The sequence below is a fragment of the Dipodomys merriami genome, unplaced genomic scaffold (assembly GCF_024711535.1).
Source record: "Dipodomys merriami isolate MVZ:Mamm:240054 unplaced genomic scaffold, mDipMer1.0.p SCAF_1, whole genome shotgun sequence".
NCBI lineage: Eukaryota > Metazoa > Chordata > Mammalia > Rodentia > Heteromyidae > Dipodomys > Dipodomys merriami.
Window position 1 is genome coordinate 143,996,363 of NW_027202270.1, and position 144,179 is coordinate 144,140,541.

A 144,179-nucleotide genomic window follows, 5' to 3' on the forward strand; every position below is an offset into this window, starting at 1 on the left:
AGAAATGCCAGGGACCAGGTAGCTAGACTTGTCAGAGTCCAGAAGGAAAGCTCTGAAGATCAGCAGAGGAGGATCCTAAAGTTATAGGCCAGATACTATCCTCAGTCTCGATCCCCATGCTTCAGCATTCTGAGAACTGGTTCTACAGGCATGTGCTATCCCAGCAGCAATTTGTTTAGCTGCTTATTTTTTCAACAGTTACACATATGATAAATCCTTTTTAGAAGGACTTACTGAGGACTGAACCCAGGGCACTGAACTACACCCCAGCCAAACATACATGTTAAATCTTGCTACTTTATTTCCAATGTGTCTTATAAAGTTGTGTCTGCTCTCCTGGACCAGAACAGGGGAACAGAACTTCTTTCTCCATGAGGAGCAATTCTTCTCAACTATAAGATAGATTTCAGATATCTGGCTATGAATAGATAGGACTGTCAATGTCTACCTAGGATTGGCTTGACTATATTAACCTCATTTTGTAGAAAAATTCTTTGTTCATCCTTTTACTTGATCTTAATGTTTATGCTATTGTAACCAAATACTTGAAACTAGGTAATTTATAAACAATAGGAATTTATTTCTCATAGTTCTAGAGGGCAAGTTTAGTATCTCATAGATGATATCAGCTCAGTGTCCTCACATGCTAGAAAGTCAGGAGGACTAGTTCCTTCTACCACCTTATAAGGTGACTAATTTCATTCATGATGTTGCTGTTATGAATTTATCATATTCCAGTGGTACTATATCTTAATACTTTCATGTTGAAAATTCAGATCCAACATGAGTTTTATAAAAGACACATGCATTCAAACCACAGCAATTTCCCACACCCATAGATTTCCTCAACTTTCCTATTATTGCAGGAAGTGGAATGAGGAGGGGCAGGAATGATCAGAGAGTGTCAACCTTACTGTCATCTCTGACTTCTGGCTTCAGCCTCTAATTGCCAGTTCATTCTGTGAGCCACTTAGGTTCCCAGGACTTGCTATCTCGCCTCTTTTAGACCAACGCAACCAATTCAGAATCCATCCTGCCTTCCCACAAAAATCAGAATATCTTATATACCAAATCAACCAATAAAAGCTCACTGGCTCACTTTTGTTAACAAAAGTGTTAGTGAAACAGGATTTAAATTCCAGATTTGAAAACAACATAAGGTTACCAATCAGCCACCTCTGTTCCCAAAAGTTGTCTTCACGACTACCATTTCTCATGGCAGATCACCTCCTGAGCGCATGCCAGGTCCTTCCTCTTCACTGACCTTCTATCTTGGCTTATTATTTCACATCCTTTTTTCCTCATTCTTTCTTCCTCATCAATTTATTCTAATCAAAACGAGCCAATGTGATAGAATAGATCTAGCAGTGTAGTTTTCTCTTTACTTACCAAACCCTCTTATTCTGAGTATGAAGGTGAGACTTGACTAGACAATTCATGGAAATAGGATTTATGATATCAACTGGAAGACTTTTGCAATGGTGGCTTGGTTCTTCTAAGAGACATAAACTCTGTCTCTATATTTCTGTTAATCCCAGTATCACAGAAAGGGATATTCTTAATGGTTATAAGGAGATACCTGCAAATGAACACATAACATGTATAAGAATTGAAATCTATTTTTGTATCTTTTGGTAAATTAAAAACAATTTGCTTTTGTTTTCTGGTCTTTCTGTATAAGACTTGCAAAAAACTTCTTGCAATGTTAGGGAAGAAGTCTAACTTGACTGATAAAGAGAGGGAATGAATATTACAGGGAAAACCCAAAGGACCAGCTTGTTATCAGACTTCATATTTGCATAAGGATGATTCTTTTTGCAAGTCACATCTTTAAGGGTCCTTTTCTTCTAAAGGTTATAGGCCAGATTTCAAATCGTGATTAATAGTTATGGGATGAAACTCACAATTGCTACCATCTACCACAATCCAAATGTCAACTAATAACAGCTCGAAGTCATAACTCAGGCGTAAAGTGATTTCTTATTGAATTATAGTCACTTTTCTTCTACTACCTTAGTCTCATTCTCCTCATGTCCCGTTCATTTCAATTTGTTCCTTTTTTTTTTTTTTTTAAAGATTTCTTACTAATTCTAGTTTCTGGAACCAAAATTCTTGTTGAATAATCAAGAGTCTTAATAAAGTGAGAAACAACAAAGAAATTGCTAGCGATTGCTTTTTTGTATTTTTCATAAAATGTGGGAACTGGACAGGTTCAATGATTGTTCTGCAAGTTACTGAAACCATAGTAACTAACAAAGGAGAATATCAAGAGGTACTCAGTCTCAAAGTTGGGTTAATTATGTAATTATTATACCTTTCCGATCAGACAGAAACAAAAAAGGTTTGGATAACAAGCCTGTGAAATCTGCTTCGAAGTTCATTACCACTGAACAAATACATTTTAGTTTCCTGTGTTGGTTTCTAATTTTGATTATAGGGACTTCCTCTTATGTAAACCTCACAGTTTTTCTTCTAACTTTAGGGAAATAGAACATATATGTACTAAAAATATATTTTTTATTTTCTTTTTGGTCTTTTTGAAATCAGATCCACTAGGTAGTACCTCACATTATTGTTGCATTATTATTGCTGATTATTCTTACATAGTAATTGTCAGGGGAGATTTTCACCAATGATTTAGGGAGGAAAGGGTTTTTTTTTCTGCAAGTAGATTTCTAATTCTAATCTTATGAAATTAGATTCTCATTGTTAATTTGAATTTACTTATAATAACTTCTCCATTTCTAGATTCAAATTTAAAGATAAATCATTTTTTAAAACATAGGATCTTATTTTCTAATACAGTAATTACTGGTATAGCCAGAATAGTAGATCAGCCAGAATATCCTAGAAACAACATAAAGTTCGTGCTAATATGCTTTCTTCCCTTAAATGTTTGATTAGTTAGCTGATCAATTTTTCCCCCTAAAAGTCCTGCTCCTCCCACTACAAATATAGATTGTGCCTGGATTGCCTTTAAAACTATTTCTCAACATTTGCTTTAATGGTTTAGGAACTAGATATAATGGTTCCCTCAGAGATAAATAAATGTCTTGTCCTCAGTAAATTAAATAAAATTCTATGTACTATTCTTTCAAGCCACCCCAATGATATACTAGAATGTCGGTTTCCCTAGCCACATTGCAAGCCTGGAGTGTATCTTGAGTTTGTCTCATTCTACTTTTTTTTTCCTGGTTCATCCAGCCCTGGGCTTTGCATGTGGTAAGCGCTCAAAACTGTTTATGGATTAGAAATAAATAAACACATTTAAAATAAGATTTGCAAAGCACTTCCTTGACAGATGCTGTATTGGGTCTCCGTTGGTTCCAGGGAGGCTTCTCAGAGGGTCCTGCTGTGCACATGGCCCCATGTGCATCAGAATTTGTAGAACAATAAAGTAAGAGTAGAGGTCCTGGGCTTTAGGCCTTGTTCATGCCTGAAATCCTAGCAACTCGGGCAGCTGAGATCTGAGAATTTCAGTTCAAAGCCAACTCAGGCAGAAAAGTCTGAGACTCATCTCCAATTAACCAGCAAAAATCTGGAAGTAGAGGTTTGGCTCAAGTGGGAGAACACCAGCCTTGAGCAAATTAAAAAAAAAAATAAATCTAAGCCAGAGCTCAAGGCCCTCAGTTAAAGCCCTAATACCAGCACACACGCACGCACGCACGCACACACACACACACACACACACACACACACACACACATACACGCACGCACGCACACATGACTGAAATTTTGGGACTCCCAGACCAAGGGATGATGTAGGGGAAGGGTTTTTTTTTTAATGGAAAAGCCTTGGGTTTCTGTCCAGGACCTAGTGCTTCCTGGTGGAGTTCTTGTGTACTTTCTCATGTCTGTCAATCTAGGTATATATTGTAGGTTAGTGAATAAGAGCAAGAGATATGTGCTCCTCAAACATCCCTTTTATGTGCAGATCCTGGCCCAGCAGGTCTCTGATAGGGTCTGAGATGCTCTGTATCCAGCAAGTTCTCAGTGATGAGAAGCAGGTAAATTCATCTCCATACATGTAATCATGCCAATAGAGTATGCCCTCGGTCACTTCTGCAAATACCCAAGCTGTACAACTGTCGACTGAGCCTTCCAGGAGAAAGGGATTTTTGCATTCGGAGTACTTCCCTTTGAATATCAAAGACCAAAGTCCTGGTAGACAGGACAGAGGTTTATATCACAGGCCATTGGGTTGGGGATGACAGTGGATGTCCAGCTGAGAAAGTAATAGGAGTTCAAATAGGAGTGAGGAAAGCAAGGTTGGAGGAATGTGAAGGGAGTGAACGCCCAGTGGGTGCTTCAGAAGGACTCTGCAATTCATGGTCCAGGAACTAGGCTGTAGACAGAGTCTCAGAGCAGGGAGGACAATTATCCCATTTCCTGGGTTCTTGAAGAGGAATGCTAGAAGAATCACAGGTAAGCACTGGAATAGGGATATAGAAAGATGAATATGGCCTTGCAGTCCCGAGACTGGCAGATTTCAGACTTCTTAGAGTTGGGTAGGATCTAGTCATGTGTCATCTCAGTTACTAAGAAAGAAGCTATAGTTATTTTTAAAATTTATTGTTATTATTCTATTATTATTGTCAGTTGCAGACTTGAACTAGGGCATGTGTGTTATCCGTGAGCTTTTGTACTCAAGGCTTTGTGCACCACCACTTTGAGCCACAGCTCCACTTCTGGTTTTCTGTAGGTTAATTAGAGATAAGAGTTTCATGGACTTTCCTGCCCAGGCTGGCTTTGAGCCACGATCCTCAGATCTCAGCCTCCTGAGTAGCTAGAATTACAAGCCTGAGCCACCCATGCCCAGTGCTAGAGTTATTTTGTATATCTAGAGCTGCATCAGTAAATTACAAACTAACTCCAATGTCTGATGGAAGCCAGAGTTCTGTTGTACCTGAAGTGAAAACAAATAAAATAGCAGAGAGACAAACAGAAGGGCCAAAATGCCAGATGATTGCTCTATGTGCTTGGCAGACATTGCTTAGGTGGTTTCTTTGATTAGGAACCTCAGCATGTGGGAGCATAAGGAAACAACTCATTCCTCATAATACTAGTAGGTCTTTGGTGACCTACTACGCCAGGAGGAATATCCACATGTGGAAGTCACATGTCCCACATAGGTGGTGATGTTTCACTTAATGAGGCTTAGAATAGACATGAAATCACTCTCAAAGATGAGATGCAGGGCTTGGTGTGATGGTACACATCTACAATTGAGAGGTGGAAATAAGAGGTTTAGATCCAGTACTGGGCAAAAATTTGGAGAGACCTTATCTCAATCTTATAAACAATCTGGGCATATAATCCAGGTTACTTGAGAGGAGTGGTCTAATGCCCATTTGGGCAAAAGCACAAAACCCTACCTGAAAACAAAAAGGACTAGGGAAATGGCTCAAGTGGTAGAGTACTTATCTAGCAAATCAGGGTCCCTACACACACACACACACACACACACACACACACACACACACACACACACACACACACACACACACACACACACACACACACACACACACACACACACACACACACCAAAATTAAAAAAGAATCTACAAAACCCAAATACCTCCAACAAAACAAAACAATGGGGCTTAGACTGACCCAGTTCAAGATAAACAACCAGGGGAAGACACAGCAGAAAACCTGTTTGAAGAAAAAAAGGAACAGAATACTGTTGTCTTCTGACCTGATTTTACTCTAGGTCACAAGAACCCCACTAACAGCATTAGTCTGTGCATCCCCCCGACTTTCACCCTACAGATCTAGGGTTCCATCCTCCTCTGCCCTCACAGGATGAGTGTGAATTCTGAGAACCCAGTTTAGGACCTGCTGGACTCTGGTGGGCACAAGTCCAGTTGCAACATCTGGTGCCTGGAAGGGGGAGGATGGCCTGCAGCTTGGAACACGATTGTGACACCCTTGTCCTCACGCGAGGACAGGGCTTTCTACCCTGTTTCCTCTTGCAGCGTCGCTGCCACCCAAGCAGACTGCAGTGGGATTGGTGGGGTTGTGAATTAAGGAACATCTGGACCCGGTGCCCCGTGTCTTCAACAGACATGAGATTAGAAATCCGTTTCCTGAAGATCACAGGCCTGTAATGGTTCCAGTACTTTGTCTCTTGTTAATTTCTGCAAGCTTTTGATCTCAGACCGGTGTTAGTGTTCTGGAACTCCAATGCTCCAACTGGCACTGAGTTTCACACTGGACTGGTAACAATGCAAGTCCTAGGTCTCATGTGACTCTTGATGGTTACTGTTCAAAGGTGGAACTTGGGAATTTTCTTTCCTCTTCTTTCCTCAACTTCCTCCTTCCTTCCCTTTTCCTTTTCTTTTTTCTACCCTTCCTTTCTTCTTTCTTTTTATCCTTTTCTCTTTCTCCTTCTTTGCCTATGTTTTGACCAAACCACTTAGGAAAAGGTGGAGGAGAAGTGTTTGTGGATACTCTGGAATTCAACTGTGCTCATCTGGCTATAACCTTAACTTCATTAGCATAAACTTTTAACTATTTGCCTTTGCAGGAGGAAAAGGTATTAAAATAGGGTTTGGTATAGAATAAATACACAATAACTACATATCTCTTCCCTCCTCCTCCTCTTCCTTTTCTTCTCCTTCTCCCCCTCCTCCTTTCTTCCTCCTCCTCTTTGTTCTTCTCCTTTTCTTCCTCTCCTCCCTCCCCTCCTCTCCTCCTCCTTCTCTTGTCCTCCTCCCTTCTTCTTCTTCTTTTTCTTCTTCTTCTTTTTCTTCTTCTTCTTCTTCTTCTTCTTCTTCTTCTTCTTCTTCTTCTTCTTCTTCTTCTTCTTCTTCTTCTTCTTCTTCTTCTTCTTCTTCTTCTTCTTCTCCTCCTCCTCCTCCTCCTCCTCCTCCTCCTTCTTCTCTTCTCCTCCTCCTCCTCCTCCTCCTCCTCCTCCTCCTCCTCCTCTCCTCCTCCTCCTCTTCTTCTTCTTCCTCTTCCTCTTCTTCTTCTTCTTCTTCTTCTTCTTCTTCTTCTTCTTCTTCTTCTTCTTCTTCTTCTTCTTCTTCTTCTTCTTCTTCTTCTTCTTCTTCTTCTTCTTCTTCGCCTCCTCCTCCTTCTCCTCCTCCTCCTCCTCCTCCTCCTCCTCCTCCTTCTCCTTCTTCTCCTTCTTCTTCTCTTACTTTTAAATCTTGTTGAAAACTTTGGAGTTGGTCCACAAAGAGATGCAATTTATACGATCATTATTATTTTAATTATCAGAGACATTGTTTTTGAGTCAAAGGAATAATTGGCTGGGCACTGGTGGATCATGCCTCTGATTCTAGCTACTTAGGAGGCAAAGATCTGAGGATCACAGTCCAAAGCTAGCCCTGGCAGACAAATTCAAAAAGACTCTTATTTCCAATTAACCAGCAAAAAGTTGCAAGTGGAAGTGTGGCTCAAGTGGTAGAGTTACATCCTTGAGCTGAAAAGTTAAGAGAGTGTGAGTGCCCTGGGCTTGAAGTCAAGGTTTGGTATTGACATACCAAGAAACTCCCAACAAACATCCAAAAGGATAACTGCAACAAACATTCCTTTTTTTTTTTTTTCTTTTGTACAGCCCAGTTCATTTGATGTTGGCTTCTAGGCCAGTTAGAAGGGCCCAGAGCCATGCTATCTACAACCTACCACTGAGTTTTGTGTAAAGATGTTCATAAAGTTCTTTATAGGAGGGGTCACTCAGGCTGTTCTGGGTTCTATGTGTCAGTCAGGAATTATTTTATTTGTTTTTCTGGTATCTCCCTAACCTGGATCACTACTTACTTTTTTTCTTTGCTATAGTTTGGATCTAAAATGCTTTATCAGGAGGCTAATCTCTTAAAAGCCCAGGATGGTGCTATTGGCAGGTGGTGGAAACTTTAAGAGGTAAGGGCTTGTGGAAGGACTTTCTGTCATTTGGGGCATGTTCTTGATTGGAATAGTGGGTGCCCAGACTCTTCTTTTTGTTCTGTTTCCTGGCCGTGAGGGATACAGCTTTACTCTCCCTGTGTTCCTGCCACAATGTGCTACCTCACCACAGGCCCAAAACATAATGCATCTGCAGATCATGGACCTACAGACCTCCGAAATGGTGAGTTACAATAAACCTTTCTTCTTTATAAGTTCATTGGTTGATGATATCTGTTACAGTAACAAGAAGCTGACAGAGTTCATACAGATCTTCCTGCATTTCTAGAAAGGCTGAAACAATGCTGATTTCATAGTTTCTTTTGGGGGTTGTCCCTTGGATGACTAAGACTTGGTTGGGGTGGAGAGGTGGCATGTTCACTCCTTGCCTACATTTGCTTTAGTATCGTTGGGAGTTCCTCCTGCAGCTGCATCATTTTCATCTATCACTAGGCCTACAGATTTGTTAATTTGCTTGGTTTCTTTATGCTTCCTAATGGATGTTCAACCTTTAAAAATGGTGTTAATGTGGGAGTGAAATTGCTACTGCAAGAAAAGATCTTGATATCACTCAAATTCTCCAGGACCCTGATTTGGTTCCCAGGCTATCTGAGTCCTTCATGTGCTTTTGAACTTGAACACACTGATTATTACTTCCAGATACAGACAGCAGCCTGTCTCCATGAGGAAGACTGCTCTGCTCCCCTCGGTTCCCCTCGATTGCTAGCAGAGGTGGAGGAATGCTAGGCTGGTGGCCTATTGTTTTAGCCTGGCAGCCCCTGGAAGACATTCGTAACATGTTTTTTAAGTTTTAAGTTTTAAAGCGAGTATTTACAGGGTCAACTGTTTAATGTTTTTTTTTCCCCCACTAATTAGACTAATCCCTTACAGTTTGCCTCTCTTTTGTGTTTTTATGTTTATTGTGATCTATACAACACACAAAAATATATGAAGTCTTTACTATGGTTAAAAATATATAACTAATTAAGTAACTGCATTACTAGGTTCTTGGCCAATGCCAGTCTAGCCACAGGGTCTTCTCTTTACTTCTTCATTTTATTTTGAAGGTTCCCCAGGCCTGTGCCTTTGGGGGTACTGGTAATTAATAATCCTTTGTTCCCACTGGGCCCCCTGTTCCTCAGGCCCACCTCCCCGAGTGCTGTATTGGAACCACCAGTGGGTCCAGGAGTTTTATTCTCTGCTCCCCTTTGGGGCCTTGTGGTCTCTGTTGAATTTCAGCCTTGAATTTCCAGAAATCTTAACTCCCCAAACTACAGTGGGTGGCCAAGACTGCCTCCTTTGCCCCTGGTGCTGTGCAGCCCTGAGCAAAGAGCACGTCTGGGAGAGAGGAAAGAATTGCCCACCAGCTGGGTTCAGGAGTAAAGTTCCACTCTGGGTTACAAGATTCCTGGAAAGATGATGTCCAGAACCAGTGCCCTGCTCTCTGTGGGGGCTAACTAGGTAGTGACGTGTCACCACCACATCTGGCTTTCCCTGGAGATGTTTACATGCAACTCTTCTATGAAATCAGTCCACCATGCAGATGCATCTGACTGAGAAAATGTGTGTGCAGATGATTTAACTTAATGACTTAGTTCAATTGAATGGCTTCCAGTAGCATAGTAATATGTTTTGAGAAGTTTTGAAAGAGAGAGGGAGGAAAAGCTGGTTTCCCATCTCGTTCAAATCATTTTCCATTCCTCAGGGGGAGAAAGGAAAGTCTGAGAATCCAACAGAATGAATGCAGGTTACCCATTACTTCATTTTATAATGTTTGGCAAGGAAAACATGTTAAGTCAGTTAAATCTGTTTATTTGGCTCTCCCAGGCATTCCATGTGGATGGGGCCTGGGTTGGAGGGGAGAGTGAAATATATTTCTGCTGAGATGCCTTCCTGGAGAGAAATTGGTCTGTGTAATAACCAGGGCCACAATACCTGATTCTGACTTGTTTACTAGGGACTTGAGGGTTTGCTTGTTCATCCTACAGATGAGGAACCTGAGAAGCCCATCTTGGATACTGCTATGGAAAGGCACTCTCTGGGGGTCACCTGAGCTCTCCTACCTGCCAGCTGTGAGACTTTGGGCAAGTCATGAAATCTCTTTGTCCTTTGAGGAGAATTCCCTACTTCAGGTGACCTATGTAAAAATCACATGAAACAGAGTATGCAAAAGCACTTTCTAAGTCAGGTGCCAGTGGCTTACACGTGTAATCTTAGCTACTGAGGAGGCTGAGATCTGAGGATTTTGAGTCCAAGCCAGCCCAGGCAGGAAAATCTTCAAGACTCAAACCCCCAGTTAATCACCAAAGAGTGGAGAAGTGGAGCTGTGGCTCAAGTGGTAGAATGACAGCCTTGAGCGAAGAAGCTAAGGGACAGTGTCCAGGCCCTGAGTTCAAGTTCTAATACAGATACAGACACCCACTCCCACTCCCACTCCCAACTTACACACACACACACACACACACACACACACACACACACACACACACTCTTCCTGATCAGCAATTTATTCATAATTTATACATTTCTTCTCAATAACAGCAGTAAAAGGCGTACTTTCTGCTAGTAAATGGTACAGAGAAGAGAGTATATGCTGAATACTGGGATTCTTTGAAAAGAGTTAACCCCCATGCCTATTCCAAGATGGGATAGCTAGGACTTATAAAAAGTTATCCCTCTAGAAGTTAGGTACAGCGAGGTTGTAGGAGCATAGGATACACTCATGCCACAACAGAATCAGCCTCCAAGTGTCTCAGTGGCAGGATGTAAGCGAGAGGGGAAGCCCCAGGGCAGGATAATAACCCCACTTATCAACTATCCACAAAATCCTCAAACTATGCTATGTATATGGCTTGCTTGTGTGGATTTGCTGCTTCTCTGTAAGCATCAGCTCCTCCCCAATTGGGGTTTTTACAGAGGAGAAGCCCTAGAGGATGTAAGAAATGTGTCTAAGCTTGACATAGTAGTGCACATCTATAATCTCAGCTAACCGAGTGGTGAAGATAGGATGATCAGGTTTCAAGGCCTGCACTAACAAAAATATATGATACCTTTTTGAAAAATAAAGCAAAAAGGGCTTGAGGTATGGCTTAAGTGGTAGAGTGCTTGCCTACCAAGCATGAGGCTTTGAGTTAAAATCCTAGTGCTACCAAAATCAACAACAAAAAATAATAATAAAGAAAATAATTAAAGGCACCTGCTCAGATTTACACAGAATACAGCAGGAAAAGGATTCAAATCCAAACCTGATTCACCTTAGAACTCACACCCTTAGACTGTTAAAAATGGGTACAAATAGAGCAAGAATTTATGTGTGTATGTCTAAGTCTCAGTAGAAATATCTCCTTCTTTTATCAACTCTGTCAGGAATAACCTCAGCATTCCTTAGAATTACCTAGAAAAATAAAAACTGAAAGGGTGAAGGGAATTATGGCATGTATTGGCAATTATTGTTGTCTGTGATTAGCTACAAGTAGGGCCCCCTCTCACAATAAAAAAATCCTCAAGAGGTCTCTTCACCCTCCTTTTGAGATTTCAGGGACAGAGGCTGAAAAGCTCCTGCTCTTTATAAGGATGGACACTATGTTTTTGGTTTCCAGAATTTACCATCTACCTAAGAAGAGGAGAGGGAGGAGGAAGAGGAAGAGTAGGAAGAGGAGGAGAGAAAGGTCAGGAGAGACAAAGAGAGAAGAGAGAGAACCCAGAGAGTGATGGAAAGAATTGAGGTCCCTGTGCTCCTCCTCTGTTCATTTGAAATGCCTTGCTCACCTGTTTTCTGATTTGCAATCTCTACTGAATTCAGCACTTACTGGGAGGGAGGAAAAACATATAGCTAGAAGGAAATTGGAGCTAGCCAGATTTTCATGACAGGCTATTTGTCCTCTGGGATTTCATCTTGTTTTCTCTCTTAGTTGGGTTTACAAATAAAATAAACCCTAGAGTGCTTATCTATATGTTTTATATGTGCCTGCCACATATTGTGCTTAAGAGTCTTTCCATTTGCTTTCACTCCTTGTTTTCTCTCACCCCACCTCCCATCCCTGCTGCCAACACAGAAATGGAAACACCTGAAATATGGCCAGAGGTAACCAGAAGTTCCCTTCTGTGGATTTCTAGCAGGAGTTTTAATGGAAAGGCATAGCCATAGGCGGGAAGGGACTGTCTCTTCTAGTGTAGAGCACATGATTACACATCATGCTCAAAAGATGCACCGAGGATGGTGATTGATGCTTACCCATCAGCGTGTAAGGAAAGAGCAGGATGAGGTTGATAAAAGCAACCTAGGCCTCAAAGATGGTACACAAAGCATTTCAGAAAGCACATGGTGTGGAAAAAGGAAATCACCAATGGCACTTCTCCATGACAGGATCTAACAAAGTACTTATAAATAAGCTATAAAGACTGTCTGGCTTTTATCCTCTATTGCCATTGATGAATCCCTTTTCTTGAGGGTCACATCCTCCCCAGAGAGGTTGATGGAGGGACCCATGTCCTTGACAGGGTGACCAGTCCTCCTTGGCTTGGTTATTTCCCAGCCATCTGGCCTTGCAACTTAGTGTTCTGCGACTACTGTCTCACAGAATGGCTGTAAGAAGACGTGAGGTAAGAGACTATAGAAATCACTAAAGCAGCATGTGAGTTGAATGCATCCTTATTCCTTCAATTGTCTTTAGAACTTTAGAAGAACATGGTCAAAAGGACTGATAGAATGGGGAGAATGAGTTACTTTTAGTTTGTTCATATAATGCTGCGTGATAAAACCTCCTCCCTCTCCTCTTCTTAGTTAAATGGTAAATCCTGGAAACCAAAAACATAGTGTCTGTCCTTATAAAGAACAGGAGCTTTTCAGCCTCTGTCCCTGAAATCTCAAAAGGAGGGTGCAGAGACCTCTTGAGGATTTTTTATTGTGTGCATGGTGCTATTTCATGCTGTGGAAACTATGATTCTACAGTGTTTGTAGAATGTATGTTGCAATGATCACTTCCTACTCAGTTGATGTATTAGTTACATCAAAACAAATTGGAAGCTATTATACATAGTTAATATGATTGGTATAGTGTGTGTGTGTGTGTGTGTGTGTGTGTGTGTGTGTGTGTGTGTGTGTGTGTGTGTGTGTGTGTGTGTGTGTGGTCAGTACCAGAGCTTGAATTCAGGACTTTTTTGCTCAAAGCAGGTGCTTTACCACTTGAGCCATACTTCTATTTCCATCTTTTTGCTGGTTAATTGGAGATCAGAGTCTTGAGGATTTGTTTGCCTGGGCTGGCTTCAGTTGACAATACAGATTTTCATCTCCTGAGTAGCTAGGATTATAGGTATGAGCCACCAGTGCCCAGCTTATTGGCATAGTTTTAAGTTGATGGAGAAAGTGATTTGAAAGTCAAATTGTGGTTGCTTTGCACTGTGTAAGTAACATTTATACAATTATTCTATTTATTTAGAATGACCAAATTATGATGATTAAATTACTGTAATTATTTATAATTGCATTACATTACACAACACATTCTACTTAGATTACCTCCTTATTAGGTATAGAAAACAGTTATTTTTGTTTTAATTCATGACATTTGAAACTTTGTTGTTCAAGTATCTTATAGTCCATAATGCTTTGTAATTTTTAAAGCTTTTCACAGACCTAGTGTAATTTGAATTTTGCATAATGTAAACTTTCTGTAGTTTTCCTCTTGATAGAGGATGGGAAGTCAGATGCTGGTGACTCCAACAGTCCTGTGAAACCAAGGGCCACAGTGAGCTTGAAGACATTGTCAAGTTAGATTGTTCCACCTTTTCCCTGGTCCTTGCCACAGTCGGTTTTGTATGTTTATCGCTGTGATTATTTGGAAACTAGCTTTTCTCTCCTGCTAGTGGTAAGCTCCCCAGGGGCAGGGACCAGATGGTGTTGGTTTATCATATGGTCCCAGCTCCTCAGTTCTTGCTTGGATTCAGTAAGGGGCCCAGGGAAGATGTGCTGAGTGCATGAGCCCAGGACATTACTTCTTTGAAGCTTCTGGGAGAACTCTTTTTTGAGTTCTTGAACAACCATCTCCCTAAACAGTTGGGTTATTCTGATGCTGGCTGCTCTCTGTGTGATTCATAATTCTTTTCCTTTCCCTGTTGGTTTCTAGAAAGCATTGAAACAAATTTGCCCCTTACCAAGTATTTTGGGCCTTATGGCATATATTCTATACAGTAGCTACTTTTCCACTTGCAATTTGTTCTTTTCGAAAATTTTAGGTCATCTTTTTGTTTGTTATGCTGCATATTTGATATGACCTCTGCTTTTAGCTTAATTCATTCGGTTTCAAGGCAGGTTATAACAAATAATATTCATAGCAACTGCCTTTCATGTATGGGAGACCACAGATATAAGATCAGAATGTCAAGAATGTGCTATTTTCATATGATAATTATTTCTTTCAGATTTTTGCTTGTTTTTTTTTTTTTTTTTAAATTCACGCTGAAGCAGGGCTTAGAATCAATGTTCATACCAAGAACCCTGGGTTATAGTAATGACAGGACCTATAATTCCATTGAAATGTGAACTTACAATGTACATTTAGTGTTTAGAGGCTGGGCAAGAGATGAGAAAGTCATCCAAATTCTTCTTTGCCAAAACAACAACAACAACAACAACAAGAAAGTTTGCTTTCTCTTTTGATCTACTTTGTCATGCTTTTGCAGTTAGATTAGGTTAGGCTCATCTCTGCCTTACCATATTCAGTTGTGTTTTCTTTCCCCCTAGGATTCAGAGGTATCAATAAATGGAGAACTGATCTGCTACCCTGATATCTTGAGCCAGCCTACATCTATCCAGGCATCCTTTTTTGACTTGAGAGATATTGCTTGACCCTTATAGCGTCTGAATTAAACCTTAAAAATAGTTCCAGCCCCAACTTTCACAGAGCTCAAGCACCTGGATTAGAAGCATGGGCAGATCTCTCCCTTTGTCTCTATGTTTGGAACTTTCACAACACCCTCCCCCCTACTTCTCTTCTGTTGGGGACAGGGAACTTTTGTTTACACATGAAGCACCTCTTTCAGTTATAGACATGATTATGTGACTTTTGGTATTTGTTATGTCCTCACTCTTGGCCAACACAAATATGTTATCACATTCGACCTTCCTTAGCATAAGAATGACTTAGGAAGGCCACAAGATTTTTCTAATAAACAATAATGAAGGAAATGAGAGCACCTGCAAAAGGAAGGAAAACCTCCAACTGCAGATTAGGAGATAAGACATAACAAAGACATCCACGTTCCAGTGAAGTGGCAATCGCTTCCAAGAATGCTCAGTGAGATGGCCACTTGTGTGGAATGCCTGCCCCAGAGCACTTGTTCCAACACAAGCACTGGCCAGCCAGTGCGGGAGTACTGTCTTAACCACTGTCTCTGAATGAAGTCTCAGAGTTCACTAAGGCCGTCTCCAATTGACCGCCCCCACTCAGGAGGGTGAGCAGAGGCATCATCAAACTTGAACTTAACCCTTAGTAGGTAACAGCTCTAATAGCTCCTCTCAATCTTTCTCCCTTCTAAATCCAAGCAGTTCTTATAGCAACAACCTGGCTATTTGAAGGCCTGTTTATAGAGCCAGAACCTGCTCCCTTCTTTCGCTAACTGTAAGAAAATCTCTTGGCTTTTATCATTCTCACTTTAGTCCTCTGAAAATAAGCCAAGTAGAGAATCTCCAGAGTCCTATTTAATAGCATTAATATTCTCTTTCCTTTCTTTCCCTTCTTTGTCTTTCTTTTCTTTTCTTTCCCTTCTTTGTCTTTCTTTTCTTTTCTTTCCCTTCTTTGTCTTTCTTTCCTTCCTTTCTTCCTTCCATCTTCTTTCTTTCTTTCTTTCTTTCTTTCTTTCTTTCTTTCTTTCTTTCTTTCTTTCTTCCTTCCTTCCTTCCTTCCTTCCTTCTTTCCTTCCTTCCTCCCTTCCTTGGTGGTACTGGGGTTTGAACTCACACTTACTGGGGCAGGCACTGTACCACTTAAACTAAGCTCCATCCCTGTTTTCCTTCTTTCAAAGATGTTCAAACTTCTCTAGAAAGATCAGTCTTCTCTAGATTTTCTTTTATTCTACTACTACTTGTAGCAGCAGGCTCAACGTTTTGGATGTGGCTCAGTGGTAGAGTATCATCTAGCATGTATAAGGCTCTGGGTTTAAACTCCAGTACTCCCCCATGCCTTAAAAAAAAGAAAGGAGGAAAGGAAAATTTTTACTTCATGACTTTCTATTTAGTAGATCTCAAGTCCATTTCTGAAACTATCTAAGACTCATTTTTATCATTTGAGGGAACTGCCCAATACCAGGTTTCTTGTAAGGTTCACCTGAGAAACTCTAAGGCTAGCATTTCATGTCTTTGCTTTAGTTTTTTTCTTCCCTTCCTTCTTTACCTCCCGCTTCTCCCTCTTCTACTTTCTTGCTGGCTCTGCTTCTCTGCCTACCATCTCCCTTTCCCCAATGCCCCTTGCTCTTCCTCTTCCTTTCCTATTCGACTGTACTGGTGGGTAAAGCAGAATCTATAGGAAGCCATAGACAGACATTAGATTGATGATTTGAGTTCCTGTTTCTTCTTCCACATTCATCTCCTATCCTGATTGGTGAGGCAAGCCCAGAGGACCCATGTCACTTGGTACCAGTACACTCTGTCTAGTCCCACAGATAACATAAGAAAGATCACAGGTAGATGGATATGGCTGCATGGGACACATGACGAATGCTTGGCTTGTTTGTTGGTTCAAGATGGGGGCAGTGACATTTAGTTTCTTATAGAGTCAATAGTGGCTGCCACAGTGATGGATCCAGGGGTACAGATCTGTTTCTCTGCCACATAAGGAAGGAGTGGAGGAGTAGTGAAGTATAGTGAAGCAGCAAGTTTATTTGAAAGAGAGCATGAGGAGAGGGGTCCCAGAGCTGGGAGTCCAATTGAGTTGAATGGAGTCCACTTGCGGGTGGTTATTCTGGACCAGGGCTCCTTCCCCACCTCTGCCCCTTGGCTGCCCCAAGTATAGTGTGCTGTGTACTGATTGCTTGATGGCTCTTTTTATTGGTTGAGCAGGAACCCAGGGAATTATGGGAAGAAGTGCTATGATAGGCCCATGCTATCTGTCACATGTGATGAATGCCATTTTTACCTATCAGGACGTTTCCTTAAGCATCCACAGACATCCTCACATTTGTTAGGTTCTTAATGTTGTCTCTGATTTGGAAGTGTGCTGATCCCCATCACAGGGAGAAGGATGGGGCGGGGGATGAAGGGAGAAAGAGAAGAAGAAAAGGAAAAGCAAGGAAAAAGAAGCTTGTACAAGTAGACCATTGTATAATTTGGAGATGTTTTGGTAAGGAGTGTATGTTTGAGTTTTAGGAAAGAGCCTTATCAAGAAAGAGCCTGCCTAATAAATACATCTTAAATGTCTATGTTGTGAGCTGTGAGGGTGGAACTGAGTGAGGAAAATGGCCATTGTAGCTGTCAAGTTTGGTGGCGCCAGCAGCTTGCCCTTCTCTTCCTCCTGGCTATGGGTCAGGCAGAGGCTTATCCACCATGTTGGTGATCAGGTGTACCCCAAGTGTCTGTTCCTGCCAGTTGTGGTGAGGGCTTCGCTTAGAGCATGGAGAACCAATCAGGAAAACAGAATGCTACAAAATGTTATCAATGCCATGGGCAAAGAATCCTGGCTCTGTTTGGAAGCTGCAGCCATTATTTCCAGGTTAAAGTACACAGTGATGACATTTCCTTCTCAGGTGGGTAGCAAACTGGCCCAGGCTTGCTCCCACGTACAGTGTGGTGTTCAAATGGGGAGGAAGAAATTAGTATGTTGCTCTTGGAATAAGATGGGTAATGCAATGAGGAAGACAGACTGGACAGGACAAGGCAGCTGATGCATACGTAGGTAGAGGAATTGTTGCCTGGATTGGGATGTAGGTCATATAGGAATGTTAACTCTTTGTGTGCTGAAATCATATGAAATAGTGTCTCTCCTTGCACCTGTTTATATTTAACCTCTACTGAGGTAGAGTCTAGCGATTTAGCTGGATGTAGTTGTTGAGGAGAAATTGTTTTCCAGGTTTCCTCACATGCTTTTCCTGCCTTAAGCTTTTGGCAGAGAAAAACAATCTTTCACTCCAGTAGATGGTAGAGCATTCCCTGTCTTTAGTTCCTTTGATGAAAGTCATCTTAGAAAAATTTAACTATCACCCAAGGTAAAAAACAAAACAAAACTATCTTTTAGCTGGATTCTGGTAGCTCACTCCTGTATTCCTAGCTACTCAGGAGATCTGAGATCTGAGGCTAGAGGTTTGAAGCCAGCCTGGGCAGAAAAGTCTATGGGATTCTTATTTCCAATTAACTACCCAAAAAGCTAGGAGTGGACCTGTGGCTCAAATGGTAGAGCTCTAGCCTTAAGCAACAAAAATAAAGCTCATGGACAGTGCCCAGGCCCTGAGTTCAAGCCCTAGGACCAGCAACACCCCTCCCCCCCAAAAAAGTCCCCTTGAAAACTGTTATTTATAACAATTCAACTACTTACTCAATTTCAAATTTTGCTGTGGCTTAGTGACAGGTGGCTTGTCTAGCTCGTGTGAGGCCCTTGTGGTTGATACGGTCAGAAAAAAAGGAAAACTTGCTTATTAGGATTGATCATTTAAATCTAAGGAATAAAACAAAATCTGGCTGTGGGTCCATACAAACCTGAGTTTGAAAGAACAGTGGTTGGTAAGGGACAAAAATGTGGATGTGGCAAAAGGAGCAGGTAAGGCGGAATGAATATGATCTAAGTACAATATATGCATTTATCAAAATATAGCAGGGAAACCTGTCTGTACAATCAAGATATGCAAATTAAAAACCTAAAGAGAACAAGTCAAGTCTGAATTGTCCCCATGTCTTCTTGGTGCTTTTATTTTTTTCAGCTCAAGATTTTCATTAAAATATTTTTTTTTGGGGGGTCCAGTTGTGGGGCCTGAACTCTGGGCCTGAGCGCTGTCCCTCAGCTCTTTAGCTCAAGGCTAGTGCTCTACCACTTGAGCCACAACGCCACTTCCGGCTTTTTCTGCTTATGTGGTGCTGAGGAATCAAACCCAGGGCCTCAGGCATGCAAGGCAAGTGCTCTGAGCCACCTTCCCAGCCCTAAAATATTTTTTTAAAAATCCAAGTAACTATTATTAATCTCAAATTGCTATGTGCAACCATAGCATATTTGTCTATATTGTGATTTTTATGGGCATTACAAGGAACAGTTACAAATTCATAGCTTTCTGGGAACCCCCAACACCTCGCAGTGACTCACATTAGCAAGTCACTTTCCACAATAACAGAAGACTTTCCAAATCTAGTCTAGCACTTTGGCCTCTGTCCACTTAAATTCAAGGATTGTGTTTTGAAATATTCTCTTTGTTTTATTTTCTTACCACCGTTTATGGCACAAATCGGCAGCATTTACTCACACTTCTGTCTCCTCTTGTGAACTGCAGTTTCTCTGAAGGCTAAACCACACTGTTTCCCAACTCAGAGTCCTTGCATTCAGCCTAGACTCTGGGACAAAGTAGTTGCTTACTTAATGTTGAACGACCACAGACAATGTCCTAGGGCAGGGGTGAAACACAGTAAATTTCCCGTTAATGGACTTCTGATCAGTAAGCTTTCCTTACTGGAAGCTATAGTCCTCAGGTGGAATGAGTTAGTCTTGTGAGGGTGTTATAAGGTGAGAAAATGGAGAAGCCAGATTTTGATAGGTTAAATCTTGGAATCTTTATTAACAGGCAGGCAACTGCCTGGTGTGCTCCTGTCTCAAAGACCAGCAGTCAACAAATACACCTAATACTGTTAGGAAACTGAGCCACAAAAGCCAGAGAGGAAAGAAATAATAAAAACAATATCAACAAATCAATTTAGAAGAGCCAAGGAGGAGGGCACAACACAGAGACACATAGAGTGGTATAATGGTGTCTGAGCTGTTTGGGGCCTAAATAGGGTCAGGTCAAGGGTCAGGGTCACAGGAAACTCCTAGTCCCAGCCTTGACTGACAGGTTTAGTAGCCTATCGGCCAAGTGTCCGCCCCTGCTTCCAGACACCTGGGGGGCAGGGACTTCACCTTTCCCCATCATTAAGACAAGATTCCAAACTCTACCATCCCACCATGTGGCCAAGATGGTTCCCTCCAGACCCACTTGCCCTATTTCAAGGGACATTGGACAATGTCTGGAGACAGCTTTGATTCTCATACTGTAGAGGAAGGGATGTTTATGACTTGTAGTATGTAGAGGCCAGACATGGTTTTGAGCATCTCACAATATACAGGGCAGCCCACAACACAGTGTCTCATCCCAACCATCCTATAACCTTGGCAGAAGGTTTCTTTCTGCTTGCTTCCTGACATTGGAGTCTTATGTTCTCTGTGTTGAGGCCTTATTCTCCCCATTTTCTGAACCATGGAATGGTTCAGTCTGCACATAGAAACAGAATTGAGGAATGGTATGGCTGGGAATGTGGCTAAGTGGTAGAGTGGTAGAGTGTTTGCCTTGCATGCATGAAGCCCTGGGTTCAATTCCTCAGTACCACATAAACAGAAAAAGCTGGAAGTGGTGCTGAGGCTCAAATGGTAGAGTGCTAGCCTTGAACAAAAGAAGCTCAGGGACAGTGCCCAAACCCTGAGTTCAAGCCCCAGGATTGGCAAAAAAAAAAAAAAAGAAAAAAGAAAAAATTGAGGAATGTTAATAATTTTTTGGCAGTATGGGGCTTGAACTCAGAGCTTTACACTGGCTAGCTAGGTCTGCTACCACCAGCCAACACTTCCAACCCTTCATGCTCTGATTATTTTTGAGATTATATTTTGCTCTTTGCAAACCTAGACAGTGATCCTCCTATTTATGGTTCTTGCCATAACCAGGTTGACATGCTACTGTGCACAGTTGGTAGGCTCACCATTGTTTTGCCTAGGCTGGTCTTGAACCATAATCCCCTTGATCTTTACCTCCACAGTAACTAGGATTACAGCTGTGAGCCATTAGCACTGGTCCTGGCAACATTTTTCCCCCATTTCTCTCTGTTTTGCCTTTCCTGGGCTGTCTTAGATCCCTCTACAATTAATCCTTGCTCATGGAACTCTATGGTTGGCATTTCTCTTGTACACAACTGGTGAAGTTTTCAGAACAATGAGAAGATCCAAATTTGACTGGTACCATCAGACATATTTAGAGAGTTACTGTGAGAAAGAATATAAACATCTAGACATTTGATGGTGTCCCAGAGATACCAAAACACCCAATGGAACATGGAAGGAAGGGGCTGCCAGTCTGTTCTGTTTATGTGGAACAAACCAACTGTTTCCCTCCATACCAGTGACTGGGCTTTGTTTATCTTTATGTAGCCTTTATTCCTCTTTTTTCCCCATAGACCAACTAACCTCATTCTTTTTGTGATCTTTGTTTTGGATTTTTTTCTTTGCTTTAGTTTCTTCCAATGAACTTTTATTTTGCTGCATCATATCAAAATATTTTCTTCAAAGACAATTTCCTTTAAAAATAAATTGTTATCAGGAGACAGGCTATGTTCACAGCTGGTAAAGACATGATTAAATAATCGCCGTATGGGGAATTGAAAAGCAATTTCATAATATAGCTCTAGAATCCAAAGAGAAAATCAAAGGAAACATTCCGGCTAGTTAAGAAAACTTTTAATCAAACGAAGCGTTTGAACTCTTATTTGGTTTTACATTTTTTTTGGCAACTTTCTGTATAAGCATGTTTTACTTGGTGAGAGTTTGTAAAAGGTTATCTTCATACAGTTACAGCTTCCTGAGAGTTTGGGTAACCTTCTAATTCCATATAAAACAGCCTTGCAAATAGTTATGCTAAATATTTTGGACATGAATTTGATCTCTTGGATCTTTATCTTTACTGCCAGTCTCTGCCATAGTGTTTTGGTTTTTTTTTTAAGTTGTAAATATTCCCAGAGGAAGGAAGAATATTTCAAGGAGAAACATATTCTTTATGCTTCTAGAACAACCTGAATTCTTACTGGACTATCATTTGAAATGGAATTAATGTAAGAGATAAGAATCTCACAGATTTTTCTGCTTGGGCTGGCTTTGAACATTGGTCCTAGTATCAGCTAGGATTACAGGTGTGAGCCACCAGTGCCCAACTTTCCAACTACTTTTTAAACTGGAGGCGCTGGGACTTAGCAAGGACTAGCATGTAACTCCTAGAAATCATGAAATCTCTCTAGGGCTTAGTTTTCTTCCTCTGTAGATTGGGCATACAAACACTACTCTTGGCTTATAGGTACAGAGCCCTCATGACCGGAAGGTTCCAGAACCTTAGTAAACAATAGCTATGATTAATACCACAGTTGTCTTGGTAATTCAGAGGAGGCTCACTTTTTTATATAAAAGTGAATGTCACAGCCAATGAAGATAAATTTGAGAATATAATGAGATGTCTAAGTTGAAATCTTATTTGGGTTGAGTAGTACTGCCTTTTTTTTTTTTTTCTTCTGTACTGGGGGTTGAATCAAGGGCCTTATACATAATAAGCAGGTACTGAGCCATACTCCTACTCCTAGTCCTTTAGTTTTTTTTTTTGTTGTTGCCAGTCTTGAATTCAGGTCCTGGGTGCTGTCCAAGTTTCTTTTGCTCAAGGCTAGTGCTCTACCATTTGAACAAAAGCTCCACTCCCAGGTTTTTATGATTGATTGGAGATAAGCGTCTCACGGACTTTCCCTCCAGGGCTGGCTTTGAATATTGGTCTTCAGATCTCTTTTTCCCTAGTATGTAGGATACAGGCCTGAGCTACAGACGCCTGGCTCAGTCCTTCACTTTTGATAAAATTCTTTTTTTTAAACATCACATTGAGAAGGGAATCCTTTATTAATACTACACATTAGAATAATTTGCATGCCTATAATTGTGAAGTGGTATAAATACCTTTAGAAAGTTATAGTTGAATGATGATGCTGAATTCTATTCTCAGCCCAAAACTTTGAAATAATAAATTTGCCAATGAAACTTAACATTATTGAGCATACATTTAAAACATTGAATATAAATGGATTATAAAGCTATATTAAAATCTTGAAAAAAACAAAGTAACTGAAAAAAATTCCAAATTTTGTGAATGACTTTGTTTTTTTTTCATTGCTTGCCTGTGTCTCAGAATATTTTAATATATGTGTGTACGTCAAAATAAAATGTTACACTGTAAAACTCTACCTTGAGGTTCTATAACAGAACTTAACACTTGGAAGCCAATAGTAACACATTCAACAAGCCAATTATTTAATCTACATTGCACAGTATGTCAAATGCCTTACAGAGCATATTTATGTTTTATTTTCCATGAAAGTTTGAATTTTATTGCAGAAGTATGTGTCATTTTTGCATTTATCTTGAAAAGCTGTCTTAACATTTTCAAAGACTTCCATTAGTATTAACCCACTAAAGCAAATTAATGAAAGAATAGCATTTTAATTAACGCTTGTCTTTTTTTTTATTTTTTGCCTGTTATAATGGCAGTGTAGTTTACCTATTATAAGTTGGAGATACAGCAAAGAAAAGATATAACTGTGTATATATCCACACACAATCTTATTTTTTTATTGTGAAAATACTGTACAGAGGGGTTACAATTGCATGGGCAAGATAATGAGTCCACACACAATCTTATAGGTACATAAGATATTAAAAGATTATCCGGCAAACAACATTCTTCAATTCTAAATTGTAGAATTAAAATTGGAAGAATGAAGCTAAGAGAACCAGCCATCTTTAAGCTGATTGCTTTGTATTTTGTCTTATGAACTTTGAATTGAACTTCTGGACAGGATCTGATCTGGATGAAATGTCATATCTGAGACAGATCTTTATCTCCTAAACGTTTCCTTTGTTTCTTTGATTCTTTGGGCTTTACCCTCTTATTTTATTGTGAGTGGTCCAGAGCTTTGATCTTGCAATAAGCTCTGGCTCACGACACAAACCTTTGCTTTGGTATGACACACAGAGGACATGGGTATACTCAGAAAATCTAAATAGACAAGAGGTTACTTCTTCTGTGGTCAGGGCTGAAGGCAAATGGGGTAACTTCAGAATTTATTGTCTCCCATTACATTATGGGAAACTGAAAATTCACACGGGTATTTTAACATTAAGAAAGTGCACCTGTGAGAACAAGTTTGATGTACAGTATCTATCTGTTTCTCGTTTTCATTTTGAACAGCATCCTGAGCTTAAGAGTTAACTTTTCCCTTTTGTATTACTGCAGACATCAAATATTTTAGAGTCCTCTTTCAGGTTCCAAACTCCTCTCTGGTTAAAACATGACATTGAAATTGTTTTTGAAATGGCACAGTAAATGCAAAAATGATTAAGAGGCTGGTAAAAAAAAATCACATAGGTGCAATTAGTAATAATTAGTAGGCAATAATTAGGTATGGCAAATGCATAATAAAAGCAGGAGTGATAAGATTTGTTGTAGAGACTATTTCAGATTTCCCGATTACTTAACATTTTTTGGTACTTTGTATGAGGAGCATAAAACATTATGAAGTACATATTTGCATCTGCAGTATCAGAAAACATACTAAATATTCCTACCCGAGAAACGTCAGTGAGCGATCACATACCAAAAACATGTTAGATATGTACAATGTCCATTTAAAACCAAAGGTGTCATAAATAGAATGCCTTGACACTCAGATAACACTCATTATGACGGAGAGGGGTGTGCTTCCAAGCATTTTCTCCCTCAACAAATGTCTACTAATAAAATTAATTAAAAGCAAGACATAGTTTTGAATATAATGCTCTCATTTCAAAATTCATTGTTATTATAAAGGTGATATACAGAGTGTTACAGTTACGGATGTCAGGTAAAGAGTACATTTTTTAGACAGTGTTCCCTCGTACTCTCTGTTTTTCCCTCCCATCCCCATATGCTCTCATTTTTATGTACCTTTAAGTAGAAATTGTTAAGTTATAAATCAGACTTGAAAGATAGAGCACATTAATAATACATTTATCATTTGGGGGCCCAACACCAATACTTCTATATGTTCCTCAATCTAAAAGCAGCTAAGAAATTGAATTTCCAAGCTGGATAAATGAGTATTTAGGTTGGGAAGGCTTTCCTTATGGTCTTTCCTCTCTCTTCTCTGAACAGCTCTCCCTACATTTGAGAAAATGTAGCTGAAAGAACCAGCCAGAACTACATCAATGGACAATTCAAAACTTCAGCTTGTGTGTGTGTGTGGGGGAACCAGACTTACCATGTCTGTTACATTAGCTTTTCCTTCTGAGTATCGAAACTTTTGTAATATTGCTAATTATTTATATTTTTTTTGGTACACATACTTTTATTTTGTTTTTAAATGAGGACTCATCTGCTAGCTTCTAAACAAGCATTGACCTTTGGCCAGTGGGTTCATAACCCGAATTCAAGTTGTAGGTAATGTTTGTAATTCTAAAAATGCCGACATTTGTCATTGTGAATTATGTTTCCTTTAGGAAATTCCTTTACCAAAGAGAGGCAGTCATTTTTGACACTAATCAGATGCCTCTGTGCTGACCCTCTTGCTGAATGAGGCCAAACTCTCTAGCTTATTAGTATTTAAAGAGAAATAACCACTCAGTGTAGCATTTCAGTAAATAATGACCTACAAGACCTGTTAGACATATTCCACAATTTTTCCCACCCACAGAAATGTTCAACTTAGGAAACATTGCAGCGCTTTGCCGGAGTCAGATGAGCAAAAGACTTGGAGTTGTTCATTCACATTTTTTGCTTAATCCCAGGGCTTTGATTTTTTGGGGGGGCCTGGTAAGTTCCTATATAGAAAGATTAGAAGCTGCTTCTGGCTATGCAGAATTACATGCTTTTAGATGAAATTCAATCCATTGTAAAAGGTTTTGTTCAGAGCAATGCTATTTTTTTTCCTTGTTGAATTTGGATGATACAGTGAACACTAGTTAACTGGGAACAGAAATTGTGTTGTCCAACTTAAAAAAGCTGTAGCAATAATTTTGGGCAAGAAGGGAAAAATTAAACACCAGTGAATTTATTTAAGCCATTTAAGGCAAAAAAGGAAATACCGGGACATAATTAAAAGAGCAGAGCTAACTTTTCCCTTGGAATGTCTTTGACCTGCCTGCCTGCCTGCCTTTTATTTAGGTTATGTCATTATGATGACTAGGAATTAAAAAAGGATTTTAGTATTTAAAGAACTGATTTTTAAAAATGTGCAATTCTTAATATTCTTCTTGGTGCAAACTCAATTAAAATAACTCTTCAAAGGTGGAAAAGGTAAAGTATTAGGATTTCATGAACTGGAAATGATTTTCTTGTTTCTTTTTCAAATGTAACACATTTTAAAACATTTTGAAAATTCCTGAAAACTGATTATCATCTCCCAAATGATTTATTTTGATTACCTATAGTTAGAAGGGGGACTCCTTTCTGAGATTTGAGATGAGGCTCTTGATATGAGCTGTAGAATTCCAAAGACACAGAAAATTTGCACTTGGGGTTGGGGGAATATTTTTTCCCCCCAAGTGAGCTCTGAAGGAAAGTACTGAACAAATATTTCATTTGTCTGTATAGGTAGGATTATAAATTTTTGTTCCTTGTGGAGGACAGACCTAAATACTCAAACAATCTGCAAAATTTGTTGAAGGGTCACTTGAACTTAAAGGTAACAAATTCTTGGTATCTTTGAGCTGTGTATTTTTATACCCTTATGCTCTTTTCAACTAACAGAAATGGCAAAACACCCACAAATGACTCCTTTCTTGTTTTTGGTATTAGTATCTGTCTTTCACATTTTATTTGCTCTCCAGATGCATTTAGCAGAGTTTTTGTTTGGATTTGTGTAAATGAGCTTCATCTCAAAGTAGCTGTGACCCTCCCACTTCTGAATCTACTCTTAATGGATAACCCTTACTTCCTTATTTCCCAATCTGCCCCCTTAAAATATGTGCTGTTAAACACTGTGTTTAACATTAGCGGTGGATGGTTCTCAGGATTCATTCAAAATGGGAAATGAGTCTTTTTTTTTTTTCCTCTCCCTTAATTGACTTGGCTGGAAGGTGCTCATATAGAAAGGATGCTGGGAAAAGAAAATGAGCAGACATCCTAGGGAAGTGAGGTAATTGCATTGGGTAGGGTGGTTCCAGAAAGTTCTACTCAAAGTTGGCTTTTATGTTAGGCAACATGAATTTCCCAGTTCCTGGCCCAGAGCCTTGTGATAGAAAGGGCTCTTGCAAATAGTTAACCCTACTTCTCTTCCTCTCCAAGCCCTTATCATTATTATTGACAAATTGGTTTTAGAAGACTGTAGTTGAGAAAAAGAAATGATACTTTCTCTGCTTAACAAAACACACAGATTCATTAAGACTCAGACTTCTCCGATAAATGACTCTGTCAAAGAGGAAACCGGAAATGCTGGACTGAAAAGAGCTGAGTTTCATGTGTACCAAACTCGTAATATTTGCCTGGGAAGAGACCCAAGAGAGGGGAAGTTATTATCACTGGAAAGAATGCAGAACGGTAAGCGCACACAGGCAGAGCGGCTGATCGGTCTGCCTATCACCCCTTCCTTAGAGCACATGTTCGCTGAATGGATGAATGAATACCCTGCAAGACACAGTTGCCAAGTATAGGACTTGTTCCTTTTAATGTTCTTTGTATTAGGTTTGAAATTTGCTTTGAAATCACAGGAAGAAAGACTCTATATAAACTAAATGGCCATTGTTTTCACTAATATTATTATGTCACACCCAACCCCCAGTCCTTCCCAGACAACAATTGAACCAAAGCAATATCTGTCACGTGATGCCTGAGGTCAAGTTAGTTCACCTCTTTGTCTCTAGCCTGGCTGGCTTCATATAAACTACTGAAATAATAAAGGCAGAAGATTAAATAGTTCTATGGAGGCGCACACCTAAAAAAAATATAATTTGATGTGTGTGTATGTGTGTGTGTGTGAGAGAGGGAGGGAGAGAGAGAGAGGGAGAGAGATAGACAGACAGAGAGACAGAGACAGAGAAAGAGATAATATTATTTGATTTGCTCCAAAGGAATGAGTCATGTTACAAACCTAGGCCTAGTCTCCAACAAATTCTTTTTTGTTTGTCTTGGATGAAGGAAAGGATTTGAAATTCCAGCTGGCTATTGAGAAGGTGAACCTGTTCTCAGATAAACAAGGATTTCTATCTGTCTCATAGTCAATGCTGGATCTCAGCTATAGTAATAGATTCTAGGTGAAATTATAGGAAATTGTGGTAATGTTAGGGCCAAATGAGAGACTGTTTTGAGCCTAATGGAGGATGGAGGAAGGATGGAGATAGTAGTGCTTGTGTTTCAGACTTCACAGTGAAGAAAAATTCCTACTTTCTTTTATGTTTTTTGTTGTTGATGGTGGTGGTCGAGGGGCTTGAACTCTGGGCCTGGGTGCTATCCTTGAGATCTGCTCAAGGCTAGCACTCTACCACTTGAACCATAGCACCACTTCTGGTTTTCTGGTGGTTAATTTGAGATAAGAGTCTCATGGACTTCCCTGCTCAGAATGGCTTTGAACTTCAATCCTCAGATCTCAGCTTCCTGAGTAGCTAGGATTACAGCTGTGAGCCACTGGCACCTGGCTTATCTTTTATATTTTTATTTAGCATCACCATGGTCAGGTTGGAGCCCAACCAACAAGAGCCCTGCCTTCCTGGAGTTCCTATATTTTGCATTGTTAGAAGATACACTCTCATACTATTTTCAGATGCTAGAGACCACTTAATGTCAATAATGACAGTTAAAAAAGGAAGAAAAGACATCCAGGCACAGGTGGATCACACCGATAGTTCTAGGTATACAGGAGGCTAAGATCTGAAGATCATGGTTCAAAGTTAGCCTAGGCAGAAAAGTCCATGAGACTCTTTATCTCCACTTAACTAGCAAACAGCCAGAAATGGATCTGTGAATCAAGTGGTAGAGTGCTGGGCTTGAATGAAAAAAATAAAGAACAGCACCCAGACCCTGAGTAAAATAAATGAATGAATGAATAAATAAATAAAATTTCAGTGCCACCTGTAGATAGTTTCAGTTGAATGGAGGAAACAAAGCAGGAAAGAAGAAAGCCCACATTGAGGATGTCAGCTGTTCAGTTTCAGGTTCCAGAGACTTGCAGCAGACACAGACAGGACCCATAAAGGAATGCCCATCTGTGGTCCAGCGTCCCTTCCGTAGATGAGCTCCCTCCATTGGGAATTACCAGGATATAGTAACCCTTAGAAGGCAAGGACTTGCTACTGTCCTTCCTTCCCTGTCTCATGCCCAGCAGAAGTGAGGCAAGAACTCACACAGGATGAAAGAAGATTCCTTCCTGCCCCTGCTCCTATTTTTCCAATGCTAGTCTTTTCTTAAGAAGGAGCCACATGTAAACAAGGCTTACTTGGGACATAGCCATCAAGAAAAATGCTTTGCAGATAAAGAAAAATGTTATCTTAGATGTCAGCCCAATGCCTTACAAGGTAGACAGGAAACACAGCAGGAGAGGGCCCACATGGTGATGGTTACTACAATGGGGTCCAGTGAGGGCCATGTTAAAGGTCAGCAGCAGCTTAATTTCCACAGAGTAGCACCCAGGGTCGGAAGGTCCATACTGCTCCATCTTCTAGTTTTATGAGAGGAGCCAGAAATCACAACTTTTTTTTTTTTTTTTCAGTCATGAGGTTTGAACTTGGGGCCTACAGGCTGTTCCTGAGCTCTTCTGTTCAAGGCTAGTCCTCTACTACTTTGAGCCACAGCACCACTTTCTGTTTTCTGGTGGATAATTGGAGATAAGAGTCTCTCCAACTTTTCTCCTGGCGCTGCCTTTGAACCACGATCTCATCCTCCTAAATAGCTAGGATTATAGGTGTGAGCCACCAATGCCCAGCATGATAACATTTTTCTTTTTTTGGTTTTTGTTTTTTTTTGGGGGGGTCCAGTCATGGGGCCTGAACTCTGGGCCTGGGCGCTGTCCCTCAGCTCTTCAGCTCAAGGCTAGCGTTCTACCACTTGAGCCACAGCACCACTTCTGGCTTTTTTCTTTTTGCTTATGTGGTGCTGAGGAATTGAACCCTGGGCCTCATGCAGCAAGGCAAGCACTCTACCACTGAGCCACCTTCCCAGCCCATGATAACTTTTTTTAAATGATACTTTTTCCACACAGAAGTCAAGATCTCTGCCAGGCCTTGGCGGTTCACACCTGTAATTCTAGATCCTCAAGAGACTGAGATTTGAGGATCATGGTTCAAAGCCAGCCATGGCAGAAAAGTCCATGAGACTTGTATCTCCAATGAACCACAGAAAACCTGAAGTGATGCTGTAGCACAGTGGTAGAAAGCTAGGATTGAGCAAAAAGGCTCAAGGACAATGCTCAGGCTCTAAGTTCAAGCCCCAGGACAGACCAAAAAAAAAGTTATCTTTCTTGTTTCATATATATATATATATAATTGTAAAAATACTGTACAGAGGGGTTACAGTTACATGAGTAAGGTAATAAGTACATTTCCTATTGAGCATTGTTACTTCCTCCTTTGTTTTTCCCCTACCATCTCTTCTCTCCCCCCCCCCCTTTTTTTTTTTTTTAACATTATGAGGATCAAACAATCATATTCGTGGTCTAGGTATGGCTCATGCCTATAGTTTGTAACTCGAGCATTATTTACACAATGGGTCTGTATTGGTGAGAGCTTTTTGAAGAAAATAATGTGGGCAAAGTATTTTCAGTCTATATTTCTAAACCCTTTGGGCTTCTATCCCTTCATGAATATGCTAGGGAATGTGGCTTTCTAGGTAATGCTATCAGGAATGCTCTAATGCCCTGTAGGGTCTCCTTTGGCTTTCTGCCACCTTTGCATTAGTTCCATGGAGCCAAAAATCTCCCCAGGGTTACTGCTTGTGCTTAAATCCTTTGAGTTAATAGAATGGGGTAGAATATTTCTGTATGGGTCTTTCTACCTGGCAATCAATGCACATACCAATATGGCCACTCTCCAAGAATCACCATACCTGGTAACAATGCTACCTGACTTCCAGATGACTCTGGTTTACACTGCATACATAAATGTTGAATTAATAGTTGTAGGGAGGGGTGGAAAGCGGGGCCTGATACCACTGTAGGAAGAACAAAAACTGGATTTTTCACCCCAGCTAGAGAAGAGTGACTTTCCAGGGTGTGACCTGTAACAGAACATCTGTGACCTTCTTTATTTCAGAAGCTCCAGGAGTCAATGGCTTTGGCAGGCCACCACTGGTTGGGCTACTCAGCAGGAAGATTGGTCTGCCAGGAACACAAGGAATAGAACAAGAAAAGTGGTTCCCCCCCCCAAAAAAAAACTCATCCAGATGCTTCTGAGCTCAGAGCTGACTGGCTGGAGGGACTGATTTGATTGCCTATATTTCTCAGTCAGTGTTAGACATGGCAGGCTGCATGAAGCTATAACAAATAGACCTCTAAATGTCAGTGGCTTAATACCGATGATAAAAATTAATTTTGCTCTGAGTGCTGGTGGCTCAAAACTGTAATCCTATCTACTCAAGAAGCTGAGATTTGAGAACTGTGGTATAAGGCTAACCTGGGCAGGAAAGTCCCTAAGACTCTGATTTTCAATTTGCCAAGAAAGAACCAGAAATGGAGCTGTGGATCAAGTGGTTGGGTGCCAGCCACGAGGAATTCATAGGCCCTGAAATCAAGCTTCAATATTAGAAAAATAAATAAATAATGTATTTTGCACTTAAGGACAATCCACTGGGTTTGCGGGGTGGGGGTTGGGTCAGGGGTGCTTCTGTGGAATTTTCCTTCAAGCAAGGATTCCAGGATCCAGCTTTATCCTGTAAGGATCCTACTTTACCTTGAGATCCTCAGCTGGGATAAGCTAAGGAGAACTAACTGATGGCCATGCTATAGAGCCAGGCCTAGGACAGGCAATCTTTGCTTCCGACACATTTCATTGTCCAGATCTGAGTCACATGGGAAGCTGTTTACCCACCCACCCAACCCCCAACCCCCCAGATGCCCTGAAGGAAGAGACAGTATGTGATGAGAACATCTTCTGTTGATGGTCTGAGCAGGAGAGAGAATTAGGTCAACATATCCCACTCTGCTTCACCCCCCCTCCTTTTTCTACCTTCCTTTCTTCTCATCCCTTGAGCTATCCCCCCCCCTTCTCTTTTGGTGTTGAAATATGGATATGGGTCTAAGTAATCCATTTTGTCCTCTCTGCCATCTTGGCACCTTGCCCTAAGTCCCTAATTGTTCCTCACCTGGTTTGCTTTACTTATGTAAAACACTTTTGTTAGGTTTACCTCCTCACACCATATGTGGTTTTGGCCTATTTAAGCTTTGTGCTAATTACATTCAGGTCTGCAAGTTTTTGGGGGGACAGAAGGCCACTTGCAGACGCCAGCATTTTAACAAAGGCTCCCAATTTGACCTCCTAAAGTGTGACTTCTCTGTATCTCACTGATTGAATTCTTGGCTAGCCAGTGTTGCTGGGGTTTGACCCCAGGACACTGTGCTTGCTAGGCAAGTGCTTTACTACCTGAACTTCCACACCCAAGGAATTTTTGCTTTAGCTATTTTTTTCAGATAGGGTCTCTAATTTTGTGCCCAGGCTATCATTAGACTTAGAACCTCCTACCTATCCATGTATTTCACATAGCTGAGATTACAGATGTGTTCCACCACTTGTTATTCAAGATAGAGTTGTCTTGCTAGCATGATCCTCCTATGTCTACCTCCAAAGTACTTGGGACTACAGACATAAGCCATGGTGTTTGGCCTTCTTGAACTATTTTGCTATGTTTTGATAGCATAACTGGGCAATCACAAAAGCAATGAAGGCCAACTGCTAGCCAACTTGTAATATGGCTTGCTTTATTTCCTTCCCTCCCTCCCTCCCTCCCTCCCTCCCTCCCTCCCTCTCTTCCTTCCTTCCTTTTTCTTTTTTTTTTGGGTCCAGTTGTGGGGCATGAACTCTGGGCCTGGGCCCTGTCCCTCAGCTCTTCAGCTCAAGGCTAGCAGTCTACCACTTGAGCCACAGCACCACTTCCGGCTTTTTTTCTTTTTGCTTATGTGGTGCTGAGGAATCAAACCCAGGGCCTCATGCATGCAAGGCAAGCACTCTACCACTGAGCCACCTTCCCAGCCCTCTTTCTTTCTTTCTTTCTTTTTGCCAGTCCTGGGGCTTGAACACAGGACACAGGACTTGGGCACTATCCCTGAGCTTTTTCTGCTGAAGGCTAGCATTTGACTACTTGAGCCAGAGCTCTACTTTGGCTTTTTGTGATTAGTTGGAGATAAGAGTCTCACAGACTTTCCTATACAGGGTAGCTCCAAACCATGGTGCTCAGATCTTAGCCTCCTGAGTAACTAGGATGATAGGCATGAGCCACCTATTCCTGGCTTTATATTATGGGATTGGTCTTTAGTTCACAGAGGAGAAACATGAAGATCTCATTCACATTGAAGCACAATAGCTAACTTGTCTCTGACCTGTTGCCAGTTTCTCACTCATAGTGATGAAGCTGTTTCCAAAGAACTTTCTTCCTTTCTTCCTTCTTTTACTTAGTCTAAATTCATAAGAATACATATACTAAGATGTATGTAAACCTTTCCAATCAAATATACACAAATATTTCCCTTACTTAATTTAACTCACTGATTCATTGTGCTTTCAAAGTGGTTTTGACCAGAGCAGCTAATGTTACTTCACAAATATTTAAGTCATTTCATTCATCCTAATGAGCTTCTGAGGAGGCTGAGCCAAACTTCTAAAGTCTTTAGTTTATGTGGGAAAAATGGAACCACAGAACTAGTAAGGATATTTGTTCATTGTTGCTTGCACAAGTAATCATTATTACTAGACATTCTAAAGATTCATTCCCCAACCTCACCAGCTATAAGTTGATCAAATCAAATCAATCAGAATTTGCTGTTATACTACTCCTGAAAAACTTAAAGTACATTTGAGTTTCACATGACATGTAACTATCTATTTATCTGTCTACTGCCATTAAAATGAATGGTCTTTGTCCTAACTTAGAAACAGTTCGGGCATATATTTAAAGGGTCCACTCAGTCAAAAATGAAGGATGGAAGCTACTAGATAGACAAGCAAGTGGGTCCCCTGATTTGTGAGCCTGGTTTCATGTGACCATGTGAACCCAAACAATGTAGTTTTTATCAAGGGCACAAAGTATCACAGTATAAGAGGTAATGTTTTGAATGCAAGCAGCTTATATGGAGAGGGATTGGTTATACTGAATTAGATGAAGAATGACTATTTAATACACTAGATAGATAGATAGATAGATAGATAGATAGATAGATAGATAGATAGATAGATAGATGTAATTGTTACATGATATAGGCTAGCATCTGGGCTTAAAAATGACAGTTTTTGGGGGGAGAGTTTATGGAACAGATGCAGTAAATCTGAGATCAATTAATTTTTGCTTTGAAGTTTGTTCGTGATCCAGATCTTCAATAAGAAGGTAAGTTTCCAAACCACTGGTCTGTGAACACTGCTTGTGATTAATTACTCTTTTATAATCTTAGGAATTCTGTTCTTGCTATATTTTGAATAACTCACACTCCATGGGGAGTTTTATTTTGGCTGGTATATTTGGAACTGCTAATAAATACCTACTTCCTGTTTTTCTTACTACTGTGTGTAGCAAACTGCAAAATTACTTGTATTCCTGTTTCTGTTTCTATGTGGAGCCAGCTTTGATTCACATTCAGGGAGGTCTACATTGAAGAATCTTTGCCCATAAAGTTCTTATAATGTTCAAATGTTAGAGTCTGCATCTTGCTGCTGTAGTATAAATTTGAAATCTTGCTATTGCGGTGCAGTCTTGGAGGATGATAGGCAAAAGCATTGTACTTTATCAGCACAGAAAAAATGCAATTTGGTATCTTGAGCTTCAAACAACCTTGAAAATTTGTACCATATATTTTTAAAGTTACTAGTTTTTATTCTTTTAAGAAGATGAGATAGGATAGAAAATATTTTTCCTAGTTTCCTTTTAGGTATAGTTTTCTTGCTAGAATCTAAATATTACATTAAACTAAGTGATATTGTTATTTATTATTTTGTTACTCATCTCAGGTTTTTAACTTGAAGATGCTTGAATTGTTTATAGTGCTAACTTCTGGCTAGGAGCTCAGGACACCCAGTTTCTGTGTGTAGGCTGCAGGTTTATGTCCAAGGCCAGGAAGTTGCTGGCTTAGGCCAGCAATTCCCTTGTAGGAAGAGGCACCATAGAAAACTAGCCAGTGCTGGGAAGGTGGCTCAGTGGTAGAGCGCTTGCCTTGCATGCATGAGGCCCTGGGTTTGATTCCTCAGCACCACATAAGCAAAAAGAAAAAAGCCAGAAGTAGCACTGTGGCTCAAGTGGTAGAGCGCTAGCCTTGAGCTGAAGAGCTGAGGGACAGCGCCCAGGCCCAGAGTTCAGGCCCCATGACCGGACCCCCCAAAAAAAAGAAAGAAAAAAAAAGAAAACTAGCTAATGTCTAGCACTGGCTCCATGAGGTAGTAGCCATCCTGTAGTCCAAATAGTGAATGAACAACAGACATTCTTTCTCTTTGGCTTATAGAAAAGTATATAGTATTAACCATTTATTGGAACCTGAAACTTTCTACCCTTTTTCTGCTTTTCCATCAAAGGTCCTCCCTGGCTACTCACATAGGGATAAATGTTGTAGGTAGTATAGTATGGGAGGTTGCTCAGACACAGGCTATGGGTACTGTGTGGTCTGGCTAAGGCTAAGAGCCATTTTATCTCTAGACCTAGATCACCAAATGCCCATTCTGGATTCCTCTTGGAGAGGATGCTGCTCAGCCCTTCTTGCTTGTGGCTCTCTTGTAGTTAGGGTTCTCACTATAGGACTAGTATGATATAGCTCCCCAACTTACAATGGGGCTGTATCACTATAAGCCCACCATAAGTAGAAAATATTGTAAGTGGAAAATATATTTTAACATACTTAACCTATTGAACATTATAGCTTAGCCTCGCCTACCTTAAGTATGTTAGCTAAGTATACTTACATTAACATAAAGCCTGTCTTACAATAATACATTGATTATCTCATGCCATTTTTACAGTACAGTGTGGAGTATCTGTGCTTTCTTTTTCTGCTTAGGTGGCTGATCAGGAACTGTGGCATTCTGACACTGCTCAGCATGAGGAGAGAATATCACACTATACTATGTATCACTAGGATGGGAAAAGTTCTAAATTCAAAATTGGAAGTACAGTTTCCATGGAATAGATGTCATTTTTGTACCATTGTAAAGTGGAAAAAATCATTAATTGATTAATTTAGGCCCTTTGAAGGCCTCTTCTTTCGTCCATTTTCCTGAGAAGAAGGATGGAGCTTGAATAAGATGGATGAGGCATCCCATACAATGCACCCCAAGTCTTCACATGTAGGATGCAGCCAAAGACAGATGCTAAAGGAGCAGACCACTTACTATTTTGCCCAGGCCAGGAGACGATAGGGATAGGCCTGCATGATACCCACCCCCCAAGTTTCTCTCTTCCACTTTTTTTAGCCCTTCACTTAGCATTCACATTGTTACAGGCTGAAGCTGAGGCTCCTGCCAAATGCCTGGTTCCAAATTGGTGGTGCTAATTTGGGAGGAAATTATAGGAAGTGGAGGAAGTAGACTACTTGGAGAAAGGAGGTCAATGAAGGTATGGTTTGAAGGTTACAACTGGTCCCTGGTCCCATAGTTTCTCTCTGTGTGTCTCTCTCCTCCTCTCTCTCTCTCTCTCTCTCTGTCTCTCTCTCTCTGTCTCTCTCTCTGTGTCTCTCTGTGTCTCTCTGTGTCTCTCTCTCTCTCTCTCTCTCTCTCTCTCTCTCTCTCTCACACACACACACACACACACACACACACACATTTTCTCTACTTCCTGTCTGCCATGATGTAAACAGCCTTCAGCTCTTCCTCATAGGCTTTAGCCACCAAGCTATTCAGCCTTACCTCAGCCCCAAAGCAAAGGAGCCAGTGGACCATAGACCAAAACCTCTGAAACTGTGAGCAAAATAAAGGGCTCATTTTAAACTTGTTTTGCTCTGGTCATAGCAACGGTGTGAATGGCAGATGCTCAGGCTCTCACCTACCACTTCTCTACAGTGGACTCTGAATCCCTCCTTCTCACCTCTTTTTACCAAACTTCAGATTTCATTGTTCAAATGTGTGTTATTTTTGTCATCACTGAGGCTAAATTCCCACAAGAAACAAGGAGGAATGGTTTACTTCGGGTCCTGGTTTTAGAGGTTTCAGTCCATGGTGGCTGGGTCCATTGTTGGTGAGGCAGAGCATCATGGCAGAAGCACAGATAAGACAGGACCCGTTCTTTACACTCTCCCTTGTTATTTGCCAGAATGACCAGTGTGAAATTAGATCTTACTGTTTCTTTCATTTGCAATTGTCTAGTTTTCAGTAGAGTAGATACATGAAGAATGAGCACAGGAGATCAACAAAAGCTTTGCACATTTGAATAGCCTTCTACCAGAAGGTAAGATCCAGACAGAAAGAGTGCCTCTCACGAACACAAGATTAGCATCCAGAATAAGAAAGTAGAACTGAAAATTTAAAACAAGACAACCTGATAGAAGATGCACACATGGTAGGAACAGCCAATTCTTTTTACTTCTGTGTTGTGTGTATGTGGTGTGTGTGTGTTGGTACTGGGGCTTGAACTCAGGGCCTGGGAGCTGTCTCTTATTCTTTTCTGCTCAAGGAAGGTGTTCTACCACTCAATCCACAGTTCCACTTATGGCTTTTTGCTGGTTAATTAGAGATAAGCTCAGGAACTGTCTGTCTGGGCTGCCTTTGAACCATGATTCTCAGATCTCAGCCTCCTGAGTAGCTAGGATGACAGGAGTAAGCCACCAGTGCCCAACTAACAGCCAATTCTCAAGAGAAGTAATCAAATACATAACTGGAGCTCAGGAAACAATTGCTGGTTGTTAAATGGATAGGGAAACAAGGGCCGTTTTCTTCAGATGTCATTGTCTTTGTTGGATTCCCCAGGTCACAGGCCCCTAAAATGGGGATATGGGAGTGTGGGTTTTGAGGAAGGATTGCCTCAGAAATGAGAAGAGCAGGGTTGGACAAAATGAGAATTACCTAGGAGCTCTGGAACTGGGATGGCCCTTTTGAGGGGTTTTTAACTGAGACAAGGAACTGGGCGCGCGCGCGCGCGCGCGTGTGTGTGTGTGTGTGTGTGTGTGTGTGTGTGTGTGTGTGTGTGTGTGTGTGTGTGTGTGTGTGTGTGTTACTCCTGGGGTTTGAACTCAGGGCCTCAGTGCTATCCCTGGCTCTTTTGCTCAAGGCTAGCACTCCACCACTTGTGCCCCAGCTCCGCTTCTAGCTTTGGGGTAGTTAACTGGAGATAAGAGCCTCATGGACTTTCGAGTCAGGGCTGGATTTGAACTGCAATCTTCAGACCTCAGCCTCCTGAGTATCTAGGATTACAGGTGTGAGCTATAAGGGCCTGTCTGGGACTGGACATTTTATCCTGCATCTATCCTTTCCTGGTTATGGATTTCTCCAGGAAAGGGAAGTAACCTTTGGCAGGGCTGATCCATTTGGCAGAAGGGACTGTCTAAGGAGAGACAGCTGTGAGCCATCAATAGCCTAACTCCTGGCAGCTAGGGGACCCAGCAGGAGCTGGGTGGGTCATACCACCATATCCACAGCCTCCAATATTAAGATCCGGCAAATTAACCAAAACGCGGGGATTAATGACACCAGTGTTATGAGTCCAAATGCTATGAGTTTAACCCAGCTCTATCACTTATCCAGCTAAGTAATCTTGGGCAAGTTAATTGTACTTGATCTCAATTGTAATATTATTTCATTAAATACTTGTTCAGTGCCTGAGAACATGCATGTTGGGATTGGTGTGTGTGTAGCAAATGATTACATATCTGGCACATGTTTAGTGCTCCATGAACCATGACTATTACTTGTTAACTACTGTGGGTAAAAGAGTATATTACTTGTGTTCTGTCAGTGGAACTCAGCAAGAAACTTCCTTCTAATTGGCTTCTGTGGCTTTCTTAGATAAATAGAATACACATGAGGGCAGTGGCATTTCTAGCAGGATTAGCCTCTCTTCTAAGCTAGTAAATGCCTTAGCTGTTACGTAAGACATTTACTGGATTTATATTTAAAACTTCACCATTTTTCCACTTCTCAAGGCCAATTAACTTGTCTGATTGGCTTGCTGGCTTGGCTGGTACTCTACCACTTGAGCTGTATCTCCAGCTTAGCTTTTTGCTAGTTGTTTTGGAGTTCAAGTCTTTGGATTTTTCTGCCCTGATTGGCCTTGAGACATGACCCTCCAGATCTCAGCCTCTTGGGTAGTTGGGATTATAGACGTAAGTCACCTGTTTTTGGCTCAAATTTAACATGGCAGTCCCTTGTGTGCCTCTTGAATTGTAGTTACCAAAGGAAAGAAGAAAGAAAGAAAGAAAGAATGTAGTGTATCAAATACATTGTAAAGATGATACCTGGGTTTTCTCCTGGAGATTCTCCCCTTGTTCTACCAAGAAGCTTTCTCAGGATTCCATTCTTGTACCTCTCCTTTCCTAACAGTCACATCTTTGATGATTCTTGCCATTCTTATAGTTTCAAATTTTTACATATGTTCTTTTTTAAAATTTTTATTGTACAGAGGGGTTACAATTACATGGGCAAGATAATGAGTACATTTCTTATCAAGCATTGTAGCCTCCTCCTTTGTTTCCCCTTCCTATCCCTGCCCATCCTCCCCTCCCACCCTCCCCACCCAATCCTCCTCCTCCCCCCACCAAAGTTGTAAAGTTCGTTTTTCCACATAACGACTTGTAACTCTCATTGTTGCAATTGATCCACCTGTATCCCTATTTAAATGATTTGTTTTTTCCCTTCCCATCCACAAATTATACCAACCTCAAATACAGTGAAAGCAGGAGTTATACCATGGGGGAGGGACATACAAAGCAACAAAGAAATAATCTTATAAATGTGTTAGAAACAATCACCTGAAAGAAAAAAACATTTGAATACATATCTTAGGGTTCATTTCCCTAACATCAACTTATCTGACCTTTTCTGCTTGACTCAGACATTTACAATTACATATGTTCTTGTAGACAAAAGTCATACCTACAGGTCAGTTCTCCCTTTTGAATAGCTTGGGGAACACTTTTTGGGGGGACAGAAACTAGACAGATCACAATGAACACACCAAAACCAGACTTCTGGCTTCCTGTAAAGACTGCTCTGTTTTCCTTCATGGTAGCTCTATCCTAGATGCTCACACCCAAACATCTTAGGATCTTCCTCAACTTCTCTCTTTTTCATGGCTTGTATCCAGCCATTGGGCAATCTATTCTTTTTTTTTTAATTTTTTTTTAAATTTTATTTTATTTTATTTGAGAACATACTGTACAGAGGGGTTACAATTACATTGGCAGGATAATGCATACATTTCTTACCAAGCATTGCAGCCTCCTCCTTTGTTTACCCTTCACCTCCCTTCCCAGCCTCCCCCCTCCCCCCCACCCAATCATACCCCCCTCCCCCCCCCCCCACACCGACATTGTAAAGCTTGCTTTGACATGACATTTTGTAATTCTCCTTGTTGCAACAGGTCCACCTGAATCCTTAAACGACTTGTTTGTCCCCATCTCCTCCACATGTTATACTGACATCAAATAAAGTGAAAGCGGGGGTTACACTGTGGGGGAGGGACATACAAAGCAACAAAGAAATAATCTTATAAATGCGTTAGAAACACATGCATGAAAGAAACGAAAACATTAAAATACATATTTAAGGGTTCATTTTCCTAACATCACATTATCTGACCTTTTCCGCTTGACTCATACCTATACTAGATATTGCAAATAAGGGAAACCATGGGACCTATGTTTCTTTGGGCCTGGCTTACTTCACTTAATATAATTTTTCCAAACCTTTCCATTTCCTAACAAATGGGGAAATGTCATTCTTTCTGATGGAGGCATAGAATTCCATTGTGTATATATACCACATTTTCTTGATCCATTCATCTACTGAGGGGCATCTGGGTTGGTTCCAGATCTTAGCTATGGTAAATAATGCTGCAATAAACATAGTTGTGCTGGTAGCTTTAGTGTGGTCTTGTTTGTAAACATTTGGGTAAATGCCCAAAAGTGGGATTGCTGGATCATAGGGGAGATCTATGTGAAGTCTTTTGAGGAACCTCCATACTGCTTTCCAAGTGGTTGAACAAGTTTACATTCCCACCAACAATGAAGTAAGGTTCCTTTCTGTCCACATCCCCTCCAGCATCTGTTGTTAGAGTTCTTGATTTTTGCTGTTCTAACTGGAGTGAGGTGATATCTCAATGTTGTTTTGATTTGCATTTCTTTTATGGCTAGGGATGTTGAACATTTCTTCATGTGTCTATTGGCCATCCTTCTTTCTTCTTCAGAGAAGCTTCTCTTTAAGTCTTTCGCCCACTTATTTATTGGGCAGTTGTTTGAGGATTTGTTGTTGGGTGGTTTAATTTTTTGAGTTCCAAGTATATTTTAGATATGAGACCCTTGTCCGTTGTATGGCTAGTAAAGATCTTCTCCCAATCGGTGGGCTTTCTATTGATCTTGCTAGCTATGTCATTTGCCCTGCAGAAGCTCTGCAACCTTATGCAATCCCATTTGTCCAACCTTTCTTTGATTTGTTGTGTTTCCGGGTCTCTATTCAGAAAATTTCGGCCTGAGCCAAGGAGACCTAGGGTTTCTCCTATTCCATCCTGTAATGTTTTCAGAGTATCTGCTTTGAGTTCAAGGTCTTTGATCCATTTGGAGTTGATTCTGGTGCAGGGTGATATATAAGGATCTAGCTTTAGTTTTCTACATGTAGTTAACCGATTTTGCCAGCACCATTTACTGAAGAGGCTGTCTTTCTTCCATTCTATTGTTTTAGCTTCCTTATCGAAGATTAGATGGCTATAGGTCTGTAGGTTCATTTCTGGGTTTTCAATTCTATTCCATTGGTCCTGAGGTCTGTTCTTATGCCAATACCAAGCTGTTTTGATTACTATGGCTTTATAGTAGAGTTTGAAATTTGGTATTGATATTCCTCCAGCAGTGTTCTTTCTGTTGAGGAGTGTTTTTGCTATTCGGGGTCTTTTATTGTTCCATATGAATTTTTGGATTGCCTCTTCTAATTCCTTGAAGAATGAGGGTGGAATTTTGATAGGTATCGCATTGAATTTGTAGATAACCTTGGGAAGTATGGGCAATCTATTCTTAAGTAGTTTTGAATCAGACCCTGCTTCTTCATTACTACCAAACCATCTCAGGTTGGTTTCATTTCTTATCAGGATGGTTCCGGTAGTGTGTCCTCTTAGGGTGCCAATCTGAACTAGGACTTTCTGAAGCCTCACAGGGAGGAGGAATCCACTCTATTGGCATACTTCATCCAGCATGGTTCTGAGCGAGTTATGCATGGCTATTCTATCTTTAACTTATCTGCCTGCCCCAGCCTTGATAAATTCAAATCTAATCCAGGGAGACTTGTCAAATCTAGCTTCAGAGCATACCCTGTTATTTGAATCTCTCCAGTGGCCTTTCATTTTCTTCAAAGTGAAAGCCAAAACCTTCATAAACAAAGCAGGTGTGTCACCTGCTCCCCTATTGCCTGTCAACACATTGTTTATTTTGCTCTTCTTGCTTTAGCTGCCCTTTTGCTGTTTCCAAACATGTTGGGCATGCTCCTTCCCCAGCACCTTTGCATTAGCTGTTTCTTAGACTGTAAGACCCACCCCCTAAGATAATATTTGAATCCCCCCAGCCCTCTTTCTCAATGGTACCTCAGTTTAAACTCAGGGCCTTGTGCTCATTCAGCTTGATTGCTTAAGACTGATGCTTTACCACTTGAGCCAACTTCCAGCTCAGCTTTTTTTTCTGGTTAATTGAAGATGGAGTCCATGGACTTTTTTGCCTGGCCTGGCTTCAAAATGAGAAAGGGAATTTGGGGGTTTCCTAGATGAGAGCATTCCAGTTACTCCTAATAGAGGCTCAGCTTTATTTCTGTTCTGAGGACAGAGGGTACCCTGGAATTTACCTACCAATGAAAATTATTGGCTTTAATTAGCTTGGGTTTGTTCCCATTATAGCTAGAAGCATCCTGATCAACCCATCCACTAGCAAAAATGTAAATCAGGTAGACATGTATTGCTGAGACATTTTTTGTTTTATTTTTTAAATATATATATATTTATTGTAAAAATGTTCTACAGAGGGCTTACAGTTACATGAATAGAGAAATGAGTACATTTCGTAGTGAGCATTGTTACCTCCTCCTTTGTTTTCCCCCTACCATCACCTCCTTCCCCAACTCCTCCCCCCCACCCAACATTGTAAAGTTTGTTTTCAACATAATGTCCTGTACATCTCGTCGTCACAATGGGTCAGCCTGCATCCCCATTTAAGCATTCCCCAATATCCCTTCCCCTGCGATGCAGAACACTGGATCAAATCCAGTGAGAACAGAGGTTATAGTGGGGGGAGAACATTCAAAAGAAACAAAAGAATCACATAGTGCATTGTAAGTACATTAAAAACACTAGCAAGAGAGAAAAAAAACCACTTGTGTCTCTGTCTTGGGGTACATTTTGCTTAATATTATCTCATGTGATCATATGTACATAGCCTTTGACCTTCTCTGCTTGTCCTAGACATCAACTGGTCATTGCAAACAAGGGAAACCATGGGACCTATGTTTCTTTGGGTCTGGCTTACTTCATTTAATATATTTTTTCCAAGTCTTTCAATTTCCTAACAAATGAGGCAATATTATTCTTTCTGATGGAGGCATAGAATTCCATTATATATATATGTATATACATACACATTTTCTTGATCCATTCATCTACTGAGGGGCATCTGGGTTGGTTCCATATCTTAGTTATGGTAAATAATGTTGCGATAAACATGGTTGTGCTGGTAGCTTTGGTATGACCTTGTTTGTGATCATTTGGGTTAATTCCCAAAAGTGGGATTGCTGGGTCATAAGGGAGCTCTATGTGTAGTCTTTTGAGGAACCTCCATACTGCTTTCCAAAGTGGTTGAACAAGTTTATACTCACACCAACAATGAAGTAGGGTTCCCTTTTGGCCACATCCCCTCCAGCATCTGTTGTTATTAAATTTCTTGGTTATAGCCATTCTAACTGGGGTGAGGTGGTATCTCAATGTTGTCTTGATTTGCATTTCTTTTATGGCTAGAGAATTTGATCAATGCTACTCCTTTCATCATTCTCCCCCATCTCACCCAACTCCACCTATTCCATTTTTACACACACATATGTGCCCGTGTGTGTGCACACACATGCACACACACACACACACACTGAATGTTATGACCATATTATTCCCTCCTTCCTCTCTTCATTTGTCCACTCCCTTTCCCTTGACCTCACCTGCCACTGACACATCAAATTCTAGTTTCTTCATACCCATTTTGTTAGACACTTGAGTTATTCAGAGGAGTTGCTCCATTGAAATTCTCTCCTGTATAGACTCTACTTAAGTTAATATGTTTAGGTATATGTGCATATGGCCCTTATACAGTTACATATATATTTATAAATTAGTTCTAACTTCTACAGATAAGAGAAAACATGAATCCTTTGTCTTGCTGGGCCTGAACTCTGTTTTTTTCCATTTCATATTGAACATTAAGAGAGATTTTAGCATAAAGGATCCATTCATATTTCTGGGCATGTGGGAAAGTTGAAAACACACACTTGCAAGTGTCTTGGCTGCTGAGGTCCAGGTAAGAGCGCCATTAGCACTTTGGCCTCGCCTCCCAAGTGCAGAGTCAGTAAGTGAATGAGGTTAATTGCAGTTGCCCATATCGGAAACAATTTTGGAGTCAAAATAATGCCCATCAACCTTGTCCTCTTCGAGGAATGTGCATGGCAAATGTCACAGGTGGTAGAACATGTTGAGGGAAACCACATTTCTTGGACATCCCTTCTTCTGTGTTAAAACTCAAGTTTTAACACAGTAAAGCTGGATCTACTCCTTGGAAATGTGAGGAGGGTCTTGCATGTACTAGCACTCTGGTTGTTTTTGGAATGTTGCAGAAATAGATCTGATGATGGAAAAATGGAGCCGGGGGTGGGGGGTGCTGATTTAAGCCACCTCCTGCTGAGAGGCATGAAGAGGACCATGAAGCTTAGGCAGAATTTTCACTCAAGTTAAAGGACCCAGATAAGACTAACCAAGGCTCTTTTAGCTGCAAATCTGTGAGAGTGGCCCAGTATCCCTTGAAGGATAGGCAGAAGACACTGGTGGCCCCTAAATTTTCCTTTTCTCCTCTCTATACTTACTGATGGATTGATTGATTGATTTTGTGTGTGTGGGGGGGAGAGGAGAGAGATACAACACATCCTTAACCTTGACATCAGGGCCTGGATGCTGTCCCTTAGCTTTTTCCACTCATGACTGGCACCATAACCTATGAGCCACAGCTCTACCTTCAGCCTTTTTTGTGGTTAATTGGAGATAAAAATCACAGACTTTCTTTTTTTTTTTGGGGGGGGGTCCGGTCATGGGGCCTGAACTCTGGGCTTGGGTACTGTCCCTCAAATCTTCAACTCAAGGCTAGCACTCTACCACTTGAGCCACAGCACCATTTCCGGCTTTTTTTTCCTGCTTACGTGGTGCTGAGGAATCAAACCCAGGGCCTCAAGCATGCAAGGCAAGCGCTCTACCACTTAGCCACCTTCCCAGCACCAAAAATCACAGACTTTCTTTCTTGCCTGTCTGGCTTCAAATCTAGATCCTTAGATCTCAGCTTCCTGAGTAGCTAGGATTGTAAGCATGAGCCACTGGCATCCAGCTCTCATTGATTTTAATAGGTTTAAAATGTCCTAAAAAATAGATGATCTTGTGTTTTTTTTTCCCCTCAGAGTTTCCCACTGTGGTATATTCTCTTTAAAAATGTTATTATTTATCATTCTGTATTAGAATTTAATGACATGCCAACTTGGAAACATAAAATATAAAGATGTATGCTATTGTAAATGAAACACTGCAAGTCAATGATTTAAGAATGTTCTAAAGTGAAGAAAGAAATAATTGTCTTCCTTGGTCTGTATATTAACAAATAACAGAGTATCAAGTCCAGTGATAAGTGGGAATGGTCTTATATTGGTTGATTTCTTTGCAAGTAATGAGGGTGCCTTTAATATAAATTGTAGACTTTGGAATTAGATCTAGGCACAGAATATGACTCCAGCACAGCAAGTATATCATTGCAGGCAGCAGCACAACCTCTGAAGACTTCAGTTTCTTGTTTGGTAAATTGGGAGTAAAACTCACCTCATCAAGCAGTATTGAGAATTATGTGAACAAAATAAAAATCATCTGGAATTATTAGGCACCAAATAAATATGACTCCCTATCTTTTCTACAGATTACTTTTACAAGTTTGTATGATATTATGTGATGTCTTTTTCCCCAGTGTATTTTTTCATTCATCTGTCTCTGCAGAAGAGTCATTATAAAATGAGGAACAATGAAAGAATGGGAAGTTCTACCTTAGGAATGAAGTTGATGGATTACTCTTGATGATCCCTAGTTTGGTGTTCAGTGCCTGGCATTTGTAGGTTAAGACTGTTTTTGATTGATTGGTTGGTTGTTCATCAAATACTTTAAAATTTCAAACTTCACTTTGAAAGAATCAGCCACAGTTGCCAAACAAAGAATTAAATCTTTCTTAGAACAATGTGTTATGTATGAAAGGGTATCATGATTTGTTCCAGAGAACAGGATTAAGGGCAGATGCTCTAAGTCCTAGGAAAGGCAATTTCAGCTCCATTTTAAGGACTGTTGAACAGTTAGACCTGCCCATTTCTTAGTGGGCATTCTTGTGAAGTATGTCAGAAGATGAAATGATCTAAAATCCACTGCCTTTCTCTACCGTGTCTCTCATGTCTGATTTAATGTTATTTTGTAACTTCTAGGTTTGTTTGTTTTTAAATTTCTCATTTAAATTTTTGATGTGAGAGGTCAAACCCAGGGTCTCAAACATGTTAAGCATGCTCTCTTCTCCTGACATACTTCTTATGTCCCTTTTTTGAATTAATTGAAACCAATATATGTGTGTGTGTGTGTGTGTGTGTGTGTGTGTGTGTGTGTGTGTGTGTGTGTGTGTGTGTGTGTGTGTGTGTGTGTGTGTGAACTGAGTAAGGTTAGTGAAACTCATTTACTACCAACTAGTGTTTTGGAGTGTCAGGACAATGTCCCATTCTGGACAAGCCTTAGTTTACATGATTTACTTATAATTAAATAGAGCTAATTTTCTACTTCTGCTTGTGATTTGACCTTGGAAAGGTCAAGCAGTGAGCATGTAATATTTGACTGCATAGAAATTAGGTAGCTATGATCAGAGAAAAGATTTTAAAAATTTATCCTGGAAGTCATGTGTGGAGTGTAATTTATAACTTCCTTTTCACAATTTAGTCAAAGCTATGCTAGGGAAAGTTGGTGACAAGAGAGGGCCAGTTATGGCATTCCATGTTTGTCCATCAAATTATGAGCTTTGTGGAGTCCTATTCTGGTCCCTGTTTACAAAACTAAGGAATGGAATGAAGGGAAGAGGAGAAATTACTTTTTCTATTCAGACTCATAATCTTGCACCTGTTGAAAAAGGTTAGCTAATAACAAAAATGAATCCGATATGTCTAAATCAGGTGGGGAAAGAAATCCAAAGTCCTCATGAATTCTGAGAGGTGTTTCTAGTAACTTAAACTACCAAGAGCCATACTAGAAAAGTCCTCTTTGAAGAGTCCTAGGATAATTTTTAAGATTATGTGCCATGAATTGTGGTTATGGAAAATAAGAGTTGGGGACTGGACAATCTTCCCATGAGATTCTGCTTGCAGAGCCTCTGCTTGCAGCCATGAGAATTTTAGTTCAGTCGCTGGGTCTGTACATTTTCTCTAGTGCTCCTTTAAGCAAAGGGTCACTTAGAGCTCTTTCCTTTGAGTTAAATTTTTAGGTCCACAGAAAGAAGCTACAGAAACACCTTGGATTTAATCATAGCAAATGAGGTGTTTACCTCAGAACATTTTAAGTTAATGAAAAACCTGGAAAATATCAATTTGGTCATAATGCAAAGCCCAGAAAGCAGTAAATAATTCTAGCACCTTTCTGTTCCTGTGAAACAAAACTAGCTTTGTTCCTCCCCCCCCTTTTTTTTCTTATTTTAAATACATTTTGTGTTTTAAATCTCAGTGGTATATATTTTCAGCTTTCTAAGGCTTATTAAATCACCAATCCTTAAAATCAGGTTTAAAAACCACAGAAGTACCATAAGGTCTCTTAATTCACTGTCTCAAGTAGTCTGGGTGATACCTGCATTCAAACAGACAAGCTTGGTCAATCTATTGATTTAGGTGTGAAAAATCACTTTTGTTTATCAATGTGTCCTTCAGAAATGTATTTATATGAACACTGATCTCTTAATCTATTTTTTATTTTATGGTCTCCACTTTATGATTAGCAGATTAAAAACATTTGAAGTTACATTCTTTGAAAAGGCTATAAAGAACAATTCATACTAAAAATATTCCTGCTTAGGTTGGTTGGCTTGGGTAAAGGAAGAAGTGGGGGGGAGGGGGAAGGAGGGAGGATCAGCATGGTGCAAATGTTGTTTCCTGAGGCTGGGCACTGAAGTGGTGGGGCAGGGAGAGCATGTAGGAATCCAATCAAAATTTACAAGCAACTGCTAGGGGCCAGCCCTTTCATTGGATACTATAGCCAACCACTGTGTACATCATTGTCTTAACATTTAGTACATGGGTAGTGATCGTTAGGAACAGCTTACAAGAGCAATGTGAAAGGAAGCAGGAAGTCAAGCGATAGGACAGTTTGAGTTGAGTATAATCCTAGCACAGTTCCAGGGGGTATCATCTAGTCCTTTATTATGTGTGGACCTCTAGAGGGCAGGGTCCCAGGAGGCTACCCAGACATCGTGGTCAAGAAACCAGTGGTAAGTCCTCACATTGGAGGCCAACTCACAAATGTTTTTCTTTTGAGTCATATCATAAAAGCCTTAGCAAAGTTCAGTCAAGCTCATGAAATATAGGGCAAGCGAAAGGTTATCTGATTAGGTTCATTAAAACCATTTTAATCCCTTTATTTTGAAAATGAAAAAGAGCAACCTATGTATTGATTCCAAAGAGCTACCATTCTTAAGTGCTTAATACAGGACCAGGATCTGTTAAGTGTCATATATGATATCTCATTTAACCTTCAATGTCAATATAAGCTGTCTGCTATCTGTTTTACCATTAGGAAACTAAGTTAGAGAGGCTACCTACCTACCTTTGACATACATCAGGTATTTACAGAATGGGAATTAAGAGAGGGCTCTTGAATCCTAATCTTTGTCTTCAGAACTCATGCTTTTGACGGATCACTGCTGTTAGACTACACTTGCTAGGAAATTACCCATGCTCTCCTGACATTCTCCAGCCCACTTCGGTCCAATTTTCTTCCCAACCCATAAGCCTGGGTTTCATTTTCTCCTCTTCTTTGTTCCTTACTTTCCCCCCAGCTTTTAAGTCCTATTGATTTAAGTTCCTAGATATCTTGAATCTTACCTATATTCACGTATTCTTTTTATTAGGCCAATATAATCATTCCTTAACTGGCATCTGGTACTGGAGCTTGAACTCAGGGCTGCATGCCCTTGCTTGGCTTTTTCCCCCTCAAGACTGGATTCCACCTCCATTTCTAGCTTTTTTGCTGGTTAATTGAAAGTAAGAGTCTTATGGACTTTCCTGCCTAGACTGTCTTCAAACCTTGATACTTAGATCTCAGCCTTCAGAATAGCTAGAATTACAGGCATGAGACACCAACTCCTGGCTTTTTAATCTCTTTCACTTCAGACTTTGCTATGCTCCTGAGGAGGTTCTTGTAACAACAAAGATGCTCATGCTGTGTCACTGTGACTTTCAGACCATGGTGACTTGGACCTTTTGCTCACACCTCTATTTATTTGTTTATTCCAGGAGCTTGCAACTTGCTAAAGTACTTGGATTGCTCTGTGGCTCATATCTCTTCCTGTTCTATTCTCTATCACTACTTCAAAGACAACCTCTTTGTTTTCTGCCTAGTGAATAGGCTCTACTATCTCTTTCAAGAGGCTTTCCCAATTCTTCCAGACAGAGGCCCTTCTATTTCCACCTCTCATAGGAACAAGTGGTGTTCTCTGTGATGATAGTCACAGCTTCCTACCTGCCTGTTCCCCTCTACTACCAGAGACTGTTTTAAGGCCAGTAAAGGTAACTATCAGATAGATGCAGTTATTAGGCTGAACAGCCCATATGTAGGAGGAACAATCAATAATAAGCACCTGTCAGTATGCTAAGCTGTGCAAGGATTCTTGTTTAAGGTTACCAAGGAGAAGCTTTCCACAGAGGGATCCATGAACACATGAATACCTGCATTGTTCACTGCACATGCTGGATGCCTCCCTGTCCTTTTAGATTTTTTTTCTGCTGCAAAATCCCAAATGCTAGTCTTCCACTCACCTCATCAGCTATGCTGTTCTCTGTTTTGCAGCAAGGGAAGTTTTGCTTGCTCTGGTGTTTCTCCATACAGACTAAGCATAGTCTCTGTGCCCTGTTCATGATAAGAAAGAAAACTATCTCTTATCCTCTCTCTGAAGCTAAAACCTTCTCAACCTTCCTTCCTTCCTTCCTTCCTTCCTTCCTTCCTTCCTTCCTTCCTTCCTTCCTTCCTTCCTTCCTTCCTTCCTTCCTTCCTTCCTTTCTTTCTTTCTTTCTTTCTTTCTTTCTTTCTTTCTTTCTTTCTTTCTTTCTTTTCTTTCTTTTCTTTCTTGCTTTCCTTCTCTCTTTCTTGCCTGTCCCTGAGCTTCCTTTTGCTCAAGGCTAGAGCTTTTCTAAGTAGTTTATTGGAGATAAGAGTCTCACAAACTTTTACTGCCCGGGCTGGCTTTGAGCTGTGATCCTCAGATCCCAACCTCTTGAGTAGTTGGATTATAAGCATCAGCCACTGGTGCCGGCTATCCTTCTCCACATTAATTTGGGCTTTGACTAAAAAACAAATTGGAATTATCTCATTCATAGAGTTGTTTGGGGGTAAGTTATAAAGTGATGTTCTTATAACTATAGAAGTGATGTATTCTTTCCCTAAGAGCTTAGGTTTTCTGAGCAGGAAGCCTAACTTTGGAGGCTCCTGCTGAGGAATGCAGGGCAGACCTTGAAAAACATAGGTAGCCATGCATCCCTGAATGTTTCCTGAGGCTGGGCACTGAAGTGGTGGGCCAGGGAGAGCATGTAGGAATCCAATCAAAATTTACAAGCAACTGCTAGGGGCCAGCCCTTTTGTTGGATACTGTAGACAACCACTGTGAGTTGGTTTTCCTGCACTTAGAATTTTATTTCTTTTCCTCTTTGGGGATGGCGCATCCTAAGACTGCATGCGCACAGTCCTGACTCCATGGGCAGCAGCCCCTGAAAACATCACAGGCTTTTTGTTCCTAAGCCTGGATGTTGCCTCAGAATCTTGCCCAATCCAGCATCTCAGGCAGCTACTACCAATCTTGCTGTAGTTGACAACTAAGAAGAAAACCCTATATTATCTTCAATCCACAGGGTTAATTTGACCTATGGTCCTATGTTGGCCATAGGGTCTGCCTTGTGATTGTTAGAGAAACGAAGGTATCTTTTTCCAGTGACTATGCTAGTATCTTTATTGTTCCCATGATGAGTAGGTGTTTGTGGCTATTAAAATATGCAGCAACCCTGGATATAATGTTAGACCCAAATTTACCTACACAGACCAGTAGCAGTGACTGCTGCCATCTGAGCAGAGGAGAATACCACTTGACTCTTCATATTGAGCCATAGATTTAAATTTCTGATAAAGTATTTGAGATCATGTGTAGGGTGAGAGAACCAGGAAACAGTAGAAGATAAATGGGCTTATTTAAAGCAAAGGAACAGGGGCTGGGAAGGTGGCTGAGCAGTAGAGTGCATGCCTTGCATGCATGAGGCCCTGGGTTCAATTCCTCAGCACCACATAAAAACAGAAAAAGCCGGAAGTGGCGCTGTGGCTCCAGTGGTAGAGCGCTAGCCTTGAGCTGAAGAGCTGAGAGACAGTGCGCAGACCCAGAGTTCAGGCCCCATGACCGGCAAAAAAAAAAAAGCAAAGGAACAGATGTCACCACAAGTGACAGGCATAGCCATCAAACTTACTGAAGGAAAATGAAACCCTAGATTTCAGTCTAGCAAGATTATCCACAACGATAAGCATCATGTTTTCATCTATTTCATTTGATTCTTTTTTAAAATCTTTTTTTGTTTGTTTGTTTTTGGCAGTCATGGGGATTGAACTCAGGGCCTGAGCACTACCCCTGAGTTCTTTTGCTCAAGGCTAGTACTCTACCACTTTGAGCCACAGGTCTACTTCCAGTTTTCTGGTGGTTATTTGGAGATAAGAGTCTCACTGATTTTCCTGCCTGGACTGGCTTTGAATTGTGATCTTCAGATCTCAGCCTCCCAAATAGCTAGGATTACAGGTAAGAGCCACCAGTGCTCAGCTTGATTCTTATTTTTGCCTCAAAGTTTCTCAGTGACCGGAAAAATCCCTGTGTGTACCTCATGAACTAGGTAAAAAATATTCAGCCTATTGAAAGAGAAATTTAGCTCTTAAAACTAAAGCATATTTGAACCCTGCAGAGAGATAGGGAGCATCAATACTGAATAGGGGTGAAGAGGCTGAGCTGAGATTCAGGGGCATCTGAGTTTCTGTCTGGTCTGGCTGTGTGACACTGGCAGATTGTTTAATGTCTCTGTGCCTCACTCTTTGCACACAAAACATGAAGACAGGTATAATAGCCACACAAATACAAAAGGAAGTGATATGGTAAGCATTTATTATATAATTACCATAGAATTATCATTCAATGAGTGGGAGGTACTACATGCCAAGTGGACCTAAAATAAATGAAAATGTCCTCAGTGACTGGATACATTTTGTTATTTAAATTTCAGTCAGAAAGATTGCCCTTGGTTTAGCTAATCTCTCATTTCTCTGACAGGTTTTTCACCAAGAGACTCTTAAATCAACTGAAAAAGTAGAATTGAAGTAGAAAGGAGATTAGCTTGAACAAATTAATCCAAGCCTGATGAAATCTTAAAGGTAGTATTGACCACCTTGGTTGTAGTAGGTCAGGGCTTGGTAAGGCCACTAATATTTCTTATTGGGTGGCCCAGAAGGGACTGGACACCTTTAAAAAAATATCCTTTTAGCAAAGAATGACACAATCAACAAGATCTAGCCTTCAGTACTGGTCTGAGCATACTTGTGAAAAGCCTCAGACAACATTTCTGTCTGTCCAGTACAGCATCTGAACCAACATGTGCTCAGAAAGAGTAAGACACAGGGACTATCAACTGATCCTCATATCCAAATAGCACTTCTTCCCAACAAGTAGAGTTCTAAGTTTTACAACTTTCACTTCAATGCCAAAGGAAATCAGCTTTGCCATTCACATTTTATAAGCAGAAAACCCAAGGTACCAAGGGATTAAATAATTTGTATTGGAACGAGATTTTTACTAACTCCATAGAAAATTGACCTAGAACTTAAACATGGATAAACCACATCCTTTATTTAAACAATATTTTACAGTCTATGATGAAAGAATACTTAGAGATGGAATTTCCAGATTGGCTGTTCACGAATTCACAGAAAAATCATGCAACTTTCCATTCATTCAGCAAACATTTATTCAGTACATACTAAGTACAAGGCACTGAAATAGAGACTGGAGATTGAAGCTGCCCTAAGATGAGGCTGGGCCCTTCAGGGATATCAGGAGACCCACAGGTAAAGAAATAATCTTTTTTTTTTTTTTTTTTTTTTTTAAGGAATAGAGTCTGTAACTGGAGACCAAACAAATCTTACATGTTATACAGTAGGACCCAGAGGGGATTTACTCCTACAAGATCACTGTTTGTTTTGCTCTGGGTAGGCTTGGCAACAGCAGGAATCCTCCTGAACATGAAGAATTGCAACCTTTGCCAACTTCAAACCCACAAATAGCTGAATACAATATGCGTCTAAGGGCTAGAAGTCACGACTACACATGCGCATGGAATGGTTATCTTTTGGAGCTCGTATCTGAAATGAGATTGTAATTATTTTCCAAATCCTAAAAGGAAAGAAATGAAAAGCCTTTGGAGGCTCCTACAATTTGACCTTTAAATAATAATTCCCTACTGATTGCTATCTTGCCAAAGGAGAGCCTTACCGAGGAGAGGGCCTGAAATCAGCCCTGAGGTTTATGGTTGCAAGGAGGGTGGAGTGCCACGACTTGCCAAAATTAGACACAGCTTTCAGCCCACTTACAAAGTGGTGCCTTAAAACATTCCCTCCCTGGCACTGGCTATGGCAACACCCATTTGCTGGGGTTCCTCCTCACCTACGGGCAGTCCTTGGCAGTTTCCTTGGCTGACGCATTGCCCTCTGTCTGTAACATTGGTGGTGTCCAGGCTCTTTTCTTTCCCCATTGTCCTCTCTCACTAGGCCATTTTATATCCTGCCTTCCTGTCTCCCACCTGTCTGTAATTTAGATCTCTCCTCTAACATTCAGATAGGAATGCCCCACTCTAAACTTGATTTCTCACACAGAAGGGTCCCAAGTTGGACAAAGCCCTAATAGGATAGAATTTGGTGGGGTGGGGGTGGGGGTGGGGGGAGGGAAGAGGAAGGTTCCTTTCAGACTCTGTGCTGATGAACTGTTTCATCCATCTGATTTAGAAATCATCAAGCACCCATTTGAAACATATGAAATACACTTGTGCCAGGCTCCCAGGAATAAGTGATTCAATCTGAGTCTCTGGGAGAGGGTTTTCAAGTGAGTTTGTGAGTATCTAGGCTAGGCATCACAAACCTGCTTAGTTTGGAATTCCATGACTTATCTTGGTTTTTCCCTTTGTATTTTCCTTTCAGTCTCAACTATCTACATTCCTTTCTAACTAGCTCCATTTTACCTACTGTTTTTATCAGCAAAATAAAAAAGTCATCACTCTAAATAAGGATATCATCTCTGGCCTGAAAGGACTTTTTGGGGGGGAAGGGGTGCAGGTACTGAGGCTTGAACTCAGAGCCTCTCATTCTTACTTAGCTTTTTTTTTTCACTTTCAGCTTTTTGTTGGTTAATTGAAGAGTCTCCAAAACTTGTCAGAGTGGGCTGGCTTTGAACCCTGATCCTCAGATCTCAGCCTCTTGAGTACCTAGAATTACAAGTGTTAGTCACCAGCACTGGGCTTGACATAATCTCTTAACTATTCTTATTGCATGACAATATCTTTATCACCAGTGTACCCAGGGCCATTGAAGTAAATCAGAACATATCATTCCTTCCCATAAAACATTGTGCTGGCCTCTTTTTTTTTTTTTTTCTGGCTCTTAGAATAAGCCACAGGTAGTGAAGGTAACTAAACATACCCACCTTCTCTTCTGAAGGGCCATCTTCCTGACCTCCAGCACATGAGTGGGCATATGACCAAACCTCCCAGAATAGGACATGGTGATTTGAGCCTTCCAGGTTGATGAAGGCCCTTTTTTTTTTTTTTTTTTTTTACCATACCATAATGGGTTCCTGGGGACTCCTCTTTCCCCTCAAAAGTAGATCTGGCCCAAAGCATCCCTCAAAGTCATTGTGGACTGTTTTTTATTTCATTATCTGACATCACTAGGAAGGGGAAAAAAGTATGCTTTTTTAAAAGTTCTTTTCATTGAGTTCTACTAAAAATAGTGTTGAGATCATAAAATGAGCTGTGCAGGACTGATAAAAGAGGTGGCAGATTTATTGACCTGTGTCTGTGTTCCACCTGAAAAGCTTGTGCAATATGGAGATAAGTCCATTTCTTAATCATTTGACCAGAATTTGTATAAACATTTATGATTTCTTTGAGGGGCTCATAATACAATTAACTCACTAGTGTTTCCAGTGGCCATTTGACTCAGTGGTTTTGACATAACTAAAAAGCAGTCTTTAATAGCAAATGTGCTTTAATTATGAGTAATGTGTCAGTCAGATTTACCACAGCTCTGACCTTCATCTCATTTCTGACTTATACTTTTGGGGGCAATGGATGAGAGGAAATTAGAATTGGTCAGCATCCAGGCTAGAGAAGGGTGGTATGGAAATGAGGTCCCAATGGCTAGCAAGACAGCTGGGAAAGGGTGTCAGATTCTTCCCCCTTTTTCATCTCATCAAGAGCTATCTTCTTGCTCTAAGCTAGAGGCTTCTCATAGCAGGCCAGGTCTGAGAGTTCACTTGCATCATGGTACTAGAAGTTTTACACAGATCTCTGCAATTATAATTTCTGTTATCATTTGTTTGAACTAATAAATAGATGTGTGCAATAAATAGAGGCCCTTCGTCTGTTTTCTACTTGAAAAAAATCTAGGGGATGTACACATCTGTTTTAAGTTGAATCCTTAATTCTGTAACCCTATTAGAGTAAGGCAGAAAACACTCAGAATCACTTACAGTCAAATTGTTTTCTCAGTAGTCCGTTATATATAGATATTTGACTTGTTGTTACCCTTAAAATGGTGGCTGGAAGAGCAGATGATTTCCCTTAGACTCTAACCTGAGAAATTCTAGTACACTTTGAAAATCTGGGCTGCTTTTCTGATTCATAAAACTTATTCATTGGAATAATATTGTAATTCAAATGATATAGAATTCAATATTATATTATTTAATGTTATTATTTAAGTAATGGCATTCTATATGTAAATAGGACAGGCGTCCATTTTGGGCAGAGAAAACTTCTCTGTGGTCAACATTGAGGTTCATAATGAAATAACATGGAGGGAACAAAGTAGATTTGTTTCAAGTTGTCAAAATGTACACTTTGAGGTCCCTCTTTGCCATGAGCCCCCTTAAAAGTCCTGGAAAGGACCCTACATGCATGTCCACACTATGAATTCTCTTTATTAAATAAGTAGAACTTAGTGTTGTTGTTGGTTTAACTTCTGTTAGTAAAAGTTGTTTTCTTTTCTATTCTCACTTCCTCTTACCACATTGTCTGTCATGATGAATGACCCTAGGGTTGCCACAGGTATTTTGGAGAACGGGCTGCAGAAAGATGGTGTAAGCCAGAGGGTATGTTTAGATTATTTGCAGTCATATCCACATAGAGCTATTTAGCCCCTGCTTTGAGATAGAAGCAACTCCCCAGCGCAAACCTACCATCCTTTGCTACAACTTGCCCAGCTCATGAATGAAGGTACGAGCTACATCTCTGCTGTGGTTGGGATAAGTGACCTGACAAGACCCATGTGCTACTCCCTACCTATTCCCAGGGGCAGCATTATCAGGAGGTAGGTTATTGGAGGTGTACCCTTGAAGGGGATACTGGGATATTGGCACCTTTCTCTCTGTCTCTTTGCTTCCCATGTACCATGAGGGTGAGTAACTTTTTTTTTTCTGCTATAAGTTCCTGCCATTATGAACTATACTGCCATGGGCCTAAAAGCAGTATGGCTCGAACCTTACAGAATTGTGTTCCAAAATAAACCTTTCCTCTTTATCAGTTGGCTATCTCAGACATTTTGTTACAGTGATGGGGAGCCAACCCACACAAGTTGCTAGCTCTGAAAGTATTTGGGTAGAGGAGGAAAAATACAGTTTGAAATATATAGAGCTGGAAGACAGTCTGTGGAAAATTCTTCCAATCATCAGGCATGTAACATTGTAAGAGAATTAGGCCTCACAAGATACCTAGTCAAAACACAATTTTTTTCCCTGCCAGGAATACACTTGAAAATGTATTTGATATATCTAGAAGTATTTTGGAAATCTACCAAGAGAGAGTTTATCCAAATTTCTGTGCTTGTGGGAACACACATTTGTGGCAGAAATACAAACACTATATCTGTGTAAAATTACATATTTTATGTGCCCCCAATATGTCACAGATTGAGAAAATATTCACATTCTCAACTGATTTAGAGTACTGGCAGCGACAATAAGGTAAAACTTACAGCAACTTCATTTACTAGCTGCTAAATTGTGTTCAAAGAATAATTAAGATTTCTTCCCTGCACAAGAAAAGTTTTGAGCTATCTAAAATCAGATGGCTCTAATGTGAAAGAAAGAAACCTAGTAAAAATTTCCCCAAGTTTCATGACACTAACAATGTATGTGTATTGCCAATACTTAATTATGACATTAAAAACAACTTTTGAAACTAATTAAAACATTGTGCTAGAAGAATTGTCTTCATCAGGCTGATCACCATTAGCCAGGAAACATCCCATCAAAAAGTGTAGGAAAAGATTTCAGGAGTATATTGAAAATGTTATTTTTCTGATTTTTTAAAAAAAGATTTATGTGTAGTTTTGGAAAATGTGTGACAGGTGTGCTATTTCTCATTCTAAATAAATACTTTATTTTCAGTCTTTCTTCCTTTCTTCTTTCCTTTCTTCCTTTCACAGTACTGGGGCTTGAACTTAGGACCTTGTATTCTCCTTTGGCTGTTTCTGCTGAAGACTAGCTCTCTCCCACTTGAACCACACCTCCATTCCTGAATCTCTTTGTTATGGCTTTGGAAACACAGCCTTTTTACATGTTTTCAAGGTGGTTTCACATCAAATAGCTGCTTCAAAGTGTGAAGTCAAAATGCCTGTCTTTGAACAAGGCCCATCCCAGGGGAGAGGCCCATTCCCTGGCTGGCTTGGTCTCACGCGGGCAAATCAGGCCTTTAGTACTATTTCCAAGTAAGTTTACACCTACAGTTCCCAGGATTCATATCTTTCTATGTGCCTCTATTATCAAACTATATGTCCTAGATGCATTTTGAATTAGTATTAAAAAAATTACATTATGGTGAGAACAATTATAGACAATTACAGAGCATTTGATTTTTTTCTGTTTAAGACATTGCTTTATAAAATGCAAATATTTAATCTGTAACAGTCCATTAAGAAGGCTCTACTATGATTCTGTTCTTGAATTTGGACTGGTAAAGCTTTGCTGGATGAGTCTTCTTCTTTTCCTCAGTGCCTGGCATATAGTAGGCCCTGAAATAGGTTTTTATGTCCCTCCATCCTTTGCTCTTTTTCCTTGGGACACATTTTTTTTTTTAACCCTGTCAGGTAATAAGGACATTTTTACAAAATGAAATCATACCTAACACATTCCAATTATATTACCAAGTGACGACCTTTATTAAGCTCTGTGGTGTGACAGAGTTCAGGTTATCATCTGTGACATCACACTCAGAGGTGTCCTTGCACCTGGCATGGCTATTCATTGTTTCACAAAGGACCCCAGTAAAGCCCAACACGTCAGGTGGAAGGTGTTTCTCAAAGAGAGGATGTAGGCTTGGCTGAGAGAACATGGACTTGGATTCTACTCCCTACCCTGTAGACAGAAACATAATAAATAATAATAGCAAATTGAAAACCCTGTCTTGTGTGTCCACACTTAACACTTCACAAAATACTTTGAAGAAATCTCAAGAGGCTGAGATTTGAGGACTGCAGTTAGAAGCCAGCCTAGACAGGAAATTCAGTGTGATTCTTATCTCTAAATAATCAGCAGAAAGTTGGAAAGGGAGGTCTGACTCAAAGTGACAGAGTACCAGCCTTGAATGAAAAAGCTCAGCAAGAATGCAAGACACTGAGTTCAAGCCCTAGTACTGCATGCACACGTGCATGCATGCACACACACACACACACACACACACACACACACACACGAAAACAATTTAAAAAACTGCAAAGGATAGATATAGCCTTTATCCCAAATTTAAAAAACCCAGTGCTGGACAGGTGAATGACCCATAATACCTCAGCCAGTAAGTGAAGAAGACAGAACTTGCACCCAAGATTCCATGACTTTATGATTCCAGGCCTTTTATTTTTATGGCATTTATAGTATTGTTATTCAAGAACAGTGCTAACCTTTTGAAGATCCTGTTTAATACTTTACTCAGATACAAGCCACTGTGGAAGAACCCCAGAGACACAATAGGGTACAGGACATAGCTCTTGCTTTGGATAGAGTTTAAAATCCATGAAGTCATCTGGCCACCTAGGCAACTGCCTGTAAAACATTATGTTCAGGGTTGTAATAGAAACAGATGAGACACAATGGAATCAGGTACAGAAGATATGACCAGAGAAGAAAATACAGGTAATCTATTCCTATGTTAGCAATCAGAGAAACTAACTCTGATGCCCAAGTTTATACCTAACGTACATATTTAATATACTGTAAACACTGTTCACAGTTCACAACCATCCAGCATTGTGATTTGTTAACTTTGGCTACATCTGATCACCACATCCTAAATTCACAAAACAAATATATTTAGGCTTTATGGATCTAAAAGAGATTTTGTAAAATTTGAACAAAATATGAATTCATTTTCCCAGTTTTCATCCTGGTTATCTGACTTTGTTCATCTTGTCTCTTTAATTTTAACTTTCTTTTAAAAAAATATTTTCTGCCGTAATGAACTTCTTGTTCTGAAAATCTCAATTATGCATTTGGGCTACCATTCAGAGTTTTTGCAATGAATTAAACTTAAGTTGAAGCAAACTAACCAAATAAATGACTTCTGCCTCTTCTCTTTACATTTAATTATCTTTCCTTGATTGTGTGACACTTGGAGAGATTGATGGAATTATATAATCTACTATGCTGCTCTTGAAGAAAATAAGAGCAGAGACCACTGAGTCAGAAGGAATTATAAAATGCACTTGTGGGGACTGAGAATATCTTTTTGCCTGAGTTTGGTGAGGGGGTTAAGTTTTTCATATTAAAATGGAATTAGGTGTTTAGATGGCTTTTTACTGTGTCTGTCAGCATGATGTCTTGATTATTGATGTCCTGAATCCATTCCAGTGTTAGGCATTTTGTGCATTTTGTGCTACTGGATATCTTCCCAACTTTCCTATAAGACATGTGAAAATATAATGTTTGCTGGTAATGGCAATTTCAGATAGACTTTCTGTTTGTCCACTAAGCAACAGACTAAAATAAGTGCCTTATTTAAGTCTGGAGAAAAAAAAAATCCTAGACATTTCAGTACCCCTTCCTGCTAAATACTGCCCAAAATATGCCCCAATTGGGAACACTGTTCCTCTCTAATCCCACCTTAGACTTCTTACCTCTTTCAAAACTCGGCCCTTTCTATCTCTCTCTCCCCTTTCATCTCAGGGACAAATTTATTTGCTAAGCCATCACTATCATATTCCTCTTTTTCCTATTTTCCAGCGAGTAGGAATGCACATTCCAATATTGTCTTCCTCTGATGAATCTCATCCTGAGTGTTTTAGAATTTGCCTGCTTGTGTTTGGTTTGCTTGATGATGGCAGGTCTCCCTCTCTCACCCCAACTCTTCTCCCCATGCTCACAATATTGTCTTCCTTTAGGCTTAAGTTGGTGACAAGAGCTATCATACATGGCATGCAGTTACACATGACTCTCAATTTGTCAATTTTTTTCATTTAAAAAATTTTTAATTTTATTGTAAAGATGCTGTATAGAGAGAAGGGTTACAGTTACATGAGTAAGGCAATGAGTACATTTCCTGTCGAGCACTATTACCTCCTCCTTTGCTTATTTCCTATTATCCTTCACCCTGCCCAGGCCCAGGTTGTAAAGATCATTTCCAACATAGTGTCTTGTGAGTATCATTGTTGCAATGGGTCATCTAGTTATTGCAAATAAGGGAAACCATGGAACCTATGTTTCTTTGAGTCTGGATTACTTCACTTAATAAAATTTTTTCCAAGTCTTTCCATTTCCTAACAAATGGAGCGGTATCATTCTTTCGGATGGAAGCATAGAGTTCCATTTTGTGTGTGTGTGTGTGTGTGTGTGTGTGTGTGTGTGTGTGTGTGTGTATCACATTTTTTGATTCATTCATCTACTGAGGGGCATCTGGGTTGGTTCCATATCTTAGCTATGGTGAATAATGTTGTGATAAACATAGTTATGCTAGTAGCTTTATTATGGCCTTGTTTGTGATCATTTTTGTACTTGCCCAGAAGTGGGATTGCTGGGTCATAGGGGAGCTCTATGTGGAGTTTTTTATTTTTTTTTTATTTTAACACTTTTTAAAATTGTGACAATACCAAAGAGAGGAGTTACAATTACATGGGCAACATAATGAGTACATTTCTTATCAAGCATTGTTGCCTCCTCTTTGTTTCCCCTTCCCATCCCTTCCCATACTTCCCCCACCTCCCCACCTGATCCTCCCTCCCCCAAAGCTGTAAAGTTCGTTCGACATAACCACTTGTACATCTCATTGTTGCAATGGGTCCACCTGTATCCCTATTTAAACAATTTGTTTTTGCCCTTTCCCTCCACAAATTATACCAACATCAAATACAGTGAAAGCAGGGGTTATACCATGGGGGAGGTCCATACAAAGCAACATAGAAATCATCTTATAAATATGTTAGAAACAATTTCATGAAAGAAAAAAACACACTTGAATAATTATCTTGGGGTTCATTCCCCTAACTTCAACTTATCTGACCTTTTCTGCTTGACTAAGACATATACTAGTTATTGCAAATAAGGGAAACCATGGGATCTATGTTTCTTTGGGCCTGGCTGGCTTCACTTAATATAATTTTTTTCCAAGTTTTTCCATTTCCTAACAAATGGGGTGGTGTCATTCTTTCTGATGGAGTCTATGTGGAGTCTTTTGAAGAACCTCCATACTGCTTTCCAGAGTGGTTGAACAAGTTTACATTCCCACCAACAGTGCAGTAGGGTTCTCTTTTAGCCACATCCCCTCCAGCATCTGTTGTTATTAGATTTCTTGATTATAGCCATTCTAACTCTGGTGAGGTGGAATCTCACTGTTGTTTTGATTTGCACTTCTTTTATGGCCAGATAAGTAGAGCATTTCTTCATGTGTCTATTGGCCATTCTCATTTCCTTTTCAGAGGAAGTCTTTAGCCCATTTATTAATGGAGTGTTGTTTCTTTGAGGATTTGTTTTTGGGAATTTAATTTTTTGAGTTCTAAGTATATTTTAGATATGAGGCCCTTGTCCGTTGTATGGCTAGTGAACATTCTCCCAATCCTTGGGCTTTCTATTGATCTTGCTAGCTATGTCCTTTGCCATGCAGAAGCTCTGCAGTTTCATGCAATCCCATTTGCCCAACCTTTCTTTGATTTGTTGTGTTTCTGGGTCTTCATTAAGAAAATTTCAGCCTATGCCAAGGACACCTAGAGTTTCTCCTATTCCATCCTGTAATGTTTTCAGAGTGTCTGCTTTGACTCCAAGATCTTTGATCCATTTGGAATTCATTCTGGTGCAGGGTGATATATAAGGATCTAACTTTAGTTTTCAACAGGTGTTTAACCAATTTTGTCAGCACCATTTACTGAAGAGGCTGTCTTTAGATTAGGTGGCTATAGGTCTGTGAGTTCATTTCTGGGTCTCCAGTTCTATTCCATTGGTCCTCAGGTCTGTTCTTGTACCAGTACCAAGCTGTTTTGATTACCATGGCTTTGTAGTAGAGTTTGATATTTGGTATTGATATTTCTCCAGCACTGTTCTTTCTGCTAAGGATTTTGTTTTGCTATTCAGGGTCTTTTATTTTTCCATATGCATTTTTGGATTGCTTCTTCTATTTCATTGAAGAATGAAGTTGGGATATTGATGGGTATCACATTGAATTTGTAGATATCCTTTGGCAGTATTGCCATTTTCACAATGTTAATTCTCCCAATCCAGGAATATGGGAGTTTTTTTTTTCACTTCCCTAGTTCAGCTTTAATTTCCTTTTTCAGGTTTTAAAATTTTTCCATTTTTTAAATGGCAACTTTCCCTTGCTGCCCCAACCCCAAAATTAAACAGGCTTGAGGGTAAAAACCATTGACTCATATCTGAAAAGTCCAGGGATGGAACTTTTGGAATGTAAGAATCTAGAGATGCAAATATTAACTAACTTCCTCTATGAAGTAGGCCAGCCCTCGTACAAGTAGCTATTCTTTGCCAAATCTAATCCCAGAAAGAGACCTTTCTTGCCTGATAATCCAGGGCATACTTAAAGATCAGAATTAAGCCAATTCAAATCATTTGCCATCCCTGAGCCAATAGCAATCATCAGAGGAGTGGAATATACTAATTACAAAAAGCTGACATGTTTCTGTTCTTAAAAGTTCACATATGAACATAAACCCTCCTAGGACTTTGTAGGGAAGAAGGATAGAAGTATCCACAAGATACTTCTTGTGGATACAGAGAAGGAGGGGTACAGAGAAGGAGGGGTGGACGATGAGCAGGCAAACACAACAGGTGTTCGTTGTAATCTTGTTCCCAGGCAGACCTCCATCCTTGCTGAAGCCTGTTTCTGTGTTTGGATTTTGATCCCTACACACCTCTATCTTGAATACTATATGTGCAGCATTTCACCTATGGTTTCCTCTAGTAGTTTCAAAGTTCCAGTTCTTATATAAGCGTATCTGATGCATTTTGAATGGATTTTTATCCATGATGAGATAGGGATCTGCTTTCAAAGTCAGCACACAATAGAGATACCTGTTCAGTCTTGTTTATTGTGACACTATTCACAATAGCCAAGCTTTGGGATCAGCTTAGGTACCCGCCAACAGGTAAATAGACATAGAAAATGTGAGATTTATGTGTGTGTATATATGATTTGTAATAGAGTATTATTCGGCCATAAAGAAAACTAAAAGCATCTCTTCCCAAGAAAATGTATGGAATTAGAGATAATCACATTAAGCAAAATAAACCATACTCTAAAAGGTAAATATCATATTCACATTTCCTCTTGTATGAAGCATTTAGTTGTTCTTTTTTCTTTTTCTTTTATTAACATGAACAGGAAAGCAGAAGGAGTCCAGTGGGAGGAGGAACAAGAGAGTAATGAAGGGTAAATAGGAGCAAACTATGTTACATGCATGTATGAAAATGTCTCATTATTTCATATAATTAATATATTCTAATAACGTTTTTTTGCCAGTCTTGGGCCCTGAACTCTGAGCCTGGGCACTGTCCCTCAGCTCGTCAGCACAAGGCTAGTGCTCTACCACTTGAGCCACAGCGCCACTTCCAGCTTTTTCTGCTTATGTGGTGCTGAGGAATCAAATCCAGGGCCTCATGCATGCAAGGCAAGCACTCTGTCATTGAGCCACATTCCCAGCCCTGTATTTGAATAAAGTTCTTAAAAAATGGAATTTTCACCTAGTACTAACAGCGTCACAGAACAGTGATTTTGACATTCTCACTTTAGAAATGCAGCAGGAACTAAGCGCTGATTCTTTTTCTCCCTGGTTCTTAATGATCTCTTGGGCACTAACAAAGGCCTTTGGCAAGACAATATGACACAATTCCATTGCCAACTCCACATGCCTTAGCCCTGCTTTATCGCAGGGCTGCCTGGCACTATCCTAGCTCCTCTCTGTGCAGTGGCAGGTATGCGGGGCCCATCCCCAGTTGGAGTGTGGCCATTTGATTATGAGACCATGGTCTTCCCTAGTATGTGCTGTGTGGATTGATAACTAGGTGGTACTGCCCAGATGCTTAGCTTCACCAACCTTCAGCCAATGTCCTACTAAATCATTGCATCCTAGGGTGGCCACAAGTGCCACTGGAATTCATGTGAACTTGTCCTCCCACACAGTCTGTGCTCCATGCATGTGGAGGCTCATTGATGACTGGTCCCTGCTGGGCTTTTAGAAATTTTCTGTCTTGGAGTATCATGCAACCCTTATTTTTTTAATTCCTCATGAATTAATTCTTTTTTTTATTGTGAAAATATCCTGCAGAGGGGTTACAATTACATGGGTAAGGTATTTCTTATCAAGCATTGTTGCCTCCTCCTTTGTTTCCCCTTCCCATCCCTTCTCATCCCCCTTCCAATCCCCCCGCCTCTGGCCAAAGTTGTAAAGTTTGTTTTTTGATATAACGTCTTATACATCTCATTGGTGCAATGGGTCCACCTGTATCCCTATTTAAACAATTTGTTTTTTTCCTTCCTCTCCACAAATTATACCAACATCAAATACAGGGAAAAAAGGGGTTGTCCTGTGGGGGAGGGACATACAAAGCAACATAAAAATCATCTTATAAATATGTTAAAAACAATCACATGAAAGAAAAAAAACATTTGAGTCCTTATCTTGAGGTTCATTTTGCCTAACATCAACTTATATGACCGTTTCTGCTTGTCTCAGACATATACTAGTTATTGCAAATAAGGGAAACCATGGGACCTATGTTTCTTTGGGCCTGGCTTACTTCACTTAATATAATTTTTTCCAAGTCTTTCCATTTCCTAACAAATGGGGCAATGTCATTCTTTCTGATGGAGGCATAGAATTCCATTTTGTATATATACCACATTTTCTTGATCCATTCATCTACTGAGGGGCAGCTGGGTTGGTTCCATATCTTAGCTATGGCAAATAATGCTGCAATAAACATAGTTGTACTGGTAGCTTTAGTATGGTCTTGTTTGTGAACATTTGGGTAAATGCCCCAAAATGGGATTGCTGGGTCATAGGGGAGCTCTATGTGGAGTCTTTTGAGGAACCTTCATACTACTTTCCAAAGTGGTTGAACAAGTTTACACTCCCACTAACAATGCAGTAGGGTTCCCTTCTGTCCACATCCCCTCCAGCATCTGTTGTTATTAGAGTTCTTGATTATAGCCATTCTAACTGAGGTGAGGTGGTATCTCAATGTTGTTTTGATTTGCATTTCTTTTATGGCTAGGAAGGTTGAGCATTTCTTCATATGTCTATTGGCCATCCTTCTTTCCTCTTCAGAGAAGTCTCTCTTTAAGTGTTACCCCACTTACTAAGGGGGTGGTTGTTTCCTTGAGGATTTATGTTAGAGTAAATTAGACTCAGCCAGAAAACCACATGGACATCCTGGTGAGAGGAAGTGAAAAGAAGTGCCGCTATTGTCTCAAGTTACCTTTTATAACTTCAGGGATTTGGGGCATCTCGCTGCCTTAAATGGTCATATAAGGGTGCTCTCTTAGGGAAAGGGGATAGGGGGCTGATCATTGCTTTGTAGTAGAATCCGCAGCCGAGACATTAGCTCCACTTGTACATTATTGAGCATATGCTGAGCATACATTTATTAGCCTTGTTCATGTACTACCATGAACAGTATTTGCTGTGCAGTACGTATATAACAAGACCCAATATCTTACCTGAAGTTGTTTTATTGGGTGATTACCCATTCAGATCTCTTTAGTTTATGTGTTTGTTTATCTTGATGAGTTTGTTGATGATTGAGGAGAAGGTCTAGTCTTCTATTTTGTCTGTATTATCTGAATGTTGCCACATTTAATAGAGTCTCAGCAAAGAGTACTGGCTCACTTGGTTGTAATATAAGATGTATAATAAAATTTCAATTATTGGCCATTCAATATTCATCACTACTCTTTCATTGAGGATGGGATTTTTTTTCAGGTCTGGAAATCCTTTGAGCATTTATACTTGGTTTAAAACATTCAGAGGTGAAGAAACAACAAACAATCCAATTTCAGCCTTAGGGGTAAAATATTTAACTGCTCAACCTTCTTTGTTTTTGCATAAGGAAATGTTTAACCAAGATTCCTCAGGTTACAGTCTAGTGGTCAAACTTTTCAAAACAAATGTGCACACACAAATAGGGAGGCATGGTTTGCCCCCAAATGCAATTGTTCGTTTGTTGGTTGTTTAGGTCTATTTCTTTTGCACTATCAGGACTCATGGTTTCTAAAACTTGGATCAGCTTGAATGAGCTTTGTCCTTTGGCAAAGAAGTCATCATCAAAGACAGTTATTGAAGTTGGGGGCTGGTTGCTCTTCTCTATAATCCTAGCCTCTCAAGAGATTGAGATTTGGGGATTGAAACAAGCCAAGGCAGGAAAGTTTATGAGACTCTTATCTCCAATTAACCACAAAGAAAGCTAATAGTGAAGCTATGGTTTGAGTGATAGAGAACTAGCTTTGAGTGAAAAAGCTAAGGGACGGTGTCTAGGTCCTCAGTTCAAGCCCTAATACTTGCACACACACACACACACACACACCACACACACACATAGAGTTATTGAGATATTCAATGTCATATCACAGCAAGTATAGCTAGAGATGAAATTATAAAATACTTGCTTTCAGGGAGTTTACAATCTAGTTGGAATGACAGTAAATATATACATATAATAATCAAGAGCAAAGAGTTGTGTTGGTATTTCCAGCATTTTTATTACCTACTTAGTTCAAACCACTCACTTGCTCATACAGGGGGTTGAAAGAAGAGATACTAGAGATAGTGTTCTGTCTAAGGTCATAGAACACATTGAAGGAATAGTCTGCATTTAAATACTTTTTTTTCCTATTTAAGGATCTTTTCCTAACCATAATGAAACTTAAACTCAGAAAAAAAAGTAAGTTTGCCTTTCGCCAGAGTGTTAGTAACCTAATGGAGATGGCCCAGACCATAATGGCAAGGGGTGAACATTATGGGATGGTTGCCAGGAAACTAACTGGCATGGGAATGGGTGCATGAGTCACACAATTGTAGGTGGGGATGAGGAGGCCAGGGCCTACAGAGTACTAGCCAGTAAAAATATAATTCAAGCCACAAATGCAAAGCCACAGATATCATTTTAAACATTTTAGTAGCCACAATTAAAAGTAAATAGAAACAGGTGATATTAACTTCAGTGATACACTTAATTCCAGTATCTCTAAGGTATTAGTTGAACATGTAATTAACATGAAAAAAATGAGATTTCATTTTGTGAATTAAGCCTCTGAAATCCAATGTGTATTGTACACTCAGCACCACGCAATTGTTTAACAGCCGCAAGTGCTTAGCAGTACCTCTAGGCATCTCATGAGATGGGTTAGAATAGCATAGGCCAAGTGGCTTAGCCAGGAATAAGGATTTCCTGGTTACTGCTTCTCAGGCTTCAGTGCAGGAGACTCACTTGGGGAACAGATTAATAGGCAGATTGGGACTCCCTAAGGGCCAGTGCAGGCTGTTGTATGTCTAACACACTTTCCCATGATGATCTTCCCACACATCGAGTAGCCAGGTTAATCTAGGACATCACCAAGGTAGGAAGATAGAAATAAGCAAGACAGAACCCAGTGGGCCAGTCAGCATGGTTCTTGTCACTGGATACTTGGCCAAAGAGCTAGGAACTAACCTGCCTTCTCAGAAGAGGGTACTTTCACTCTCTGTAGCTCACCTCTCCCACTTCATAGAGCAAAAAGTGATGTATTTTTGGTTTAATTTTTTTTCTGTGTGTGGCAGTTCTGGGGTTTGGACTCAGAATCCAGTACTAGGCAGGGGCTCTGTCACTCAAGCCAAACCCCCAGCTTTTCCTGCTTTTGCTAGTTTTCCAATTGGGTCTTGCACTTTTCTCTTGGGACCAGTCTTGGACCATGATCCTTTCATCTTGCCTCCCACATAGTTGAGATTACAGGCATGTGCCACCACATCAAACCTATTCTTAGAGATAGGATCTCAGTAATTTTATGCCCCAACAGGTCCAGAAGGGATATACCTCATGGGAGAGATTGGATACTGGTCTCTGTCCATGAGTGACCTGACTTTACCCTGCTTAACTGCTCTGGGAGCTCCTACCCTCAAACACAGCATTCTGTTTCTGCTGCCTTGCCCCATGGAAGCATACCTCATTGATGGCCCAGTTGTACATGCACAAGCCAGAAGAGGAAGAATGAGTCCACAAACCATGGGAAGGTAATAATTGTTCATGTATATAAAAAGGAGCAAAGTTAGATCCACTTTAGCTATACACAAAAGAGTAATTCCAGTAAGCATTTGTGTGTACATATACATGCATACACATGCATGCATGGACACATGTATGCATGTAAGCATACATATATACATATATACACAAAAGCATGCAATAGAAGGCTTTTGTCTTCAATCAGTTCTGCAGATGGAGTGTGTGATTTAACAAATGAAATTAGCATTAATGTCTTTGTAACTAAAAGGGCAATGGTCTTTGTAACTAAAAGGGCAATGTTTCTTATAAATTCATATGTTTAGGCAGAGAAATGTGCATGAAGATCTTCACTGCATGTTTATTTATAATAGAGAGGCTTAAAATGTGCTAGTTGAATAAATTACAGTTTATTCAGAAATGCTAGGTGTACTTAAGTAATATATTGTCTAGGTGTAAAATAAAGATGTGCACATGATATTTGCTACTGACTTATTTGTAACAAAATATTATTATAGAGCATATTAGTGTCAAGTGACAGAACAAAACTTAATAAAAGAAATTTAAAAGAAAACAGAAAAATTGGAGATTACCACCAGAGCACTTTCTATTCTTTCTTTCCTCTCTTTGTACATTGGATGGATTGAGGGCAGCTCTATGCTGACGGCTCTCAGTCTTGATCCTTGTGTTTCCAACTAAGTAAGAGGCAGAAGCCACTCCTCACTGCTGTGTTTAGAAAACCCCCATGGGAAGGATGTGATAAGTCCAGCTTAGGTTGTAGGACAACCAATATGGTGGCCAGGGTTGAACATCTATGTAGCAGATTGAGACCTTTGATTCCAAGTGTGGCTTGAGGACTGAGTGGGAAGAGACTAAGTAATTTTTTCCCTTCTATTTTTTCCTCCTCCTCCTCCTCTTCTTCCTCCTCCTTCTTCTTCTCTTCTTTATCTTCCACCTCCTTCTTTTTCTATTCCTCCTCCTTTAATCCTCCTCCTCCTCCTCCTCCTCCTCCTCCTCCTCCTCCTCCTCCTCCTCCTCCTCCTCCTCCTCTTCTCCTCCTCCTTCTCCTCCTCCTCTTCCTCCTCCTCCTCCTCCTCCTTCTCTCTCTCAGCAGTACTGGGGATTGAATTTAGGACATCACACTTACAGGTACTCTATTGCTTGAGCCACACAGCTTTTCTCTGTATTAATGAAGCTACAAATATTCCTATTTGATCAGAAATAAATTTTTGAAGTATTTGCAATGAAATTCTGCCTGGTTATCAAGGTGTGTTTTTTCCCAAGTCTGTGATGACTACCAAAGATATAGTCTGGAGATGGATTTTATACATGCTAGTAAGGTTGATTGTGAGTAGGGCACTTGTACTCACAAGATTGAATGTTCAAAGGATGACCAACCTGTTTATGCCTGAAATATCACCAATGACAGTAGCTTTGCTCCAGCCTAGACGGATCCATTGGCCTCAAGCTTCCTCTACCCTTCAGTGTCTGTTGACAACCAGGCTCCACAGTTGCTCCCAGGCCCTGTGTAGACATCTAATGCAGGCTGGACCAATAAGATTCTCCTTTCAGAAATTTGTACCATTGGAACTGTAAGACAGAGTGTGGTTTTTTTTTCCAAGGAGAATGGGACCCTAGGAAAAGCCAGTGTGAAAAAAAAGAGAAGGAGAATAGTTTAGGAGAAAAGCAGAACAGAAAACAAAACAAAAAACAAAAAACACTCTGCACCTTCCATCCCCAGTTCAAGGCATGACTCCAGATCCCAGGAGACACACAATGTAGGCTTTATCTTTAATTTTTCCTTTCTTTGATATCAAATGAGCATTTTCATCTTATTAACATAATCGTTATCTATACAAATTATCATGGAAGGCAACAAATACACACAAAGAAGAGAGCAGAGTGTAGAATAACTATTGTCAGATGTGAAATGCTGGTAACTGGGACAAAGATGCAAGCATTTGAAAAAATATTTTTAGTATTTTTACAAATATTTCTTTTTAAAAAAGTGTTATTGTAAAGGTGATATACAGAGGGGTTACAATTACATTAGTTAGGTAATGAGTACATTTCTTTTTCAACAGTGTCACCCCTTCTATGGTTTTCTCCCAAGTTTTCCTTCTTCCCACAAGTTGTATAGTTCATTTTCAACATAGTGTCTAATGAGTATCACTGCTGCATTTGTTCACCCTTTGTTCCTCCATTTCTGTGCTCCCCTTACCTCCCCAAAACAGATGCACTTACAAACAAGACAAAAGGTATAGAAATCAAAAGCAGCTACATGAGACAAAGAAAGAAAAAGCAAAATAACAAAAAGCCTCATTTCCATTTCTTGGAGTTTATTTTGATAAATATCATTTTACATGATCATATGCACATAGTTATTGAGCCTTTGTGATCCTCTCCTAAGAATATCCTCCTTTAGTCTCACTGTGTGAATGTCTAGAGTCCTGTATAATTTATCATGTCCAAGTTTTGTTTTATTTTTTACAATCTAGTGTGTTTGATGAAATGGGCTAAAATAAATCACTTGTTTCTTGCAATCTGAAAGCCTAGGGCAAAACTTCAAATATATCATTCTGGAAGCATTTACAATTTTGTAAATCCAAACACTAATTTAAGTAAGAATAAAAGTCATGAACACTTTTATGCAGCCTGGCTATCTCATTTGATGACAAAATAAGGTAGTATATAACCTTTTTAGCAAAATAAATATTCAAAATGAAACCTAAGGGTGATATTACATGTATACAAAGTAATACTGCATGACACATGACACATTATCAAGAAAAAAGACATTGTAGGGGATTTTCCTTAATTTCACTTCTCTCCTTGCCCCAAATGTGACTATGAGACCAAATCTATTTGTTCGTTTGATTGTTTATTTTTGTGCCAGTACTGTGGTTTACAGTCTGGACCTGGGTGGGAGCTGTCCCTTAGCTTTTTCACTCAAGACTAGCATTCTACCACCAGATCCATGTTTCCACTTCAGAATTGTTGGTTGTTAATTGGAGATAAGAATCTTACAGACATTTCCTGTCTGGGCTGTCTTCACAGTGAAATCCTCAAATTTCAGCCTCCTGAGTAGCTACAATTAAAGATATGAACCAGAACTACCAGCACCCAACTATGACTGAATTTTTATCTATTATTTATGTCATTTTCCTTATAACTTTGCCTATGTATCCTTCAAACATTTAGTTTTTCATACTTTGGAACGTTACATAAGTGAAATAATGTCTCAGACTTCTATGAATTCCTTTTTGACTCACTTTGATGCTTGATCAATTATTTAGTATGTGTACAAATTTATTTCAATTCATTCATTTTCACAGGCATATATTATTCCCTTTTAACAACTATTAATATTATATATTTAAGTCTAAGTTAATATACTAATGATATATATTGATATCAACACTCATACAAATATTATATTTGACATTATTACTTAACTATGCACATATATGTCTATAAATATACAATAGATGTCATCTACCATTGTAATTGCTTTTATTGTATTCCTTTTTTTTAAATTCTAATCTTTTTTTTTTTTAATTGTGCCAGTCTTGGGGCTTGAACTCATGGCTTGGGCCCTATTTTGAAACTCAAGTCTGGCTCTCTATCACTTACGCCACAGCTCCACTTCTAGCTTTTTTGGTGGTTAATTGGAGGAGATAAGAGTTTTCCTGTTTAGGCTAGCCTTGAACTGTGATCCGCAGACATCAGCCTCATGAGTAGCTAGGATTACAGGCACGATCCCCTGGGGCCCTAGCTCTACACATTTTATTATTATGTAAATACATGTCAAATTTTGTAAAGCTTTATCAAATTTTCTGCATCTATCAAATTAATCATGTTTCTCTTCTTTTAGTTTTTATTAAAGCGGTTTAATATAATAAATTACATTTGTAGATTTTTTTAAATATTGAAGCAACTTCACATGTCTGAGATAATCCTTATGCAGTCATAAAAAAGTAGTATATCTTTATATGTTGCTAGATGTGTGTGCTAATATTTTGTTTAGTGTTTCGTATTTTCAGATATGAGATAAATCAGCTTGTGATAGCATTTTCTGCACTGCCCTTCATTTATTTAGGTGTCCCGAGTACCCAAGCCTCAACTATGAGCTGGGGGTTGTTTTATTTTTACCACTTGTGAAAGAATTTGAATATGGTTATAATAACCTGGTCTTTGGCTGTTGGAAGAAACATTCCTGTGAAGTTTCCTATGCCTGATGTTTTCATTTTGGAAAGATAGCTATCTACTAATTCAATTTCTTCCATTTTTATGGTATTATCCACTTGCCTATTTCTTCATAAGTTGGTTTTGGTGGTTTGTATTTCTTTAGTAACTTATCCATCTTGTTGAAATTTTTAATGTTTATTGGCGTAAAGTTATTCATTTCTCTTGTTATCATTTCTCTGCAGAATCTACAGATATCCCTCATTTTCATTTCTAATGTTGTTTATTTAGGTTTTACTTCTTTCTTAACTAATCTCGCCAGAATTTTGTCAGAGTCTGTGTTTTTTTTTTTTTGTTATTGTTTTGGGTTTTTTTTTTTTTTTAGCAACTTTTGGCTTCATTGACTTTTTGTTTTCTATTTTGTTAATTTTCCTCTCTTCTCTATATTTTTTCTTTGCTTTTTTCGAATTTAGTTTGGTTTTCTGTTTCTGACTTATTAATTGTTCATTGTTTTCTGTTATATTTTATTTATATGGCAGTCCTGAGGATGAACTCAGAGCCTTGTGTTTGCTCAGCAGGTGCTCTACCACCTGAGCCAAACCCCTACTCCTTTTTGCTTTTATTTTTCAAATTGGGCTTTGTGTTTTTGCTTGGGCAAGAATCTTGGGCTGGGATCTAGCTATTTAAGTTTACCATATATCTGGGATGACAGACTCCCACCAACATACCCAGTTTATTGACTGGGATGATATACCAATCACTTTTTGCATCAGTTGGTTTAAAACTTTCAATGTTCCATTTTTCTTTCTCAAGTAGCTGGGATTACAGGCATGAGCCACTGTGTCCAGCCATATTTTCTTTATCATCAAAGGTAAGAAATTTAGGTAATATTCATTTTTTGTTTACTTTGTGACCTATACTTTGATTTATGAGTTAGAAGTATTTAAAAATTTTCAACTGTGTGGAGTTGTCCTGAGTAAATTTTGTAGGTATTTATTTATTTATTTATTTATTTATTTATGTTGGTCATGGGTCTTGAACTCTGGGCTTGGGTATTGTCCCGAGCTATTCAGCTCAAGGCTAGTGCTCTACCACTTTGAGCCACAGCATACCTCTTTCAGTTTTCTTGTAGTTAATTGGAAATAAGAGTCTCATGGACCTTCCTGTCTGGACTGGCTTCACACCACAATCCTCAGAGCTCAGCCTCCTGAGTAGCTAGGATTATATTTTTTTGTGGGAAGTGAAATATCTTGTTGGGGATTATCATAGAATATAATTAATTATTCTTAAATGTCTGAAATTTGCATGAAAATCAATTAAGTATACTACATAAAAATTTGCTTCAAGGCTTCTGATGGGGTTTCAAATTTATCATGTACCCTGCATCAATTATTGAGAGGGGCATTAAAAATTATCTAACAGAATGGTAAATCTGTTAAATTTTCTTACAGTTTAGCCTATTTAAATGATTTCAAAGGCACAATAAGATTTAGAATTAATTTTATGTTGTGTTGAAAATTTTAATTATTGAATGACTTTTTCTTTTAATCATAAGAAACCTTTTGATTAGAGTCTATTTTGTTTAATATAACCACATATGTCTTTTTAAAAGGAAGATAGCATTTTACTTGAATTTCCAACAGTTCTGTGATTATGTATCACATCCTAATGTTTTATCAGTTTATCAGTTCCTTGTAAATTGTATTGAGATGACATTTTTAAAAATCTAGACTGCTTTGGTCTACAGTTATTTTTATTACTAATATATTTAGAATTACTTTGGTCACATAGTTCAATCTTCTTTTATCTTTTTGATTTATTTTTTTCTTTCCCTTCCTTCCTTCCTTTGTTCCCTCCCTCCCTCCCTCCCTCCCTCACTTCCTTCCTTCCTTCCTTCCTTCCTTCCTTCCTTCCTTCCTTCCTTCCTTCCTTCCTTCCTTCTTTCCTTCCTTCCTTCCTTCCTTCCTCTTTCCCCCTCCCCTTCTCTTCCATTCTTTCTTTCCCTTCCCTCCCTTCCTTCCTCCTTCCCTTTTCTTTCCATTCCTTTGCTTTCCTTCCCTTCCTCTTTTTTCTCTTCTCCTTATTCCCATTCCATTTTTCTTCGGACTAGGTTAGAGAAAACATTTTTGTCTCTTTGGTTTTTGAGACAGTGTCTCACTATGTCTTCTAGCCTGGCCTTGGACTCACAATCACCCTGCCTCAGTCTCCTGAGTTCTGGGACCACAGATGTGCCCCACTGTACTTGACCAGTTAGAGAACACAACTTTGAACGTTTATTTATCTAATAAATATCATACAAGTAATTTACAATATGAAAACCTGAGCACATAACAAATTATTATAGTCCTGTTCAGTATTAGCATACGTCAGTGTTCCTTAACCTCAGCCATTGTAAGTGGCTGGCTCTGCTGTCCCTGTCCTGTGCACTGAGAAATATTGCACTGTGTTTGGCTTTCATCCACTGCATGCCAACAGCACCAGCCTCCTCCCACTGGTCACAAGCAAAGATGTCCTTTCAGGAGAACTGTTATTCTAGCTGAAGCATGAGAGCTACTTCATGTACTCGTGTGAGTACTTCATAATGTACTTCACTAACAGTACATTTCTTCCCACATTGCCTACCTTCCACACCCCCCATTTTCCTCTTGTCTAAATAGCCAAGATTGTAGAGAAATCTTAGTAGCATATTTGTTTTCCTTTTGTCATGTTTTTGGTAAATCTGAGAAAAGGTGTTTCCTTCCCTTCTGAAAGAATCATGTTCTGGGTATAGAACTCTAACCTGAGAGTTGTTTCAACACATTGGGGGAACTTCCTCAGGTTCAGTGATGTTGTTTCTGTTGAAAACAAATAGGTGTCAGCTCTAATGGTTGCTCATTTTAAGTGATGTGTCCTGCCCTCTCTCTGGCACATTTGTAGAAAACTTTGTTGTTGTTGTTTTTAATATTCTTTTGGGGGGATACTGGAGTTTAAACTCAGGTCCTTGCACTGCCTAGACAGTTGTTCTACAACTTTATTCATGCTTCCAGACTTTCTTCCCCTATTTTTTTTTGTCAGTCATGGGGCTTGAACTATGGGCCTGGGCACTGTCCCTGAGCTCTTCAGTTCAAGGTGAGAGCTCTACCACTTGAGCCACAGCTCCACTTTTGGTTTTCTGATGGTTAATTGGAAATAAGAGCCTCACAGATTTTCCTGCCTGGGCTGGCTTTGAACTTCAATCCTCAGATTTCAGCCTCCTGAGTAGCTAGGATTACAGGTGTGAGTCACTGGTGCCCTCCCTTTTTTTTTTTTTAACTCTTGTCATTTTTTGAGATTAAAATCTGTATCTCCTCTCTTTCTTTCTGTCTCTCCTCTCGTCTGTCTCTGGCTCTGTCTCTCTGTCTCTCTGTTTCTATCTTGTTCCTTCACTCTCTTTGCCCACGTGCCCACCTGCACTACAATCTTCCTATTTACACCTCCCACCTTCACTGGGATGACATGTGAATACTATTACGTCCAGCTCTTTCTGTTGAGATGGAATCTCATGAATACCCTCCTGATATCAGTTTTCTGTGCTCCCTTGTAGCCAGGATGCCAGGTAGGTACCACTGTGACCAGCTCTTGGATGAGATGGGATCTTGAGGATTTTTGCCTGACCTGGCTTTGAACCTCCTCATCAATATCACCTGATTGACTGGGATTATAGTTGTGAGCCCCTGCTGCCTGACTTGTGTTTTATATTCTCAAGTATCATGATTGCATGTCTTAGAATCTGTCGATCTAATATTTCTTGTAACTTTTTTTTCCTAACTCTATCAGTCTGGGAATTGGTATCTTACAATTCTGGAAAATTCTCAGTTGTTATCTCTTTGTTTCTTCCCCATATATAATTTTTCTAAGAAAAAAGTTTATCACATGGGAGAACATTATTATTTTTTAAAAAGAATTTTTACTTATTTCTGTCATCTTCTTGTTCTGTATTTTCTTAGATTTATTTTTCATCTTCATTATTATTGTCTATATTGAAAATTATGTTCTTTCACCTTGAATTGAAATTTTTACTTGTTGGGGCAAACCAATAATGTTCTTTATTGTTTAAGGCACTTTGATTTAGGTGTGCTTTTTTGGCAATTAAATACATTCCAAAATAGTTGCATACCTTGTATAATGATGATCAAAATCCAGTTAATAAAAATGATACCTCAGTCTCTCTATATCCATTTCTACTCAGGCCATATTTAGATTTCCCAGAACTTAGTCATCATTGAACCCTTTGAGATTTTGCTTTTGTTTTTTTCCTCCCATTTTGATTTGTTCCATTTGTTTCTTTTTTTAAATAAATTTTTTATTGTGAAAATACTGTACAGAGGGGTTACAGTTACATGAGCAAGGTAATGAGTACATTTCTTAACAAGCATTGTTGCCTCCTCCTTTGTTTTTCCCCTACCATCCCTTCCCTCCCTCCTCCTCAACTACACTTCTCCCCACCTAAATTGTTTTTTTTATTGTGAAAATACTGTACAGAGGGGTTACAATTACATGAGCAAGATAATGAGTACATCCCCCCACCTAAATTGTAAAGTTCATTTTCAACATAGTGTCTTGTACATCTCATTGTTGCAATGGGTTAATCTGTATCCCTATTTAAGCATTTTGTTTTTTACCTTCCCCTTCCCAAATTATACCAACATCAAATACAGTGAAAACAGGGGTTATACTGTGGGGGAGGGACATACAAAGCAACAAAAATCACATGGTACCTTATAAATACATTAGAAACAATAGCAAGCAAGAAAAAAAACACTTGTGTCCCTATCTTGGGGTTCATTCGCTTAACTTCATCTTATCTGATCTTTTCAGCTTGTCATAGACATATACTAGTTATTGCAAATAAGGGAAACCATGTAACCTATGTTTCTTTGGGCCTGGCTTACTTCACTTAATATAATTTTTTCCAAGTTTTTCCATTTCCTAACAAATGGGGTGGTGTCATTCTTTCTGATGGAGGCATAGAATTCATATATATATATATATATATATATATATCACATTATCTTGATCCATTCATCAACTAAGGAGCATCTGGGTTGGTTCCATATCTTAACTATGGCAAATAATGCTGCAATAAACATAGTTGTGCTGGTAGCTTTAGTATGGTCTTGTTTGTGATCATTTGTTTCTTTTTATATGTGACTGAAGTTTTGAAATTATTTCTTCATTTTTGTCATTGTGACCTTTTCTATTTTGAACTCCTTTGGAAAATTATCTTTAAGTAGTTGTCTAAAGGAGTTACCATTAAACAAATCAGTTTATGAATACATGCTTGTTGATCAATGTCCTCCCTTTCATCATTCCTCTCCATCCCTTCCCTAAAAGTTATATTATAGTTCATTTTTCCACATAATGCCTAGTGAGTATCATTGTTGAATTACTAAACAAACATATGTCTCAGGGATTTTGTGATGGTTACTAGGTTTGAAATCTCTATGAGTTTGATTTGGTGTCAGTTGTATTTGTAACATTTCTTCCTTATTTAACTCTTCTTTATACATTTATATCTTAAAGCTTTTCTAATTTTTTAAAAATAATAAAAATAGTTCTCATAGTATTTGATTTGCTAATAAGTCAGATCTTCATCCCAAAAAGGAGCATCCTATGAGTGCTCCCCAAGTTTAATTGACCATGGAACCTTTTCCCCTCAAGAAACACCAATTGGTATCTTGGGAATTAGTTGTGTTTTATGGATGCCAGATTCAGAATAAATATGCTAGAGCATACTACTTCTAAAGATGAGGCAAACCCAAGGTCCACTCTTTCTGTAGTGTGTCATCAAGTTACAAAGTGCTTTGAACTCAGCAAGTTTAAAAAGGGAGGTGGTGTTCATGTGATTTATACTTTAACATGTCTTTTCATGTTCCTGGATATTCCCAGTACTTTCATTTATTGGGTACATGCCTCTTCTGCCTCATTCTGGGATTGGGAGAAGGTTGGAATGTTTGAACATAGCGAAATCAATGAGATATAAATTCTTCATGTTGAAAATATAGCTATCTCATGACCCCTGTCTTGTTTCTAAAGTACATTGTAAGTAGCATATAGACAGTGATAGGAATGGGGCCAAGGAAGGCATCCATTGGTTAACAGTTGAAATGCCATAGGGAATTGCTACTTGCCTATTGGTAGAACATTTTTATAGTGGATAATCCTCGTAGTTTTATAATGGCAGTGAACATAAGAAGACTTTGACTAGTTTTTCTCTTTTCAAAAAATTATCTTTAAGTTATTGTAAAATGGGGGTTCAATGCAGCATCTCCATTTATGAGTCTAATGCATCTTGATAAATGCCAACCCTTTCATCATTCTCTCACATAAATTAAGCCTACCCACCCTCCCCAAGTTTAATTAGTTTTTCTTAATGTATAAATATGAGGCAGATTCCTATTCTTTTTTATTTTGCAATAAGAATGCTTTATTTGGCAGTCTCTCTCTCGCTCTCTCTCTCTCTCTCTCTCTCTCTCTCTGTCTCTCTCTCTCTCTCTCTCTCTCTCTCTCTCTCTCTCTCTATATATATATATATATATATATATATATATATATATATATAAAGAATGTGTAAATAAAACAGTTGATTTGACCTGGGAAGCTTCAATTCCAATTCAGCGTACTTTCACTATTTATAAAAAGCAGTAAAAATGTTGGCCTTTAGAAACTGATATTCCCTGGGTGTGCAAGTGTGCTAACATTTTTTTTCTTTTGTTATTATTACTCTTAAAAAAAACCGTAGCAAATCCTAATAGTAAACCTCCAAAATAAGAGCTGGTGTAATGTCTGTTCACATTTTTTTTAAGAAACAAATTATTTTAAGATGGCTTTTAAAAGATCATGGCCCTCAGATGGTGACTGGTGCAGACGAGTTGATGTGCAACTACAGTCCTGCTTGAGGCTCATAAATCTTGTATGCTTGGGAGTAAGTGTAGACACTCTGAAATGAATTTAGAGGTGAATGTGGCTGTGTTTCTGGGCACAGGCTGGGTGGGGGGAATGCTGTGATCATGTGTCAAAAAAATTCTAATCATCTGTTCTTATAATGAATGGGTTAGTTCCTCCTTTCTGCCAATTGAACATGAGTGTATGAAAACTTTGAAGTACGGGAGGCAACAGCAAAGCAAACAATAAACTGTGCATGTGAGACCAGCCCGATGCTCGTGATTAAGAGATGAGGGCCCACGGGTCAGCTCCCCATAGGTACGAACAGATGTTTGTACTGTTTCACAGCTGCTAAGTATGATATAAATCCAAAGAATTTTTCTTGTTTTTATAAAGGAAAAAAAAATACCCAGACAGCAAATTTTTGGTCATTCAGATACTCTTACCAAATGACATCTGGTTTCTGTACTGCTTATTTAAGCAATCCTTAAAAAAAATGTTTGCCAAAGGGAGTAACTCTAAACTTTCAGTCCTTTACCATACATAACAGTACAGTTTAAATTACAGGGTAGCATGCAGAGTTTATTATAAGCAATGGCATTCTTTATTTCTTAACTAGCAAGTTTTACTTTTTAAGAAAATGGGTTAGATATTATATAATTGGTTAAAGGGAAATCTGTGATGAAGTTCCATGTATGATATTCCAGGATTCCTATCCCCAGGATGGCAGAGAAAATGAATTAATTGCTTCCACATGTGAGGAGGGGTGGTGGGTAAAACCAAATGGTTACAGTTCCCTCAAAGAAAATGGCAGCGATCTGGCAAGAGAAGATTTTGAGTTACATCAGGGTGAGAAAGCATACTAAGCATCAAGGAGGCCATGGCAGGTTGAAGATGACGACAGAAATGAATATTAAGGATAAATCTCACTAAATCGCTTGAGAAGAACCAGAGGTTTGCTCTCTTTACATTGTTATGACTTCAAGTTTATTACACAACAGTTCTATGTGTTCAATAGCAGATAGGTTTGTATTGGTTATCCCTGACCTCAAAGGTATCTGCTTTGAGGTTTATGCCTGCCTATAATCCTAGCTACTCCATTGTCTGAGAATCCAGGTTTGGAGTCAGCCCCAGCAGATAAATCCAGAAGACTCTTACCTCCAATTAACTACTGAGCTGAGCTACTGGTTGTACCTTCTGCATGCCTCTGCCTCCCTTCATGGCCAACACTGACCTCCCCTGGCCTTAGCCCTTTTAGTCAGTGTGTCTTGCAGAGAATAGCATTGAAACCGAAAATGTAATCATTCCATTAACAAATCTGGCAATTAGCAGCTTTTTGTTTTTGGAGCTTTCCACACTTATTTGGCTCGATACTACAATTCCAGCCCAAGCTTAATAAAGAGGAATAAGCAGTCTGACAAGTCTAGTGTTCTTAGAGATTCCTTACCCAAGGGACGCCTTAGGGCTGTATAGTATTCACAAACCTGTGCAATGTGAGTTGCCCTGATTGGAATATATACCACATGAATTTTGCTTTGGCTCATTTTAAAAGCACTTTGTTCATTTGTGGGAGACTGTGAGGCTTTTGACATTATACGATAAAGGGTCTATCAGAGCTAAGCGTGTAAGAGGATAGTGATTGTGTTTTTCCTGTGGTTTCATTTTGCCACAGTTGGATATGAGTTTAGTCCTGGCGTATGTAACAATTTTCAGTCTCTACATTAGTTCATTTGCTGTTTGTTCTCAATTCCATGAGCATCTGGCACTCCTGTATTTACAGACTTAGAGAAACTTCATATGGCAAGCTTTTCTCATACATAGACACCATCTGTGGCTGGAGGCCTAAGGTGCAGGCTCATCAAGGGGCTTTGGGAATCATGCTGTCCATTTACCTCTTCAGTCTACACTCAGTTATACACAGCTAGATCTCCCCAGAGCCCCAGTGCCAAGTTCTCCTTATCACCGTTTCCTATTGATGTTAAAAAAATGAAATATCCAAAGGAAATATGAAGCTCCTCATCCCCTGAGAACCAGGATATTTAGTTTGTGCAAAGCTCTGAACCTTAAAATGGATTTAATCAGCCCAATTCACATCATAAATATTGTATTGCAAGGACACACATGGGCTGGAACAGATAGGGAGATTGCATTTTAACTTTTCAGTTTGTAACATGATGCCTTATGGACCATAGGTGGTTTTTTGGTTGCTTTGTTTTGTTTGTTTGTTTGCTTGTTCTGTTTTTGGTCACTCCAAGGACTTCATGCCCAGAGAAATTCTTGAGAGATTTGCAGGAAGTAAGTTCATGTTCAAGGAGCAGCTTCTTCTCTTTTATCAAAGATACCACAGCTCACCTCTAGAATTTTACTAACCGCTTTCCTGTTTCCATTCTCCAGGTCTATTTTTTTTTAATTTAATTTAATTTTATTTTATTTGTGAACATACTGTACAGAGGAGTTACAATTACATGGGCAGGATAATGCGTACATTTCTTACCAAGCATTGCAGCCTCCTCCTTTGTTTACCCTTCACATCCCTTCCCAGCCTCCCCCCTCCCCCCCATCCCAATCCTTCTCCTTCCCCCCCGCCCCCCCCCCATGTTGTAAAGCTCGTTTTGGACATGACAACTTGTACTTCTCATTGTTGCAACAGGTCCATTTTTAAATTTTTGTTTTTGTCCCCTGCTCATCTATCCTAATCCTTCTGACATCTCTCTTCTCTCTCTGTCTTTCTCTCTCTTCTCCTTTCCTCCATCCCTCCTTCCCCTCTTCCTTTCTTCCTTTCTCTACTCTCCTTCCTTCTTACCTAACTCCCTCTCTCCTTCCTTTCTTCTTTTCTTTCTTCCCGCTTTCTTTCTCTCTCTCTCTTTCCATCTTTCTTTCTTTCTCTCTTTCTTTCTTTCACTTCATAGTTTCTCCTTCCTCTGTCCCTTCTCCCTCTTCCTTTCTTGCTTGCTTCCTTGCTTGCTTCCTTGCTTGCTTCCTTCTTTCCTTCCTTCTTTCCTTCCTTCCTTCCTTCTTTCCTTCCTTCCTTCCTTCCTTCCTTCCTTCCTTCCTTCCTTCCTTCCTTCCTTCCTCCCTCTCTCCCTCCCTCCCTCCCTCTCTCCCTCCCTCTCCCTCCCTCCCTCCCTTCCTTCCTTCCTTCCTTCCTTCCTTCCTTCCTTCCTTCCTTCCTTCCTTCCTTCCTTCCTTCCTTCCCCTGTCCCTTCCTCCTTCCCTCCCTCCCTTCCTCCTTCTCACCCTTCCTTTTCCTCCCTCTCTTCTTTTCCAAACAGACTATTGTCATACAGTGATTTCTGACTGAAGCTCATCTAAATATAGGAGGTTAACTGAGGTTAAAAGTACTTTGAAAAGCAGAAAAGGTCAGATAAGGTGATGTTAGGGAAATGAACCCTAAGATATGTATTCAAATGTTTTTTTCTTTCATGCAATTGTTTCTAACACATTTATAAGATTATTTCTTTGTTGCTTTGTGTGTCCCTCCCCCACAGTATAACCCCTGCTTTCACTTATTTGATGTTATAATTTGTGGAGGGGAAGGGAAAAAACAAATCGTTTAAATAGGGATACAGGTGGACCCATTGCAACAATGAGACGTACAAGTCATTATGTTGAAAACGAACTTTACAACTTTGGTGGGGGGGGGGGAGGAGGGTTGGGTGGGAGGGTGGGGAAGAATGGAATGGGAAGGGGAAACAAAGGAGGAGGCTACAATGCTTAATAAGAAATGTACTCATTATCTTGCCCATGTAATTGTAACCCCTCTGTACAGTATTTTCACAATTAAAAAAAAAAGTACTTTGAAATTTAGCTCTTTTTATTTTGAAGTAATTAGAGATCCACACACACTTGTACAAGTGACATGGAGACCTCAAGTACACTTAATCTAGTTTCTCCACTAGAAGCATACTATCACCTCTAGAACCTTGACATCAATACCGACAAGAAGTAGAACATTTCCATCAACCCCCAGACCCTCACTTTGCCTTTTTACAAACTATAATCACAACCTTTCCAACCCAACTCCCACCTTAATGGTTGGCTGCTACTTACACTTTCTATAATTGTGTTCTTTCAAGAACACTGTATCAATGGAATCTTGTGGTATGTAACTTTTGGGGATTGGCTTAGTCTTCATTCATCATAGTTCTCTGAATAGTTGTCCAATTTGCTTCATGGACTTTTGTGGGGTATAGAGTGGATGTACAGAAGTTTGTCTAATTACTTGCCTGTTGAGGAACATTAGATTTTGGGTATAATGAGTGATGTACAATGTTTTCTGTATATATAAATGATCATTTCTCCAGGACAAATACTCAAGAATCCAATTGCCAGGTTATATGGCAGTTGCATATTTAGTTGTTAATGAACTGCTAGCTATTTCCTAGAGTGGTTGAACCTTTGTCCATGCTCTAAATAGTGTATCAGTTATGTAATATATTTTGGTATTGTGACAATTTCTTACATCCTTCATTCTGATGTGTAATGATATTTCATTGTGATTGTAATTTACTTTTCCAATGAAGCCAAGTGTCTTTTCACATGTTTATTCATGTGCTTTGATAAAATGTCTAATAATATCTTTTTAACAATTTTTATATTTATTTTACTATTGCTTTTTATAAGCATTCAATTTAATTGTCAAAAAAGAATTTAAGATTCATGCCTTAATTCATAGCTACTCAGTTGTCTGAAAACCCAGGTTTGGAGTCAGCCCCATCAGATAAATCCAGAAGACTCTTACTTACAATTAATTAATAAAAAAAATTAGAAGTGACTGGGTACTGGTGGCTCACACCTCTAATCCTAGCTACTTACAAGGCTAAGATCTGAGAACTGTTTCAAAGCCAGCCTGCACAAGAAAGTTCATGACAGTCTTATCTTCAATTAACTACCCAAAAAACCTGGAAGTGGTGGTTCTAGTACTAGCGTGCTAGCCTTGTTTGAGCAAAAAAAAAAAAAAAAAAAGGCTCAGGGACAGAGCATAGGCCCTGAGTTCAAGCCCCAACACTGACACACACACACACACACACACACACACAAAAGCAGGGAAAAAAACCCACAAGTGGAGGTGTGGCTCAAGTAGTAGAGCACTAGCCAAGAATAAAATAGCTGAGCAAGAATACAAGGCCCAATTTACCTAAATGATCACAAATAAGGCTATACTAAAGCTACCAGCATTTATCGTAGCATTATTTACCATAGCTAAGATATGGAACCAACCCAGATGCCCCTCAGTAGATGAATGGATCAAGAAAATGTGATATATATATATATATATATATATATATATTTATGTATATATATATGTATATATAAAATGGAATTCTATGCCTCCATCAGAAAAGAATGACATCGCCCCATTTGTTAGGAAATGGAAAGACTTGGAAAAAATTATATTAAGTGAAGTAAGCCAGGCCCAAAGAAACATAGGTCCCATGGTTTCCTATATTTGCAATAACTAGTATCTGTCTAGGACAAGCAGAAAAGGTCAGAAGCTATGTATAGATGATGATATAAGATGATGCTAAGTGAAATGAACCCTAAAATAGGGACACAAGTATTTTTTAATCTTTCTTGCTGTTGTTTTTAATGTACTATGTGATTTTTTTGTTTCTTTTGTATGTTCTTCCCCCATGATATAACCCCTGTTTCCACTGTATCTGATTCCGGTGACCTGCATTTTGTACATACAGTTTTCTAATTTGTGGAGGGGAAGGGAAATAACAAAATGCTTAAATAAGGATACAGGTTGATCCATTGTAACAATGAGATGTACAAGACACTATGTTGAAAACAAACTTTACAACTTCGGTGGTGGGGCGGGGGGAAGGAAAAGTTGGGGAAGAGGGGAGGGAAGGGATGGTAGGGGAAAAACAAAGGAGGAGGTAATAATGCTCAATAGGAAATGTACTCATTACCTTATCATGTAACTGTAACCCCTCTGTACAGTATCTTTACAACAAAAATATGTACAAAAAAAGAATACAAGGCCCAGAGTTCAACCCAAGTATGTACACACACACACACACAAACTTGAGGTTTACACAGCTCTTAAGAAATACAGTCTGGGTTTGAATTCAGGTCTTCAGGGCTTTATGTGTGTTTTTTCTCTAATCTCTTTTGACCATCCTTCAATATTTTGCCTCCTGATCTGCACAAGTGAACTCTTCTGCATTATTTCCTTGTGACTGATGAGTTCCAGTAACTTCTATTGCTACAGTTAAATTAGGGGATTGCTTATACATGCACAGGTGGCAACCAAGCTCATTGTGTCCAAAATCAGATACTGTGTTTTCCATCTAATGAAAAAACCTTTTTATTCCTCACCTCATTTGTGATGACAAAACTACCATTCTGTCTGTCATGAATCAAAAATACTTTTTTCTTTCCTTGATTACTAAAACAGGCCAACCATTGATATACAAAACTCTTAGTATGTCTATCAGGCTTATCATAAAATGATATTTTTCTTAGTTTTTTAGTCCCAGTCTCCTTCTATATTTATATAAAAGATGAATAATATTTATATACATAATATGTATGATATATTTCCACTATATTCTTTGGTTTCTCTTTGACTTCTCAAGCTGTTCTTATGTGTGTGTGTGTGTGTGTGTGTGTGTGTGTGTGTGTGTGTGTGTGTGTATCTGTGCTTATATATGTGTGAGTGTGAGTATGTATTGGGGCTGGGGTTTGAACTCAGGGCCTCATGCTTTTACTTGGCTTTTTTGCTCAAGGCTGGTGCTCTACCACTTGAACCACACTTCTAGTTCCAGCTTTTTTTTCTAGTTAATTGGATATAACAGTCTCTCAATTTGTCTGCCTAGGCTGGCTTGATCCCCAGTTCTCAGCCTTCTGAGTAGCTAGGATTATAGGTAGAAGCCTCCAGGACTCAGCTATTTATCTACTTTCTGATACTATATTTCAAGGCCCATTTCAATGGCAACCTCTTCTAAAAGCTTTTACTGATTCTTCTTGTGGAGGCTATCTTTTATTCCACCAAAGACAACTGTTGCAAGACACCCATCTTGCTTTTTAGTTGTATAATGATCTTGAATGAAAAATATCATTTATTCTTGTCTTCTTTGCAATAATGACAAAGTATCCTGTTTCTAGTAAGTCTTTATTGTTTACAGATTTGGATTTTGTAAATGAATCTTCCAAGATTAGGACTTCTAGTAAGATTTGTTCTAAGTTGTATGGCTCTGGCTCACTAGTTATGCTATTACTGTATTTTGATTGAGGTGGATAAAACATATCATATCACAACAGAATACAACCGCCCTCCATTAAAAGCTCTTCTCTTACTTGCCACTGGAATGACAAAGGTAGGTAGCTTAAATTTCAAAAGTTGTTTTTCTGAGCATAGGTTTTGTCACAAATTAAATTCCATAAGGATGTTTCTTATGGGGGATAAAGGATGAAGCATGTTTTTTGAAATGTTCTGGAGTATGTCTATTTTGAAGATGTTATGTCTTATAGAGTACACAGTCATTTTTTGGGGGAAAATCCCTTTTAAAAACGAAGTGTTCTGGTACTTTATAAATTATAAAATCGATTGAAATGTGTTGAGTAATACTTTTATAAGTTTTTAGCTGTATTCCTTTAGACTGTAAATTTTCAATCATAAATAAAGAGTGTAAGATTAGGTCTCTGTGGGTTCTGAGGAGAGGAACTTGGCTGTGGGAACATCTCAGGGCCAGAGCACTCTGGGTGCTGGTTTTCTGTAATGTTCTATTCACAGGATGATTTTTCTTGGAGAGCACAAGAATGTGGATTTATAGCCCGTATAATTTAGTAATTACATCCAATAAATGAAAATGACATCATGTCACTTGGACCTGGCAGACATTGCAGATATTGACACTGCAGAAAGATGCCAGGGGAGAATGCTCATGGTGAAAATTAGGGTCACTACTCATTCATTGTTGTGCCTGGGGACTAGATGACAGTGTCACGAATGTAACTAATCCCCAGCCATGGAAACGAGCAATACCTTTCTGTGCCCAGCATATATTAAACACCAACATCCCAGCAATAAATTCTATAGTGCAGAGCTAGCCTTTGCTCGTTTGTTTTCACTCTCTATTCTCTTCACGTCCAAATATGCCCTCATTCTCCCTCTCTTATGATTTACTGCCACTAATTCCATGTGAGGAGAGGAGGTGGTAAAGCATTCAGTAAGAAGGACAGGTTTCGAGTTAGACAGATCACTTTAAGCCTGGCTCTACAGTTTTCTAATGATATCCTCTTGAGCAAACCATGGGGCTTCATTCCATCTTTCTCATATGTAACATGGGGATAATAGTCACATCTATTTTCCAGATTTGTGGGCTTCTATGAAATGATACAGTGCCCAATAAGCCACAGCTGCAGTTATTATGATGATAATTTTTTACATTTATAACTATATGTACTTTGGAGCTAGAAGTCATTGGTTTTGCTGGACCTGGGTGACTCTTGGTTGTAACTGTGGCTACTTAGAAGACTGAGATCTGAAATTTGAAGATCTTGGTTTGAAGTCAGCCTAAGTAGGAAAGTCTATGAGACCTGTATCTCCAATTTACCACCGAAAAAGCCAGAATTGGAGCTGTGGCTCAAGTGGCAGAACACCAGCCTTGAGCAAAAAAGCAAAGGGACAGTGCCAGGCCCTGAGTTTAAGCCCCAGAACAGGTGCGTGTACACACACACACACAAACACATACACGAGAAAAGAAAGTCATTGGTTTGACCTTTAAGTCAACCAGATATATTAGAATGTTCCAGAAATCAGAAAGAATGTGAACACCTACCAGAATGCATTCAGACAGCATCCATAGTGAGTAGAGTCCATCTCCAAACTAACCAGCAAATCGTTGGGCTGGAAGTGTGGCTGATGTGGTAGAGTACCAACTGAGCAAGAAAGTCAAGCAAGCAAGAAGCCCTGGATTCAAACCCTCAGTGCTGTCCAAACAAACAAACAAACAAACAAACAAACAAAAACCCTCAAAGAGCAACTTACTGATATTCTGTTAGGAGCTTTTTATGCTTTTATCTGAAGCCAAATATGTGTTGCCTAGTTCAGTCTATCATGAGAAAAAAATCCATCACACTTTTCTCAAGTAACTTTGAGGACCGCATGTGGTTTTGCATATATTCAGGGACCAAAGTTAGGAAGTTAGGGTTCCCCACTAGGCTTGTATCTTTGCAAAGAGGTGGGAGGAGCCCTAGCTATTAAAAACTGAAGCCAGTGAGGAACAGGTCTAGATGCTCTCCAGGAAGATACCTGGAGTGTCTGCTGCTAACCTTTTCAGCAATATGTGGCCTCTGGCCAGACTTCTGGTCCCCTGGGGGCCAGAGCATCATGATCAAGGTGGGATGGATGTTCTCTATATTGTTACCTGTCTCACAGTGTAGAGTTGAAGGAGCTAGTACAGCATTCACTAGCCTGTTGGCAGATGTGCACCTAGCTGGAGCATTATTGCAATATAGTATTAGAATGAATCTCCTTCATCTGTTTGTATTTTGCTAGCCCCCTACACCAGGCACCACAAAATAAATATATTAGTTACATGTCCCTCTCTCTAACGCTAAAGAGAAGCACTTGGGGAAAAAGAGGGGAAAATTACATTTGCAGTGGTGTAGGGTGGAGGAGGTAAAGCAAACCAGGGAACAATTATAATCTTGAAACTTGTGCAGTTGGAATAACAATAAAAAAGAACAGAGATGACTATAAAATAGTCTGTTCTTGGCATTGCTTAATTGGCTTATTTGTTTTGCTGTCTCCAAATCTGTCTTTAGTGACACCTACTGATAAGAGCCAATCGGAACCGTGGCTGAATTCCTTCGGGCTGGACCTGCCAACAAACTGTTCAGCCCTCCAGATGTTGCTGCTTTGTGAGAAATGAGGACTCAATAAACTAGGCTCACCCTTCCTCTTGGGGTGAGTACAAAGACAGTCCAATATGGAAAATCACTGCTCAGCACCGTGAACAATGCAATCAAACAAGGGGTTGGGCTCCATCTTATTTGTCTTGGTGGACCAGACAGCCATGGAACCTAATGCAAGAATTTTAGCTGGCAAGGGTTCAAGATATGACTATACATTACAATTGCTCCACAAAAGGAGGCCCTTTTTAGCTGGGCAAAAAGCCCAAAAGTGGGCTTAAACAACTAACAACCGGAACTCATAAAGGGGGTTAAAGATGCATCACACATGATTTCATTACGTTGAACCTTTTCTCCACCTTTTGTGTTTTCCAGATGCCATTCTTTTCTGTTATGTAACCGATCGGAAGGATGCTGTTGTGAACATGCCGCTAGCACATCCAAGCACCAATGAATAATATCCACTGAGCACTTGCCGTTCTGGGAATAAACAAAATGAGCTCAAGTGAATCAGTTCTTGTCCTCTGGACCACAATGTCCCAATCTTTCTTAGTACAGGACACACTTGTGACCTTGCTTTGAAAAAAAAGTTAGAGACCGTGTCACTGTTCTTTTCTCCGGAGCTAGTCTGTCATCTAGATGTCTGTCTATCCAAACCTCTTTCCCTGTCCCCCTACCCCTTTTTTTTTCTTGGTCATGGGGCTTGAACTCTGGGCCTGGGCACTGTCCCTCAGCTCTTCAGTTCAAGGCTAGCACTCTACCACTTGAGCCACAGAACCACTCCAGTTTTCTGTTGGTTAATTGGAGATAAGAGTCTCATGGACTTTCCTGCCTGGGCAGGCTTTGAACCACAATCCTCAGATCTCAGCCTCCTGAGTAGCTAGAATCAGGGCCCGCGGCCCTGTTCCCATTTTATGCACTCAAACTTACCACAAGTGTCTGAATATAAGGTCAACTCAATACATCGTGAGAGGATGTTTCTCTCATGATATAGTCCCAAAGAAAGTGCTTTGGCTAATTTATACATAGTAAGTACTGGATACTGATGCATTAAATGCTTATGGTACTTAATTCATTAGCTTAATCTCATATATATGATTAAGAATCACATCTATATATAATGTTATTTTCTTTTGAGGCAGGGTCTCACTTTGTAACTCAGGCTGACCTTGAATTTATGATCCTTCTGCCTCAACCTCTGACAAGGTCATTTCTATTCAATCTTACATCTTGGGGACAGCCAAGAAGCAACAGAACATTTGTCATCATGAGTGCTGTTTTCTGAATTGCCTAATATATTATTTCTAGAGACAGTTGTCTCTGCTTCGAAGCTGAATGGGTAATAATGTCACTGGAAATTTTATCCCAGCCGCCCTTACTCATTTGCATAGCATTGAGATTATAATTTTTCTTAAAAATGAAATCACATTATGTGTTCTGTATAATGTAACCACATAAGTAAATGTTGGAAAGTTTGACTAATATGACATGTCACACAGAGAGATGTCAAATGTCCCCAGTAGTGACTGAATCTGTGATAATGTCAGAAAAAAGCCACTGGCAAAGAAAAGCTAATGGGCACAGGGGCTCAGAGGGAATAGCTTTTATTTTTCACTAGCACATTAGGATAGTTATTGTTGACAACAAGTAACAGAATTTAAAAAATATTATGTACAAAAATATACATGACACAAAATTATACAATAAATTTGTGAAGTTCTCTGATCTATCATTTTATCTTGTATACAGGTGCCCCATAAATATGTACAACTATTATGCTAACTAAGATATATTTTTCAACAGCTCTCACGCACATGGACTTCAAAGCTAGCATTTATTGCCCGTTTCGACTTAATGATCCCCCTTCCAATGGCATTTATTTATCAGGATAAAGTAATTGAGATGTTTGGCAAAGCCTCCAGGATGAAGAGACTATGTTTACACAGATGATGTTTTAGAGATACTTCATGCACTATGATGTTTTTAGAGATACTTAATACACTATCTGGGCACATGACAGACAGTGTGGCATCTTTTCTTCCCGCCTTGCCTATACTTCATCTCCACATCCCACTTCCCCAGTCAGAAGTTGGCAGGAGGGAGCATTTCTCTCTGAGAGAATATCTCTCTCTGACTTCACAGTATACTAATTAAGAAACAATGCTTTAAATGGTCTAAAACAGATTGAGTTCTCCCAAGATAATTTCATAACAGGACAGATGTAGAGTGTCATAAACAAACAATGAGGTGACAGTCAATTGGTAAGTTTACAAATACCTATTTTTAAATTAATTTATTTAATTATCTATTATTATCTTTCAAGTATCTGGGTTACCGTTCCAACAGATCAGTTTATAAGTGCAATAAATCTTTAAAATTTTTTATTGTTACTATAAAGGAGATGTATAGAGGGGTTACAGTTATGTAAGTCAGATAATGAGTACATTTCTTTTTGGACAATGTCACTCCTTCCCTGTACTCTGCCAGTTTTTCCTTCCTATGCCCACCTTAAAAATTGTATAGTTCATTTTTAACATAGTGTCTAGTTTTCTGTGTCTCCCCTTACAAAAAAAATCTTGATTGATGTCACCCCTTTTATCATTTTCCTTCATTCCTCCCAACCCAATCTCTCCCCTCAATCTTCCTAGTTTTTCAAATAAATTCCTGAGTGAAATATTTCTAGTTTCAGATGGATGATTACATAAGTAGGTTATTGGGGTAGAGAAAAAAAAGCATTATTTCTTTTTAAAAATTAACCCTGAAGGATATTGTAGAGGGGGACGTCTTGGGTCTTTGAGGGAGAGACAAAAGGTTGGGTGGTATTGCAGAGTAGAATACACATAAGGAAGGCATACTGTAAATGAATATTGGGTAGTTCAGAGGACCAACAAGGAGGTTGGCTACAATGAACGGAGGCTGTAGTGAAAGGATAAACTGGAGTTGAGATTTGTTAAAGGATTTGGAGAAGAAAATGGCACATTTTATTAGATCCAAAGAAAATGGGGAAGGGAATTTATAATAACATATAAGAACAATATAATTATATATATAAAGACAGGTGGATACATAGATACATAAGTGATAGGTAAGGATAACTTTGTGTGTATTATTCTTACTTTACGGAACAATATCTATTTTCAGAATAGATTGATGAGGGAAAAGCCCAACTTTTGGCATAAGACTGGCCTGAAGTTTAACTTTATTTCCCTTACTCGATTTCTGATACTGGAAAAATTACTCCACCTCCAACCCTTCATTTATGAAATGGGTATAACAATATTCATCTTACCAGAAAGTGAATGAAAGAGAGACTGGTTGAAAGACTAACGTAGAAAAAAATTAAAGAGATCTCCGGGAATGGAGAGGTAACATATAGTAATGATTGATGGATTTGATGTTAGATGGCTAGAGAGATAGTTTTGCCAACAGCAGTATTAAAGAAATCAGGAAAAACTGGTGACATTTTGGAACACAAAAATTTAATATATGTGACTTCAGCCACCAGGCTTTGCCAAGTAGCAGTGAAGATTTGTAAGTATAGAACTGATTCACTGAATAGATTATAGTTCTAAAAGAAGACACAAGAATAGAATTGCAGGGGACACACTGGGCACAGAGAAGATAGAGAAAATAGAGGAGAAAGACAAAGAAGGACAAGAATAATGAATAAAGGGAATTCTGAAACAGCTATGTCAATTGGCAGAGGAGAAGATTCCAGGTGCTGGATATTGCAGTCATCCAACTAGTAACCTTGAATAAGGTAAGGAGAAGGGATCTACACCAGGATCTAGAACCACATGGATGGTGAGAATATTTGAATGACTGGTAGAAATCTCAAATGGGTGAGAAGGATGGCATGTGGTAGGGTCAACTTTAGTAGGTGACTTTGCTGAATCATCAGGGAGCCAAGTCATGCTTGGAAACTTTCAATAAAGAGTGAGGAGAGAGCTGGAGTAGGCTAGAGGGAGCATCAAGCTCATCTGAAAACTGTGGGATCAAGGTTATGAGTTATAGAAATCCGTACAAGATGGAGAGACAACTTAGAAAGATGGATACCCTGTAACCCAAGAGCTCTACGGGGAGTGAGGAAGCAGGTTGGATTTGGAGGAAGGGATACAAGAAATATCAAACCAATGTGTGTAATGGATGGTAGAGGGGCTGGCAATGAGAAGTCACCTTGGGAGGTAGGATGGACACAGACACAGTGGAGGCAGGTTGTCAGCAAGCCTAGGGACAGACTTTGGGAAAGGGTGGCAGTAATAAGATATTGTGATTGCAACTTGTATCTGTTTTACCATGAAAATTTACTTCTTCAGCTATTAAGCCATTCTTTAACTCTCTCAAACTCTGGGGCAAGGAGCAATGGTAGTATTTACTGGTACGGAGTTATATTATATTTTAGTGGCAACATCATTGAAAATGGCTCTTGCACTTTTTGCTGGAAGACACATTCAAAGATAGTTTCAATAGACTGCTTAGTGGAATTTTGTCTATGGGGTTAAAATTTAAAAACAAATTATATATATATATATATATATATATATATATATATATATGATTGTAGGTTTGGCAATAGTTGGAGACAGATTTGCTATAAGAGAAAATAGGTATATGAACAGATTTAAGATTTGAGTTTTCACAATTTGAATACTGCCTTCATAAATTTTTGACTCCCATCTTTATACTACCTGTGATTTTGTGTACCTAACATTTCTTTTGATCAGCTCATATTTTAAAGTCTTAAATATTCCCTAAGCATAGTGGAACTTGACAGCCAATTGACAGGTTTGTCTGAAATCCACAGATACAAATATAAAAAACATTAATGATATGAATTAACAAATACCAACTCCAGTATATCCTTTTGCTACAGGAACTGATCTTCGGAAAGTTGTGTTTTATCAAACTGGAGAGAAGCTTGAGAGAGAGAGAGTGCCCAGGCTTGATGACAAGTCAAACAGGATTGATGAGAAATAAATGATCAGAGCACTAAGTGTGGAAGGAAGGGGCCTGGCCCATCTGGTTTCCATGTCAGCAGTCCAGGAGAAACAAGGTTGTTGGAATGTGAACTAGTTCAAGAATCTGCAGGAATTACTGTTTATATGGGGTGGAGGGAGGATCAACTTTATCTGTAGACATTTTGGCAAAGAAATTTGGAAGCGTGATTTAAAAACAGATCATAGCAAATAAAGAGGAAGGGACCAAGAACCAAATAGTGGAATTTGACTTTTCCTCCAAGAGGTGAGATTGGAAACTTAATTTGCCAGGACTGTGTATTAGTTTTGTTATCACTGTCACCAAATACCTGAGCAAATAACTTAAAGGGAAGGAATTGTTTCTTTCAGCTCATGGTTTCAACATACAATCTTTGGCTCTGTTGATGGTGAGGCAGAACATCATGGCAGCAGGAGAATGTGGCAGAGGCTGCTCATCTTATGATAGACAGGAAGCAGAGAGAGAGAGAGAGAGAGAGAGAGAGAGAGAGAGAGAGAGAGAGAGAGAGAGAAGGGACTGAGGACTTGGTATAACCTTCGAAGGCACAACTTTACTGACAGATTTCCTTTTTCCATCATGTCCCCAAATAGCCCATCAGCTGGGAATAAAGCATTCAACAGATGAGCCTATGGGAAGCATTTCATGTTCAAACCCTAACAATAATGTTTAATTTATTGTATTATTGTTGGATAAAATGCATAAAACACTGAGACAATGATCAATAAATGACAAAGGGGAAGATCAGGATGATGACTTAAGAAATAGACAAGCTGAGTGCTGGTGGCTTGTACCTCTAGTCCTATCTACTCAGGAGGCTGAGATCTAAAGATTCTCATTCAAAGAAAGCCAGGACAGAAAAATTGTGGAGGCTCCACTTGACTAGCAAAATGCCCAAAATGGAGTTGTGACTCATGTGGTAGAGTGCCAGTTTTGAGAGAAAAAAAAAAACCAACCAACAAGACCATAATGCCCTGAATTCAAGCCCCATGTTAACACACATGCACACATATGTGCATGCACGCATGTATGTGGATACATGCATGCACATACACATACACACACATAAGAGAAATAGACATTAATATATTTTCTAGGCCCAGGAGAAAGATCTGGAAATGTTGTTGCCAGGGAGAAGATATTGGAATGAGGCAGATCTCTTTCTTAAAAAGAGAAGAGGGAAAGTCAGTATTACTACAGACCTGACCTCTTCCACTACTATGGGGAGTAGGAAAGGGGTAGGATAAACCATGGTAGTGGTAGTGGCTTAGGGAGATGGTGCATGAAATGAATCTCTCAGAATGAGCCTGGAGTCAGAGAAGATGAGAGTTGGTTGAGAAATGACTGGTATTGTGGGCCCTGTGTGTCCTAGATTTAGTCTTTAGGGAATGGTTCTGGGCGAGGGTATTCAAAGTCTACACGACTCTGTTTGGTCATTTGAAAACAACCTACTTTGTTATAAGATATATTGAAAAAAAAGTTCACAAGTACAAACAGAGTATTAATTTAAAACATGAACAGGTAAACATTTTGGCTCAATTATAAGAGAGTTGCAGTTTTAACCTTCAAAAATGCTTACCAGAGGGGCTAGGAAGGTGGCTCAGAGGTAGAGTGCTTGCCTTGCATGCATGAGGCCCTGGGTTCAATTCCTCAGGACCACATAATCAAAAAGAAAAAAGCCAGAAGTGGCGCTGTGGCTCAAGTGGTAGAGCACTAGCCTTGAGCTGAAGAGCTGAGGGACAGCGCCCAGGCCCAGAGTTCAGGCCCCATGACCGGACCACCCCCCCAAAAAAAAAATGCTTACCAGAGCCAGGCACCAGTGGCTCACACCTGTAACCCTAGTTACTCAGGAGGCTGAGATCTTAGGATCATGGTTTGAAACCAGCTATAGCAGGAAAGCCCATGAGACTCTAATCTCCAATTAATCACAGTGGTACTGTGATTGAAATGGTAGAGTGCTAGCCTTGAGCAAAACGAGCTCAGGGACAATGCCCCAGGCCCAGAGTTCAAACCCCAGGACTGACAAAAAAAATAAAAATAAAACAAGAAAGAAAGAAAGAAAGAAAGAAAGAAAGAAAGAAAGAAAGAAAGAAAGAAAGAAAGAAAGAAAGGAAGGAAGGAAGGAAGGAAGGAAGGAAGGAAGGAAGGAAGGAAGGAAGGAAGGAAGGAAGAAAGGAAGGAAGGAAGAAGGAAGGAAGGAAAAAAGGAAGGAAGGAAAGAAGGAAGGAAGGAAAAGAAAAGAAAAGAAAAGAAAAGAAAAGAAAAGGAGAAGGAAAAGAAGCTTACCAATAACCATGATACAATTAATAGTTCTTCTGGGATTGGAAATCTGGGCTATATACTTTATAATCATCTAAATTCCCAAGTTTGACTTGGTGCTTCAGAATTTGAGACAGGTGTAAGATGGTTCTGCACTCATCTGTGTAAAGAAAAGTACCCCAGTGGGTGCTTTGGTTTCCTAACTTTCCAAAACTTCCAGAGACTCAAACCCTAGGGATAGGTTCCTTCAAGGTCAGATACTGCATTTTCATTCCAAAGATTTTTCTTGTTCTTGAAAAGGACCAGGCAAAGGGAGGGGTCTCCGATTTGGAGCATCTTTTCTTTTGGCCCAGGCACCCATCAGCCCATCAATTTGATTCCTGCTGCACAACCACAAAGACAAGGATGATGGATCTTCTTTTGGAACACAATTCAATTTGCTTGGAAAAACATCCCTTTTAGACAAACAATAAAAGCAGCCTGAGTGGGGCCTTGGCTGCTCTCCTGGTGTTACACTCATGCGTATGTCTCTGATGCTTGGCAGCAAAACTTTTCTAGTTGCACAAAACAGCAGGCTACCCTTAGGGAATACCCATCCCCTGTCCTTGTTGTTCAAAAACATAATTTGGAATTTAAGATATTAGCTCAAAAGGAGATGCAAATTTGACTGACTACATCTTGGTCTCTATTGTAACAGATGACTTAAAAAAAATTCTCCTCAGATCCAGGGGAAAGAATTCTGAGGAAGATGATGGAACAGATGTTTTGTAAACACAGCTCTATTATGTTGAAAGATGCCTCCACTCAGCCATGTGGCCTTCACTGATCTGTGTTGGAAATCATTTGTCCTCTCCTTTTCTCTGAACTATTGCTACACTTTGCTGCTGCTTCTGGTGTAGTTAACAGATTCTATTGAGTATTTTATTTATTTACATGTGGCTTAATCTTTCTATTAGCCTGTAATTTTCATACTAGCATGGCTACTGCCTTGTTTGAATTTTTTTCCCACAAATTGTAGCGATTGTATCTATGTAGCTATCTTCCTATCTACTAATCTATGTATAAATTATGTATATATCTATCTATGTATCTATCCAATATATATTTATAATCAACTTTTATTTTGGCAAACATGTATTCCAATATTCCAGAACATTTAGAACATGGTTACTGCAATTAGTTAATATTCTTTAAATTGTTGTTATTCAGTTTTATGAAAAAGAATGGCTATTATTTTTATTCTGTGTATCGACAAAATCGAGGCATTGGGAGCATAAGCAACTTTCCAAAGACCATATAACCTCTGGGTGGCTGAACTATAGTTCAAGCTCACTCCAAGACCAGAGCTACATTCTTAAACACTAGGCCATACTACATTATAGGCGTTGCCCCCAGACTAGGATTGGGAGAGCAAAGATGTAAAACAGATGGCCCCTTCATCAAGCAAGTTGTGTTCTGGTAGAAAAGACAGATGTGCAAAACACCTAAGAATATAAACTGCCTTGGGATAAGTGTTGGAATGGTTTAGAGACCTCGGAGGAAGGGCTGCTCTTGGGCTACAGTGATCCTCAGGAGATGACTTTGGTGAGATGTGGGTTCCTTCATTTGATAGCACTTGTTTCAATATCAAAATAGCTCTTAGTGAATAGCTCTTAGTGAAGGTAAGGAGGTTCTAGAGACAATATTATAATTCACCTTCTCTTAAGGCCAAAGAGGAAATGAAAATAAATAATTGCATATAGAAAGCTAATGAATTGATATCCAAGAATAGGATAGAAAAGCTGTCAAAACTATAGTCAACCTGTATTTTCCTGAAGGTCCATTTGAAAGAGAAAGAAAGAGGGAGGGAGGGAGGGAGGAAGGAAGGAGGACACAGAGAGTGAAAGAGAAGAAATGATCGTGTACTTAGTAGATCATAATATGATAGAGAAAAACCAGTGGGGTGGGAAACAAAAATTCTAGAGCCACATATATTAGGTTGATATTTCTTATTTTCTTAGGAAAATAGAAAAAAAAATCATCCCCACTCCTAGTTTCTGCAGATGCCTCAGAAACTACTGGGATTTATACCTGTTTCTGTTTCCTCATCCTAAGTCTTGTCTGTTTACTATGATTTTATACTTCTGGAAATAAAAGGGGAGCTGTATATAGTGCTACACCATTATTAATGTACAGTGCATGATAATAGTGGTGTGGTTAGTGAATTTTGAATTGTGGTTAGTGAGTTCAGTAAATGTGACAGTTTGTACCAAATAAAAGTTGTTTTTATCTTATTCTTGAAAAGTACTCTTAGTGGGATATGATGGCTCAGCCAGTAATTCAAGAACATAGGAGGTAGAGATTAGGTGAATCATAGTTCAAGGCCAGCCTAAGAAAGAAGTTAGCAAGACCCATCTCAATAAACAAGTCAGGCATGGTGACATATGCCTGTCACTGTCGTTATGAGAGGCATGAGTAGGAGGACTGGGGGCCTCAGGATAGGCTAGGCTCCTCTGCCCAGATTGATTGAACTCAGGTTCACAATCTGCTTGAGATGGACTAGTTTGAATAGTGTAGAATGCATTTACATAAGGTGACCATTAAAAGATATTGAAATAAGATTTACAGTATGCAAGTAATCTCAAAATAAAGCTGGGTATTGGTGGCTCACAACTGTAATCCTAGCTACTCAGGAGACTGAGATCTGAGGTTCCTTGGAAGCCAGCCTGGACAGGAAAGTCCGTCCCTGAGACTCATCTCCAATTAGCCACCAGAAAACCAGAAGTGGAGCTGTGACTCAAAGTGGTAGAGTGCTAGTCTTGAGTAAAAGAGATCAGGGACAGCACCCAGGCCTGGAATTAGAGCCCCACATTGACCAAAAAAACAAAACAAACAAAATCCCCAATATACCCACACCCTCTGCTATTTCTTGAACAATCTGAGGTGTGTCTTCTGAGGTGTGCCTTAATTCCATCTTGAAAAAACTAGTTAAGACAAAACCTTACATTTCAAAAATCCTTCCTTATTTCAAAGCAGTTCCTCTTTTTCCTTTCTGTACTTGCTGATATTGCCTTAGAGGAACAATCAAGAGCCAGGCCAATGCAGAAACTTTTAAGAAATCCACATTTTTTTCGGGTCTGGTCGTGGGGCCTGAACTCTGGCCTGGGCGCTGTCCCTCAGCTCTTCAGCTCAAGGCTAGCGCTCTACCACTAGTGAACCACAGTGCCACTTCTGGCTTTTTTTTTCTGCTTATGTGGTGCTGAGGAATCGAACTCAGGGCCTCATGCATGCAAGGCAAGCGCTCTACCACTGAGCCACCTTCCCAGCCCTCCACATTGATTTCTAAAAGAGACAGTTTTTCTCACAATATACACATATATATTTCATTTGCATATATTCATTATAAAAAGAATGGATTTCTTTGTGACATTTTCATATTTACATATAATACACTCTGATCATATTTAATCCCCTATTCACCCTTTCTTAATCTTCCTTCTGGTTTCCTTCTTCTTCCCTAATAGTTCAGTTCAGTTTGGCTTGGTTCAGTTTGGTAGCTCATATGTGTCCAGAAATGTATCCATTCATTTTAGATTAGATAATTTATTGGAATACAAATGTTTGAAATAGTTCCTAATATTCTCTGGATTTCACTGATATTTGTTATAAGGAACCCCTCTCCCACCACCACTTTGCCTCTATCAGTTTGGATTTCCCCAAGAGATCATACTTTTGACCCTGCTTTCTGTTTTGCTTATAACAAAACTCTTCATAGAAAGTCTGAAATGTAAGGGCTGGGCATAGTAGTGTATGGCTATAAGCTCAGCTATCAGGAGATAGGTGGTAGGAAGGTATGGTCCAAGGCTGATCTATGCAAAGTACAAGACTCTACCAAAACAAACTTAAGCAAAACTGCAATACAAATTATTCTCATGTAAGAACAACTACTTACCAAGAGCAAAGTCCTGAGATGAATCCTAAGTTTCACACATGCACAAAAAAATTTACATGCATATTGTGTCTGACTCAAATAGCAATGTGGAACATAAGCAATGCACATCAGAACAAACAGAAAACAACAGGGAAAGCTTCTATTCTATTCTCTGCTGTAGAAACATATACTCTGTACTTATTTGATATCTAACCATAAGCATACACAAGTTGAGTCAACTGAATTTGGCTTACTTAATCCCCCTAAATGTGAGGTGTTGGAAGCCCTTGGGAGCTGACAGTAAAGCTCAAAGGTCATCTTGACCCCTGTGCTAGCTTAAAGGCACGTACAAGGAACTGGCTTACTTAAAAGACACCAGGTGCCCAGGATGTTTATTATTGTGCTAGGTGGGGATGTGAGGTAACTGGGAAGGGCTCTTCGATCATGCACAAGGCCCCTCCCTAGCCTTGTCTGGCAAATCTCGACCCCCAGACTTGCCTCAAACCCCCTGCGTGGCCAATGCTATTCTTACCAATGTAATCCTGTTAAAACAAAAAAAAAAAGGGGGGTGGGGGAATCTGCAGGGCACGTGGGCAGCAAAGATGGCACTGAGAGAGAGTTGAGTGGGCTGAGCCCAAATTGCCTTATGTTCTGTGCATAACCAGCCTGTGGAAGCTTAGGTGCATGATAGGGTGTGACCTTGACAGTGATTGGTTCCTCTTCCTCCCCTGCCATGCCACCCACCCTTTTTGGCTTTAAAAAGGGCTGCTCTCTGTTAATAAACGAGTTTTCTTCTTGCTTGAGTTGGCTCCCTGCTGTGTCTGATTGTCTCCGGGGCTGAGGGGAACAGTTGAGTGCCGCATTTACCTTTCCTTGGACCCCTTCCGTCTTTCGTGAGAGGGACGAAGACCCAACACCTAAATATCTTTAACAACTTTTTATTGGAAAGGTGATGTATAGAGGGGTTACAGTTACATAAATCAGCTAATGAGCACATTTCATTTTGAATCTCTCACCCACTCCCTGCTTCTCTCGCAGTTTTTTCTCTCCCAGTACCCCTCCCCACAAATTGTATAGTGAATATCAATGCTGAATTGGTTCATCCTTTAGCCCACCATTTCTTTTTAAATTTTTTTTTATTGTGAAAATACTGTACAGGGGGGTTACAATTAGATGGGCAAGATAATGAGTACATTTCTTATCAAGCATTGTAGCCTCCTCTTTTGTTTCCCCTTCCCATCCCTTCCCAGCCTCCCCTGCCCCCCCATTAGCCCACCATTTCTGTGTTTCCCTTTCTCCCCCAGAGAAATAGACTTATATACAAGACCAAGGGAACAGAAATCAAATACAGTGACAAAAGGGAATAAATCAGAAAAATAAAAAAGAACCTTCAACAGTACAGTAAAAAACCACTTGTTGGGCTGGGAAGGTGGCTCAGTGGTAGAGCACTTGCCTTGCATGCATGAGGCCCTGGGTTCAATTCCTCAGCACCACATAAGCAAAAAAGAAGCCGGAAGTGGCGCTGTGACTCAAGTGGTAGAGTGCTAGCCTTGAGCTGAAGAGCTGAGGGACAGTGCCCAGGCCCAGAGTTCAGGCCCCACGGCTGGATCCCCCTCCCCCCAAAAAAACCTCTTGTTTCCATTTTTTGGAGCTCATTTTGATAAGCATCGTTTTATATGGTCATACACACATAGTTATTGAGCTCTTGTGATCCTCTCCGAAGAATATCCTCCTTTGGATATTCACCGTGTGAATATGCCATTTTTGCATCACCAGGGTATCTACCTAGAACTCAGATTGGTACCCAATGATTAATATCATCTGTCTAACATTCCTTGCTTGGGGGCTGAGCGTGAGGAAAGAAGGATTTATTATATTCTAAGATGTCTAAGAACAAGCTCTAGGGGCAGATGTGGTAAAGACAGGACATAAAGCATTTAGTGAGAATATCACAGTCATTCTTTAAGGGGCTTGTCAAATATTAAATTAAACAAAGCAGGAGGTTTTTTATGAGTGGTCTCTCCATTACTAAGTGGAGTGTCAGAGTTATGTTCCTGGAGTTAATATTACCAAATTTAAATGCCTGAGCACAGCACTGTCTTAAAGTATTTGTCAGGGAGGGGAGATTGGAGGTTTGGCAGTAACTTCACATACAAATTCTCAGTGAATGAACTGTCCTGTGAATGATCTATTCAGGTTGCATAACTTGAAAATCTGTAAATCATCTTTCAAATGGTTATCAAATAGGGTAATTTCAACCACTGGAAAATTATGGCAAAATATCGATTCAGTAACTCCTTTCCCTTATCACGACTTTTCTGCATATCTCATAGAATACTATAGAAATGGTTCTCTACTAGCTGAGAATGGTACCAAATGCCCTTTGGTGAGTCAGGAGTAAGGACTTTTTGTCAGTGTGTTCACTTCATAGGAGAATGTGTTGCTAAAAATGGAGTCAGGGCCTAGAGATGTAACATGGTAATAGAACAGAGGAATTGTTTCACATAAGCAAGGCCTTGGGATCAATTTATAACAACCCAAAAAATAGTTTTGAAGAGAGCATGAGTTACCAGCTCAGAGAAACTTGGAATCTATATCAGTTTCTCACCTGAAATGCTGTTTTTTCTCCAGTCACATTAGATCTTCTGAGAAAGAAAACTAAGCCTAGGTACAACTTCTTAGGCTGTTGGTACTAAGAATAGAGGAAAGGAAACTGATGGAGAATGGATGTTTACACTGGTTTGGCCTTTTCCTTTCATTTTGATAAACTCACTTAGAACAGATTGTCAGATCTATAGTACAGAATAAACCATTACTCCCAAAATGTGGCCCTTCATCCACCTGCATCAACTTCACCTGACAAGCTATTAACAAGTGTATTCCTAGGATCTACACTGTACCTTCAGGATCAGAATCTCTGGGAGTAGGACCAGGGAATAGATTCCTCAAAGGATATTGGTATACTCTGGAATTCAGATAAAAATCTGGATCATCTTTTCCCCTTGCAATTGTTTATGCTTTGTAATCTTTAGGCACTCCTTAAAGTCAAGGTTATGATAGGAGAGGGTTGGGATGGAGGTGTGTGAAAGAAGGAAGGAGACTGAACCCATCAGAAAAGGGGTTATCCTCTGTGGGGCTAAGGGAGTAAATGGAGGGCAGAGATTACAGGCTCATAGTCTGCAAGGATATATTTTATTTGGAATACATAGCATTTAACAGTTTAAAAAATAGAAGCACTTTTATATTAGGCATATCTTGTTCAGTCCTTGACAATCAATATCTCCTTGTGTATTCATTCCATTGCCTCCAAAGACAATTGATCTCTAATATGAAATGGCCTACTATATACTGTTACCTGTTTATAAAAGTTGATTCTTGAAAGAATGGGTGGGTTTTTAAATTTTGTCTTTAAACCAAAGTTACCTGAATTTCTTGACTTCTGGAAATCACCCATGTAACAGGACTTAGCCAAGTGTTTGAATATAGTCAATGCTCCAATAAATAATGCTTTTACCTAAGCAAAAAAATGATGTTATACAGCTGGTGATTTATCTTAGAGTTTATTCCTTCAACTCTCTTAGCTTTTCCAAACTCCTATATTCTGTACCAGAAAATGGTAGCAGGTTACTACACTCTGGATCCCTTGCTCACCTGTTTATTGAGGGACAGGTGCAACTCAGATTTGTCTCCATGTTTGTTGCAAGTTCTGTGAAAAAAGGCATAGACTTTGTTCTTTCCATGAAGCCATATACCATTAATTCCTGAATGTTTTTATATAAACATTCTAATTGGTGGTAAATCTGTCTGTTTGTTGTGTTTGTCAAGTTAGTGTAAACTGTAGTCCATTAGACCTTGAGATGAGTCTACTAAATATTTTCAGATGGTTTTTATTTCCTCAGCTAAGAGCTGGATTTGAACCAGAGCTCAGGGGTGAAAGGGCGATGTGTAATATACGGAGACATGCAGTTCGACATATGAAATAAAATAATGTAATGTTTTTAATATTTAAGATGAATAAAGAAGCAATAAAACATCGTGGAAGGAGGAAAACATGAATACCTGTATATTTTAATTTTAAATGCCTGCAGATGTTGAATTTTAATCAGAGCATGTCAGATTCTGAGTCTGACAAAGGCAAAAAATGTGAGATCTGTTTTCTTGAATTGCTTCCACATTTTGGGCCTCAGAGTTTTATTGCATCTAGCACTGCATCATCATATATTTATGTAAAGTGCCAGCATTCATTGACTTAGCATGTGCATGATGGTTAACATATAGAACAGTATACAGTGGAGGAAAAATCCCACCCCCTTTCCATGGCATAGTTTCTCTCTGTGACCTTGTGGGAAGGAAGACATTTAACCCTTCCTTGCTTGTTTCTCTAATCACAAAATAGAAAACATTACTTCTCTTTTTACTTGAGCAACTTTGGAATTTATGTGGAAGAGTAATGGACCTATACAGTGTCATCTTTAGGCAACTTTATCATTGAGCAGATATCACAGGGCGTCCTTTCACATACTTATAGAAGTTGACAGAGATCTGTCAGTTGATGAGTGCAATACAGTAAACATGAGATGAAGAGGTAACTACTACATAGCATATGCTTCTATAGTAATTTCTTTAAAGCAAATATAAATAGGAGTACATTGTAAAATAATAACTTGTAGTATATTAGATATATACACCAGTAGCCTGGCTATTCATTATCTAGGATTGACTTTTATCAGTGTTACAGGGAGGGAGATTTCATTATTACATCTTCACTTATGCTGTGTTCCAATCAATTTCAACTCTTCTAACTCATTCCCTGCACTTTTCCCTCTAAAATAGAATATCCCCAGTGCATTTTCAACAGTGTTCAACCTGATTTTAATTTTAACATGTCATCTGTAAGTTTGTGTTTTCTAAAGATGGCTAAAATGATAGCTTACATTTAACATTTTTCTAGAAGTTTACTGTCCTCCTATCAAGATGTAAAATTTATGCTCTTCCTCCTTGATACCCAGTAGGATTTGTTTTGTTTCATTTGTTTTTGAAATAAGATTGTACTATGTAGCCAAGACTGGCCTCCAGTTTGCTATGTGGCCCAGGCTGGTCTTGAAATCATGATTCTTTGAGTGCTGGGATTATAGGCATGTACCATCATACCAGACTTTGGTAGTTTTGTGATTGCTCTTACCAAAGAAGATGGCGTGAATGAATTCCAAATCTCACACATTTCCTCCTTGTTTTCTTAGAACTCTTGTGTTTGGGACCTACCAACATGTCATAAAGAAGTCCATGCTAGCCATGTGGGGAGAATCCAGAGAGAGATTATGCCTGCTTTGACAGCTACCAGGCCCGGGGAAGTACCAGTTGACAAGAAGTATCAAATATCAGAAAGTTGAATGCAGATACCTCCAAGTTTTTCCAAGGTGAAATTATATGGAGGAATCTGTATTCAAATTGGGCTACCTGGATCCTTTGAAGCCACAGACATTGTGAAGTCTAGACTTTGCTTCTTTATTATCTCTGAATTCCTGACCCATAGAATTTGTGAGGATTGTGTAACAGTTGGTTTTGTTGCTGAATTTGTTTTGTTAATCAGCATTAATGTTAAGGCAGTGTGCTATTTCTACTTCTAAAATCATTTTAGAGTATTGGGGATACATATGGATGTATATGACTATGAGTGGCATTCAAAGTTCTATCTGAGTTTCTGTTTTCATCTCAGTGGTTATGGCACATGTACTCATCATCTTTCCTAGAAGAGAATTATAGGAATGTCCTATCAGAAATGTTTGCTGACTTAAAGAATTTCAATATGTTCACTTCCTCATCAGGTTCCGCAAAGCTATACTCTCTATAAGCAAACATGGGTTAAAAGTCAGAATTTCAATGACATTATTGTCATCTGAAAAATTATACCCCTCCCCCACCCTGTGGGATTATCAAATACAAGTATGAGCTGGTATTTCATCCTGTTATTAGAATATCTTATGAATAGCAAGGCACTTCTAAGGTCTCTTATAGAGCATGGACTTTCTCTTTGGCCTGAAGCGAATACATCATGTTATTCTATGATTACTTTCTAGGGACAAAAATAAATGGTGAGGACACAACACTGTGCATTTGGGGTTCCTTCCTAAATTACTCATGGCTTTCACCACATTTGTTCCATTGTCAGTGATAATTACATGATCATTTACTCAACTGATGGTTTCATTTCATAAATATTTCTTTAATCAGATTCATTAAGTTAGCTGTGTGGCACACAGAAATCTCTTGTCAGCCAAGGAAAGCAGAAGCAGTGTTCAATTTATCATTCATCTCTGAGTCTGTCAAACTTGACTTCTTGTTCAATCTGCATGTCCAAAATCTGTTCTCAAAGCTATATGGAAGTGGCATGTTTAATAACATTACCAGCCTTTTCTGTATGCAGCAGAAAAATGAGGCAGGTATCATTTTTTTTCCATTAGTGTTTTCTTTTTTCAAGAAATATGTAAGTTGGGTAAACCTCAGTATTCTGTTGCATCCAACTATTAAAAATGCTAGTAGATTATTTAAAAGCACTTTTCCTTGAAACTATAGCATCTATAAATGAATATTCTCTTTTTGTTCAAACCCTGAACCTCCCAATCTCTGCATCCTGAATAGCAAGGATAACATGAATGAACCACTGTCTTTTTTTTTGCCGGGGAGGGGGTCTGGTCATGGGGCTTGAACTCTGGGCCTGGGTGCTGTCCCTCAGCTCTTCAGCTCAAGGCTAGCCCTCTACCACTTGAGGCACAGGGCCACTTCCAGCTTTTCTCTGCTTCTGTGGTGCTGAAGAATCGAACCCAGGGCCTCATGCATGCAAGGCAAGCACTCTACCACTGAGCCAACTTCCCAGCCCATGAACCACCGTCTTTTGTTCATTGTCACGATTTCAAATTGTACCTCATCTAATAAATACATAATGGTATCACATTGTGTTTTAAATTTACATTTACATAAATGGCATTAGTGTAAAACTTTACATGTGTGTTTGTACTATTCAAAATAAATCATAAATTTAAATATAAAACATGACACTATTAGGTTTTCCAAAGAGAACCAAGTGAAAAAGCTGTTGGCCCTAGGAATTGGTGAAGAGTTCACAGCCATAATATCAAAAGCATCCTTCGGAGTGAAATGTCTCTATGTCTTTTGTTCATTTTGTGATTGGCTTATATGCTTTCATGATGGTGAGTTTGGGAGGTCTTTATAACTCTAGCACCTAGTCATTGGTTAGATATGCTACTGGCCAATATTTTCTCTTAGCCTGTAGTTTGTCTATTCTCTCTTAACAATGCTTTTCTTTTGTGCCAGTTGTGGGGCTTGAACTTAAGGCCTGGGCACTGTCCCTGAGCCTATTATGCTCAAAGCTAATGCTCTACTACTTGAGCCACAGCTCTACTACCTGCTTTCTGGATAGCATTTTGGAGATAATAGTCTTCAATAAACTTTCCTGCTCAGGCTGACTTCAAACCATAGTCCTCAGATCCTGGCCTTTTCAGTCACTAGGATTACAGGTGTGAGTCACCAGGACCCAAGGTCTCTTAACTGTTTTAATAAAAGATTTAAATTTTGATGAGTTCTAACTTAACAATTTTTTCCCTTTAGTGGATCACAGTTTTGGTGTTATATCTCAGAATTATTCATCAAATTCTAGGTCCAAGGTCCTTTTGCCCAGTTACCTTGGAAAAGCTTTGTAGTTTTTATATAAATATATGACCTATTTTGAGCTATGCAACATGAAACTTATGGAATATAGGTTACTGTTCTTTTGTTTTGACTATGGATTTTTAATTGTTCCAATATCATTTATTGAAACCACCACTGTCCCTACACTGGATCACTGGCACATCTTTGTCAAAAACCAGTTAGCCCTACTTGTTTGATTTGTAGGTTCTGTGTTGTGTCTATTAGGCCGTTTGTCTTCCTTTTAATACCACATAGTGTTCAATAGAGTTCTGGAAGTCTAGACATCAGATAAAGAAATTCCTATTTTTTCTTCTTTGCCAAAATTGTCTTAGCTATTTTGTTTCTTTGCAAATTTGACCACAGTCTTGTAAATATCTACAGAAACCTTTTGCTGAAATTACAATAAACCTGAATATGAGTTTGGGGGAGAATTGACATTTTGGACTATATTGATTTTTTTCCAATGCATGAACATGACATATTTCTCGTTATTTAAATCTTTAGAGTATCATCATGTTATAGTATTCAGCATATAACTCCTACAACTTCTTTTAGTTCAATTTGCTACATCTAAGTATTTATTATTTTGAAGGATTGTAAATGATTTGGATCTTTAATTCCAGTGTCCATGTGTTTAATGCTAAAACAGAGACACAATTAAATTTTGCTTGTTATTCTTATGTGTTAGTTCATTTTCTATTGCTTTAACAAAATCCTGTGTAATTCTTAGAGAAATTTTATAGGTAGAAAATCCAGTATTGGTGACAATGTAGTAGAATGAATGAACTTGTTCCAGATACATTGTACACATCTATAGAATTATTACAATGAAAGCCCCTTGTACTGTCTATTCTACTGATGCTTCAATCAAAACAGACACATTGACATTTTCCATTAAGTGAAGAATGCTTATTAAAAAATCAAATCATCTTATACATACTTTCTTCTTCTTCTCCTCCTCCTCCTCCTCTTTCTTCTTTTTCTTCTTCCTCCTCCTCCTCTTTCTCCTCCTCCACCTCCTTCTCCTCCTTTTCTTCCTCTTCCACCTCCTTTTCCTTCTCCTTCTTTCTCCTCCTCCTCCTTGTCCTCCTTTTTTTCTGAGATAAAGTCTCATTATGTAGCCCAAGCTAACCTGAAAGCTTTTATGTAGTCTATACTGACCTTGAACTCATCATCATCCTGCTTCGACCACCTAAATGGTTCATTTATAGGCTTCGGCTACCACACCAAGTGCACATCTTCATGATTTGTCTTTTACAATGAATAGTATTTCCTCAATCTAGTCATTCACGGATAGATTCTGAGAGATGTCGATAGGGGACTAGTTGCTGTGGGAAGATCATAGAGTACCCCTGAACAAACATGGCTATGATGTGACTCAGTGCTACACTCATTTTAGTACTTGGGTTTGAACTCAGGGTCGTGTGCATAGTAGTACAAGCATTCTCCCACATGTGAAACTGTGTAACCTTACAGGACAACCATCCTATATAGGATTCACCATCAAAATAATGTATGTATTACATATATGCATGTCTTTACACTTACATTCTTCATGCTTCTAAAGCATCAGCTTGGATATCCAACCACTTCAAAAGTAATAGAAATTCTTGTTCCTACTTAGCAAGGTCTCTTCTGAAAGTCCATGTCAATGAATGCATATCAAAGAAACCTGTGTAAGCTGGCGTCTGTGGATGTTCTACACGGTTGTGACCTCAACAACCGAGGTGGTGGTTGTGATTTTCCTTAGTACCCTGTGGAGTTAGAGGCTATGCCCTGATTTTTCCAGTGCATGGCTCAGTGCTCTTCAGAATATTCAGGCATGGACCAAGGGAGAGGATTTGGTTAAGAAAGAGGGTAACAGGCACAAGAAAAGATCATCCCTTCGTCACTGTTAGATTATTTGATATTTTTCAGGTTAGAATATAACCACACCTGTTTCTATTAAGAAAACGAAGACTCAATGAACAAAATCTCGACCTGCTACAACCCTCAATGGAATTGAAAACATTTTTTTTATCCTTCTCTTGCTAAATTCTCCTCCCTCACCACCGCCATCCACCATGTGGACACTGGCTTTGAAAAGAATGCAGATCAAATTTCACAATCTGAAACCAAGTTGGAGAGGTGAGCTTTGGAAATCTCAAAGTAAAGACTTAAAATGGATGCCAGATCAACCACAGAGGAGCCATGTATTCAGTAACATGTACTGACATTAGATCATCTTGCCCACCCCACCCTATCATGCACACACCCCAAATATCACTTACAGTCTGTTTCCTCATTCTGTCATATTTCCTAGCAACCACTTGCTCCAAAACCATGTGTAAAAGCCACCCTCCATGATAAAAAGCTCAACTTTAAAAAATTATTTTATTTGCTCATTTTACAGGCCCAATTATGTATGCCCCTCAGGAATGACTGGGCGAGTTCTCTTTCCCTAAGCTCATTAAGTCTACAAATAAAAGTTTGTATATTCTTACCTTTCTCGTTACTTTCCATCTTCCCAATTCCCCTCTTGAGACTTTTGTCTCACATCCTGTGTTCCTTGCTACAACCCGATTTACCACCTCCCATCATCCCTCCCACCAGGACTCTCTGAAGGCCTTTTTATCAAGCTAGCATTGCTTACTGGGCAGATGTGTATGAGTGGTGAATTATGCAGTTATGAATCAATCTAGTGCTTTTTACCAACAACTAATTTGACCTGGCTCCAGATACTCACCCTCCTCACATGTTGATTCCTCAGAAGCCATCAGGATGCTGTGAACTGAAAAGACAGGACCCATTCCCACCTTGTAGTACAGCCAATGGACAGCTGGGCACTCGACCATCTGGGAAGAGGCTCATCCAAATGTACTCTTTCCTGCTAGTGTGGTCAGGTTTTCAGGATGTCCTTAGCTTCACCATTGACTTGTGTAGCTCTCAGTCTAAAGTATTTTCCTGTCTGGTATGCATGCAGTGGTGTTTAGAGCAAACTCCTAGAGGCCTTTAAAAAATGTATTTGAAGATAATTTAGTTGGATGGTCAGGAGCTTACAAGTATGGGAAATTCTGAATGCTGGTACATGTGCTTTTAATACAAGCATGTGATGCTATGTTTTATAATAATAATTTTACTAATCAGTGGCTCTTTCTCTTTAAGGAAAAAGGGAAGTTATGATTGGTGATTAGTCATCTCCTTTTAGGGAACCTAACGTTTTTGTGTGTGCATATGTTGGAGGTAGGGGATCTGGGGCTTGAACTCAGAGCCTGGTTACAGTCCCTGAGATTTTTATGCGCAAGGCTAGCACTCTATCACTTGAGCCAAAGTTCCACCTCTGGCTTTTTGGTGGTTAATAAGAGATGAGTCTTACAAAAACTTTCCTGCCTGGTCTGGCTTTGAACTACAATCCTTAAGTTTCAACATCCTGGATAGCTAGAATCATAGGTATCAGCCACTGGCACTAAGCCCCTTAATGCCTTTTCTTTTTCTGGTACTGGGGCTTGAACTCCGGTCCTGGGTGTTGTTCTGACATTTCTAGCTCATGGCTAGTACATACCACCTGAAACACTTCTGGATTTTTTTGGGGGGGGGATCTGGTTGTGGGGCCCAAACTCTGGGCCTAAGCACTGTCCCTCAGCTCTTCCGCTCAAGGCAAGTGCTCTACCACTTGAGCCACATCGTTACTTCCAGCTTTTTTTTTTTTCTGTTTATGTGGTGCTAAGGAATCGAACCCGGGGCCTCATGCATGCAAGGCAAGCACTCTACCATTGAGCCACTTCCCAGCCCCACTTCTGGATTTTTGTGTAGCTAATTGGAGGCAAAGATCCCACTGACTTTGCATCCCAATCCTCATATCTCAGACTTCTGAGTAGCTAGGGTTATAGGTGTTGAGTCCCTGGCACTAATGCTTTTTTTTTTTTTTTTTTTAATTACCAAGTAGTTGTACAAAGGGGTTTAATTCAACAAGTCAGGTTATGCATCTTGATCAATGTACCTCTCCCATCCATCTTTCCTTATCTCATCCATACCTAAGGCTTTTAAGAAGTGAGTTCTCTGTGACATCAGTTACTCACAACACTTAGGGGCATTATGTAATTTGGAGAATGTTTTTTTAAAATAAAATTAAACAGGCTTCTAAGCTGTCTTGAATTCTAATTCTACCGGATTGCAATAGTTGGCATATGGGTGAGGTTGCTGGTATTAAACAACAGCTCTCAATGTCCCACCTTTTTCTGTACAAAGCCTTGTGGGGGATTAATATGTTGTGGATCCTATTCTAAGAAATACTACCTAACAATACGCTCATCTGAACCTAAAATACAAGAAGAAAGAAAAGTTCTTAGGTGAGAGTTACTAAACCTTAGTGATATTAAGCTCCAGTATTCGTGGAAGTTCTTGGAGCCAACCTTTTTATATTGTATTATTTTGTAATTGGCATCCATTAGTTGTCCATGGGGGCTTTCGTGTAACAAGCCCATTGAGGGATGTAATATCTCTTGATCATAATCGCCTCACCCCTCTGCCATTCTTCCTCCTCTCCCTTCCCAAGCCAGTTTCAAGTTGCCATGTTCACACACGTCTATGAAGTGTTTTGTCTGAATTTGTCCTCCCTTCTCTTCCCCATTTGTCTGCCCCTCCATTAACGTCTACACCCCTGACAAGAAAGGTTGAAACTTCTTAATATTCTTTTTGTTAAAGTGCATGTTAAGCAGAACACCAGTGGCTCACATCTGTAATCTTAATTACTCAGGAAGCCTCCACCTAAAGATCATGGTTCAAAGCCAGCCTGGGCAGGAAAGTTTGAGACTCTTATTTTCAAAAATCCAGAAGTGGAAGTGTGGCTCAAGTGGTTGAGTGCTAACCTTGAGTAAAGAAAGCCCAAGGAACAGCATCCAGGCCCTGACTTCAAGCCCCAGTACTGGCAGGTTCACAAAGATACACACAAAACACACACACACACACACACACACACACACACACACACACACACACACAAAGTGTGTGTGGTCAATTCTTTTTCCTTCTCTGCATTGATGTGTATGCACTGGGCAGGTTCCCTTTAAAACACAGAGCAGATAAACAGTTGCATTTCCCAGGACAGGTGACATGTAAGCCTCTTCATGACTTGGAGCAGAGTGGCATCAATATTACCCAATACTTCCACCCTGTACCCTAACATTCTGATTCAGTAAGTTTGGGCTGGGGCTTGGGCATGGATATTTTATAGAACACCCAAAGATTGTTATCTATGTGTGTTCTCATATGTTTAGACACTTGATAGATTATCAAGTGTAATTAACTGGGGACTCAGTTCCGTGAAGGGTGTCAGACACCCTTCTTTTGTGTGACAAAACAAATTACTTGTCTGTGAAAATGTAAGATGAAGCCATTTAGAAATAGCCACATTCACGTAGACACTTTCAGGAAGGTCGTTGTCCACATACGAATATTTCCTTTCCTTTCTCCATGTTTCTCCGGTCTCTCTGGAGTTACTCTGTCTCTGCTCATTTCCCTGACTGACTTAGTTGGGGGGGGGCGAGAGGGCGCATACGCAGGTCTCTGTGTGACTTTGCCCCCCCCCCCCTACCCCAAGGCTGTGCGCATGTGGTGTCTCCATCAGCTCAGCTGGGCTTTCCTCAGCTTCCTGCAGTTTACACAGGTGTCTGGCTCTTCAGCCAGGCTGCTTCCGCCGTCCTCCCAGCACCTCTGGCATGCATGGCCTCCTCCAGCCCATGCATTCTGTCTATTCCACAAGGACAGGAATGCCAAAGGTTGGGCCAGACAGATGGTATGGAGTCCTGATAATGGGTGTGTCCAAGGGGGAGACCCCTACAAAGACTCCCTGGAACTTTCCTGACCATGAAGAGAGGGGTGAGCAGTTTAAAAGAGGCTTCTGGTCATCTGACCTTTTCTTCCCTTCTCCACCTCCCATCTCATCTCCTTTCAATGCTTCTTTTCTTTGGTTGCATTTCCTCTTTTATGGGCCCAGTATGCTTCTGCTGCACAACTCTGCTTCTTTGTGAATTTTCTCTTTTAAAATCCTGATGTAGCCAGATGTTGGTGGCTCACACCTATAATCCTAACTACACTCAGGAGGCTGAGATCTGAGGATGGCGGTTGGAAGCCAGCCCAGGCAGGAAAATTTGGGAGACTCTCATCTCAAACTACTCAGAAAAAGCCAGAAGTGGCAGAGTGGTTCAAGTGGTAGAGCACTGGCCTTGAGCAGGGGAAGCTCAAGTCCCAGGACTTTTAATTAGTTAATTAACTAATACTTAATTCATGTTGTACTGATAACTGGGGTTTGAACTCTGGGCCTGCACACTGTCCCTTAGCTTTTTCACTAAGGTTGGTGCTCTACCACTTCAGCCATGGCTCCCTTCTGGCATTTTATTACCCTGCTCTCTTTTTAACATAATTGTATCTCTTCTGGAAAAGTGAAAATTATTCAATTTTAAATGTCTAACTGTAGTAGATATGAGATTATAAATTTTCTAGTCCCATTACTTCCCTGATATTCTACAAAAGTTAAAAAGAAAGAGTATAAAAGCCAGATTTGTAAGATGTCATTCTTATTTTGTATAAATTATTAGTGTACAAATACTCAATGTCAAAGCATGGCTCTTTTCAAGAATTCAGTCCAAATAAAGGCACAAACTTGAATTCAACCCAGTGGAATTCTGAGCTTCACATAAAGAGATTAAATAGTCAGGGATAGGAAGAAGAGAAGAAGAAAAAGGAAGAGGAGGAAGAGGAGGAAGAAAAAAATCACCAAAAATAGCTCAAGGAAACAATGTTACTGATGTGATGGAATTATAAAGAAAAATGAAAGCCCAATATTTCTCTTGAGAGGATTGCTATATGAATAAGACAATCTTGCTCCAGGGAATTTATTGTGTTTATTTGGTACTTTCTGGGGTCACACAGACCAATTTGGTAAAATGGAATTTTCATCTTGAAGCCCCTACCACTCTGTCTTTTGTTGTCTGTATTCAACTTCTGCCTCCTTTTCCAAGCTCAGGTTCAATACTTCCCCCTTCCCTGAAGCTTTCTTGACACTCTTGTGTCATCTTGTGACATCTAAGTTTTGTCTCTTGCATTAAGCGTTATCTCTACTTCATCATGAGAAACTTCCCTTCTTCAGTCACACCATTTGAAAGATTCCATGTCAGACATCTTTCCTCTCCCTCATCAAAGCTTCTGATCTGCTAGATTGTATATAGCAGTCTCTTTTTAAACAAACTTGGGTGAATTTAATGGACAAGGCCTGAGTGACTTTGGAATCTTTATGAAGTTCTTGATTTAGAAACAACTCCAGAAGTCCAGATCTGGAAAAAGATATATATATATGTATATATATATATATATATATATATATATATATATATATATATATATACATATATATATACACACATACACACATACATATATATTTACACATATTATATATATATATATATATATATGTAAAGACAAAAAGTAAAATGTTACCACGTCAATGCTAAAAGCTTCTCAGAGACCTGAAGTTCAGGGAAGATAGAATTTCTCAATGGAAATGCTAAATTCCTAAAGAGAGATACAGGAGGAGGGCTGTCTCAATAGAGGCCATTCCAGAGAGTATTAAAGCACCCCCTACTGAGATAAATTCTCTCCTTTCCTATAGACCATCTCCTCTCCACTTCCCCACACACAGGATTTGAGTGCCTATTGAACCTGCTGCTCAATGATTGTATTTTATACCTTATTCCGGGTGAAAACTTCACCTTTGGGAGAGGAGGGCATTTAGTTGTCAAAATTGACGTTCTGTGGTAGAATTTTCACTCTTACTTAAACATCTTCAAGGTTGTTGCTACTTGCCAGCTCTACAATTCCATGTTACACTTTCCTCCCTGACTTTTATTTGCTTAGGCTTTCAGATGAAGCCATCCTTTGTGTGTCCTCCTGTCTGGAGGGTAGCTCAAGGGGGACTTCCTAATTTCATCAAGCTCTTGGCAAGGGATCTGCTAAGAAAACAGGCCTCAAAGACTGTGTTGGTCTACAATCCCCCTGGGTGTGGTGCACACTCCAGAGTATGGTGAAAGGCATATTTGTAGCAATTATAGATAATCTTTTCGTTTAAACACCTCTGTTACCCACCTAAGCAGGTTTGAAGATGTCTCCCAGGTAATTCTTTGTGTTCCAAGAGTTTCCCCTGTATAATGTTGCCATTCCAATGGATCATATCAAGACCAAATTACCCAACTGCAAGTAACATTTCCAATGTGTGAACTTCTGGAGAGAACCTGAATGCCAAATATTTCCACAGGTGCATCTCTGAGACCAGTCAAACCCAGATAGAGTGATTTGGAAGATCAGGACACTGGAAGTTGAAGAGGTTACAGTCCAGCCAGTTGATCAGGGGCGAGAGCTTGGCTGCCCTCCAAGACAGAGAGACAGTGGTGATTCTTACTCCTCAACCCCAAACCTGCTAGATCAGAACTTCTGGGTGAGGTCTAGAGATCTGATTAATAAGTACAGTACTGGAGAATCAGCGGTGGAGACAGATTTTGAAGCGTTTAAGCTATGAAGAGACCATTCTCAGGAACTTTTGTAAGAGGTGCTTAGCAGCAAGACAAAAAGGGAATGTGAGAGATGAACAGTGCATCTGTGAATGAAGATGGCAAAATGGAACTTACTGAAAGCTGTTTAATAATGGGGGAAAGCAGAAGGTGGGGAAAAGCAAGAGTAAATGAAGGGGGGTGTCAATTTTATTAGTGTATATGATATCCACTTTATGACAGGTGACAGAAACTACCCCTAAAAAACAATCCTTAGGATGGACCACCCACCAGGCAACTCGTTGGCCCTTCAAGTGATAAAGTGATAACATCTCTGGTATCCCTGAAACAAGGGGTGAAATAATGACCAACCAGGAATATTGTGACCACAACTGTTTTTGTTGAATGATTCATTATACATATCTCTCAACTCCTCACCCAGAAGTTCTGAGCTGAAGATGGGCTGAAGTATTGTCTTTTCATGGCTGTCTGTACTATGTAGGAAGTCTCATTGCCCTGCCCTTCGTCATTATTGTCTCTTTATCTGGTACCTTGGGGTGAATAGTTGTCCCTGACATGTAGAGCTCTTGGAGTTTGGGCCTGGTGTCTAAACTGCTCATTTTTATTTTTTTACCTTTAGTTACAGGCCACCTATATGAGGTCATACACCAAGATCCACCACTTGCTGGGATGGGAAAAGTTAGACTACATTCCAAACACGGGACAGTGGAAAACACCTGCACACTCATGAGAGTGAAAGCAAAACACAATTATGAAAATGGCTCTGGTGCTGAGGGGTGTTGCCACCCCCAACTAGATTTGCCTGGACCAAACTTTGGGAATCATTGCTCCATAAATTAGGGCTATTTGTGTTTAGGTAGAATCATCTAGACAGTTATCTGTTTGTATTTCTAATTACTTCATACATATTGGCTTTTAGTTCAGATTATACATTTTTATACATGTATATTATATAATTTACATAATATATATATCTCCATAGTGTCAGATTTAGGGCTAAATTCTGTACTTGATAGATACAGAAATGCAGGTATAGTAATATTAATTGTGGTCTGATCAGTACTTTTTAAGCATCCTTTTTCTTCTTTTAAATAAAACAAACAAGAAAGAGCCTTAGGTCATTTTCGAGTTATACCATAGGTAAAATTAGACCTGAAAGTTTATTAATAGAAAATTTTAAGAGATATTTGTTTAGAAAAAGAAAATGTTTAGATTTTTACATAAAAATCAAATATAATGGTATAAATTTTTATATAATACAGGATTTCCAAACAGTAACTCATAAACTAGATCTTACCTTATAATAATATTTTGTTGGCTAGCAGTCAGTGATTGTATTCTTGGTACTAGAGTACCTGGAGTGGAATCACAATTATACCACTAATTAGCTTTATAAGACTGGTGGGATTAACACTATTTGTGTTTGGTTTTCTTTTGTATAAAATATAGTAATATAGTAAGCAGTAATATTTTCCTCTCTCATCAGATTCTTGTGAACATGGAATGAGACAGTACTTTTTTTTTTGGGGGGGGGAACTGGTCGTGGGGCCTGAACTCTGGGCCTGGGAGCTGTCCCTCAGCTCTTCAGCTCAAGGCTAGCACTCTACCACTTGAGCCACAGCACCACTTCTTTTTGCTTATGTGGTGCTGAGGAATCGAACCCAGGGCCTCATGCATGCAAGGCAAGTGCTCTACCACTGAGCCACCTTCCCAGCCCAAGACAGTACTTTTAAGGCATGTAACTCTGTCTCCCCATACAGTAGTTGCTCAATTGACATTTGCTTGGCAACAAGTACTTGTTGAATAAATTCCAAATAAATATCATTTTTTAAAGTTATTCCTTTTAAACACAATTAGCTGCATTACAAAAATTGCTTTTAGAGTGGTCTATGCCTTCTTTCTACTTAATCATATGTTGTAAAATTACTTCAGTTACTTTTCCTATACTTTTCTATACTTTCACATCTGGGTCTTGGAATGTGTATATGATGTGTTTTTCAGGTCAAAAACATCAATAATTGAAGAAATGTATGCAACCACTCTTTTCTCCCTGCACCTATATTCTATTCTGGGTCTTCAAATTAAGTAAACATATTGTGATATTATTACACCTTCCTCTAAGTTATTACTTTTGTATATTCATAATAATCTTTTAGGAGCCATGGCCAAAGCTTTCCACAAAGCATCCATTTTTGGAGATGTTTTATGTACTAAGTTTACCCTAACATTTTTTCCAGTCTGTGTCTTCACTTTAAAGAATGGAAATTAGCTAACAGATGTCCTGAGCCATTTCCCTCTTCTGAGACTGTTCTCACTCTCTCCACACCTGATGGTGGGTGCATGTGCCTGAGAATGACCCTTGATTTCTTCTGTGACTCCTTGTTAATCATTATAAGGAATAGCTCCATCAGGTCATAAATTTGAAGGAAACTCAATTTCCCACACAATCTGTCCAATGACCATCAGCAAGCTGTTCGAGTTGATTCATCAGCTCCTAAACTACCATTATTTGAAGGAGATTTGAGGTATATTGACAAACAAATTTGCACATTCTAGCCTTGTTCAAACAAGGCTTCCTCTATACTCTAGATTATAGAGGTTGACCTTGTGTGGCATCTAGTTCACAAACTAAATATTTAAAATCCTAGCTCATTAAGTAAGTGCAATTTGGTGAATCTCATGTTGTAATAGAAAGGAAGTTGGAAGAGTCTGCTCAGCATGTCTTCCTAAGATCTGTAAACGCAGCTCACTTGGCCAAGAAATGTTATAAAGAGATACACATCTACCAAACCCGGGCCCAATAGTAAATCAGAGTATCACTAATTTAAAAACACACAGCACCCCATTCCCTTTCTACCAGGAAGGAATCATGACTCAGACAATCCTTGGCTCTTCCTGCTTATCTGTTTTTCCAGAAGAATGTTAGTTTTATGCTGTAAATTAAGGAGCAATAATTTAGTTAATTTTCTTTCTTTTTTTTTCTTTCTTTTCTTTTTTTTTCTTTTTCTTTTTTTTACTGTAAAGGAGTGTCTCTGCATTAATAAGCCACTCTTCCTTCCAGGAGCTTAGGAAGTTTTTCATGTAAGTTGTTTTTACCCTCATGAATGAGGCTTAACATCATGGGTGTTCAGAGAATAACATTTGATTTTATTCCTGAAATAAAACACCAACTTTGAGATGCGATGCAAATTAAAATCTGCCATAAGATCAGTTTTCTTTCCTATCTCTTAATTTTTTTTAAAAAAAAAGGAAAAAAGAAAATTTTATGGGGCTGGGATTGTACAACTCAGTGATAGAGAATCTGGTTGGCATGCACAAATGAAAATGTTATATACGCTCATAGAGCTAAAAGTATAGATAATCAAATAAGTGACTATTATTGTCAGTTCTGACATTATCAACATCCACTTCTCTTTTTTTCCCACACCAACTTGATGGAGGGATAATTCTCTTATAATAAAACCCACTCATATTACATGTACAACTTGACCTAATTTGATTCTATAAAACAGCTCCACAATGCCAGTCTCATCTCCTACCTCCATCCCTGGTAACTACCTCTGTGCTTTTATTACCCGTGCATAGTTTGTAGCCCATTTTGTCTGCCTTTTGTTCTGTATGATTTTGAAAATCTTCTAATCTACGGTAAGTGAACTTCCTTTACTGAGTAGAATCCTGTGGTAGGGATATATCACAATTCATTTACCTCATTTCCCTATCCAACAGTTGATGGATATGTGCATTGTGTACAGTTGTATACAGTTGTGGCTACTATGAATTAATCTATTATGAACATTTTTATATAAGATTTTTTTGGTGAAACCATGCTTTAATTTCTCATGGGTAAATACTTTGGTATCCCATTCCTGGGTCATACAATAAGGGAAAGTTTAAAAGAAACCACCAAAAATTACTTCAAAACTGTCTATATTATTTGATATTCCCTGAGAAGTATAAGAGAGCTTTGTGGTTGTTCTTTCTCTTAGTGTGGTAGACTTTTAAATTTTATACATTCTGATGGGTAGTATTATATGCTGATTGTAATTGTATTTTCCTTAGTGATAAAGAATGTTGAATATCTTTGATATCCATGGGTCCTGCTGATAAAGTGTTTATTAAAACATTTTCATATTTTAATGAAGTATTATTCTTCTTGCATTATAGATTATTTGCCTATTCTGGATATAAATTGGACATACATTTAACCAATATTTTATCTTTGCCTAAGGTTTGTCTTTTCATGTTCTTGACATTCCTCACATAGCAGCAGCTTTTGATTTTGATGAAAATTATTTTGTGTTTCTCCTTTTATGGATTACACTTTTTGTGTTATATAAAAGACATCTTTTTCTGACCCTAAATCACAAAGATGTTCTTGTTTTCTTTTACAAGTTATATAATTTTAGCTCTTACTTTGAAGTCTATGACTCATTGAATGTTAATTTTTGAGTGTTATGGGAAGGGTCAGGTTGTTTATTTGAAGTCTTCTAATCATTTTAATGATTCATGCAAGATTATCCTTTGCCTATGGAATGGCCTAGGATCTTTGTTGGAAAGCAAATGACTTTATACATAAGTGTTTCAGTAACTGGACTGCCTTCTGTCTCATTTTTATATATTTTTGTCCTTATGCTAATGCTACAACTCTTTTATTATGGTAGACTTTTCTAAAAATTACATGAGTCTCTTCTTACTTCTTGTTTTTCTTCACATTAACATTATTTTTTTCTTTACTACAGAGAAAGAACATATTTATGAGCACTCTTTCATCCCCTCTGCCTACTTACTTGATTTCTGTTATTTCTCTGTCTTTTTCTGTTGAATGATTCTTCTTCTGGAGCTGAGTTGTAGTTTACCCATTCTTTGTATGCTGACAATTTTTAATTGGATGACAAACATAAGGGAGTGATCACTATTGACTGTGGAAGTTTTATTTCTTTAAATAGCACTTGATTTTGTATATACAGTTATTAGGAATTACTTGGATTGTTGGAAGCCTTTTGAGATTTTATTAGGTTGAGTTCAGAGACACTTCACATCCAGCTAATTGGGCCCCATTGCCTTCTGAGGATTCCACCCCAATGCACATTCTTAGATCATGCTTCCTGCACAAACAGAGCAGAAAGTATTCCCATTTCTCTTTAGCTCCAGGAATCATTCTTCCTACCTCTTTCCAGTAGTTCTTTCCTCTGACTTACAGCTGGCAAGTAAATACTCAGCTTACTCTTTTAAGTATTTCCCTAAGCCTGAATAATTATTATAGTGCTGACCCTTGAGATCCCAAAGTAGAATATTGTTTGTTAGTTAAGCTGAAATCTAAAACAGACTTCTCTGTGGAGGTGCTTACTTCAATTATTTTAACTTAAAATTATTCTTTGTTCTTTTAAATAATATACTTCTAGTTTTATTTCTTTACTTACCAGTATTGTAATGCTTTGTTGACTCCTTGCTATAGTTATGGATATAACTCTTTTGTTCTAACCTCATCTTCCTCTTCCCTATTCCTGACAACAGATTTCTACTCCATTTTTAAACCCTTTAGAAAGATCGTTTTTACTGGGCATCAGTGGCCCACAGCTGCAATCCAAGCTACTCAGGAGGCTTAAAACTGAGGACTGCAATTCAAAGCCAACCTGAGTAGGAAAGTTCCTGAGACTTTTATCTCCAACTAACCAGCAAAAAGCCAGAACTGGAGCTTTGGTTCAAGTGGTAGAGTGCCAACCTTGATAAAAAAAAAGCTAAGGGTCAGAGTCCAGGTCCTGAGTTCAAACTCTAATATCAGTACACACACACACACACACACAGATTGTTTTGTTTGTTGTTTCCTCTATTATTGACAGTATCTGTCAACTTCAGCCTTTTAGGATGAGGATATTCTTGCCCCATCTAACTACCATATTTTTTTCATATTCCTCCTTCTAATTTCTCTCCACTGTACTTGATCTTGTCAAAGCTGATAATTACACTCTGCTCTACAAGCATAATTGTATTCTAGGACCTTTTGAAAGCCCCTAAATTCAGGTGATAAGTTATTTCTATGCAAGTTTTGGTTATGGTAGAACCGGAATTACAGAATGATTATATTTCTTTCTTGATGGCTTTCCAATGCATAACCACAGTCCTCACAAAAGACTATTTCTAGCATCCAGTGTCATTTCTTTGCTACACAATCCTTTATTTTTCCTCTCTGGATGTTTCCTTGATTTTGTCTTTAATTTGAATTTTTTTTTAACTGTACAATGGTGCACTCAGTGAAGATGTGTGCTGTTTTATCTTACTTTGAACTTGGTAAATCATCTTCCTCGACAATATATGCCTTAAACACAAGAAATTTATTTTATTTATTTTCTAATCATCCTCTTAGTGCTCCTCAAACTCTTTCTCTAGATCTATTTTTTGTGTGTATTTGGATTAAACTTCTATGTGTGTCTTTACTTTTCTCCATTGTCTACCTTCATATCTTGTCATTTTGTTTTCTGGATATTTATTTAATTTCATTTTTTAGTTTTAGATTATTTGTTCAAAATTCATGTTGTTATAGTTTAAAAGATTATTTTTCTCTGTTCTTTTTAGTCCTTTTTTGTTTTAAGTATAAAAGTATTTCCTTGATTATCTCTAGGCATACTAAATAAGTTTAGATTTCTTTAATTTGTCTGGATTTTTCTAGAGGCCATATATATTTATTTCTCTCAGTCTTTTATTTTGTTTTTGTGCTGACCCTAGGGCTTAAACTCAGGATCTGGGCACTGTCTCCGAGGTTTTTTTGCTCAAGACTAGAGCTCTACCACTTAGCCACATCACCACTTAGAGTTTTTGGTGATTCATTGGATATTTTTTAAAAAAAGTCTCAGGGTCTTTCCTACCAGTGCTGGCTTTGAATGATGATACTCAGATATCAGCCTCTTGAGTAGCTACGATTACAGGTATGAGCCATTGGTGCCCAGCGGCCCTTCTCTTTGATATTCCTGATTTTCCTTAACTGTTTTGATTCTGGGTTGTCCATTCACATCTATGACTGAAGTCTGAAAGGATGACTGAAAGGTCTAAGGTTAAGGCTGAGGTTACAACTATCAGACCTTTAGTCATGGCTATTATAGTAGAAGACCTAAATATTTCAATGCTTGATCTTTCTTTTCACAATTCTATCGGTTTTTCAGCCTTTTTTTTTTTTTTTTGATGGTCGTGGAGCCTGAACTCTGGGCCTGGGTGCTGTCACTTAGCTCTTCAGCTCAAGGCTAGCGCTCCACCACTTGAGCCACAGTACCACTTCCAGCTTTTTTCTGCTTATGTGCTGCAGAATGGAACCCAGGGCCTCATGCATGCAAGGCAAACCCTCTACCACTGAGCCACCTTCCCAGCCCTGGTTTTTAAACTTTTAAACAATATATTTCTTGGCTTCTGTACTGAAGTAAAATAATAGTATTAATTTTCTTTCTGTTGCCTATATTATATCAGTAATGGGATTAATCCTTTATTGTCAACATTTCATCTGTAACTATGTTTAATTTCTAAGTGGTTTCCATGTAGATTATTCCAGAATTTGAAGTGTTATTGCATAACAACTTCCTTTCTTTGTGTCCAAAATTCTCACCTAATACCAAATATCCAAGCCTGAAATTTACTTATATTCTACAAAATGTTCAAAATCAGTCTACATTTTAATCTGTTTCACAACTGAACCATGACTTTCTTTACTTGTCTTTTTGTCTTTTGTCTTTTTGTTTTAGAACAATAATCAAATTTTCTTTACTATGCATTAAGACTGTCCAGCCCCTCACCTCAGTTATTCTATTTATTTATTTGTGTATTTACTTATGTATGTATGTATTTAGTTAGTTAGTTGTGGGGCTTGAACTCAGAGCCTGGGCACTGTCCTTGAGTTCTTTTCCTCAAGGCTAGCTCTCTACCACTTGAGCCACAGGGCCACTTCTGGCTTTTTAGTTGTTAATTGGAGATAAGAGTCTCATGGGGGCTTTTCTGCCTGGGCTGCCTTTGAACAGTGTCCTCAGAGCTCATCCTCCTGAGTAGGTAAGATTACAGGCGTGAGCCACTGGTTTCAGGATTCTATCTGTTATTTTTAATCCATTGCTTTCTTCTTGACAATTTTTTGAGCTGTAGATAACTGCTTTAAAAAATATATGCCATTTCTTTTATGGCTAGAGAGGTTGAGCATTTCTTCATGTGTCTATTGGCCATTTTTATTTCCTCTTAAAAGAAGTATCTCTTTAAGTCTTTAGCCCACTTATTTATCCGGCAGTTGTTTCTTTGAGGATTTGTTGTTGGGGGGAGGTTAATTTTTTGAGTTCCAAGACATGAGATATGAGACCCTTATCCCTTATTCCACCTCACCCCAGTTAGAATGGCTATAATCAAGCACTCTAATAACAACAGATGCTGGAAGGGATGTGGACAGAAGGGAACCTAACTGCACTGTTGGTGGGAGTGTAAATTTGTTCAACCTTTGGAAAGCAATATGGAGGTTCCTCAAAAGACTCCACATAGAGCTCCCCTATGACCCAATAATCCCACTTTTGGGCATTTACCCAAATGATCACAAACGAGACCATACTAAAGCTACCAGCACAACTATGTTTATTGCAGCATTATTTACCATAGCTAAGATATGGAACCAACCCAGATGCCCCTCAGTAGATGAATGGATCAAGACAATGTGATATAATAACACACACACACACACACACACATTCACACACACACATATACACAATGGAATTCTATGCCTCCATCAGAAAGAATGGCATCGCCCTATTTGTTAGGAAATGGAAAGACTTGAAAAAAATCATATTAAGTGAAGTAAGCCAGGCCCAAAGAAACATAGGTGCCATGGTTTCCCTTATTTGCAATAACTAGTATATGTCTGAGACAAGCAGAAAAGGTCAAAAGCTATGTACATATGACCAGCGAAATGAACCCCAAGATAGGGACACAAGTGGTTTTTTTCTTTCTTCTTATTGTTTTTAGCTTATTTATAATGTACCATGTGAATGTTCCTCCCCCCTAGCATAACCCCTGTTCTCACTGTATTTGATGTTAATATAATTTGGGGAGGGAAAGGGAAAAAACAAAACGTTTAAATAGGGATACAGGTTCACCCATTGTAACAATGAGACGTACAAGACACTATGTTGAAAAATGAACTTTACAATTTAGGCAGGTGGGGGGTGGGAGGAATGGGAATGGGGGGAATGTAGTTGTGGAGGTGGGAGGGAAGGGATGGTAAGGAAAAAACAAAGGAGGAGGCAACAATGCTTGATAGGAAATGTACTCATTACCTTGCTCATGTAACTGTAACCCCTCTGTACAGTATTTTTACAATAAAAAACTTATATATATATATATATATATATATATATATATGCCATTAAGATTTTCTCTATTTGTAAGATGTTTCAGAAAAAAATCTGAAAGCATGTTTTCTGATTTGCAAATTAATCTGCTGTTTTACAAGCTTTATTATAACAAGATCCACAAGGACATAATTAGTGGGTTAATTATGGCAAGAATAGAGAACTAGTCAATGGTTAAGAACAAAATGTTCTAAAAAATGCAGTCATCAACAATAAACATACACAGTTCTAGATGACCAACCACGGTCTGCTGGAGATGATGATTTGAAATGCATTGGAAATACTTTTTCTCTTTTGCCAAACAAAGTAGATAAATTTCTTGATTACAAGAAAAAGATGAAATTATGCAAAAAGTTTTATCTTTTGGCTAAGGCTTTTCTTATTCTTCCTTTAGGTAAAAATTTCAATCTTCATCTTTATCTTTAAAACAAAGGTTGTATTACCTACCAATCCCTTTTATGCTTTCATGATGCTCTTTTAAATACCATTCTGCCTTTTGACTTACACTGTTACCCGCAACTTTAAACAAGGCTGATTCAAAATATTTAGGGCTAATAATTTCCTGTTTATTTGGAGCCAACTGTTCTAATTTAGAATGATTGCTCTGATGTCTAGCGGCTATTGTGGATTGCCATTTGTCTTGGATTTCAAGCTGTCTTCCATCTTATTGTTAACTCTCAGTTTGCTAGAGAAATAATCTCACATAAATCCAGTAGAGGCCCTTGGGTGTGTGTGTTTATAAGGATTTTTTTTTTCTCATTTGTGACTTGTACTTTGACTTTGGTATAAAATTTTAGCTTAAAAAAAGGAGAGATGTGTGATTATGTATTTTTAAAAATATTTTTTTCATTTTACTTTTTAAACAGCATAATGCATAATTTCTTCCTTTAAGAATTACTTTTCCGGAAGTGGCGCTGTGGCTCAAGTGGTAGAGCACTAGCCTTGAGCTGAAGAGCTGAGGGACAGCACCCAGACCCAGAGTTCAAGCCCCATGACCGACAAAAAAAAAGAAAAGAAAAAGAATTACTTTTCCTTCACAATCTGTAAGATCAATGAAATTTTATTTTATTCTTGTTCATCCAGTAGCAAGTATCCAGATGCAAAGACATGAGTGTTTCCTATATTCTATTGACTTTTCAAAATCAGTCTGCATTTAGTTCACTTGAAAATCAGAACATGAGGGTCTTACACAGTGAAATTTTTCCTTACTTCTTCACCTTCCTTTATTTGTTTTGTTTGTTTTAGAAGAAACAAACATACATACTTTCTTCAATATACACTAATATGATCTTCACTCTTATCCTGCATTTTACTTGTAGTCCATTCCCTCTCTATTATTGACAATTTCATTTATTTATTTATTTATTTATTTATTTATTTTTGTCAGTCATGGGCTTGAACTCTGGGCCTGAGCGCTGTTCCTCAGCTCTTCAGCTCAAGGATAGCACTCTACCACTTGAGCTACAGCACCACCTCTGATTTTCTGGTGGTTTATTAGAGGTAAGAGTCTTACAAACTTTCTTGCCTGGACTGGCTTTGAACCACGATCCTCAGATCTCAGACTCCTGAGTAGCTAGGATTACAGGCGTGAGCCACCAGCACCCAGCTTGACAATTTTTTAGAAGAGGTTTTGCTGTGTAGTCCAGTGGCAATTCTCCTCATCCTTCCTCCTGACTGCTAGGATTACAGGCCTGTACCACCACACTGGGTTGATTTGAGTTTTTACAAATGCTATCTGGACACCTGAAACGGGAGCAAGTACTTACTACAGACAATTTTCAAGTTATATCATTCAGATTACTTACATGCCTCTTTTTTGGATTCATCATGTGGTCGCTTCCTACTATGAAGGAGTTTCTGTTAATTGGTCTTGACATTTCTTTCCTTACAAAATATTTAGCACATAAATATTAATGAGATATTCTTATTGGAAAATGTACTTTTTATTAGTACAGAATGACCTAATTTGCCCTCTTAGACATGTTTTGACTTGAATCTATTGCAACTTATAGAAATACAATGGCATCTGTTCTGTTTTAGTTTGCAGTAGCTGTGTATGTCTTTGTTTATCCAAACGTTTAAACATTTCTCAAATAATTATGCATATTTCTCTTTGACCTGTGTTGGGTGGTTTTAAAGAAATGGTTGTTTAGCCATTGTTGTTATAAACATCTTTGTTCTTATTTACGTTATTTTATTTTATACTTTTAAGGTCTATTTTAGTTCATGTCAAATTTAATAACCAAGAAGCATCACACATGATTTTTTTGTTCTTATAGTGAGAAAATTATCTACTTTTACATGTTTTAAATCTCCTCTATTTCCCATGTCCTAATTTTTATTGAACTTATAATTGTAACCATTTAATCATGTTAATTTCTTTAAGTATATTTTACTACATGTATTATTTAAATTATTTCTATGTATGAATGTCTTCTATATCACCAGAACTCATTTCTACACATACATATACAATTATATATATGTATATGAGAATGAGAGATTAGTTGAATTAAAAAAATTGATCCTCAAGCATGATCTACATATGATCTACCATTAGTTTTGGCTATTATCCTTTTAAATTAGACAGTATTACTAAGGCTTTGTGGAGTTAATCCCTATCACTTATATTTATCAGTCTAATAGTAATTCAAATGAAACAATAATACTAGTACTAATAGGCAATTATTTACAAAAGTGTACACTATTATAGTAATTGAGCTCCTGATTTTAGTGATGCAAATATCATAATTAAAATCTATATGTAAAAATTTGCATATAGATTTTGAGCTCTTTTCTCAGTTATCCAACAACTTTCCATAACTCACCCTCGGTATTTGAAATCCAATCACATTCTTGCTGTAGAGCAGACAGACGGCAGACAGACGTCATTGCTTGTCTCTCTTGCGTCTCCCCTACTGTACCTTCCTGCCCCTCATCATTCTTCTCTGAAGAGATGTCCTTTGATCACTTTACCTATGTACCTTTGGTTTTCAAATAGGGGTATACTCTTGAAGAGGAAGAATCTGATCTCCTTAGTCTGACTTTTCCTGCAGTTCTCAATTTGGTGCCTTTCTTCAGTCCCATCCCTACATAATTCCTGCCTTAGTTTTTCCAGAGTGGTGTCTATAATTCATAGGTTTTCTCAAAAAGATTTTGAACCTTCCTTGTCTGGGTTGTCATTAGAAATTAGTTTTTGATTTGATATTGTTATTTTAATACCTTATTTCAACATAAAAATCAAACAATTAGCTTTTTTCTTTTCTTAAAATTTTTCCTTTCTTAAAATAAGGTGAAATTCTAAGTATCATAAAACAGATTCTAAACCTGAATAGAATATTTATGATGGCATAATTTTAAATAAATGGGATTCAGTCTTGAATAGCTGAATTACAAGCTGAGAAGAGCCATTCCATCCATATGAGTTCATCCAGATATCCTAAATAGGTATTTCTGTTTGTTTGTTAGTCATGGGGCTTGAATTCAGGGCCCCGAAGTGTCTTTGGGCTCTTTTGTTCAAGGCTAGCACTCTACCACTTTGAGCTACAGCAGCACTTCTGGTTTTCTGGTGGTTAATTGGAGATAAGAGTCTCATGGACTTTCCTTCCTGGGCTGGCTTTGAACCATGATCCTCAGATCTCAGCCTCCTGGGTAGCTAGGATTACAGGTATGAGCCAGCAGCACCTGATACTGTTTTTTTTTTAAATTGTGCAATTACTATTTGGTTATGACCAAACTACATTAGATTAAAAGTTTCTAATTCAAAAATAAGTTTCAGGCTGGGGAGGTGGTTTAGTGGTAGAGTGCTTGCCTTGCATGCATGAGGCTCTGGGTTCAACTCCTCAGCACCACGTAAACAGAAAAAGCCACAGTGGCTCTGTGGCTCAAGTGGTAGAGCACTAGCCTTGAGCTGAAGATCTGAGAGACAGTCCCCAGGCCCAGAGTTCAGGACCCACGACTGACAAAACAATATACTAATTATATATATGTATATATATACATATATATATGATATATATGATATTATATATATATATGTATATCAAGAACAGATGCTGGAGAGGATGTGGACAGAAGGGAACCCTACTGCATTGGTGGTGGGAGTGTAAACTTGTTCAACCACTTTGGAAAGCAGTATGGAGGTTCCTCAAAAGACTCCACATAAGCCGGGCACTGGTGGCTCACGCCTGTAATCCTAGCTACTCAGGAGGCTGAGATCTGAGGATCACGGTTCAAAGCCAGCCTGGGCAGGAGAGACCGTGAGACTCCTATCTCCAATAAACCACCAGAAAACCGGAAGTGGCACTGTACCTCAAGTGGTAGAGCGCTTGCCTTGAGCTGAAGAGCTGAGGGACAGCGCCCAGGCCCAGAGTTCAAGCCCCACTGCTGACAAAAAAAAAAAAAAAAAAAGACTCCACATAGAACTCCCCTATGACTCAGCAATCCCACTTTTGGGCATTTACCCAAATGATCACAAACAAGACCACACTAAAGCTACCAGCACAACTATGTTTATTGCAGCATTATTTACCATAGTTAAGATATGGAACCAATCCAGATGACCCTCAATAGATGAATGGATCAAGACAATGTGGTATATATATATATAACGTGTATTATATATTATATATATGTAATGGAATTTATGCCTCCATCAGAAGGAATGACATCGCTCTATTTGTTAGGAAATGGAAAGACTTGGAAAAAATTATATTAAGTGAAGTAAGCCAGGCCCAAAGACACGTAGGTCCCATGGTTCCCTTATTTGCAATAACTAGTATATGTCTGGGACAAGCAGAAAAGGCCAAAAGCTATGTACATATGACCAGATAAAATGATGTTAAGCAAAATGAACCCCAAGATAGGGACACAAGTGGTTTTTTTCTTTTCTTTTTTTTTGGGGGGGGGGTCCGGTCGTGGGGCCTGAACTCTGGGCCTGGGCGCTGTCCCTGAGCTCTTCAGCTCAAGGCTAGTGCTCTACCACTTGAGCCACAGCACCACTTCCGGCTTTTTTCTTTTTGCTTATGTGGTGCTGAGGAATCGAACCCAGGGTCTCAGGCATGCAAGGCAAGGGCTCTACTACTGAGCTACCTTCCCAGCCCCTGTTTTTTTTTTCTTTCTTCCTATTATTTTTAACTTATTTATAATGTACTGTGTGATTTTTTTTTGTTTCTTTGTATGTTCCTCCCCCATGGTATAACCCCTGTTCTCACTGTATTTGATATCGGTGCCCTGCATCTTGTATACACACTTTTCTAATTTGGGGAAGGGAAGGGAAAAAACAAAATGTTTAAATAGGGATACAGGTTGACCCACTGTAACAATGAGATGTACAAGACACTACATTGAAAAATGAACTTTACAATTTAAGTGTGTGTGTGGGGGGCAGTGTAATTGTGGAGGTAGGAGGGAAGGAATCGTAGTGGATAAACAAAGGAGGAGGCAACAAAGCTTGATAGGAAATGTATTCATTACCTTGCTCATGTAACTGTAACCCCTCTATACGGTATATTTACAATTTTTTTTAAAAAAGTATAAAAAAGAGTAAGTTTAAAGTTTTAGTTTTTTTCTTAGAGGCGAAATTGTAGTGTGTGCTATTTCCATGGAAAAAAATAGGAAAATTGGAAGCAGAATTTTACAAGGCTACTCCTAACTAAATACAATTTTGATAGTGTAATATTTAACCTAGGTCCTACAGAATAATTCAAATCTCGTATTTAGCATATCACTTACTTAGATTTAAACCATTAACTTTTACCTTCATTTTGGGCCAGACAAGCTGAACAGAAATGGTGTGAGGTTGTGGTGGTTCATTTCTTTACTAGAACAGAGGAAAACTGGAAAATAAAGTCAGTTTTCTATAGCTTACACATTCCTCCAAGGTAGTTCATACGTAGTCCATTTCTTTGTGTCTTTTCTACAGCTTACTTAACATCTAACCCTGGATCATGGTCCATGCTTATTTTGAAGTTTAAAACTTGAACTGAATTTCAATTATTCATTTTAGTAGACTTAGGCCAGGCTGTTTATAAAATCTTGGGAGAAGCTTCTTATCTTAAAAGCTCATGCTTAGATTTTTCTCTTTCGTGAAATCATCACATTTGCCACTAGAAGGAAAATTTGCTAAGTCCCAATTTCATACCTTTGTAGCAAGACATAATCTGAATATATCTTTTTAGTTATATGTTATCTTATTCTGGTTTTCTGAAAAAAAATACATTATAAAGGAGTATTAAGTGCAGAGTTTTTAAATTGTATTTTTAATTATCTTTAAATAGTTGTACTAAAAGGAGTTATCACACAACAAATCGTTTTATAAGTACAATGCATATTGATCAGAGTTATGGCCCATATTTTGGTTTCAAATTTCTGATTTCAAATCATTATTTTGCATTGACTTCTGTTTTAGTCTTATTTATAATGGGTTCAGTAAGTTACCAATGAGTATGCTGGAAAATTATCACCAGTAAAATCTGATGAGTCATTATTTGATCAATTTCATACTGCAAAGATCTTAGAGTGACATTTCCATGCAAAGGCACATTCACTAACTTTTTCTTTCTAACATTTGGGATGCAGTAGCTGCCGTGTAAATGAGAAAGTTGTGTAGAATTCTAGAGTCATACTTACATTTAACACAGTGACAACTTTAACACTAGAAAGAGTTTGTTCTGGCATGACTACCAAAGATATGAGATTACTAATAAGTTTCAGCTCATGATCCTTCACCACAGACTTTTCCACCCATTGTGCTCATGGCATAGAGCAGATACTCCATAAGAGTCTGGAATGAGGAATGAGGAAGCCATAGCTGGAGCTATTTTCCAAGTTTTGGGGAGGGTGATAGCTTTTCCATATTTTTCTTTATTCATCCTTACTGTTGCAGGTAACATTGTGTCCTGCTTACCTACTCACTGCCTAATACCTTAACACAAGCAGCTCACCCAGCATCAGTGTTCTGATCCAGCCTCTAGAAGCACTGCCCAAAGAAGCATGGTTTACATGTGTTATGAAGATGGAAATGATTATCATCGAAGATGTAAGAATTATGTTAGGAATTCTCTCCAGATCTGCATATATTTAGCAAGCCATCCTGGTTCATATTACAAAATCACATTGTGTTCTCTAGCTCCCCTGTGGCTGTTTGGTGTTGGTCATGGATTTGTGAGAGATGGGGGTGAAAGTCAGCAATGTTTACAAACGCAGGAGGAATGGCAGCAAGGTATGGCCAAATCCAAATATGAGCTGTATGATTTTCTAAACACAAAGCCTGGTTTCTGGCTAGGCAAGGTGTTCCCTGCACTTAGAATACTTTAAATAGCATAACCAGAGCAAATTGTTCGTTGGTACTTCAAGTGCTGGCAAGCACACCCTCTCCTGATGTCAGAGTTTCTGCTTGATAACTGGGACACTCTTCTGTGAAGTAATGCTCAAAAGGAATCATTGGAGAATGAAGCATGTCCGTGCTCATGACAACTCATTTCTATAGCTTGGAAATAACTACAAGCTATTTGTCCTGGGCTAGTGGAGCCTCAGCCCCAAGAGTCAATCAATGATAGATAAGAAGCAGACACTGACATTCAGTTATGATCGCTGGGTTTCCTATCTGCAGGCACTGTGGTCAGTTGGACTTTACATTGGCTTTGTTTTCCTCTGTCAGACAATACATCTTTCTTGATTCTCATGTGGAAATGTGGCAATCAATCACCACTTATCAATGTGACCTTCTCTATGACAGGGGTAGGGGGAAGGATGGAGGGAAGGTAGGAGGGAGAGAGAGAGACAGGGAGGAAGAGAAGGAGGGAGGAAGAGAGGGGGAGAGAAGAAGATTGTCATTCTTTTTTATCCTTAAACCAAGCAGCAGCGAGATGAATGATTCTTAGGCTTTGGGGGGATTTATGGGTGATTGAGTCTATCCTCAAAGAAGTAGTGTGCCCTTTACAAGAGTTTTATGGGGACCACTTTTGCAGTTTCCGATCTGAGTTCTATTTTGAACCTGAAAAGAGAACCCAAGGAAGGATCTCGATTATATGACAAGCTTCCTGCCTCTCTCTCTCTCTCTCTCTCTTTTTTAAAGAATAAACTGTGATAGTTTGGGAATGACACAAGTGAAGGGAGAAGAACGTGACTGTAACTCAACCTCTACAGCACCACGAAAACATTAAACTAAGATTCCCATTGTGCAGGGAACTGACATAGTTGTGACCCTGGACCAAAATCATTTGGAGCAAATCAAATCCTTATAGGGGTCCTGAGACCTGTGTCTAAGCTGGGATACAAGTTTTATGTCTTGGAACTTGGGAGTGAGCGTCCTACAGCTGGATGTGCATGGTTGAGTGAAGTGGTTCACCTCAAGGTGTCTTCTGGAAAATGCTTTCTTAGTGTTTACTCCAAGCCCCCTAAACTCATGCTGGATGTTTCCCTCAACTGCCACTATTAGGGGAGCAGGGAGCTGAGAGGAAGGAGACCCAGCAGCTGTATCCTGGCGAAGGGTCGATTCTGTCTGAAGATTCTTGTAATTATATCTTACTCTTCTCCATGTGGATTTCGGGATCACTTTGATTTAAGCCAAAAGGGAGGAGGAAAAAAAATATCAAAGAATAGAATGAAATGACTGCATGCAAAAGGTTCCGATTTTTGGAAAGAAGAGACCAAATCAACATGTGCTTCACAAAGTCATTTCTGGACAGGCAGAGGTGTGATAGGGTCCAAGTCAAAGAGATCATCCAGAGGGCACCAGGACTCGAGGAGCAGGGTTGGATTTTTATGGGGTCTTTGGGGGGGAAAAACCTTGTTGAAAAATGACTAAAAAGCCTCAGATTTGGGGAGAGGAGTTACTGTAGGAAGATTTAATTTTACACAGCTCACATTTTTTCCCAGCCCTTTCTCTCAGGAGGATTGCACAGCTTTCAATGGCTTCTTCCACATAGCAGTGTCTTAGCTTCTCAGTGTTCAGATCAAAAGGCATAGAGGAATACTCCATCTTCCCTTGATAGCAGTAGGTGGGGCTGAAGATGCCATATTGGAGTAAAGGGCTCCGTAATTCATAATGATTAACTCAAAAGCCTGAAGAGGCAGTATTTGAAAACATAAAAAATGATAGAAGGCTTTATGATCCTCTCCTCTCCTAAGAATATCCTCCTTTGCTCTCAGTGTGTGAATGTTTAGAGTGATATTTAATTAATCATGTCCAAGTGTAGTTACTTGTTTTTTTTTAACTATCCATTGGGTTCACTGATAGACTTGTAGGCACATTTTAATTATTATAAATGAGAGAAACCATGTAGCCTATATTTCTTTGGATCTGGCTTATTTCACTTAATATAATGTTTTCCAAGTCTTTCCACTTCCCTACAAATAGGGCAATGTCATTCTTTCTGATAGAAGCATAGAATTTCATTGTGTATACATACCACATTTTCTTGATCCATTTGTCCACTGAAGGACATCTGGATTGATTTCATATCTTAGCTACGGTAAGGGCTCAATAGCTATGTGTATCTGATCATATAAAATGATGCTTATTGAAATGAACTCCAAGAAATGGAAATAAGAGGGTTTTTTGTTTTTGTTCTTTTGTTGTTTTATCTTTTTGTTTTGTTTTGTTTCTGTTGGTCATGGGGCCTGGTCCCTGTCTCTGAGCAATTCAGCGCAAGGTTAGCACTCTACTACTTTCAGCCGTAACACTACTTCTGTTTTTTGAGTGGTTAATTGGAGATAAAAGTCTCATAGACTGCCCGGGTTGACTTTGCACCACAGTCCTCATATCTAAGCCTCCTGAGTAGCTAGGATTATAAACTTCAGCCACTGGCCCCTAACTAAACAAGAAGTTTTCTATTGTACTGTTTGCAGTTCTCCTCTCCCCTCTTTTGGTTTATTCCTTTTTGTCCCCATTTTTTTTTTATCTCTTTACCTTTTGTCCTGTATATATATTTATCTGATTTTGGGAGATGGAAGACAGGAAGTGAACTGGACTATACAACTTCTCAGGGAGAAGATTTGGAAGATGAAAATTTGGAAGAAAATGAGGGAGGGAGTGACACGGTTCAAAAGGAAATGCCCTTATTACCCGAGTTATGTAATTCTAATCCCTCTGTACACCACCCTTACAATCGAATTTTATAAAAGAAAAAGAAAAAGGGATCTTGGCAAAAGAAAAAAAAGTGATAGAAGGCTGGGAGCTGGTGGCTCACACCTGTAATCCTGGTTTCTCAGGAGGCTGAGATCCGAGGGCTGAGGTTAAAAGCCAGTTTGGAAAGACAAACCCCAGAGATTCTTATCTCCAAATGAATGAGGAAAATGCCAGAAGTGGCAGTGTGGCTCAAGTGGTAGAGCATCCATTTTGATTGAAAAAGCTAAGCAAAAGGGTGAGACTCTGAGTTAAAGCTCCTGCACACCTCCCCCACCCCCATCCCCAAAAATGTGATAGAAATGTCAACAACATTTTCTCTGAAGACTTTTTGGAGTTGGTACCAGAGCCTCTGGAATTCCACCTAATGGGAGAAAAGTGATGGGGTCTTGCCTGCGAATAAGGGCACACGAAGCTGGATTCTTGGCCTAGAGACAAATAGAAAACGGGAGATGGACAAAAAGACTTTACTCATACATGTAAGTTCCATTTTCGTTATTTTTAGTGGTTCAAGGGGTTGGAAAATGCTTGGTATTTGTAAATAGTATTTTTCAACTGCTAACATTTTCCAAAAAGCCATTTTTATTCCACGGTAGACTGGATCTTGAAAGTGGACATATGCTATTCCACGCCCTCAAGTACCTGAAATAACTGTGGTGGAGGAAGCTTACAATCTGAAATCCCCAAGGAGCTATATTTGAGAATTTTTCCTCCTCCTAGTTATTACATCCAATTTTCCCATCAAATCCTATAGGCCTGCTTTGAACCCCTCTAGCCCTCTGAAGGTAGAAATGGATTTTAACTCATTCCCACTGGTGCTAATCTCCTAAGTGATTTATGAGGTCTTTCAAGCTTTAATTCTCTGTCTGTCAGGAGTCTTCCCTGGTAGTGAGTTGACAGTTTAAATGAGTGTTTAGACATGGCTTTCAGGATGTCAGTTTTGTTTTGTCTCAACAGCCTCTTGGAATTCCTTCCATTGTACCTCAAGTGACTCATAGCAATAAATGACTCTCCTTCTCTTTTGTTCTTAATCAAGGAAGAATGGAATGAACCACATAATGTTTGTTAAAGAGCAACCTTAATTAGGTCTCAGCTGTAGCCAGAGATGGCTTGTCTTGTCTCTTTAGCATACAAATGTAGGACATGATGCGTTCATGTGAGTGAAGACTGATTTCCTCAAAAGCATCCTTTGGTTTCCTTCCAAAAATAAATAGAAGGGAGATTGCTGTGGAAACTTTGTAAAGCCTTTTCCCTTCAGCTGGCACAGAAGAGATGCCCAGCTAGCTTCCAAGATGATATTTGTTTTAGGCTTTGGGATGACCTTTTGACATTGAATGAATAAACCACCATGTGAAAGGTCCCCTGGAAAGGGTTTATCCCCAGCCATTCCTACCATTAAGAAAAGAGTGCCAAGAAACACCCAAGACTAAGTTTGCCCTTTCTGCCAATGCAAACTTTATTTCTGAGTTTTGGATCCAAAAGTAAACCCCAGGTCCTTAGGGGTCCAAGTTTGTTTACTCTCAACTAAGTTTGGCTTCCTAAGAAAAATGGAGAAAGAAAGTATAAAACTCCATTAAAAAAACCCTCAAGTATTCTTGGACATCAAACAACTCTTACAACACAGTCCTTTGATGAGTTCAGTGTAAATGAATCAGAAACATATGGGTAGTGTTTATGCTCAAGTGCACATGCGTTTAAAAATTTTGAGAGAAATTAGTTTAGTGAGCTATGCTTGGGTCATTTCCAGTTTTGAAGAATTTGGAAAAATCACTTGGTTGGAGTAAAAGATGTGGAAGAAATGGTTGAGCACTTCTTGAACTGAAAATGGGCACCATCAGCAGCCTGTGCCTCGTGGTATATCATAAACACAGTAGCAGAGGGCACACGTCCTGGGACAGCTCCAAGCCAGGCAGAACTGGGGCTACTGATGGAGTGAAAGTTTCTGTATCTCATTACCAGCTGTCAGTACCTGTGCTAGAAAGTTTCACACTTGACAAACATGGCTTGCTAGCCATGTTTGGATTAGTACAGTCATTGACACCTTTATAAATCACATTTTATACTTAGGCCATTGTAATCCATTGGTTATGTGGCTTCCCTTTGGTATACCTCCAGCTTTCTTTTCACTTTGAGAATTGTGAAAACTCTTATAGAGGTAGAGATTTGTCAGATGCACTGTCTCTGGTTATGCCAAGAAAAAATGTATATAAACTGCCCAAAAAAATCTAAATGGTATAATTCTCATTGTTAACTGGGAAAAAAGTATTAAATTTTGAATCATCTCCTTTTGACCCAAAGTGTGTAATCATTTATCAAGGAAGGAGAAGAGGAAAATGCAAAAACAAAGCAGAGGCTACTGTATCTTAAGACATCAGACTGAAATTTCTTCTGTACCCATTTCAGAAACTGGGTCTGCAACACTGATTCAATGGTCTTCAAGGTTAAGTCGCTGACTCTGAGAGTGAAAGAAATCTCAGTGTCTCTTGATGTCCAGTCACAAAGTAGAAGCAACAATATCCTTTCACAATGATGGAAGGTGATAATCAATATCGATGATGATATCAACAACTCTGTAAGTGGTTCTCAGAGTAAAGAAAAAATGTCAATAATGCAAGCCTTCTGCCTTCAAAGAATCTGCAATTGAGTTGAGGTTACAAAATATGCAAAACAATAGCTGTAGAGATGTCACCAGGAAGTTGTTCCATTGCTAACTAGTGACATACAACACTGCTTTCTGATTTGGGTAAATTTAAGGCTGTGTGGATTAGTCAAAAGATCATGAGCTATTTAAACATTAATGGAAATACAGCAAAATGGAGAACATGGTATTTACTAAACTCTTCCAAGAATACTTTGTATACTTGAAATGACTACATAGATCCCTGATGGTGGGTAAGTGAAAAGAAGTTGTAAGAGTTAAAACTCCTCACTCTGCCATAAGCTAATTGTGTGACTGTCTGAATTAATTGTCCTGAAGTGACATAGCTAAGATGGAAATATTAAAGAATTATCTATTGTTTATTTGCTATAGCTCTTTGAGTAATTATAATATGCCAGACACAATGAAAAAAGGGACCCACAAATATACACAGAGTACCAGAACTCAACCTGGTAGATTGTAAGGGTGGAGCCAGTAAGGTTATACAGGATCAAAATGCAGAAAAAGCTTATGTTACATAGTAGGAACAAAATTTCAACATTGACTCAGGGAATTATATGTGTTGTTATAGTCTAAAATGCTGTAAAACCGAATGTCAAGCTGGGTGCCAGTGGCTTGGGCCTGCAATTCTAGCTACTCAGAAGGCTGAGATTTGAATATTGAGGTTCAATGTCAGTCTGGGTAGGAAAGTCTGTGAAACTCTTCTCTCTGATTAACCAGCAAAAAGCTGAAAGTAAAGTTGTAGTGCAAGTGGTATAGTCCCAGACTTGGGTGTAAAAGCTAAAGGGTGGCTCACGCCTGTAATCCTAGCTACTCAGGAGACTGAGATCTGTGGATCTAGGTTCAAAGCCAGCTGGGCAAGGAAGTCTTATCTCCAATTAACCACCAGAAAACCAGAAGTGGCGCTGTGGCTCAGTGGTAGAGCGCTAGCCTTGAGCTGAAGAGCTGAGGGACAGCACCCAGGCCCATGACCGACAAGAAATAATAGAAAAATAAAAAATAAGTTAAAGGGATATTGCCCAGGCACAGGTTCAAGTTTCAGTATTGGCAAAAAAGAAAACCCAAACCAAACCAAAACAACAACAAAGAAAACCCCAAACTGAATGTCAACAAATGTTTTCTTTTCTGTAGCATATTATAAACATTGTTATTTCATTGTTCTTATACCTCACCTTTCTCAGACCTTTGCCTGGAATGAGAGTTATAGGTAGTAACACTGTTTTATCCACAACTTCTGTCCTTTGTTCTTCTCCTAACACACCTTGTTTAAATATAGCTTTATAGGATGCCTTCTACTCCACCTGTTGCTCTGCCCTCCACTCAGTGTATGACTTTGAATCTTCTCTATGTACCAATGTCTTCATAAGATAATAATACTGACTAGGACATAAAGCACTCAGAAAGCCTCATGAAAGATACTAAATCATATTATTATATACTCATGAAGCCTATAGGTCATGGTCTTACTGCCTTCTAGATATTTACGAGATTTTCATTTCTGAATAATCTTTTATACTTTACTACTTTGATCTTCATGAGACATCTTCTGCCTTATGCTACTGAAGGTATTGGGTGTAGCAAAGACAGTGACTCCTCTGAGAAGCAGGTGCAGGGTAGGAAGGAGGGATGAAGTCATGGGATGTTTGAGCGTACCATAGTTCTAATATGTTTTTGTTTTCTTAAAGGCATGATCATGGGCCCCAATATAACCAAACATCTAAAGGTTTGAAATCAATAGAAGAAATATTTTCACTTTGAGCCCTTTAAGCTAATTAATTAGCCTGTTGTAAATGTATGCCACATTGTTACATTGTAAGTCACATTGCTCACAGAAGAGTCAAGGACTTCCCTAATTTTTTTTTTTTGGGTCCGGTTGTGGGGCCTGAACTCTGGGCCTGGGCACTGTCCCTCAGCTCTTCAGCTCAAGGTTAGCGCTCTACCACTTGAGCCACAGCGCCACTTCCAGCTTTTTTTCTTTTTGCTTATGTGGTGCTGAGGAATCGAACCCAGGGCCTCAGGCATGCAAGGCAAGTGCTCTACCACTGAGCCAACTTCCCAGCCCCTTCCTTAATTTCTATAGTTGCTCAGATTTCAATAGAGCCTCAGGGATACAAAGAATTTGGCAGAACCCTGAAAGAATTGAAATGGGTCTAGAGGAGAGAACATGGTCCATAACAGAATTAGAGACACAGTTCCTGATATTTTCTCAAAGAGAAAAGTATCTTACATGCTTTCAAATATTTGGTAAGGGCAATTCAGAGTCACACTATTATGTACTCCTTAATCCCACTGATTCTGGGACCCCAGGCAAGACTCCAAGTTCCCGGGGAAGACTGAGTAAGGTTCATCCTCTTGATATCTCAGAACTACAACTACCCCCTCATCTCTTTCTTACACAAAATACAAATGAGTAGTCATTAGATGAACCCCTCCCCACCCCTCCCACACACAGTGGTAGTGAGGCCATGGGAGAGGCTCCATGCCTCATGACTAGCTCCTATTAAGGTGTCTCCATCCTTTCTTCCTGCCCAAGAGGCTTCTGGAACCTTGGACACTGTTACTGCCACCACTTAAATGCCATTGCTTCTTATGCCCTAGTATGAATGATGTGCTGGGATGTCAGGCAAGAGCCTTCCTGCTCCGGAGGTGTCCCAGATTGCTTTGCTGCCAGTTTCTGGAGAGAAGACAAATCAGAGTGACAAGTGCTATGCTGTTCTCATTATCCCCATCTGTGACTGATGAAACACCATTACTGACCAAACTGGTGTGTTTGGACTAGCCATTTCTCAGAATCATTTCTTTCCCAGGAGCCTCTAGGTCCTCACATAATTCCCTAGGGGGCCAGACCTGCACAAGCTTGTTTGCATCTTGAGGTAAACACAGCTGGTTGGGGAGCAAGAAGGGACCCTTGATTCTCTGGGCTTTAATAGCTCCAATCAATTACTAATACATTCTTTATCTGCGAGCATATTCTTATTGTTTTCAGATATGGTTGGTCTTGTCTCAGATATGTTGGATTTGTTCAGTTTTGACAGAGAAATGGTACAATGGCAAAGAGTTGTGTTTTTTTTCCTTCTTCCATAACTTCTATTTTAATTGCTACCAGACTCTTTTTTTTTTTTTTTGTAGAACTGGCTGGCTGGCTGACTGATTCAATGTAAATGTCCAGAAGGGTGGGCCCGTTTATAACCATAGAAACAAATACAGGACTTTTACCCACAGCTCTGCTGGGCGAGTAAACAAACACCGGGATAGGACAGCTGATACCTTCCTACAGTCTCATAACTGTATGCGTGCAGTGTCCCTCAGAGAGACCTCAAAAGTTCTCACACTGCCAGCAGATCGGTGCCTTTGTCACGTACTCATCCTATTTGGAATTCTTTATGAAAATTTTATAGACCATATTTAAATAGAAGGGCTATGTCAAAATCAATTACTCTTATAATTCAGTCTTGAAATGTGAAACATTGTTTATTATAGTAACTATGAAACAGATGTTGTCATATATGTCCTAATTCAATTAAAAAAATCAGTTAAAGCAGTCATTTTGTAAGTTTCCCTAGAAAGCAAGGTCGTTTAAGGTATGTGCTTCAAAATATAATGGACACAAAGTGTCCATAACATTAGGTTGACAAATATGAAAGATGTGGATCCAAAAGAGAATGAGAAAATAGCACATTGTGTTGGGGGAGAATCCCTTGCTTCTTCCTAAACAGATGGTCAGAGAGACCTGGACATCTTGGGCTGTAAGTGCCTGCCCGGCCCGGGACTCTGTCCAGTAGGAGGATGCCAGGTCAGGCACCAACCCAGTGCATGGAAACAGACCCAATCCCAGCTCCTATGCCCTGAACAGACATTGGTGATCAGGCAGGAATGGGACCTGGATGAGAAAACACCTACGTGGTGATTGACAGTATGGCCTTAACATAAA

General features: G+C 39.2%; 1 long non-coding RNA gene across 1 annotated transcript; it reads left to right on the forward strand.

Moving 5' to 3' along the window:
- Positions 1 to 27,306: 27,306 nt before the first annotated feature.
- LOC138808474 (uncharacterized) lies at positions 27,307 to 91,142 on the forward strand. Its single transcript, XR_011366471.1, has 3 exons — positions 27,307 to 27,425; positions 90,595 to 90,736; positions 91,057 to 91,142. It is a non-coding gene; the product is annotated as an uncharacterized lncRNA (long non-coding RNA).
- The last annotated feature ends 53,037 nt before the right edge of the window (positions 91,143 to 144,179 follow it).